This window comes from Cydia amplana, chromosome 19, assembly GCF_948474715.1.
Source record: "Cydia amplana chromosome 19, ilCydAmpl1.1, whole genome shotgun sequence".
Taxonomy (NCBI): Eukaryota; Metazoa; Arthropoda; class Insecta; order Lepidoptera; family Tortricidae; genus Cydia; species Cydia amplana.
The window spans coordinates 3167317-3311495 of record NC_086087.1 but is presented as its reverse complement, the minus strand read 5'-3'; the positions used below and the strand labels follow the sequence as shown (position 1 = coordinate 3311495).

The following is a 144179-nucleotide window of genomic DNA, read 5'->3' as shown; positions in this document are numbered from 1 at the left end:
AATGAAAAAGTCAAAAAATAAAATGAAGAGTATGTGGACAGTTATAAACAGCATAACAAGGAAACAAAGGGACTACACGCACAAAAATATGTTTCTTAAAACAGCTGATGAAATCGTAACATCGCCCGACCAGGTATCAAACCTGTTTAATGAACACTTTGCGTCGGTAGGAGAGTCGAACTTAGGCACCGGGGCTATACCAGCGCGCGCGCGTTGTGTGCTTACTCCCGTCGCGAACTCAATATACATACGTCCAGTTACGGAACCCGAAGTAAAGACATTAATAAAAAACTTAAAAAATAAACAGAGTTTCGGTGTTGACGAAATACCGCCAGTTATCGTAAAGTTATGTGTAGAAGAGCTAACACCCCCTATAACTCGATTGGTAAATCAATCTTTTATTGAAGGCACCTTCCCTGAGTTACTTAAAATATCAAAAATCAAACCCATCCTGAAGCCAGGCGGTGATCCAAAAAATCCAAGTCAATACCGGCCGATTGCGCTTATACCGTCGGTGTCGAAATTATTCGAAAAATGTATGACAAATCGTGTGTATGAGTTTTTCGAAAAATATCATATTTTAGACACTAACCAATACGGTTTTCGGAAACACCGCTCAACGTCACTAGCGGTTTACCAATATATATTTAACACCTTATGTCACATAAATAATAGATCATATAGCGTGGGGCTCTTATTAGACATGTCAAAAGCATATGAAAACGTTTCCCATGAAATTCTACTTTACAAATTACACGGGATGGGAATACGTGGTTTGGCTTATAACTGGTTTCAATCATACCTCAAAAATCGCAGGCAATGTGTAGAAATAGATTACTTTAACATTAAATCAAATGAAGTAAGACCCGTTATATCTGACATGCGTTACACGACATGTTCTATTCCACAGGGCAGTGTATGCGGATGCCTCCTGTTCATAGCCTACATTAACGACTTACCGAAAGTCCTAGACACCAACACGACTTGCGTAATGTTTGCCGACGACGTGTCACTGCTTTTTAATTGCAACAATAGCATTGAATGCAACGACCGCCTTAAGAATATTTTCAATAATGTAAAAGATTGGCTTAGCGACCATAACTTGGAAATAAATTTAAATAAAACAAAAATTATACAGTTTAAACCAGCTCAAAAAAACCCTTTGGAACTATACCTAGATGTAAACGCATGTAACGTACAGGAAGTTGAGGAATTTAGACTTTTAGGTATAACAATAGATTCTGGAATAAATTGGAAAGCACATATTCAACAAGTTAAAACTAAAATGTCAAGATTTATCTATGCGCTTTATATTCTAAAATCAAATACAAATTTTGAATGTGCATTATCTGCGTACTACGCAAACGCATACGCATGGCTCTGCTATGGTATTGTGCTATGGGGGGGCAGCACCGAAGCAAAGCAACTGTTTGTAATGCAAAAAAAGTGTGTACGCATCCTTGCAAATGTGCGTCTTCCAACTAGTTGTAACCCATATTTTATTGAGTATGGTTTATTGACATTACCCTGTATTTATATACTGCACACTGCTCTCTTTGTTCGTGAAAACCCCCACTTATTTGAAGTAAAGCAAGATAAGCAGAGAACTAGAGAGCAGTACAGAAATAAACTATTGGTCCCAAGATGCAATTTAGAAATGTATAGAAATAGCCCACACTACAATTGTATAGTAATTACTAATAAGATTCCCAATTCCATTAAACAAGAACCTCGACATGCAGTATTTAAAAACAAGCTGAAAAAATTATTGATTGAAAAATGTTATTACTCCGTAAAGGATTTTATTGACGATGATAATTTATTATAAACCTAATTTAATTATACAATTGTATTTGGACTTTGAAAAGTATTGGATCTAATTTATTTTGATTGCATGAAATTATATTTGTTTTAACTTAATTTAATTGATTTTTTCTACTCCAGCACTTAAATGTGTCAATTAAATGACTGACAGTGATATCTAAAGCAATGTCATTTGAATGATTTGTCTATAGGCTCATAAGATGACTGCTAGCAGTCATCTTATGAGTATAATACAACTGCTTTATTTTTTTTAAAGATACAAGTTCCGATCATCTTGATTGAAAGAGGTATGTTTTCATTTACAATAATAACTCTTTTTTTTTTTAAATAATAACTCAATTTTTTTTAAATAATAACTCTTTTTTTTAATAATAACTCTTTTTTTTAATTTTTTTTTTTTTTTTTTTTGCTGCAGCTGTCATAGAAAAAGTAATGTATGCAACAGCTCATAATTGGTTCTTAAAATTCTCGGGTCTTTTTTTACAAAACTCGACTACGTCTCGTTTTGTAACTTCGACCCTTGAATTTTAAGAACCCTTATTATATCACTGTTGCATAAACTACTATTACCTAATATTTAAAAATTTTATTATTTTTAATTTGCATTATTTCTAATTTAATTCCAATTACTGTTTTTTTAATTTAAATCATTTTGTTCTAATTGGTTCGATTTTGTCTTCAACTAATTTAATTAGTTTTATATTAGTTTTAAGTATGTTGTGTGCCCTAGCAGGGTGTCATGGACCGACATTATTTTTATTATTTAACACCTTTCTAATTTTATGTACATGATTTTACAACAAATAAATGAAATGAAATGAAATGAAATTCGACAACTAAATTAAAATTTAAAATGGGCCGATTTACCCGTGCGTGACAAGAAAGTGAGACCCCTTTCTTGTCACGTTTAAAAAGTGGTGTACCTATCTGTGTTAGTAATTTAATTTAAGGTCAATGTGGTCAATTCCGTCATAAGGATTATTCCGTCTACTAGCGTTTTCCTGGAACAACGAACAAAATAGATAATTTCAACGAGTAATGACAAAGCAGCGATTGCTTTTAGTTTCAGCGATCAATTAAAAGCAGATGGTTATTTTCCTACGATTGAAAATCAAAGAAATATACGCTAGTAGACGGAGTAGGCCCTATGACGGAATTAGCCACATTGACCAGTAAATTATTTGTGGGCAGGTGCTGGTGGGAGCTGTCTTGCTGACGCTACTGACGTCTCACGGTCGGCAGTACGATGAGATTCACCATACACAATCTACGCAGCGTTAGTTTGTATTCTCCATAATTTTACAAGTGTGACACGTCGATCGTGGTTCGCGGTAGCCCTCTGGTTTCAGCCGGGCTAGCACATGATTGGCGCGACAGGATCTCGCCGCGAGATAGACTACCTGTCCCTCTTTATTTAATACAGTTAGAAAAAAATGGGTAAGTATAGTCTAATTCGCGGCGAGATACTGTCGCTCCAATCATGTGCTAGGCCTACAGGGTTAGGACAAAATATATTTGAATGTTAACAGTAATCAGTTTGGCCACCGGCGCGGTGTTGAGTGGAGTCACTGGTGCTGGTCTCCTGCTGATCGTGGTAGCGCTCACCGAAAACTGCAAGGCCATGCTGGTAAGTTTTGTGACCTTATTTATAAAAGGTTTCTTAAGCTTTTATCGCTGACTGTACTTTTCTTTCAACAGGCAATATGGTATTTGAAATTATTTTTATGAATGGTATCAGCTAGTCGACCAGGTATGTTTTGAGGATCAAATGTCATCTCAATTCAATTCAAAATTATAAAACGCGAAATCTTGCAAAATCGTATTGAAATATACTATTGTCACAATAAACAAACCGTAAAATATTTAACCGTAAACAATTTGGAAATATTTCCGGCACATTAAATTTAAAATTCATTCCCCGTTGGTTCGAAGTCAGAGTCAATCACCGCAGTCCGTGACTAGCTTGCCGAGTGCTTGTTTACTTTACAACAGATTCTTCTATTTTAGCCATCCTGTATTTACCGTTAAAACGCTGCTTTACGACTTGGTTCTCTTCTAAGAAATTTCTCTTACCAAAGATTTAGTAGAAGAGATGAAAATTTTAAGAACAAATAATTGTGTTTCTTGCTTGAGACTTACTACTTACCTGTCTTACCTACTTACTTGGCTGGCGCGATCACCCAAAATGGGTCTTGGCCTCCGACACAAGAGCACGCCACTTTGCTCGGTCCAGAGCGACATCCCGCCAGCTTTCGCCGACGCCGAGCTCACGGAGATCTGCCTCCACTCTGTCCGCCCAACGATATTTAGGACGACCAACAGGACGGCGTCCAGATGGTCGACCCAACTAGGCCCTTTTGGCTGCCCGATCTTCACCCATCCTTTCGAGGTGGCCAAGCCAGCGGAGACGATGCGCTTTGGTCTCACCTATTATATTCCTAGCTTGAGGGTAGAAATAGATTGCACTGCACTGTGACTTGTTTTATAATGCCGGGTGTGTCTCCCTCCTTGAAAAAGATCGCTTGAAATTGATATTTAGAGTCCAACTCCACAGTGACTCCGTTCATCTTATTCAGTTACTACTTTCATATATGTATTTATTGTACTATTTCCCACTGTAACACCTTATGTCCCGTTTTAAACGCCCCAATGTTATCACGTCCTGTTTACGAACCCACGGTAAACCCGACGTGTCCGACGGCTCGAAACTCCGAGATAACGGAGCCACAGAATAAATATTACAATCGTACAGAAGGTTCATTTGTTAATCTTTTCGCCGCCACGTTAATGAAGTAATAAAGTGTCATCAACGTCATGTCAAAAATTGCACGTAGGCTGCGGTCGTACTGCAGACGCCGCACGCAGCCGACAACGTCACGTCGCACGCAGCGTCTGAATGGTGTGTTCGAGAATGCTCGGGAGTGGTCGTTTTCGCTCGCTGCGTGCGGCGTCCCCCCGCCAACACCATTCAGACGCTGCGTGCGACGTGACGTTGTCGGCTGCGTGCGGCGTCTGCAGTACGACCGCAGCCTAAGAAAAACACAGTGTACGTAATGCTCACCCTTAGTGTAAGGCCTGAGTGGACGCTCGAGTTGGGCGTGCAGCGGGGTGCATGTTATAAACAAATGCAAACGTATAGGAGCGGCCTTAGTGCACGCTGCTCTAATTACTCCTGATCCCTACGCCACGCTGCACGCCCCGCCGAACGCTCCGCTTCGAGCGTCTACTCAGGCCTTACACTTCTTAGAGTTGGTTAAAAACGCCTAGTCCTTCTAGGATTGTATATGTTTGGGAAATTGGGACTGGTATCGCCGTGACGGGGTAGCCTAGAGGTCCAGGGCGTTAGCCGCGTAAGCTGAAGGCGCCAGTTCGAATCCTGCCTCCGCCACTGGAGGGCTTGGTCACTTTTCTATATATAGTAAGGTCAGATGGGTTAAGACAAACACTGGAGCAAGAGTAACACTTGAAGGGATCCTCATACTGTTACACTTGTAGTGAGTGTAAAGCCACCTTAATAGACAGTGTGACGCTGCCTTAACAAAGTAGTCTATGACAGCTATAACATCCAGCCCCGCCCCAGCACTTTCGCTAATAACGGCAACTTCACTGCATCTCGTCACTTTACTAAAATATGTAGGTAACCATTTTATAAGTAGGTAATAAATTGTTTTATAAAATATACCACAATTGTCGACTCGCAACAAGTGTTGTATTTGTCGGCGGCAGATCGTAAAATCGGGCATATCGAGATATTCCTAGGCATATCATGAAACGCCGCCATTTCATGATCTGACTAGCGACTACCAGCCATATCGTTCAAACATCAACGTTTGACGATTTGCCTGGCGACGTTTAAGCATATTGAATAAGTAGGGTGCTCGTAGGGTGTGATATTCCTAGGCATATCATGAATCGCCGGCATTTCATGATCTGCCTAGCGCGACCACCAGCCATATCGTGCAAACCTCAAGGGGCGATATTCCTAGGCAGATCATGAAACGCCGGCATATTATATTCAAAACTACTTACCCCGAGTAAAATGAACAATGTTTCTCTTACCTTAGATATATGAGATCTATTTCATTTCAAAAATATTGACTAAACAACTTCATTATCGTCAGGTGTACCTGCTGGTGGCGTTGATAGTCATGATGGGCATCGCCACGCTGGGGCTCTTCAAGATCAACAGATCATGCGGCCACTTTAAAGATGGTAAGCAAACACACATACCAACCTAGTGGTCAAAATACACTAACAAACAATTTTTAAGGATATTTTATTTTGTTGCTTTCCATTATAGAAGGGTCCTTATGCTTCAAGTACGTTTCCATCTGAAATTCCCACAGAAATTCTGATATAAACGTCCTTATTGCAGAAGCATAAGGACCCTTCTTTGTGGAAGGCCACATTTTTCTGGATCACACATCTTTTAATGCTTCAAAATGAAGAACATAAAAAAGTATTTAGGTAAAATCTTGCTACTAAATTTTAATAATGATGAATCACTGAGTCAGGATATGTGTAAATTGTCATTATATTAATTCGTAGCATATCGTAGCACAAAACGGTTAGTTTTCACCCATGACTTCATCACTTCCGATATTGCTAAAGCACTCTCAGAATTACAAAACGATTAGTTTTCACACATGACGTCATCGCTTCCGATATTGCTAAAGCGCTCTCAGAATTACAAAATGGTTAGTTTTCACCCATGACGTCATCACCTCCGATATTGCTAAAGCACCTCTCGGAATAACAAAACCAGCAGTTGCGGGTATCACAAATGCATACTTGTGATTACAATTTCATAGTTTCTGATATTACTCTTGCATACTTCAAATTACAAATATAGAAGTTGTATATCCAACTAATAGAAATTGCAAAAGTCAATTTGTTCCTATTAGTTGACTCTCCTTGTCCCCGGATTAAGTTTTATTTTTGTAATTATAAGTGTATTTTTGTTAGTTTTTCTCTCAGTGTAGTACTACGCCGTAGCTCGTAGTAGCGTATCATCAACGCATGGAAATTATTCAACCACGCATACACCGTTAGAAAGATAGATAAAAACTTGATTGCAAAACATGCCATGAAAAAAAGGAATGAGAAACTTAAAATAAAATAAAAAATTACCCCCCATGGAAAATGGACCAGCCAAGATGTATGAAATAGCCAAATTTTTTTTTTCGCGATTTCGGGGTTAAGCATACAAACATAATAAAAGTTGCTAAGCATAATCCCCAAATCCCAGTTATTTTTAGCGCCCCTGTATAGAGCGCGTGTCAATGCCATCTGTGATCTTCCACCAGTGACAAAACAAAACAAGCGTCAGCATATCTAGGCGGGTGAATCAACTTTTTCTTGTCACTCGTTGCCATGGTTACGTTCTCCTGGGTCACTCTTTAAAACCTGATTTTTAGGCATTTAAATTCACCAAACACGCTTTTTTGTGATACTTTAAACTCTTTTCATAGAGGGTCGTCTACCAAGGGTGTCAGAAGAAGGTGGTGTACAATGTCTTCTAACAAACTATGCTACTATTGTCTCTTAGCTGACCGGACAGAATAACAACAAGAAATAGTTGATCCACCCAGGCCATCAATCAAAGCTCGTTGAACCACTTGAACCTAACCATCAAAAGGCTTAGTACAAAAGACACCAGCTGTGTGTTTAGGCTTATTACTTCGTCTAATCAATAGTCCGCCCGCATCCTACATATTTGCCGACGACGCGAAAGGAAACGTAAACACACGACCCTAACACAAAGCAATAAAGACGGTTTTCGTATGACAGTCACGCTGTACAGCATAGTACCTGAATCTTGCAGTATGAGAAAAAATAAGGGTATTTGAACGTGATTGGTTTTCTGATAGATCAATGGGTTGGGATGAAATAAATGAAATCAGTCAGTGCGCGTTGGAAGATGTATTTATGGCAAGCGCAGAATACTATCTTTATTTTTTGTGCAGTCAGCAGCCGAAGCTAAGGTATTTTAACCGGCAAATGCATTATGATGTAGATCTACATCGTATATTTTGATGGCCCGTGGCTCAATATGCAATTATGCATATATTAATTTTTAATTACTATAATGTTTTTCTTTTTTTTTCCACAATATACAACATTACCCATCTATTTAAATTTATTAGAAAATTATACAAAAAATCATGCATTTAAGGCTATACGTGCTTTGGATATTTATCCTTTACCAGACTGACAATTCAAAAATGACAATCGAATGTCAGTCTTAATGATCGAAAACAGAACACATGTTTGATGTGCCGTATATGGGAAATATATATCCCTGATTAAAGGGTCAACCCTTTGACCGCCACGCCGCTTTGTACGGCGCGTCATCGTAAACTTTACCTTGTCGGAACGTACGAAGGTTGATATTAGGTTGTAGCCGCACGCGTCAGTTGACGTCTTTGGCTTAAACTCTCCAGCCCACTGCCCGCTCTGGTGTTCACTCCACGGCCTTACAAGAAAAAGTTTTTTAGCCTTATTAATGTTACCTTTTTTTCAGCACCTAAAATAAAAGACGAGCAACATCGGCTAGCTAACCTGGCGTGCGTCAGCGGTCTGCTCACGTTTTTCGGTGCCGGTAAGTGTTTATAACAGCAGTACCTAGCAGAACTAGCTAAGTAATCAGGCAAGATGTTCATAATGATCTGTACAAAACCTTGTTAACCTTTTCCACGCCGTGTCAAACACAAAAGCTGTCACTCAGAATCATTGAAGTGTCAAAACTGAAGTTGAACTTTATGTATATGGACGTAGGTCGATGTTGCTCTGTGGTCTGTTACCGATTTATCGGTCTTTGGCGTTGAACCTACGCTGCGGATATATCGGTCATTGGCGTCCAAAAGGTTAATACGTATACTAAAAGTGTGACGCAATCAACTTGTCCAAAAGACTATAACCACGTAGGTAATACCTATATGGGTATTATGGTACAAGTACAGTCGCCATCAGATATATCGGAGCGGCCAAGGTGCTCACAAATATCTGAACACGCCTATTGTCAAGGTGTTAGAGTGCTTGTTCAGATATTGTGAACACCTTGGTCGCTCCGATATATCTGATGGCGACGATACAAAAATGTTTGATGAATTTTGAAATTTTACTGTATTTTATTATTTGGATCAAAATTATTTTCTTTTTGTTTCATTCGTCTGTCTCCAATGTTTTTTACGATTTGCATGAATACCTACTTTATGTATGAAACCAATTAGCATGTTAACAAATAAGTATGCAGTTTTAGTTAAGTACTTAGCAAATATAATATTGTATACCCGATATTAGTTGCCGTTGTGACTGTATGTGCATAACATTGTATTCCACCTTATTGTACACGGTAAACAATAAATGATTTCTATTCTATTCTATTATATTCCAAATTTCAAGACCTCATTTGTCGCCAATACTAAAATGCCAAATACAAAATACTTAATTTAACAACTAATCACTCTAGTCAGTAATATTCTCGCTCGTTATTATCAAATGAATCATTATACAGTTAATCATGTTAAGCCAGACACGGACTCTGTCGGATCTCCAGCTGATTGCACTGCACTCACACTGATATGCACCACTATTCGGGGATTTTGATTAAATGCACTCATAACGTACGTAATTAGTACGTAGTACGAAATTAAATTTAGTTGGTAATACATTTAAATTTGCATGCAGTGTTTACCTACATTTTATTGTACACTAAGCTCTTAGTTATTAAGGATTTAATAAATTTATGTATGCGTCAGTGTAACAGTTACTGGTAAACCAATAAAAAAAAAATAACGTTCTAAGACTATTCTGCAGTTTTGGATTTGGAACCTTCTTTAATTCCATTGTACAGTCGCCAACAAAATATCTGAACACGCACTCTAACGCCTTGACAATAGAGACAAGTTCAGATATTTTTCAATGCCTCGGCCGCTCCGATATATCTGATGGCGACTGTACATAGTTCAAAATTCGATTTGATTTTGTCCTTTGAAATATAACTCGGGACAGGAGGTTAAACATTTATTTTGCACCGCGATATTAAATAATTATAAATAATTTGAGCCTATATACGTCCCACTGCTGGGCACAGGCCTCCTCTCATGCGCGAGAGGGCTTGGGCTATATAGTCCCCACGCTAGCCCAATGCGGATTGGGGACTTCACATACACCTTTGAATTTCTTCGCAGAAGTGAAGGAAAACATCGTGAGGAAACCGCTATATTACATAGCAAAAATGGTTTATTTTTTATTAATGGGGTATTTAAAGTATTTTTAAGATAAATTCGTATTTCGAATATAATGAATAATATAAATGGCAATCGCATTTTTCTCGGCTTTTCGCCACGGTAGGTAAATAGGAGCCTGGGGTCCACTTGTAACACAAACACACACAACTAATCCCAAGAATTGGCTTAGGCACTAGTATTTACGACAGCGACTGCCATCTGACCTTGGATAGTGAAAACTAGACCTTATTGGGCCCTTTCCGTGCGATGTTTTCTTTCACTGAAAAGTGTCTGGCCAATATCATTATAATATCGTACATAAGCTCCGAAAAACCGAAAGATTGTTAGGCGTGTAGTCTAAGACAAAATGGTGCTTCGAATTTGACAGATAAAGATGATAATGCAGTGTAATGGTGATGATGATGGAAGGTGTATTTTTAGACCAGTAGTCCAACTTTGAACGTTTTATAATTCTCGTTCGAAATTACTAAATTACATATTCTTAAATTTCGTGCCTAAACACGGTACTCGACTGAAAAGCTCTATTTATATCACGATTGTATAAAATACTATTTTATGAACCTAGCAGTTTATCCAGAATAAGGCCGTATAGCGATAGCACAGAGCACATTATACTAATTGCGTCGGAATGAAACCTGATTGGTGCAGATGACTGATGACGCGATGATTTATGGCGGTCATAGTGTTTTGCTATAATCGTGACTAATGTAACATTTACTATAGTAATATAACATTGGATTGAGGGATATACCGGGTTTGGCGTGTAATATGAGCAAAAATAAATAAACTGTAGGCTGTACCACAGAATAAATAATAGTACTAAGTACAGAAGACTCACTCTCTAACAAAACGCGTCTGTAACGATCAGCACAGATATGGCCGCTAGGTGGCGACAGCGCCACGCGCGGCTTATGGCTTTCTCCAAAATTGGGGCCGAACAGATGTACTTTTAGTTACCTGTAGCAAAGCGACGAAATCGCGGAGTGAGACACGCCTGGCTGTACTCCTCATACTGACCAACATTTGATCAAAAACTTTTAAAAATAACTTGTGTTTTGATTTTTATACACTTTAAGTTTTTTCTAAGACGCAATGTATTGCGAATTTTGTTATGTTTAATTTAAGGCGTGACAAGCAACGTCAATCACAATACCCCATTCCGATCCCCCTCCCCCCTTAATTATTTTGTATGAACAATACGTCTTAAGTCTTCAATATTTTTAAAAGTCGCTTAACAACTGTTGGTCAGTTTGAGGAGTATAGCCAACAGTTTAATTTTTTGCTGGTATTACAGGCCCACCCGGTATAGGTATGTATTGGACCCGAAAACTGTAACTTAATCCTCCTCGCCGCTAAATTGTCCTAATGATTTTGGTGAGGAAATAAGTTCTTTTTCCGGCCCTTCGGCCTTTCAACTTTCGGTCCGGTGCGCTAAACAAAGTTGCCGCTTCCCGGCTCCGTTGAGCAGAAAAATAGTTATACACACCTCGGTAAATAGGAAAGCCTCAGATCACATGATTGTCTAAATCGTCTTATTTCTTACTTTACTGCTAGGTATGTAATATACTATGTATTACAGTACATATGGTGCTACTTTACCGCCCTAGGACGTGATTAAGGACTATACGTGTCTATGTCAAAAATATAACGGGCCATATGTAATGTAAAACGTACCTACAATACACGTGCGAAAAGGTAATTCGCTAATCGTGTCTATTTAAAACACTCCCTTCGTTCGTGCTTCTTTCGTGTTCGTGTCGTTCGTGTTCATTTATCGCCACTCGTTGCGAATTTACTACTTTTTGCACTTGTATCGTAATGTACTAATTTTCATACATGGGGACAAAGTTGTTGTTTAATCCCTCGTAATCGATACCCCGAGCACGCGAAAAATTTCAAATTTTTTCGTATACCTAGTGGAATATTGAGCCTGGAGGAATGAGGAAACAACTTAAAATTTGCAATTAGGTAATAAAAAGAGCCTTTACGATCTGGTGTAGTCAAAATGTAATTTTGTACTTTGTTTCAGTGATATACTTCTTCTCTTTTGTGGTGGTGTTCAGCTTCTACCACTTCAGATACGTCCGCCGCGCCATCATGCTACACGAGGCCGAGTGCGAGTAGTGCGAGTGACGCGAGGCCCACGGCCGAGTTCGACTGACGAGGCCTTAAGAAAAATTTGTTACTTAATGAATTGTGACCAAGTATGTGAATTATATTTCTGTTTCGTATTTTTATGTTTTACTTATTATTATTATCGATATTCCTAAGTATTTATCAATTAACATGACCAACGGTTCCAGTTTTTGGCTACGGAACCCTAAAAACTTCCGCCCTCGAAGTCAGTCAAGTAATCACCACACCTAGGTATCAAGAAATATCACGAATTTACTCACTACTTTAGGTCTGAATACAAATGAGAATGAATCAGAAAAGAGGAAAACTTTTTTTTGCCTTATTTTTTTTAAATTACTTAACCCTTTGCCAGGCCGCACCAATCTACAAGGTTTTTCAAAAAATCCAAATATATTCTTATTAATCCAGCTTTTATGATTACTCGTAATTTGAAAACAAGTCACATTTCCCAAAAGTGCAATGTAATTTGAATCTTAAATCGGAATGCTAAAGTTGAAATTCTATCGGCGCGTATGTGGTCGATAAATCGTACTATGCCTGGAAAAGGGTTAATTTTGGCGAGTTGCTTTCTGCATATTATGATGTAAATTTTATGCTATTTTTACGCTTTTCGGTGAAGGGAAACAATGTGAGGAAACCGGACTAATCCCAATAAGGTCTAGCTTACCCTCTGGGTTGGAAGGTCAGACGGCAGTCGCTTTCGTAAAACCAAGTGCCTGCCTAGCCAATTCTTGGGATTAGTTGCCAAGCGGACCCCAGGCTCTCATGCATGAGCCGTGGCAAGATGCTGGGACAACGCAAGAAAGAAGCTGGTTTGTTCGACAAATGACGCTGGCTGGATAGTCAACAAAGATTTCAATAGTTAAAAGTTTCCTGGCAAGGATTGTCACAGTGCAACCCCAGCAGGCGTTAATGGGCGTAATATGTCACGCCGCAGCTGGTAAAAACGGCCCTCGAATATAAGGCGATTGAATGGGGCCACAGCAAACTTGTATCTACAGCAGTACAGCTACCACCAGTTTCGCACCATTGACGTATATTAAGGACAGGCCTTACGGGCAATAAGAATGGGGCTAGTACATTGGTGTGCCGCACACAAATTCGAGCCATTCGTACAGTCTTAACTTAACGCCACATTTAGGCCACAAGATGGCGGCAGACCCTCCAACGTGCACGGCCCCTATAGGAAACATTTAATTTATTATCCAACTAACATATTAGATCTAGAAATATAATACATACAAAATAGCTTGTTTGCTACCGTCGTGGTTATAAAGTGATCAGTATTTAAATATTGCCTACCTACTGTAGCGCTGTTTCTTTTGCACCATTCCACGGTCATATATCACAATAAGAGACCGATAGAGATTAGTGGCGGGGGTCGACGAACTCTATCCTATAAGTACAAGCCTTTGTGGCCGTATCGACTTTCCTGAGCTGGCTTTGTTTGGAAAACTGTTTCTAAGGAATTTCACCACATGTTAAGACGAAAGAGGAGGACCCGCGCGAAATCGCCTTTTCATACAAATTTCATTTTCCTATCTGGATATTAACATTATTGAATTTATTTTGACACAATTTGTTGTATATCTACCACAGCTATGCCCCTACATTTGTTTTTTTTTTCGAATATTTAATTATTACAAGAGTTAGGAGCATTTTAAAATTTGTATGAAATCTGTTTTTTGCTCCTAATTTCTACAATAATAAAAAAATTTAAAAAAAATCAAACGTAGGGGCATAGCTATGGTTAATATACATCAAATTATATAAAAATATTTTCCATAATGTCAATATCCAGAGAGCAAAATGTCGAGAACGTTTCTATGGAAAAATTACCACTATTTATCCTCTTAACTATTTTTGAAAAGAGAAATGGACAATAAATGCTAGTACGTGCGAGATGTATAGAAAGTAAGTTACGCACACGCTAGCGAATATGTCAGTGTTAAACTAGCGGCCTAGCCAAGGTGACGCTGACGATCGCTTGCGCTTCGCCATCGAATGGCTTTGTCTCCCACTTCATTCATCACTCTTCCATATTAGTGTGACAGTGACAGTTGCATTTCGTTCGCTACGGAGCGTTAGCGATTGGCATGTTGTCTACGCGGCCTGGTAGCCGTACTAAAGGGGCCCACTGATTAACAGTCCGCCGGACGGTATCGGCCTGTCAGTTAGAACAAAATTTTGACAGTTCCGATCAACTGACAGGCCGATAACGTCCGGCGGACTGTTAATCAGTCGGCCCCTTTAGATATCAGTTACCAGGCTACATTATCGTGTCCATTATTCAGTAAGTCCTTACGTGTGCCCCGAATTTGATAACAATATTAAACGAAAGTTGAATTTAGTTTCCAACTTCCTACCTGTATTTGACAGGCTGCTGACAACTGTCCCATGTTCCTAAATGCCTTAAAAACCCTTAAAAATCATTCCAAATCAGTCCTTAATGTTATTAGAATTGGGAGCATAATCGCGTGAGAAAAAATGGGGATTTAAGTCATTTTAGTTGTAATGTAGTGTTACTGGAAGGTCTGATTTCCAGTTTACAATAAGTCGGAATCAAAAGTAAACAAGAATACAAATTAATTTTCTTACAATTGTACTTTTACGGAGTTTGTAATTTGCAAATCGGACGGAATATTTACTGAGACAATTCACGGATGTTCTAAAACAGATTCAAATAGGGAGAATAAGAAAATTCAAATGTACTTTCATTAACCTTGATAAAAATAACACAGAATATGTGGACAAATTTTTATATTTTTATCGTTTGTTGGCAGATTTCGATAATCTTGGGTGGATAGATAGTTTCCTATTCTGTAGGTACATAATAAGCTCAATTTTACCGTATTTCCTATGAAAGTCTTTCACTGCGTTACGAAAACGTATTGATATTTTCGTAATTTAACGGAAAATAACCTACCTACATTATTATTCTTCCAATTTGCGATTTCGTATTTATTCCACAGTGTGACATGACGTACGGTCGTACGCGTTTGCGTTAAGTTTCATTTTGTATGGGATTTTGAGTTTTCGAAACGTCCCGCTTGGTGCGCTGTTTAAAATCCCATACAAAAATAGACATAACAAACGGAAACGGGAACGCTCGTCACGCTATCGAATTAAATTTATACTAGGGATTCTGAATGAGAAGCTCTTCAAACCAGTAAAAAATTATTGAAATATAACAGGAAAAATATATCGCTCTGTGGATTTAAGTCTAAAAAGCAGGAAATCTCATGAGGGGCGTGCTTATTTCATAAAGTACAATCGATCAATACAAAACACAACCGTCATACACCGCGACCCCACTTCTGGTTCCAATTGTAGGATAAACGATAAAACAGTCGATAAAATAAGGCTTGGCCATACATAAAACCGTTGTAAATTTACCACAGACTACACAGACACCGCATTATTAAGCGTTTACAGAACCCCTAGTGTAAATTTCATTTGATAGCGTGACGTGACGTAGGTACCTACGCGTTTGCTTTAAGTCTCACTGTGTGTATGTGCTTTTGAACAGCGCGCCTTTCGGGACGTATTGAGGCGTTGCACCATTCTTAGTGCCCGTAAGGCCCGTCTTTACGAAGTAATATACATACATATAAGTCAATGAATCTCTCCAATTTATCTCAGGCGGTTGGTAAAAAAGGTGAGTTTTCTATAGTTTTTGAGTGTATCTGTCCCCATTAAATGTAGTCGAACACAGACTCTCGGAAAGAGAAGAGTCGTGGAATATAAAGGAACCAATACTATAACTCTTTTCTTTCCGCACAGACCCGAAATCTATAAGTTTTAGTAAAAAGTACTTTAGCGCCTATGTGCGGAGACCTCAAGTTATCTTACATGCTTCGTCTAAAAGTTGTGATGGTCTGTGAAGCTCTGTATCAATTTACAACATTGACATCGGTAACACAATCTTCGAGGGTCATTAAATTATACAGCGTGTACCGCCTATAAACTGCGGAATTTACTAAACTCGGAAATAACGACAAAATGGCCGCCGTAGCCGCCATTTTACAGCCACTAAACCATTGATTGCTTCGCGTAGATTCTGCAAACAACGTTGAAATGGCACATGGAAGTGATGGAAGCCACTGACAGTAGTCGGGGTAATGAACGGTGTTGATTTTGTTATGTTTTTTTAAGTGAAAACTTCTTTAGCGGCGCTGGGCACTTTTTGAGGTGGGAAAAAAATAAAAACTCGTAACAGGTGTCACGTGACCGTAACACGTAAGACGGACACGTGACCTGATTGAAAAATTGTTAAGTACTTCAATGTCATTGAGTTTTTTTTATTGATTTAAATGCCATCTAGTGAGTTTCCCTCTAACTGGTATTAATATAACTCAAGTACTAACAGTGATGTGCTTAGGGGTTTCAAGTAATGCGACCAAATAACGCTAGATGGCGTTAACCTCAATTATGTCATAGTGCTGCAGACATTTTGCAATAGTGATTGAGTTTTCACTTCTGCCGGCACTCCCTGAGCGCAACCCGTTGTGTTTTTTTGTTAGGTATGGATAAAATTTGGCTGGGTTTGAGGCACCAGCACCACCCAGCGCTGGGTCTGAGCGGTATAAATGCGAAATTACAATTTGTCCCGGAAAAATATACCCTATGTAATTTTCCGTTGTTACCAAAATACCATAAGTAGACATTTTCGTAGGTACCTCAGACGATTTTTTATGACATACTGCGAACTGTGCGAACACTAAAAAGAAATTCGACAACAAAATGAATATCGACCCGTATAGTGGCGATTTCCTCAAAATAACGTAGATGATAATTGATAATACTATTACTTATTCTGTGACGTAGATACCACATTCATACGAGATACAAAATTCTGAATTTCTCTACTCAATCGTGAACTAATGAGAAAAGTTTTCCATACAAATTGTTAAATTAAATCTAAAATCGAATACTTCTCAATCCCCACTGGCGCGCCATTATCATATCATATCCCAATTACGATCTGGCACTTGAGATAAGCAACTGTCAAATTGCAAATTGGCCGATACGGTGCCCCGCTCAAAATTCGTGTGACAAATCACACCCGAGTGGCCTGGAGTTACGTCAGTTACGTATAAGTTACTTTGAGGAGCTCTCTAGTTAAGGCTGTGTGTAGTACACACTGTGTACAGTGCGAGCTACTTGCCTTGCCAGTGATATTTACTGGTGGTATTTACAAAACATGGTGGTAGATACAAAATAGCACATTTGTTCACTGACTGTACCATTACAGTTGTAAATACAATTATGTACACATTTCCCAACATATTAGAAATATTTATGAGTAACTTAAATATCGTTAATGCAATCAAATATCGTGCTACTGGACAAATCTCTACTTTTAACTAAAATAATTTACAGTCTTCAGAGTAGGCAATCTAAGTTTATCACGCTTAAACCTTGAACTCAATCAATCATTAATCTGTCGGACTAACAAAGATAACTGAGTTTTATAAAGAGTAAATTAACGAAAAGCGATTATGTGTCTATTATAAAGTAAGTATATCTAATCAGATCCTTAAACAAAGTAGTAGGTACGAAGTCTGAATCATAATAACTCTAATCTCAACAGTTGCACTCTGAGCTTTGCAAGCTAAGTGACCGTAATCCTTGCAATTTTATGACTAAATCCGTTTAACTACCACTAGACTACTAACCACGGCTACTTGCACGCTAGCTTGCACGGTGTGATCCGTACTTAAGAGACTTAGACTATGCTGAATATTGCTTCCTAAAGTTAGTCTAGACATTATTTAAATCTGGATGACTTGACCGCTTCAATATAGGTACAAAATGACGTAGGTAGGTATATTTTATCGGCTCGATATTTGTTTTCAGTAACAATGTCGTTTCGCCAGCACTGTAACTGTCAGGCCAATTCTAACGTACACTATTTTGTATACAGCGTGTGGCCTGTAACACGGGCGAAAAATTAAAACGTAGATTCTACTCCTCAAACCACGACAGCGACTTTTAAAAATAACTTGTGGTTCGGATTTTAAAACACTTTAAAATTTATTCGAACACGCAATGTATTACGAAATTCATTATGCCTGTACGGCGACAAGACTGACAGGCAATGTCAATTAGACGGAATTTAAAGTACATTGAAAATATTAATTAGTTTGTTTGAAAAAGGGACAATCTTAAGACTACATAATTTCAAAAAGTTGTTGAACAAAAGTTTTATTGTTTGAGGAGTAGAATCTATATTTTTAATTATTCGCCCGTGTTACAGGCCACATGCTGTATAGGTACACTTGACGATGTTTTTGTGAATCGAAATTTTTAGGACAAATAACATGTTAAACTGCATGTAATTTTCAATCAAAAGTATATATTAATTATTTATATCATATAATTTATATTCATATCATATAATTAAGCATTAAATCCCATATCTGAATTTGTGTAAACATCCAGATACATCCAGCTCCCATTATGAGCCCTAGAGGCCACATCAATCACCCACACTTCGTATTGTGATTGGTAAGCGAGTGTAACACAACTTCGCCAGTGTAACGTGACCTTAATACCCCCGCCGCACTATACAGGGCTCGGAACCGGTTTTTTTTTTACCCAAAATAGCCCAGGATTTTTAATTATTTTCTTCTCTTTACGTAGGATTAAATCATGTATTTAGGTAACTTTGTATTATTAGATTGTCCCATTAAAAATGAAGTAATAAACCAAAGAACGAAAAGAACGAAATAATACCGGTATTTTTTGTATGAAGAAAAAACCGGTTCCGAGCCTTGGCACTATGTTCCTAAATCCTAGTCCTCACAATGCTCCTCGCTCTGCTCTAAATGCTGTCGCGATACTCGCGATGTTGCCCTCCCGGCTAGCATGAGTTGCGTTCTCGCGCGCGACTCCATACTTGATGCCGCGCTAGATGTAGGTATGGCGTCGCGCGCGAGAACGCAACTCATGCTAGCCGGGAGGGCAACATCGCGAGTATCGCGACAGCATTTAGAGCAGAGCGAGGAGCAGTGTGAGGACTAGGATTTAGGAACATAGTGCCAAGGCTCGGAACCGGTTTTTTCTCATACGAACGCAAAATATGCTAGACCGCCTGACCGGCGACTAATGCTACTAATGCTACCCGCAACAACGCAACTAATATATGCTAGCTAGCCGGTCAGGCGGTCTAGCATGATGAGGTCTTGATGTAGCAGTAGATGTATGGAGTCGCGCGCGAGAACGCAATTCAGGCAAGCAGGTCGCCACACACTGCTCTAATACTCGCGCATTCAATCGCGACGCGACGCTCCGCACTAGATATTGAGCAAAGAACGAGCTAATCATCTATCTCAGCTTGGGCATAAATGCTCTCGTTTGTCGGTCTGCCTGATTTCCTCTACGGATCGCATTTCTTAATAACCGGTTCTCGTGAGATTTCGTAACCAGCGGGCGCAGCATGGTTCCATTTTTATCGCCAGTCACTATGCCCGTCACTTTCGCACTTACAAACTTGATAGAACGTGACAGATGGTGACAAGCGATAAAAATGCGACCGTAATACCCGTAGGTAGGTTCAGTTTTTGAACAATTTTCCAAATGGCGGAGCCATAGGGCTTCGATAAGTTTACAGCTTTGCCAATTCACTCTAGTTATGCTGTTGGAATGATTGCCACGTCCTAAAGTGTCAGACATTCTTCATTCATCATAATATGTAATATCACGTAGGTAAATACTTATGTTCACGGCAGTCGGCAGGTGGATAGGCAAACTGAATTCGAATTGCTTTTTTATTAGACACAACCTCAAGAACTAGTGATTTTATTATTGTACCCGTATTGCGAAGTTCGACACTGTGGGGAGTAGTCAAATGACACTCGGTTATAGAAAACACAAAATGAAACTTAATTTAATTACTTAGTTAATGAGGGGTAATGATACAAATGATAATATCCTGAGGTATTTATTTCCTTTGCGCTACGACATGGGGTTTTTTAACACATTCAGTGCCAGCGCGAGCTACGCGCTACGAGCGTAGCCGATAACACGGGAAACCCGTATGTAGCGAAAAGCGCCTACGAACAGTGAACTCGCCTAGCGAATCGCTGGCAGTTAACGTGTTAAGAAGCGGGTATTCAGGGTTCTCAAGGGTCGGCAACGCATATGTGGCACCTCCGATCTTGCTACCTATGTCCAATGGCCCATGGGCGACGGTGACCGCTTCCCATCAGGTGGCTCGTCTACTCGTTTGCTGACTACTACATTAAAAAAAGTCACTATTCGTTTCATCTTCTGAGTACAAAACTATAGGCATTTGTTAATTTTTGGGAAATAGGTTCCCTAATCCATACTTCCATCCTAATATCCGGATTCATAGGTACTAATATTATAAATGCGAAAGTGTGTCTGTCTTGTTACCTAAACCTCTTAAACCGCTGAACCGATTTTGTTGAAATTTGGCATCGAGATAATTTGACTCTCGGGGAAGGACATAGGGATAGGGCCCGATTCGGATTTTGTAATAGATATCTGTTAGACATCGCCAAGATACGATAACGATATGTTTAAGATCTAACCTGTCAAATTTGACATTTCCGCGATTCTGGAGATACTCTTGAACGATTTCCGAATTTTGAATAGATATCTAACACGATCTATCGTAAAAGTGACATTGGTTGCAAAAGAGAACTAGTTGAAATCTAAACTATAACGTATCTAGAATGGATCTAGTACGTGTCGTCTCTTGTGAATATCTTGAAGTTCGAATACGGCAAATAGGGTAGTTTTTATGTCGGAAGTCATTCCTAAAGAGGGTGAAAAGGGGAATGGAAATGAGAAAATGAATGAATTGCCTGTTAATTGGTGTAAGCAATTAGGCATATTATGCTAAAAATTATTGCCATTCGATTTTATCCAGGCGCTATACCTAACTAACTAACTACTAGAACTAACTCCACCCGCAGACGAAGTTTCGGGCAAAAGCTAGTAATTATTAAAATGTTCTCAAGAAAAAAGAGAAATAAAGATTTTCGAATAAAAATTGAAGCTTTACTGGATACCTTTCAAATCTGAAAACAGAAATGCCCATACGACTAAACTTGCCTAGAACCTAGCCTATTTCAACAAACATACTTAAGTTACAAACTCACAAATAGGTATTACTCTAGATACAAACTCGGTAAAGTTCCCAACTTCGCCACGCGCGTAAACGAGTGAGCTTAAATTAACCGCGACTGTACCGATCAATTTGTGTTACAGCGGATTAGCGGGTACTGGCGAGTACACAAATGTCTCGGATTTCACTATTTAATACATATTTATTTACAAAACATTAGGTAAGTTGTGTTAAAGAACCTCCGTTTTTATGGTTCCGTCACCACTCGTGCGTCTGTATATGGCTGTCCGACCTTCCCCCCCCCCTTTTTATCACCGAAACTACTGGGTCTTGTAATTTGAAAAAAATGCACAAAATATAGTTCTTTACCTATCGATGACAGAAAAACCTATTAGAAATGTGCAGTGAAGCGTTAGTCGGACTTAATGTACAGAAACCTTGGAACGCGAGTTTGACTCGCACTTGGCCGGTTTTTGAAAGACGGCTTGATTCAAGCACAAATTAATATTGTCCGTACCTCAAGATCCAGAGAGGAAAATGGGGACTACGTTTGTTAAGAAACGGTCTTCCATATGACCGCGGAATGGATGCAAACGGCGCGCTGCGCGGTTAGAATTAAGGCTTCGTCACACAGGCGCGTTTTCGGGGCGGGGCGTGAGCGTTTTATATGTTAAAGCGGCGCTCCCCGCTCACGCCCCGTCCGGGAAACGCGGCTGTGTGACTTAGACTTTATTGGCAAATCAAGGCCGTTCATATATTCGGTCGAACAAGGGCATATCCAGTGGACGTGCTGGGTCTATTACAAGTTACAACAGTAGATATAAACTGGCCACCCCCTGACTTTATTAAAGTAAGTAGCAGTTATATTTATAGCAGTGGTGTTCTACATATAAAAGTTATTAGGTTAAGAAGTTACGCTGCCACAGATTCCAGCGAGTAATTCAATCCTACTCCTATGTACCTCTCTAACATAACTGGATAAAACCTCAATAGTACGTGTTCCTTGATCCGTATTCTAACAAGATTTGCACTTGCGAGCACGACTGTGCTGTACACTCGGCAACAAAGTTATCCAGGCACCGAGCAGCTTGCAACTGCTGGATGCGCTAGTGATGGGACATGTTTTGTTTCTCGTAAGTTATTCAAACTTATAAAAATAAAGCGTGAGTCTGAATAATTTTAAAGCCTGGCCAGTAATATATGATCATTGTCAAGAGGGCGCTGTTAATCTCATGTATGGGGTGACAGTTCAGTATGCGCGTGATCAATTGATCAAATATTCCTGCGGGCTCAGCACGGATCCATTTTTATCCACTATCACTATGCCCGTCACTTTCGCACTTACCTACTTGTTAGAACGTGACAGGCATGGTGATAAATGATAAAAATGCGACCGTGCTACTAGGGCTGGTCAGGCTTTAACTATACATCGAGGGATTGATTTAAAAACCTAATTTAAATTTAAAAACGTATGAACATATCTACTTGAACTTAAAAGCTATATATCACAGATAGTTTAGATAAACTCTGTGCACACAAGAGAACATAATACCTATTAACACTTGGTAACAACTAACCTACCTAAAGATGAAACACGTTGCGTTGCGCCATTAAATTCCCACAATATTTTATATTTTGCGAAGTAACCTTCAAGTACCTACTCGTAATACCTATATTAATTTTAAAGAAGATCATAACATCAGCTGAAAAGCAACTTAATATTTATGACACATCATTTTGACGCCTCAGAGATGAACGTTTCAAAGAAAGAAGGTACCATAAATGTAGCAAACTCATAAGTTCTTATGACGTCCTTGAGGTAATAGCTCTTTTATCTCCGTCGCGTTAAGCCCACACGTATTTTCTTTATAATGCTGAACGTCCTTCAACGCTTGAAATTGGATAACATTCATGATTATAAATTCAGATGAGTAAATATTTAAATATTCTTATGAGTCGTTAAAAAAGGTTGAAGCAGGCTAATGGTTAAATACAACATGTACTCAGCCTCTAGACAAGCACTAGATGCTAGGTATGCCAATTAGGGTAGGACCTAACCGGTAAGTTATACGTTTTTTTTGTTCAGTTCTATGAACAAGTTATAAAATTTGACAGGAATATACATGGGTGGAATATTTTTGTCATCGCAACATGTAATTTAATGAATAAAGGTTTTCGAGATCCATTCTCCCCAAATGAGCCGTGGCAAAGTGACAACCGTAAATTATTGGTCCATCAATAATTTATACTTAAATAACTACATTAACTACACTAGATACGTAAACGAAAACAATGTTTAAGACAAAAGAAGCACTGAGGAAAAAGCAAAGACTGCTAAATCTTAAGCCACGAAGCCTAAATACAACCTACCCAACTGCCTACCTAAATACTTTTTAGGGTTCCGTAGCCAAATGGCAAAAAACGGAACCCTTATGGATTCGTCATGTCTGTCTGTCTATCTGTCCGTCCGTATGTCACAGCCACTTTTTTCCGAAACTATAAGAACTATACTGTTAAAACTTGGTAAGTAAATGTATTCTGTGAACCGCATTAAGATTTTCACACAAAATAGAATAAAACAATAAATTAAGGGGGTTCCCCATACTTAGAACTGAAAAAAAATTTTTTTTTTACATCAAACCCATACGTGTGGGGTATCTATGGATAGGTCTTCAAAAATGATATTGAGGTTTCTAATAGTTTGCGCGAGAGACACTTCCGAAGTGGTAAAATGTGTGTGTCCCCCCCCCTACTCCCTGAAACTTCTAAAATAAGAGAATGATATAACTAAAAAAATATATGATGTACATTACCATGCAAACTTCCACCGAAAATTGGTTTGAACGAGATCTAGTAAGTAGTTTTTTTAATACGTCATAAATTACGGAACCCTTCATGGGCGAGTCCGACTCGCACTTGGCCGCTTTTTTAATAGTTGAGATGGTTAAATTTACGATAAAGGCTATTTAAGTCGATTGTTAATATTTTCTATCGACTTTTCCCATCACTACGATTGCTAATCTTCGTTCGATGCGGCGACGGACGAGCGCCTGATCAGACCGATTGGCAACCGCAACTTACACAATTTATAACCAAAACTACACCTTATCTTCTAGCTTACAAGTCTCATTTCTCTTTGACAAATCTTGCTACATTTATAAAAATATTTACCATCTTACTTTGAACGTTAATGCGTAGGTAATAAGGTGGTTTTCAGCTTGTTTTTGTTAAGTCTGATTCGAGGTTTTATACATACAAATTTTCTTGTACAAAAACTATTATTAATTGATCTATTTTCCTTAGAAAGAGAAGGAAAGGGCGATAAGAATCATAATTAAATGTAGGCCGATAATAGATTCCTTATAAAGACCTCCATTTGTATGCGATAATTGTCTTCGGTTTTTCATTGAAAAGGGAGTCAGGAAATTTATTAATTACGATAAGTGTTCATTGTAGAAAGCCCTTCTCTGATGTATTTGATATCATTCAGGACTTGACACACACGTTTTGCACGTTTTTATATTAAACTAGCGACCCGCCCCGGCTTCGCACGGGTTAACAAATTATACACAAACCTTCCTCTTGAATAACTCTATCTATTAAAATAAACCGCATCAAAATCCGTTGCGTAGTTTTAAAGATCTAAGCATAGTACATAGGGACAGACAGACAGCGGGACGCAACTTTGTTTTATACTATGTAGTGATAGGCACTGACTTAAATAGGTAACAAGTTGGTGTGAAAATTGTGAAAGTTGGTTCCTATGTTCTATGTATGTAGGTATGTTACCAAATCGAACAAAATCGCCTGATTTGGATGGCAGGCAGGTTTAGATGAAACCAAAAGCGCGTCCGCTACCTGATGCGGGTGCACGGAGCGGGTGCACGCAAGCGGGTGCCAATGTAGGTAAAATCCTTCGCGTCGCGGGCGCGTGCGGCGTGCGTCTGTTACGCTGCGTCTTACGTAAGCGAACAACTCGCGAACGCGACGCGGCGCGGCGCGGCGGCCCCAAGGCGTTCGCGTTCGCAACGAGATCGCCCACGTAGGACACTTCTATAGGTATCAAAGGATTGATTGACCCCGCGCCGCATCGCGTCGCTTCGCGTTCGCGTGTTGTTCACCTACGTAGTACGCTGCGTTAGCGTTACTCATACTAGTTTTCGGTAACCCGGTCACCCGCTCCGTGCAACCGCGCCGGCTAGCGGACGCTCTAAAGCGTTCTTTTTATAGTAAATAAATACAGCTGGGCTCCTTAACATTTTACCTGTTATCGTCATGTTTTCACATACATATTTAAATAAGCCGATCCTCAAGTTTAATGTATGATTAATGAGTATACTGCAACCCTTTGGCAGCGTCATGAAATTCATGATTATTTAACGTAAGCAGTCAAAGGGTTGATGAATAGACGAACGTGTGGCTTCACCGAAATTAGGCCTCACAACTAATTCAGGTGTTACATCTGGGTCATAGGTTATCTCAACTCATCGCTCATGTACCTACCCTCTATAATGCGTTCAAAGACCGTAAATTATTTGTTAGAACAAATTTCTTATCTGTGAAAATCATGAAATATGGTAGGTATTTGACTGTATTTAAAATAAATTATTTTACACCATGCATGAAATAAAGCACCAGAAGATTATTAGAGAAACATACAGTGGTTATTTTTCGACACAATTTGTATTTTAAACCCGTATTAAACTAAAATAGTAGGTAATGTGATTGTGACGTCACATGCATTTCATATAAATTCTATAGTAGCAAAATCGTTTTGACAGTTCGAAAAAACACTGATTTGACTAGTAGTCAAAGCAGTAGTCAAAAATATAGGGATACTGCAAAGAATTGATGTAACCTCAAATCAAATAGGTTACATCAATTCTTTGGGTTACATCCAAATCAGCCAACCGATCAAATATCGCAATGTAATGAAACTCGCATACGAATTCACGTACCTTATACGCGTCTAAACGAGCCCTAATCCCTAAATGCAATAAGTCATAATGCAGAGAACTGTATCAACTATAGCTGCCCGCTGCACACTTGCAGAGATGGCACCGCAGCCGCGGGCGAGTGATAATTTTCAACTAACCAACTCACTAGGCGAAGCTTAATTCTCTGCCAAGTTGAGAACACACCGCGAATTCAAATATTGTGCTGAGTTACATTTTTTTTTATTTCATGGCATCTGTCCAGCTGGAGAGTGAATGCAATAGGGTATTTGACTACTAGTCAAATCAGTTTCTATTTTCGAACTGTCAAAACGATTTTCTACTATGGAATTTATATGAAACACTAGCATGTGACGTCACGATCAAATTACCTAGGTCCTCTTTATAGTTTAAGTATAGTTAGAAATTATGTCTAAAAATAACTGCTGTCTCTACGTTTGTCTCTGGTGCTTTATTTCTTGCATGGTGTAATATAACCTTATACTTACCTTTAAACGAGCAATTCTTGTTTATTTATACATTTCGGGGATCTCGGAAACGGCTCTAACGATTTCGATGAACTTTGCTATATGGGGGTTTTCGGGGGCGATACATCGATCTAGCTAGGTCTTATCTCTGGGAAAACGCGCAAATTTGAGTTTTTATATGTTTTCCGAGCAAAGCTCGGTCTCCCAGATATTATATTTTAAATAGAGACAAACACCCTATACCAGGATACCAGGATCCCGAAATACCGGATCCAGCAGCTTTACAAAGACGTTTCTGCTTGGAATGGTCCAACCAGACTGTGTCGTGCTTTTTCGTGCCTTCCCGAAAGTTCCCGCAAGCTTGACTATACCATCGGATCATTACTTGCCTTCTAGTCTTTCATTATGTTAAGAGCAGCCATATTCGAACTTTAAGAAACGTCAAATATTAGATATTTGACGTATCTTTGACACTGACATATCCGATCTATATCGTTTCTATGTCTAATATTTGACGGATCTTGAAGTTCGAATATGGCTGGTATAAAATTTGGGCCTAATGTATCCCTGCCTCACCTCACAGCGACATGTGACTGCACTAAATACTGCTCGACGCGATTAAGCCCTCCAATCACGACTCGTGGCGGCTAGTTGTACCGACAATTACAAATCCAGTAATTACTTCTTAGAAAGACGCTCCTGGGTCAAACACACAGTTCAGAAAAGGGTCCATATTGTGTCGCATAATAATTGATTGTGCTAATGTAATGTTACGCATAAAACTCATTTCGCATAATTTTTCTCCAGCTGAAACAGAAAGTATTGGATAGGATCCCTTCAGAAAAAGGTAATTTTGTGACATAACATCAAAAGTTAACGGGCAACGTATCAAAAGATAAAGGTACCTACAAAAAGTACAATTTTTGTACAGAGACTGATTGATATAGCAAGACACGTTCGTACGTTTCCGTGAAAATACGATGGAAAAGAATTATGCACTACAACTGTATACTGTACTCGGGGTCGCCATAATATACGTACAAATAGTTTGTCAAAGGACTGCCTCATTTCACACATAGACAGAGAGAATCATTCTATCTTTGTCTTACACTAGTACCAGCACCCAAAAGAAAAGGATGAGTATAGTTATTTTTGTTCTTATTTACTGACAAATTGGTTTGACCAACTATATATCACGTGTTTATCACGAGTCTCAAGTCCTACAGAAAAAAATAACAGTTCGCGCGAAAATGCTTGATTTATGATGATTTATTTAGGTTTAAATTCCATATATATTGAAAATAGCTCCCAAAAATTCTGCTTGCCACAACCACGTAAAGAAGTATCTCTCGAGCCTCAGAGGCCAATTCGAGTTTCAGTTATTCGATCTGTTTTCGATATTATAATGATCTGTCAGTGTCAAAAGTGACGTTTTTGGTTGAACAAATGTCACGATTAGAGCCAGAAGGCATCGGCTTGCCAATTAGTTAGCTCTAATCACAGGCCTGGCACGTAACTTGTGCTAACTGTGCTTTCTCTCGTCTTTGGTTATTCGTCATGGTCTAATAAAACATGGTCTTCTCTTCCCAGAGTGTCACTTGCCCACGTCACAATAACATTGCCACTTTATTTCAACATAACATGTTACATGGGTACATTATATCTATGGTTAATAAGTTAAAATATTTCTTTATAATTTTCATTTATATGTATTTTATCTTAAATTTTACAATAACACGTCATTTTTAATTATTCGTTAGCAATATCTTCCGATTCACGAAAGAAATTTCAGACGTTAGGGTAATTCTGTTTACACTACTGGCAACACAGGATAGCGCTGTCACATTTGACAATCCGCCATTTTGTCCCTGACCGTCATCCTTGTCGAACGCGTGTTAATTGTTATTTCCTTCTCGCTCAGTGTCAGCAGTCGCAGTGTTTTCCAAACTTTTCACGTCGTAAGCTTGGTATAGGTGAACCAGGATCTATTGAGGGTGCGCCATGTTGCGGAATTTCACTGGAACTAATTTTTTCATACTACACTGAATTGTCACCCTATACATGAGAATAACAGCGCCCTCTTGACAATTATCATATATTACTGGTCAGGCTTATAATTAATGTTTTGTTACGAAAACGGTTGGCTGCTCTATTCGGAACTGTAAGAGTAGGAGCGAAAAGGGCAGTATAGATTTGTTTTATTTTCCTATGTTTCTACATGAATAACTTAAAATTAATGCCGTTAAAATAATTTTCACCGTTGGTTAAAATTCTCCCACATTTTAAAGTTTGAGAACCTGTAAACATCATGATGACGTAGGCAAGTGACAGTTAGGTCATTCGCGAATCTCGGAAGAGAGTACCAGGCGGAGTATATTATTATACCATGGTTATTCGTGAGCTTACCAGACATTTTATAAAAACCAGTGTATTTTGATATCTTGGTTTAGTACGTAGAGTTATATTAGTACAAACCGACCAGAGATTGGTCCTAATAGTCTCACCTATGTGGCTACCACCAGTTTGGCACTGACATAAACACCATCGAGAACGTGATTTACTTTCAATGTAAACAAGTAAATTACGTTCTCGATACCGTATATGTCAGTTTTGACAGTGTTAGTGACTCATGGCACGGGCTCTGAAGATGATATGAGTCGCTTAAGAGCCCATCAACGCGCACATTAGCGCCACTGCTGAATAATCGTGATTATTTAAATTTAACGAAATATATTTAAAAATGGGGGCCGCTACGTACGTCTTGTATTAAAATACCTTTTGAATACAACAAACTAGTTTTCACCTCAGCAGCTCGAACAAGGGTACTTTGCTACTTAAAAACAGTGAGCAAAATCGCATTTTGCTGAGTGAGCAAAATTATAACCTAATTAAATTCAATTTCGTAGGTATACCTACCTACAGGTTGACCCAAAAATACGTTGCATATATTTTTATAAGGGCATATTGATAATTTTTACAAAGGGTAGCGTTTGTGTTTCAAAGCGAAGTATTTTTAACGAATGATTATACGATTTGTTTCTTTTAAATAATATGTATTTACATTGCGCTAAAAATATATGAACAAGCATTCTACCAACTTGACAGTAAATCAGTGTGTAAAATTGCAAATATTTATATTAGCGATAATTGATTTAATTTGCGTTTAACTTTTCTATGCGAATCTTCCTTGCATAAACCAGTTTCTGCTGCATTTTATAACTCGAATAAAATTGAATTTATCCTCAACTTGGAATCGACAATGATACATCGATAGTTGAAGTTTTTGGAATATGGTATCCGGTGATTCTTTATTTTATATTTTCACTGACTTCTGCTCTGGACTTTGTCTACGGGGAATGATGGTGATATTGGTGATGGCATCTGTATTAGTTTTAAGAGAGAAGAATATTAGCTTCTGAGTCTTCTGACAATAGTCACTTTTTTCATACAATTTCCATTTCGGGAGAAAGCGGTTTCCACTAACTAAATCTTAACAAATCACTTTGATTTTCAAATCAAATCAAATATCATTTATTGTCAGGCAACTAAGGCCCAATATACATACCTTACAAACTAACATACATACAATAATAAAAATCTTATAAGCTAAAAATGATTTCGGCGACACGGTGGTTTTCTGGTGTGTCGCATGTTCCAGTGTAGGATTAGGCAGATTCCCACGGAACCGCCGCGCCGAAACACCACGCCCTTCGGCCAGAAGGTCAGGAGTTCGGGAAGAAGATTTTGATGTCGATGGCTTCAGCAATATATTCTAGGTTTATAGGTTTCGCTTTAAAAAAAATGTTTTTTGTATTGCTGAAAAAGAAAAACCTATAAACCTAGTTTTTCCTTGTATCAATAACATACAAAAAAATATGGAGAATGGAAAATGTTTAAAAGTGAAAAACGTTTTATCTTTTTTTATGGACGAGTACAAGCTATACTTCCCTGTTATGGGTTCAAACACAACCTGAAACAGCCTGTATTAGTCATTAAGACATTAAGTTGACACTAACGTTAGTAATTGTTTTCATGAGTATATTTCACTATAATTAAGTATATTGAGTTAATTTGACAACTACTTACATCTAACTGCTTAACAATATTCCACCCAAAGTACTTAACTCTCTAGTGCATGTCATATAAAATATTTGTTTAAATTTGAACTTTAATAGATGCGAATGGAGTTCAATATTGTAACTGCCATATATGTTTCGAGGTTTCGTATGAACTAGAGGGTTAATTCCCATCACTTCCAAATTCCGAAAACTTTTCATATTTTTGTATGGGGATCGAAATTTTCCGTTTCCAAAATGTATGTTGCCTTAATTTCTTATGACATTTTTCTGAAATTTCATAGAATGTTCCAGAGTTTTTGAAACTTATCACAATTTGCACATCTGTAGGTCACTTTATATTGGTGTCTTAATATAAGTAGCCTTACCACGACTGCCTTAGCAGTGACAAACTGACATATTCGCTAACGTCTGCGTAACTTACTTTCTACATCTCGCTTGCACGAGTATGCGAGTACGAGCGAGATGCATAGAATGCATAGAAGCGTGTGCGTAACGCTAGCGTATTAAGTCAGCGTCAAACTGGTGGTATAGACCTCTAGGTACCCGTACCACGAGCCATGAGTCACTGACTGTGTCAAAACTGACATAAACGCCAACGTCTATACGTAACTTACTTTCTATAGTTGGTCAAACCAATTTGCCAGTAAGTAAGAACAAAAAAACTGTACTTATCCTTTTCTTTTGGGTGCTAGTACTAGTGTAAGATAAAGATAGTAGGTATCATTCTCTCTGTCTATGTTTGAAATGAGAAAGTCCTTTGACAAACTATAAGTTTTTATACATCTCGCTCGCACTACGTTCACTACGTTTATGTCAGTGCCAAACTGGTGGTAGCCACACTTAACTGCCCATCACTCGCGTAACCATTGGGAACACAAACAATGCCTGCATCTTGCAAACTTAACTTATTAACTTGAATCATGATAACCAGTTTGCGCACACGCACGCAACAAACTTACATCCATCTCCCTCCAACTCACACTTAATGACCTTTAATGATACGTCCGTCTCTGTCTAGAGGCTATCGCAAACTTGACCTTTTATTAGTCTTGTCATTCTTAAACTGTAGTGCGTAGGAGATGCTCGTTTTACTAAAAATAATAAGGAAATAAGTGAAATATTAGTGAAAATACTTTTAAAATGGTAAGAATTTAGTGTTTTCCTTTAACTAGTGTTGTGCTTAAGTGAAAACGTAGTGTGTTAAAGGAAGTTTTTTTAATTATGTTTTAATTAGTGTTGTGACTTGTTTACCGGTTCTGGAGGTAGTTTTTTTATTATTTACGGTATAACGGATGTTCTAGATGGCGAAACTGGTTTGTAATGGATTTTAAGTTTAGTTATTAGGTTACTGACGTTACTGCATGTTAGTATAAGAATTAGGCAACTTTGTACGGTACTCGTTGTCCGAATCACATAACAATATCTGGGAGACACAAAAAAAAACTCAAAATGCGTGTTTTCCCAGCTAAACAAGACCTAGCTAGATCGATTTTTCGCCCCCGAAAACCCATCTATCTATCAATGTGCCATATAGCAAATTTCATCGAAATCGTTAGAGCCGTTCCCGAGATCCCCGAAATACAACGTCGCTTCCCGCTTTGTATGACAAAAGTTACTTACTGACATACCTCTTATGAGAGATCTCAAAATTTACTAAACCGCATCCAAATTGGTTTACCTGTTTACGAGCTACAATGCCACAGACAGACCCACATACATAGCGGTATTAGCGGTAACGCCTATAAAACCCCTCTTTTTGCGTCATGGGTTAAAAAACTTAAAAACAAGATGCAGGTAGTATATATTTACATGTCACGTCACTGGTTCTGTTTTTGTTTACATTGTTTAAAATACCTACCTACAAATTAGGCGATTTAAGACGTATAAAAAAAAACTACTTACTAGATCTCGTTCAAACCAATTTTCGGTGGAAATTTACATGGTAATCATATATTTTTTTTAGTTTTATCATTCTCTTATTTTAGAAGTTACACGGGGGGGGGACACACATTTTACCACTTTGGAAGTGTCTCTCGCGCAAACTATTCAGTTTAGAAAAAAATTATATTAGAAACCTCAATATCATTTTTGAAGACCTATCCATAGATACCCCACACGTATGGGTTTGATGAAAAAAATTTTTTGAGTTTCAGTTCAAAGTATGGGGAACCCCAAAAATTTATTGTTTTTTTTTCTATTTTTGTGTGAAAATCTTAATGCGGTTCACAGAATACATCTACTTACCAAGTTTCAACAGTATAGTTCTTATAGTTTCGGAGAAAAGTGGCTGTGACATACGGACGGACAGACAGACGGACAGACGGACAGACGGACAGACGGACAGACAGACAGACAGACAGACATGACGAATCTATAAGGGTTCCGTTTTTTGCCATTTTGCTACGGAACCCTAAAAATTGCTTGTTTAAAGGTATTTAGATAGTTCGTTTTTTTAGCATTAGAAAAAACGTAAATAATTTTGGCAAGTCTTTTTATTGAAAATTGCTTTAAAAAAAACAGTATTACTTATGAAAGCAAAAGATACGTTGTCTGTCTGTCCCTATGTATGCTTGATCTGTAAAACTTAGCTACGGATTTTGATGCGGTTACTTTTAATAGATAGAGTGATTCAAGAGGAAGGCTTATGTATAATTTGTTAACCCGTGCGAAGCCGGGCGGGTCGCTAGTTCATAATAATAAGCAGCCTCTTACAACATTCTGTTAAATTTTATCTCTTTCTAACAAACACAAATATGACTAGTGGCTCTGTGAGCTGTAGACCTTGTGAAATCCCATGACTCCACCATTTTGAAAAACTTCCAAAAAGTGAGTCGACAAAAAATACGATTGAACCTGAATCTGCTCACAAAATTTCACGAAAATCGGTGGAGAAATGTGACCTGTAGAACATACGGACATACGAAAGCATTTTTGCCCAAGCTGGAACGGAGACCTTCGCTAACGCTCGGTCAAAAATGACAGAAAGAGACAAACGATTATCAACTGCTTGTTGGGCATTTCTTTTATTTTTTGCCATTTTTACATATTGTGACCTTTTTTGCCACTTTTGTGTTATTTCTACTCAGAATCACGAGCTCTTTCGATCCTAATGGTATAAAAAAATGTCCCAGAGTTTTTTACTATTGTGTTACCATTTCCCCATATAAGTACTTTATAATGCGGTAACAAAAAGGAAAGTTTGAAAAATGTATGGAAACTTTAGGACACTTTTTTCTCCTACATATAAGGATGAAAAGGGCTCGCGGTGCTGACTAGAAATAACACAAAACTGGCAAAAAAGATCACAATATATAAAAATGACAAAAAATAATAGAAACGTTCTGTTAGATTGAACACACGTTTATTCATGAATAGGTAACGCCAGACTTCATACCTCTGTTACTATTACTAACTCATTGCTATTATTAATCTCAACTAAGTATAAACAAGTAATATTCAATGTACATATCAAATACATACCTATTATTCAAATCACTTCTAAGTACATAAAAACATTAACCGACCTAAATACCTTATCACTTCTAAGCAGAGGAGTCTCGAAACCATAGAGAAATATAAGTAAAGAAAGAGTGGTAACTCCCTACATCAGTTTTCTTACCAAAACGCGAGTTATTTCGTAGTCGACATCTAACGTCAAGTAGCGGACATTATCAGTTCTGCTCGTTGACAATAGATGTAGTGGATATATTAAATATTCAAACAATATACACTTCCTCACAAAATAACTCGAAACTAAGTATAATTTCTAAGCAATCTTGCAACCTCTGCCCTTGACATTAAGCAATATTTTGCGCGCCGGCGCACAGGCACGAGGAAAACACGGTAATTACTCGTCGGTGCGATTGTTTGAGCCTCTTAATTGATCACCGGCATAGGCCGAGAGCGAGTGCAATTAATAAAGGAAAATAATCTGTGTAAAAAGTGTAATTAATTAGAGTGCTGATACAGTGTTAAAATAACAGTAACAATGAAGCAGAAGGGTAATTAATTTAAACTTTCACGATTTTTACACATTATTAAATTGTACAACGGGACTTAATCGCGTATTTAAATTTTAAGATTTACCTCCGACGTTTCGAGGACGGCGTTGTCCCCGTGGTCTCGAAGAAGACTGGCTAAAGTTGACATCAACATCTTCTAACCGCACGAGGTTTTCGAATTACCCGCACTTGGTCTTGTTTATCAGCTTGAACGTTTTGCGCACTAGGGATGTTACACTGTTGACACACAAAACTAACGATATTCGATTTATTGACTGTCGATATTCGTTTACGCTTACATTTACTAATGACTGGATTCCATGTGGTTGGGAGTTCGAAAAACTCGTGTGGTTAAAAGATATTGATGTCAACTTTAGCCAGTCTTCTCCGAGACCACGGGGATAACGCCGTCCTCGAAACATCGGATGTAAATCTTAAAACTTAGATAGGTACGGGATTAAGTCCCGTTTTACAATTTAATCATAGGTAATTAATTTGTTTAAAACAGTACAAAATATAGCGATACTGAATAATCCCCTAATTCAGATATAATTCTCCATTTATGACGTAAATGTGCTCTCATTTTCAAATTCCTTCAAATAGCTTACCTAAATGTATTCCTGAAAGCTGCAACTGACTCGCAGCCAACTACTTTTCTGTTTTATGGGCTTAAAACGGAAGTTATTCGAAAGTAGGTTCTTCGATAGATTGTCTATCAATGTGCCATCTTGAATTTTACCGGTAATAAAAGTTAGAGAGAATTTGGGGCCGATTCTGGCATTTGCAGATATAAAGACAAAAATAATACAAAAGTATAAAATCAAAAGTCTACATTATTTATTTATTTATTAATTAATAACTATAATACAGTATAGTTAATATTATTACAAGACCCATCGTGGGCAAAACCTTGAGAGTTTGTGTGCCGATGGGATGTTCAAGAAAATAACATGATATTATATCTATCTTATAAAACATACCTAACATTGTAGCATACCTAAGTTTAACTGCCACACCAGTACATTATTTTACCACGAATAACAATTGTAATATCTGGGAGACCGAGCTTTGCTCGGAAAACATATAAAAACTGAGAAATGCGCGTTTTCCCAGAAATAAGATCTGGCTATATCGATTTTCCGCCCCCAAAAACCTCCATATAGCAAATTTCATCGAAATCGTTAGAGCCGTTTCCGAGATCCCCGAAATATATAAATAAATACATAAATAAATATACAAGAATCGCTCGTTTAAAGGTACATATTAACAATTGTATATCATTAATAATTTACAATACCAAAATAACAATAAATTTTGTAGCAATTTACCAATTGCGTAGTGAAAGTTTTAAATCTAAATTACTTAAAAACAACTGAACAGTGCATATTATTCGCTCTAGTCATACTCGTGGCGCTCATTGAACATAGCTTCCGTAACTTCTTGCTATATTTTATTTATTTAATTGGTATGACTCCTTCCTTGATGTTTTTGGCCTTTGATCTACCTAAATCCCTATTAGCAGCTATTAAACAAATTATAGATCCGCAGTCTCAAATAGGGTATTTGACTGTATATAAAATAAATTATTTCACACCATGCATGAAATAAAGCATCAGATAATTACTAGAAAAACATAGATAGCTGTTATTTTTAAACACAAGTTCTATTTAATAAATCGGATAAAAATATAAAAAGTAGGCGAGTTGACCGTGACGTCACGGTGTAATGTTTCATATAAATTCCACATTAGCAAATCGTTTTGACAGTTCTAAAAAAGAAGCTGATTTGACTAGTAGGAAAATATCCTATTATATTTCTACTTAAAGACTAGAATCGCCCCCCTGGCCACTTGCCAGCCTCGAGCATCACACACCAACATCCTAATTTATAAGATTGGTCCGTCCAAGATCCTGAATGACTGAGCGAACTTTCGCGATTGCTTCCCGTACTTATGCTTATTAACTTGGCTGGCGGCCATCTTATGTGGTTCAGGATTTAGCGGGTCAACTTTGTACTAGAGTTAATGTTCATTAATTATAGTGCTTCGATAGTAATGAAGTTAAAAGTTCGCAGCTCTGGAGTTTTCTTTGTTGTCTTAAATAGGATTCTACTTATTGGGTTAAAGATTAATCAACGTATTAATCAGGATTACTGCCACAGAATAAATAACAGTACTAAGTACAGAACTCACTCTCCAACAAAACGCGTCTATTACGACAGATATGACCGCTAGGTGGCGCAAGCGCGAGTCGTTCCGTAGCGGTGCGCGGCAACTACTATGGCTAGACACCAAAATTGGTGTGGACGCATGTACTTGTGCGATGAAATCGCCGAGTGAGCCACGCCTGTCACTGCTATCTTATGTATGCTAATAGGTATAATAATAATAATAATAATAAGGGCCTTGCCCCGCTGCTGGCAGCACCCTAGGTTAGGTTTTTTATAATGTGTTTATATGTATTTTTTATTGTTTTGTAAGTGTTTTTATATTTTACTTTTATATTCATATTATAAATCACCTAGCCTAGAGAGTTCAAGTAAATAAAGAGAATAATAATAATAATAAAATGCTTTATTGCACACTACAAAAGAAATAGTACAAAAGTATGAACAGGTACAAAAATGTAGGTAACAACAGGCGGTCTTATCGCTAAATAGCGATCTCTTCCAGACAACCTTCAGATAGTGAGACGGCGAAACAGAATAATAATAAAGCGGCAAAGCGGGGAAGCGGTATAATTGGAAAAAACACAAAACTTTTGTAAATACAAACATAAAATCCAAACAATTTCAACTCAATAATATTTTACATAGGCTTATGTAATATCCAATCACTACCACAACAGTAATTTAATTCACAATCGCAGTAGGTACCTAATACATATGTAGTCTACCGTAATTTCATTCTGTGATAAAATTAGCATGGAAAACCGACCTCTGCCTCTCGGCCTATGATGATACACGAAAATGCAACGCAAACAATTATTTGCGTGCGTGCCACTCACAGGCGGTATTATGTTATGATTATGACAGTTTCAGAATCTCGAGGAAATTAAGAACGTATAAGGCAATTAAGTACTAAACCAGTGAGATTCAACGTTACTTATTTATCTAAATTATCTACTACTAGCGACCCGCCCCGGCTTCGCACGGGTTAACAAATTATACATAAACCTTCCTCTTGATTCACTCTATCTATTAAAAAAAACGCATCAAAATCCGTTGCGTAGTTTTAAAGATCTAAGCATACATAGGGACAGACAGACAGCGGGAAGCGACTTCGTTTTATACTATGTAGTGAATATACTTAATAGGAGTGATGGTAGGAAAGTTTGTATTAATGATATCAGTCGATCAGGTTTGTTTTGAGGATCAAATGTGTATTATGGGACCCATAGCAAAGTCGGAAATAAAAGCCAATGAGTTTCGGGTTCGGGTCACCTAAGGTTTTTAAACTTTCTAATGCTTCGTGTTAGTACATATTTATTTTATTGTACTTCCACACTTGGTTAATTTAATTGCTTTGTAACCAGTGTCATTAGAAAAATCTCGTTATAATAAGTTGGAAACGGGTATTTATGTACAATGACGTCTATGGTTTCCACGTTTATCAGATGGTGCGCTTTATAATACAATGATCGAGCTCGAAATGAGTACTATTGGCGTTATTCATATACGCGCTACAAACGTAAGTATGACAGCAGACCGCATAAAGGATGACTCACGCTAGACCGGGCCGTGCCCGGGCCGAGGCCTCCGACATGTCATTTTCTATGACGGCTGATGGGTGATCACGTGGTGCTTTCCATAAAAAACCGGCCAAGTGCGAGTCGGACTCGCGCACGGAGGGTTCCGCACCATCAACAAAAAATAGAGCAAAACAAGCAAAAAAAGCGGCCAAGTGCGAGTCGGACTCGCCCATGAAGGGTTCCGTATTTAGGCGATTTATAAAAAAAAAAAAAAAAACAAAAAAAAAAAGTGATTTATGACGTATAAAAAAAAACTACTTACTAGATCTCGTTCAAACCAATTTTCGGTGGAAGTTTACATGGTAATGTACATCATATATTTTTTTTAGTTTTATCATTCTCTTATTTTAGAAGTTACAGGGGGGGGACACACATTTTACCACTTTGGAAGTGTCTCTCGCGCAAACTATTCAGTTTAGAAAAAAATGATATTAGAAACCTCAATATCATTTTTGAAGACCTATCCATAGATACCCCACCCGTATGGGTTTGATGAAAAAAAAAATTTGAGTTTCAGTTCGAAGTATGGGGAACCCCAAAAATTTATTGTTTTTTTTTTCTATTTTTGTGTGAAAATCTTAATGCGGTTCACAGAATACATCTACTTACCAAGTTTCAACAGTATAGTTCTTATAGTTTCGGAGAAAAGTGGCTGTGACATACGGACGGACAGACAGACGGACAGACGGACAGACGGACAGACAGACAGACAGACAGACATGACGAATCTATAAGGGTTCCGTTTTTTGCCATTTGGCTACGGAACCCTAAAAACGGTCACCCATCCAAGTACTGACCCCGCCCGACGTTGCTTAACTTCGGTCAAAAATCACGTTTGTTGTATGGGAGCCCCACTTAAATCTTTATTTTATTCTGTTTTTAGTATTTGTTGTTATAGCGGCAACAGAAATACATCATCTGTGAAAATTTCAACTGTCTAGCTATCACGGTTCGTGAGATATAGCCTGGTGACAGACGGACGGACGGACGGACGGACGGACAGCGGAGTCTTAGTAATAGGGTCCCGTTTTTACCCTTTGGGTACGGAACCCTAAAAACGGTCCAGTCTAGCGAGTCATCCTTAAAGTAGCGTAATGGTATAAGGAGGGCCGACCCCAACTAGAGATGGGATTAACAATGGCCAGGAAGAAGAAGAAGACACAACAACCCATAAACCTAACATATCAAGTCGTGACATGTGGGGCACGAAATGTACTGGCTTATCAAGTCAATGGTGGCGGATAAGGTTAAATTACAAACATTTTTTCCAGCTCAGAGCCCTCCTGCTAGCGACAGCCCTAGTGCTCACACAGCAGCAGCAGACACCCCTATCGCCATGCCCGAACGTGTTCAGTTACGAGCCGCCAGGAACGGAGCCGGGCCGGTGGTACGGAGTGGTCAATCTGTCCACCGACAGCATACTACACTCCGTGTGGATCAACGTGGTGCTCGACAGCAAAGCTGACATACTTGGAGTAAGTGTAAGGCCTGAGTGGACGCTCGAGTTGGGCGTGCAGCGGGGCGGGGCGTGCGGCGTGCATGTTAAACAAATGCAAGCGTGGAGCGGCCTTAGTGCACGCTGCTCAAATTACTCGTGAGCCCGACGCCACGCTATACGCCCCGCCGAACGCTCCGCTTCGAGCGTCCACTCAGGCCTTACACTAAGTTACCACGTATCCAAAATTGTAAACAAAATGTGAAAAGTTTACTAGATTTTTTGCAACTTATTTAAATTTCCGCGACTTGCACATCTGAAATATCTACCTAATTCCGTAAATGTTTCAAAAATTTTATTGAATCAGAGTATATTTTCAGAATTGCCAGACATTCGGAAATAATTAGGTATTACCTGAATACACTTTACCTACATATTTGTGTTTCCAACAAACTTGATTTTGGTAAATTTGATGCATATACCTGCATAATATAGCTGAACTAATTACTTTTAAAATTCTGTAAAGTAGGTTACACGATCATAAATTGTGAAGGAATACATATAGCTGGTCAATCAAATCTTGTCAGTAATAATTTTTAAGAAAAAAAAACCGACTTCCATGAGGGACACCCCTGTGAAAGAATAGTTATAGTCCGTCAACCAAATCTTGTCAGTAGCAATGTAAAGCAAACTAAAGTAGGGCAACACTCAAAGAGCAGTATTGCGCTAAGAAAAGCAGCAATGTACATCGAACCAAAATATTTTTTTTTCCGCTGAGCGCGCCCTGCGTACGTCAATTCAAATTGTCACTCGCGGTTTATTGAAAAAATTTGAAACATGGACGGACAATTTAAAAGCGATGTTAAAACAATGTTAATCAAAATGATGAACAAATTTGAAGATATCAAAAAACAACTCCCTAACGTAGTGCTTATATTCTCTTTGTTCCCTATCTATGTCTTCTAAAGTTTACTAAAATAAAATCATATCAAAATGCAGATAATTAGATAGTGCATATATTTGTTATTTACAATATAATATGCCACTTGTTAATGAAAATTAGTGTACTCTTCTGGATGAATATGACATACCTGTGTAATTTTTTTGATTGGTATATATTGTACAATAGGATTACATATTAAAAATAAAACAACTGATATGTGGGTGTTTATTTAATTTAAAGGTAAATAAGATAAGGGTCACTTTAGCTTACACTATAATTCAGGTCATTAATTGAAAAAATATAATGAAGTTACCAATGTTACCGGGTCACTACAACCAAGCATACGAGGGGTATTCAAAATATTCTCGGTATGAGAATGAAAACAAACAAGTACGAAAAGTTTGATATTTTTATTTTTCAATATACTCCCCCCCTATGTTCATACACTTAAAAGATCGATCAATTTTTTTTTTTAATCCCTCGTAAAAATATTTTTTATCTTTCGTGTAAAAATGCTCCTCCACTGCCGCCTTCAATGCTTCATCGTCAGAAAATTTATTTCCACGCAGATCCTTTTTAAGATTGGGGAGCAAAAAGAAGTCGCTGGGGGCTAAGTCCGGACTATACGGTGGGTGAGTAACAGTTTTAAACCCACGTTCAACAATAGCTGCCTTGGCAATATGAGCAGTATGGACGGGGGCGTTGTCATGCAGAAGCAGAATACCTTTGGTTAACTTTCCTCGCCTCTTTTCTTTAATTACATCCTTTAATTGACGTAGAATGTTAGCGTAGTACTGTCCTGTGATATTTACACCTTTTTCTTTATAATCGATTAGTAATACTCCTTCACAATCCCAAAATATCGTGGCCATGACCTTGCCAGCTGAAGGGATGACCTTCAACTTCTTGGGATGAGCTGAACCCTTAATGTGCCACTGCATGGACTCTTGTTTACTCTCTGGGTCATAATGATGAACCCAGGTTTCATCTCCAGTAACTATTCTTTGCAGCACCTCATCAGGATTTTCACCGCACAGGTCAATAAAATCGGAACAACAAGCTACACGCATGTCTTTTTGAAGCCGAGTCAGCATTCGCGGAACCCATCTTGCACTTACTTTTGACATATTAAGATGGTCATGTATAATATCATGTACGGTACCAATAGAGAGATTGGTTACTTGTGCTATAGATTTTACCTTCACTCGACCATCTTCCAATATAAGTTTTTCCACTTTATCAATATTTTCTTGTGAAGTAGCTACTACAGGCCGGCCAGGTCTAGGGTCATCTTCAATACTCTCCCTTCCGCGTTTAAACTCGCTTGACCACTTTTGAATGGTAGATAAAGAAGGAGCAGACTCCCGGTAAACACAATCCATTTCCTCTTTTATGGTTTTTTGATTTTTACCCTGTTTTGTCAAGAATTTTATCACGCATCGATGTTCTAATTTAGTTAACATTGTCAATTCGCACAGGATGTTCATGTTTGTTCAGCAATTGCAGAAAAACAAAAGACTATCTCGGTTCGAATTATACTTTTTTTTAATGTCAATGAATAAACCTTAGCGGCCAGTAACGAAAGAAATTTTAGAAGAGGTCGTAAGATATCAATACCGAGAATATTTTGAACGCCCCTCGTAATACTCTGTATATAAATAGTCACAACTGATTGCTGAAAATATTAGACATGTGGGCCTATGGACGGTTTCCAGGACACAATTTATGGTCTTGTTTGGATAGATTTAGGCATACGTTTTAATTTTATTTATGTCTTTTAACCCTAAAACAAAAAAACTGAACATAATCTTAAAAGTTCGAAAGAGTTCTTCCAGTATGTACTTGTCATAACCTCAATTTTTAGTAATGTTTACCATCAACGAGCATGATTGTACATTGTAGGCCCCTTAGCTTTGCTTATTCTTATTTAATGTATTGGTATTTAATGGTGACAGCAGAAATATCTCTTGAAACAGAAACGATTCAGAATGAAAACCAAATGAAAACAAATAAGGTGACGGCTGTCATTCACGATCCACATTCCACAGATAAAACACAGATGACACGCATTTTGGAATTATTCGAACACAGTGTTGCTAACCCGCGATTTTTCAAATTTGCCGCCTTTTACTACTGACAAGATTTGGTTGACGGACTTTATTTGTTTTACAAGGGGGCAAATTTGTTGTTTAACCCTCGTGCTTTGAAACCCTCGTAACGCTCAAGATTCCATTTTTCGAACCACTCGCTACGCTTGTGGTTCAATTTTGGAATCTTTCGCTTGCTCGGGTATCAATATTAGGTTCAGGTCCAGATAAAAGCCCGGATCCAGGTCCAGGTCTTGGTCCAGGTCCGGCTCCGGGTTTGAGTCTAGGTCCGGGTCCGAACCGGGCCGGGTCCGAGTCCGGGCCCTAGTCCGGATCCGGGTCCGGGTCCCAGTCCAAGTCGAAATCGAAATCGCCAAACGTGTACTATGCGTCGTTGAAGAGTTCTGTTCTGATCATCATCAGCAGTTCCAATGCATCAAATGCGACAGTTTTGAATGAAAATGCTTGATTTTTTGATAAAAATACAATAATCTCTATACGCATGCCTTTAAGATTTGAGGAGTTCCCTCGATTCCTCATAGATCCCATCATCAGAATTCGAGCTTGACAAAAATGTGGCTTAAAAACTTAACTTACTTAACAAACACAACGAAGAGGACAAATCGCCAAAGTGAACTATGCGTCGTAGAAGAGTTCCGTTCTGATCATCATCAGCAGTTCCATTCCACTTCATCAAATGTCACTTTTTTGAATGTATGTGCTTGATTTGTTGATAAAAACACAAAAATCACTATATGTATGCCTTTAAGATTTGAGGAGTTCCCTCGATTCCTCATGGATTCCATCATCAGAACTGAGTTTTGACAAAATCGGGACCAACCTGTATGCATATACGTACAATCAAAAAAAGAATTTTCAAAATCGGTCCAGTAATGACGGAGATATGGAGTAACAAACATAAAAAATAAAAATAAAAAAAATAAAAAAAACACAACCGAATTGATAACCTCCTCCTTTTAGATTTGGAAGTCGGTTAAAAAAGGGCGAGTAATTCAAATTTTCTATGGGACGATATCCCTTCGCGCCTACATTTTTCAAATTTGCCGCCTTTTTCTACTGACAAGATCTGCCTGACCAGCTATATCTAGTAAGTCGTTTAAAAGGTTTTACCTGGAATTATTTATTACATAATTAATTTATTACCTTATACAACAAGATTAACATAAATCGTGATGAATGGTATGTAATAGCTCACGTACACCGAGATGTAACCTGTTATATATCAACTTGTAAACATAATTATCGATTCTAAATAAAAGGTAAGATAAGTACATACCTAACGCCTACATTTCATATTATTCGGGTCTTGCACCCTTAGGTACATAGTCCTGTTTCATAGATTTTCGCATCTGTTCCAAACAAAACTTACTTCCCAATTGAAATGGCTTTGAAGTAGCATTTCGTTTACATAAACCTACATAATTTAAAAAACTTAAAACTTGGCTTAAACAATCTTAATCGAACGTAACCCCGGACCTGTGACCACTGACGTGACGTCACGTTCGAAACGTCAGGCCAAATAATAAAAGTAAGCACACGCAATTAAGTCCCATTTTCAGTTTTTAAAACTATGAGTGAAGTTCGTATTAGTTTAAATAAACATATGTACAAACCTATATCTCAACATTTCTTCCAGAATTGGGTCGGCGACGTAACAACCACAGACAACACAGACTTCAAAATAGAAAACACTAAGATGAAAATCCACCCCGGCCCCGCGACCGCCGTGCGATTTTTCGTCCAATACAACCCTTTAAATAAGGCCCCAAAACTGCGAGCCATACGGCTGAATGGAAGAGAAATATGCAATGCTAATAATCCTCAGCCGGCGATCGATAGGCCTGATGAGAGGCGGACGACGGCCAGGCCTTTAAGGCCGGATGAGGCCAGGCCTGTACTAAGGCCGGATGATTCATCCAGGCCTGTACTAAGGCCGGATGATTCATCCAGGCCTGTACTAAGGCCGGATGATATTCCTCAGGCCAAGCCGGTGCAGGGGCAACAGGCGGGGGCAGGGCCGGTGTATTCGACGACGCAGGGACCGCCTCAGAACCCGGTTAATCTTAATATGTGAGTATTTTTTTTACTTTTTGATATGTAGTCGATGTGTAGTTTGTCAAAGGATAGTCTCATTTCAAACATAGACAGAGAGAATCATACTATATTTGTCTTATACTAGTACTAGCACCCAAAAGAAAAGAATGAGTATAGTTTTTTTTGTTCTTATTTACTGACGAATTGGTTTGACCAACTATATTTCAGAAATATAGCAGACTTGTACAGTCTAATGTAAAAATATGGGTGCATATAACTGTGTGTGTATCAAAAATGTGTGTCAAAGTTCTTCGCTAACATAACAGCTATGGGACATATTTTTGAGTAACTAAGTATGTGTGCACCCATATTTTAACACTTCACTGTAAGTAAGTACCTGTTATTATACTTTGAGTTGCTTTAGATATACTTTATTCTTTCTTTGGTCTTGCGATAGTTGCGATATATTGTTGTATACTATACGCGTGTGAGGTTTTTATTTAAGTTCTTGTATTGTTTGTATATATATATATATATATATTAATTATTAAGTAATTTATATACACCTTTATGTAATGCGAACACATAGCTGTAACTACCTCAAGTAACTGATATACCAGAACAATAATATTTTACATTTTAATACCAAATTGATACTTTTATATAGACAAAATATACAATGTCCACGTTGAATCATTTTCAAGTCTTTAACGTTATTAAGAATAGAATAATTGAATGAATGAAACATATTAATTACTTACCTATCGTAAAAAGATAAACTGTATAATTATGTACTTAGTACAGGTATCTTTATCAATTTGATTTGATTTGTATTTAGTTTGCATCATACAAAGCAATTAGGTTAGCCTCTCCTGTGGACGTACCCAAAGTTAAGTGCTAAAAAGTCTCATTTTCTGATTAGGCAATTAATCTCTTTTCTACTAATATGTGTGAAGAAATCATTACTAATCTGCGATAGTTAAGGGCTAAAAAGTCTAAATTTCTGATTGAGCCATTAATATCTTTTCTGCTAATAATTAATATGTGTAAAAAAACATAACTATTCTGTGCATACACAAATAAGATAACCACTGTCCATAGTAGAGATAACTTTTGTTTTACAATCTGTGTTTGACTCATTTATTTTAATGTCCTCAATCTAACTCAATGCTAATTACAACGAACAATATGAGGCACTCGGGACCCATTACTTAGACGATCAATCGACCAATTAGGAATTAAGTTGCCAAACTGCTTTGTCTGGTTGACTCATTAAATCTTCGTATACCTAAGAATCATCGTAAAGTACTTAGAAATGTGGAAGAACCACAAAAATGCAGGTAGCAACATTTCGCTGTAGTAAATGAGTTTACCATTCGAGGTACGCCTAAGTAGGTAGGTACTTAGTTTTATAAATTATTGAAGTCACCGTAGGTCCATATTGTTGAAATGAAAACATTCAAACATTCATACTTACCGAAGGAATGAACGTCATATTTATTCGCGGCAGTAGTGCAGCAGCGAGCGTCATACATTTTATCAAAGAAATAAACAGCCATCTTAGGTATCTGCGCCAACGCTGTAACAGCAACCTTTTAAGGTGACTAAAATTTCGGATATCAACTGCAGGTTGTATCTGTTAATTTCTTTGATATATGTGTGACGTTCATTCCTTCACTAAGTATTTGTGGAGGTACTGGAGGTGCGTAGGGATTCTGGTTCTGACTAAAAAACAGCGCTGAAGCGCCCATGTGGGCGGGCATTATCAATTTATCAGCTTCATGCTGATGACGCCAAAACCATTTGACGACCGGTCTGGCCTAGTGGGTAGTGACGCTGCCTGCTAAGCCGATGGTCCTGGGTTCGAATCCCGGTGAGGGCATTTATTTGTGTGATGGACACTAATATTTGTTCCGGAGTCATGGATGTTTTCTATGTATATAAGTACTTATGTATTTATCTATATAAGTATGTATATCGTCGCCTAGTACCCATAGTACAAGCTTTGCTTAGTTTGGGGTTAGGTTGATCTGTGTAAGATGTCCCCCAATTTTTATTTATTTATTTAATTTATTTATTTGCCACGTTCTTTTTCTTCAACAGCGTTTTCCCGGCCTAGCGCCAGGGTCCGCTTACCACGCCACTTTTTACGTTATTTAGAAATAATTACAACTTATAATTATTAAATATTAGAATAGTTAGTTTAGATTAGTTTAGTTTATATTTTTGTACTTTTTTGTGGCAATAAACCATTTTCATTTAGTTTTATTTAAGTATAGACCAGGGGCCACCAAATTAGTTTCTTCCGGGGTCCGAATTTAAAATAATATGACCATCGCGGTCCGTTTCTATTCTACTTGAGTTTATTAAATAAATACTCGTAATAATATATAGGTCGTAGGCCATTAGACAAGACATCCTCTAGACTGAGCATAGTAGCGCTACCCCCTCTGCCACTAATATACGGTAGTTTTACTCCATTTTCGAGTCAAAGTGTCTTTGTGTGACGTCCGTGTCTTTGAACGGACCAATCACGGCACGGGACTCGCTCACCTCGTCCCCCGCACCCCCGTATTTTTGGCAGCATCAGTTTCATGAAATAATTTCTCTAAACTCCGTCTAGAGGATCCCTAGTCTATGCCTCTTGTATAGACAGTAGACATCCGAGCGTCACCTTTATTATGCTAAACAAAAGATTGTGGCTTGATATCGTCTAACCACAGTCTGACCTCGAATGATAGTGATTGTGCAGGTTCGAAGAATTGTGGCAAGTTCCACATAAAACATATTTATTTTTAGGGTTCCGTACCTACCTCAAAAGGAAAAACGGAACCCTTATAGGATCACTCGTGCGTCTGTCTGTCCGTCTGTCACAGCTTATTTTCTCCAAAACTACTGGACCAATTAAGTTGAAATTTGGCACACATATATGTATGTTTGTGACCCAAAGACGGTCGTGTAACGTAAATAAATGAATTTTAAATATGGAGATGGAGGCCTTTAAGTTTTTCAAACTATATCGTGTTACATATCAAATGAAAGAGCTCATTGTAAGAATTTTTTGTTATTGCTGGAAACAACAAAACATACACATATGCATGTATAAGTATATCATAAAACCTTTAAACGAGCAATTCTTGTATAATATAATATTTCGGGGATCTCGGGAACAGCTTTAACGGTTTCAATTAAATTTGCTATATAGGGGTTTTTGGAGGCGAATAATCGATCTAGTTAGGTCTTATCTCTGAGAAAACACGCATTTTTGAATTTTTATATGTTTTCCGAGCAAAGCTCGGTCTCCCAAATATTGTAAATAATTTATAGGCTGTATACATATGTGAAAGTAAGTTTATTGCCATACCTAGTACTAGTAGGTCTGATTCATTAGCGGCGGAGTTTAACTACTACCATACCTACTTACTATCATTAAAAATAAGATACTAGATTCGTTTAGGTATGTCCTCAAAAAACTATTAGAACTTGCTTAGTTTACACTACATATATTATGGATAAAATAAAGAGTCATTCAAGTTATACGGATGATGTAGTAAATCACAGATTGATTCATGTGCGTGTGTATGTGTCATTATATTTTTATACACGATCGGCGCCTGCTCTTTAAAGTATAAGTAGGTAGATGAAGTAGATATGTAGTATGTATAAAGTCAAATAAGAGCCCATATTTCCTTAAGCCTCCCTGGACCTGCCCTGGGGCTATTCAAAAACCAACGCCGTAAAGGACCTTTATGACTTCAAGTACACACTAGCAAACGAAACCTTTTTGATACCCAAGGAAAAGATATAAACAATTATTTACCCCGTTCGCCCCCATATTTTATTTGGGTTTCTAAATTCTGACCCATCAGATCAAAAGGTCGCAAGTGTACATATATAAGTAATATCTTATGCCTTTTTTGAGAGCAGGATCCTCTCTTTGTAGTTCACAATGTGACCGTAATTTACCTACGTCATCGTACAAAGAATAACGCATTTATTCCAACCTTTGCAACAACAATGTCGCAAGTAAAACAAGCGTGCAATGAAAATGAAGACTTATCTTAAGACATATTAGAATAAACATCATGTGTTCGTGAGATTTTAGTTGTATCGGAAGGTATGCTTTTCAAGAGGTCAAACGCGCACAAATAACATATTTGTAACTCCAGAATTTCAATTTAAGGAAATCGCGTTTTGCCGTTAATTATTAGAACTTTTGAGCATTAACTGGTTAACTTTGTCGAGTCGTGAAAGCTTTTACGACGTGATAAAGCTTTTGTTCATTATGCGATATTATGCTTAAGAAAACATTGTTTATTATAGCTGCCTTATCTTACAATGTTAGTGCCATTATCCGGGATTACTTTGAGTGCTGGTTTACCTTTAATCAATGCTTTGTGCCGAAAATAGATAATGCCTGTTAGTGCCGGTAAACCACGTTTTCAAAATGAAAACAAAAACTTTAACGTGGATTTAGTTTAAGTACTTAATAATGGTGAAGAGTTAGGTACCTACACCGTTTTTATTTCACAGCGTTTTGACGAATGCTCTATATTTTCCAGTGTCTTCTAACATCCGCTTATTTGACCGAGCGAGTGTGAAAGTCTCCATTTCAGCTTGGTCATAAAGCTTATATACCTATGTCCAGATATTCTTCTGTACAGTTTCTCAACCGAATCACGTGAAATTATCAACAAACCTGATATTTTTTTTGTTCGATTCAGTTTTTGGATTGTTTTCAAGATCACGGAGCCTTGAGCCACGAGGTCTTTAGCTCACAGAGCCTCATAGTTCATAAAATTAACAAACTGCCAACTTATACTATATAGTAAATAACCTCAGAATAATAGATCATCATCATTACCACGATTTTAATCGGTCCATTTTTAAATCATATAGGTAAGTAGGTAGGTACGCATGATAATACATAATTATAAATAATTATTAAATAAAAAATACATAATTAAAAACTAAATCATCGATCAATACTTCCACGCCTAGAATAGATCCTTGTAGCAGAGCAGATCCTCTGGCTTCGAAATTAATGACATTCTCTTGGGATTGATATTCCAATTAGCTATCCTAACAACGAAATTATCCTGCGAGCAAGCCCTAATTTGCTCATATGCTAGCATAATTAATATTTAGCTACAATAGTTGATAGTTAATGCGTTTGCGTGTAGATATAATAAGGTCAAACGCCTTTGGCCCTTCGATAGTACGGACCAGGGATGTTGCGAACATCCGCATCCGCATCCGCAACCGCGGAACATCCGCATTATTTTCAACATCCGCATCCGCATCCGCATCCGCATAAAATCGATGCGGAGCTTATGCGGATGCGGATGTTGAACAAGTCGGTACAGGAACGTCTTAGCGGCGGCGTAAGTGCTAGGTAATTTCGTCATTACCTATAACGAAATCATCTAGATCCAGAAAAGTCGGCGAAGTTACTGTTTATTAAATATAACGCACCTATATTCTTGCTCAAATACTAAAGGTTTGGTTTTTTTAATAAATAAATACTAAAAATGTAATGGCAGGCAACTATTGAACAACCTTGGAGCCAGGAACAAAGTTGTTCTACGTTGGGTCCCAGGGCATGCGGGTATCGTAGGAAATGAAAAGGCCGACGAGCTCGCGCGAGCAGGGGCTAAAGGGAAAAACTACAGTCCTGAGCCGTTTTGTGGTATCCCCAAAAGCCTAACGCGGCTCACCCTAAAGACCTACTGTCAATACACAACAATTCAACTCTGGAGGGAAACAACAGGTTTGAACCATTTCAAAGCGCTTATCAAGGCCTTCAGCAAAAAGGCGTCCTCGAACGCCTTAGCGCTGTCTAGGAACCAACTGCGCAACTTGGTAAGGGTGCTTACTGGGCACTGTTGCCTAAATAAGCACATGCACACCATGGGGAAACGTGACATGGGGCGGTGCAGACTCTGTATGGAGGCAGAGGAGACGCCCTTGCACATTCTCACAGAGTGCCCTTGCCTAATGCGTACTCGTGACTTAATCCTGGGCGGGCACATATTGCGCCCGGAGGAGGTAAAGTCTCTCGAGTTCAAAAAGATCCTGCAGCTGTTTGAAGTTGCAGGTTTGGATCGAGAGTTGTAGTAGGTGGCGATCACAATAGATCAGCGATGGTCGCAGTGATACATAGGCTTTGGAGCCTTATATAGCCCCTAACAAGAAGAAGAAGAAGAAGAAGAAGAAGAAGAAGAAAAATGTAATATTTGACGTTTTCTAAGTACCTAATCTTGACATCCGCATCCGCATCCGCATCCGCGGATGTGAGCCTTTAAAAATCCGCATCCGCATCCGCATCCGCGGATGTCAAAAAATCTGCATCCGCAACATCCCTGGTACGGACCGTTGTTGTCATTAACTTATTTGGAAATAGGTCAATATCTATTTGTTTAATAATCTTATTAAAGTATGTTAAACGACTAAATACTAGTTCATGGATAAAGTTGTTGACATACCTACGATTGTTTACTTAGATATTTTATAAAGTGTATTTATTAATTGATATAATAATGTAATGTCAATAAAACTGACGATCAGTAATATAAATTCGTTTATATTAGTTTAGGATGATTTATATTGTAATTTTATATTATGAGAATAAATATTTAAATATTATAAATAAATATTTAAATATATAAATTTAAATATAAATCATAATATAAATATAAATAGATAGACGCGGCGGGGGACTGTTGTTGAATAGACTGTTGTTGGAGATATAGTGATGAGGCAATGTTCATTTATGATATAATACATAGTTAAAAGTGCAAAAATACGATGAGTTTATTATTTTCGTGTATTATCTGCTACTTACTGTAAAATAATGACTTAATTAACTAGCGTATTCTGAAGTAACAAACTTTCCTTGAAAGCCTTTTACTCCCCCCGATCCGGCTCAGTAATCCTAAAACTTAGACTTGCCACTCGATTAATAAGATGAAAGCGATCCAAAATTTATGCTCGGGTATCAATATTAGCACGAGCGGTTAAACAACAACTTTGCTCCCTTGTAAAACAAATAACTATTCTTATGCTTTACACCTCTTTCACAATCGATAACTCGTTGCTGCCTAGTAGGTAGTAGAGCTTAGGGAGAGATCAATTTAAGGAGATTAATGTAGGACATTGAATGTAGGCTGTAGGCGCCGATTGATGTATATTCCTCTATTATTTAGCGGTCAGTTGAATAATGTACAAGTACCTAAGCATAAATTGTTGTAAATTGTAACTTGTAGCGTGTGTGTTATTTCCATAATGTGTTATGGAAGTGTGTGTGTGTGATATGGAAGTAAAGGAAGCGAAAGAGGTATGTCAGGATCATAGCAAATGAAAATCCGTGGTCTCTGCCTACCCCTCCGGGAAATAGGCGTGATTATATGTAGTATCGTTAAATTACCTATACACGTATCGTTTAATTACCTATATAAGTATCGTTAAACTGCCTATAGTAAAAATCGTGAAATAATAAATCAGTGTGAAACTATAATGATTTCTAATTGACTACGGAACCCTAAATCAGACACTATAAGAGTAGGTAAATCCCAAGATAAAATATTTCACGAATAGTCTAGTTAATCGTATCTTCTCTTAGGTACAAGCTAAAGTCATGGTACTTAATAAATAACTTATTAATCAAATTATCAACCCTATCTGTATTATTTAGGCGCATCGGAGTAGAAATTGAGATACAATTGAAATTAATCGTTGCCTTGTTGGCTGATTCCTTTGAAAATTAGGTCGCGATTACTGTTTTCAAGGATGTAAAGTGCCTGAATCCCTCAAATATCACAACAATAAATTAAGCTTAGAATGTCTACGGGTACCTATCACAACTTCGAAACATTATTTGTACAACTTTTCATTTGCCAAATGTTCATTTCATCAAACTCGATTTTTACCGTTCGATTTTTAGAAAGGTTTACCAACTAATCTAACTTAATTCAATGGCTTCCTCAGGATGGCTTTCAAAAATTTAGAAAAATTATCAGGTTTTGAAAAAAACGCGTTCGGTCAAATGAAAATTTGGCAAAAGAAACATCGGGCAAACATCTTTCTAAGTTGCGACTTGCGATATGGTACCAGTGCCTAGTGCATACTCCACACAAATAAAATAATAATAAGTCCTCGGCTTCAATGGTTAAAGTTTTTTCTCAATATTTGTAAATTGCTATAGTTTTGTAGCAGACGCTTCTGGTAATATTTTTGTTAAAATTATTATTATGTAAGTCATTTTCTCGTATGTCTATTATGTGAACGAACGTCCTTTACCCAAATTACTACTAAAACGAGTGGCAAACTGTTGCAAATAAACTCAACGCAGGACTGTTAAATTTGAATACATTTTCCCCGTATAAAATATAGGTACTTAAAACCCACTTTAATTTCAACAAGGCTCCAGTGGAACATCTCTTTTCACATTTTAGAGCTCGTGACACTTAAAGTACCTAGACTTCTAAATAATTTAAATCGTAGGTTCTTGAAACACTTTGAATACGTCTACCTTCAACGCAAACAAGTTATAAAATATTTTAAATATTGTTCTCTAGGTAGGTAGGTAAAAAGCGCTGGTGGCCTAGCGGTAAGAGCGTGCGACTTGCAATCCGGAGGTCGCGGGTTCGAACCCCCGCTCGTACCAATGAGTTTTTCGAAACTTATGTACGAAATATCATTTGATATTTTACCAGTCGCTTTTCGGTGAAGGAAAACATCGTGAGGAAACCGGACTAATCCCAATACGGGTCTAGTTTACCCTCTGGGTTGGAAGGTCAGATGGTAGTCGCTTTCGTAAAAACTAGTGCCCACGCCAATTACTGGGATTAGTTTCCAAGCGGACCCCAGGCTCCCATGAGCCGTGGCAAAATGCCGGAACAACGCGAGGAAGATGATGATTGTTCCCTAGGTAATTCAATGTTGAAAGTGTAGGTACATATTTGTATTTTTTCATGAATATATCTCAACAGTATTAGGTGTATGAATTCCAGTAGACCATAAGTACAGTAGGTACATAGTAGGTAAATACAAATGTAAAATCATCTTGAGAGATACTTTCGAGTATCGGTGGCTTTGTTTTCAAATATGACCAAACATGACGAGTACGAATAAATATTTTTTCTACTCCCGTACTTTTATTTGTCATTTAAAAGGTCGTGCACACACCTTTAAACCCCTATGTTATAGTTGTCAAGACAAGTCTTTAGTCTATTCCCCAAAAAAGTATTTGTGCATACACGCAGTATCTTTTTAGTACTTTTACGATACTTCGTGTAACCACCACTTAAAAAATATTGTATGAAATACATTGTTGCCAACCTAATTTTAATTGTCATCTCTGACAGATGAGTACTAACTAGTAGAAACAATAAAATTGCTTCAGAAGTCAGAAACGCGCATGTGACACCCGTAATATAGCAAGATCCATAGACTACGAACACCGCTTAGCGTTGCTTGTTAGTCTCCATAGGCTACTGTGGCCAAAATCGAGAAAAAAACTGGCCAAATTTGTAATTTAACTAAGAGCAAGTACCAGGGCCTCATGAGTTACAAGAAGGTGTCGCTGACCAACTGGCCGAAGGGCGCGGGGCGCGGTGGCCGGGTCGCGTATCTTAGCTGTATACTTTTGGTTTGTTTACCTACATATATGTCCTATATGATTCCACTTGTTTAAAGTATTATTTTTGTTGAATGAAAAATATTTGTTAATATTTACAATTTTTTTTCAAAGTATGTAAGTGCTTGGTCGTAGAAAAAGTATTGTATGCGACGTTGTTTAACCGAGTCAAAAAATACTCGTGGCGTCTTTATTAACAATTTTCGGCTTCGCCTCAATTTGTTACTCACTCCACTCGCCTTTTTTGACCCCTCTTAAACAACGTTTGCATAAAATACTATTATATTATTACAGTTTAATACACCTACTGAAAAATATCAGAACTTGTCAAGTTTACTGGGAGGCCTATTCAGATAGTAATTTATTGTTATCAATTGGTTATGTTACGGATATGATCTGTCGTCTTTCTTTATTCTTCAACCAGAAATATCACAATTGACAGCTGATACTCATAATCCTTAACAAAATAATCTCCGGGATTTTATTATGTAAGTATTTGGTAAGAATTTAAGTATTATTATTTGTATGTAACATTGTAGTCTCTAGCCACACTCCCTTGCCTATCTTTCACCCCTAGTAGTGCACCCTTTTTGCTTCAACCGTAGTACCTAAACCACTTTCATGCTTGTTAACAGCGGTGGTGGCCAAATCCCTGCCCAGAGCGTTGGCACGCAAACCAGCTTCGGCACCAACCCTGGTACCGGTCCCAGCTTCGGTACCAATACCGGTACCGGTCCCAGCTTCGGTAGCGATACCGGTAGCTCAAGCTTCGGTACTAATACCGGTAGCAGCTTCGGTACTCAGACCGGTAGCATCAACGATGACAGAAGGAGACCGGACAACGGGTACCGGCTGACGACAGCGGTACCCATGCGGACCACAACTACGAGTAGATACGACGATGATGATGACGGGTAGGTAACGTAAATGTCCCAGTGCTTGACATTGCTCCAATGGGTGCCACCAGCAGAGCTTTTATCCTAGCAATGGCAAGTCAAAAACTAGGACGTTTACTTTAGAATAATTTATCACGTGTCACGGCATGAATCACACGTATAAATTATCTATTAATTCACTGACCAATTTCTTTCTTAACCACATAAAAAAACCGGCCAAGTGCGAGTCGGACTGGCGCACGGAGGGTTCCGCACCATCAACAAAAAATAGAGCAAAACAAGCAAAAAAAACGGTCACCCATCCAAGTACTGACCCCGCCCGACGTTGCTTAACTTCGATCAAAAATCACGTTTGTTGTATGGGAGCCCCACTTAAATCTTTATTTTATTCTGTTTTTAGTATTTGTTGTTATAGCGGCAACAGAAATACATCATCTGTGAAAATTTCAACTGTCCAGCCATCACGGTTCGTGAGATACAGCCTGGTGACAGACGGACGGACGGACGGACAGCGGAGTCTTAGTAATAGGGTCCCGTTTTTACCCTTTGGGTACGGAACCCTAAAAATAGACCCTTAGACTCTAGACATATCGACCGGGATATGACCGTGATTAATTTTTTTATTGTTTTCGAGCTCCCGATATTCCGACGCAGTTACAGTAGTTACTATAATGCATCTTGTTCACGGGTAACTGAAGATAATATAGCGGGGCAGATTATATAAGTCTAATTTGGTCTAGTGAAACTAACCGTGAATCATTCAAAACTTAGATTCTTCCAAAATTCAGTCTACAAATACTACCGAAAATCCTCTCAATTATGGGCCAAGAGTTTTCAACTACTTATAGTCGAAAGTATTTTTTTCGTTTATTTACCTAAAGTATATGTAACTTTAAAAGTCTAATTTGGTCTAGTGAAACTAACCGTGAATCATTCAAAACTTAGATTCTTTCAAAATTCAGTCTACAAATAATACCGAAAATCCTCTCAATTATGGGCCAAGAGTTTTCAACTATAGTCGAAAGTATTTTTTTCGTTTATTTACCTAAAGTATATGTAACTTTAAAAGTCTAATTTGGTCTAGTGAAACTAACCGTGAATCATTCAAAACTTAGATTCTTTCAAAATTCAGTGTACAAATAATACCGAAAATCCTCTCAATTATGGGCCAAGAGTTTTCAACTATAGTCGAAAGTATTTTTTTTGTTTATTTACCTAAAGTATATTTAAGTCACTTTCAAATGAAAAAGGTCTTAGGTTAAAGTATTTTTTTTATAAACTTAGCTGTACCTATGTTTATTTTTGATTTACGGTCGGTACCCCAACTTAAGTACACACGGGCCACGTCACCAGACTAACTGTATAGCAAAATGGATACTTGCACCTGCGAAATAAATATGATTAACAGTGTTACCATCAACAGTCCCCACATTAACGAGATATAGGGTTATAAAGAAATCTTAAGTATTTCGGCTATTTGGGCGTTTTCTAAAATAAATATTGAAAACCCGATTCTCCCAGATCCTAGTGTTTTTGGGTTCTTTCAACTCAGAATCACTAGCATATTCAATCCTGATGATAAAAAAAAATTGTCCCAAAATTTTGTATGAAAATTGTACATTCCACTACGTCACGTTACATACAAGTGAAAAAATTTCTCATACTAAAAACGTGACGTAATAGAATGGACATTTTGGGACATCTTTTTTTAATGGTCGGATGGAGAGTGCTGTCGATTCTGAGAATGTCCAGATTTGAAAGAATCGGGTTTTCGATATTTATTTTAGAAAAAGCCCATTTACACTATAATAAAACCCGTTATTACGATAATGACCTTACCTCGATTTGTTTTAATGATTGTAACATAATAGTTTTACATCCGCGTGCAAAACCGCAATGATTCATACAGATACCTTGTCGCCTACATGAATTCTAGTAGGTACATGTTTCTTATAGCATTTAGGAGCAAGTCCATTTACCTCGATGAATAGAAATAGTTATATACAATAAAAGTGCGGAAAAGAGGAAATTCGAAACGAGTGGCGATAAATTAAAACACGACCGAAGCTCGAAGGGAAGTATTCGCACGAGTATCGTACAACGTTTTACAGTACATATGGCACTTGAAACTTTCGACATACGCACGGAAAGTGCTATTACCCGCACTAGTTCGGGAAAGTAATGGTAATTTTCACCACACCAGCTTGAAAAGTCTCTCTTATAGGTACTTCAAAAATTATCTTCATCTTCAAAAATTTATGAGAAAGTTGCATTTTATCTAAAGTGTCATTCTATAGAAGTAGCTATTAACTATGTAAACAAACCGCTACCTATATTGAAATAGGCTTTCGTTATTGTAAATTTAGAGAATAGAAATGCTTCAGTAAAAAATGAGTTTTTTATTTTATTTCAGGAACGACTATTTCTCGGGCGGGCAACCTACGTTCATCGTCCCGAGCAGGCCTAACAACAACAATAACAACTTTAACAATAACAATAGACAACAGGTACGAAAATTTACCTTTTATCAAAATGTAAACTTGGCTCTGGTGTTACTCGCGTATTTTTAGTCACTAAGCGAAGACATGATCTACCTACATCATGGAATACCGTAAAATGGGGTGAGTAGGGTCAAAACTGAAATTCAAACCTCGATAACATTTTATTTTTACATATGAAAACTGAATGGTGTATACATATAATAAGTGTTCCGGACGTTTGTATTTTAGTTATTATTTTATTTTGGGTAGTTCCATTTCATAACCTTGACGATAAAGAGGAAAACCCACCTCACCCCGTAGTGCCTCGTATTTGGGGTGAGAGGGGTTTTCATACAAAGATGATTTTGGAAGATTGTTGGATCGATTTTTTTATTATGCTATAGCTCCATTTTAAATTGGAATACATTATTTTTGTAGCAGTAGCCTTAAAATCCCTTCTCACCCCCCTCTCAAACCTTCTCTCCCCATTCATAACCCACCTCTCCCCGCGAAACCTACTCACCCCGTTTTACGGTACTTAATCTTAGATTGACATTATAGTGATAGATAGTACTTATTAATATGACTCACAAGAGTTTGAACTCGATTGACCGAGGTATGTATATGAAAACAATGAATCAATGTATAACTATCTTATATTTGAAAACAGTTTGATATTAATATTATTAATATTACCAAAGTATCATAACTGTATGATGATAAAAAAAATATCGGCATCATTTTTATGTAAATTTATGTTTAATATTTGCCATGTTAAGTAAACCATTGCTCTAAGTTTAAACATTGAATAAGTTCCTAAGAAAATTGGAATTGCTACCACAAGCTGGATTATACTTATAAATAAATGACAATCGGGATTAAAGATGGCACCAGCACTATACAAAAACTAGCCAAAGTCACTACCGAAGCCACGCAAAAATCAACCCTATTTCAACACAATAGAGGTTTCTTGAGGGCCGTATTATTGTGGTTTTCTAGCTAGTGTTTGGTATTCTGCACCGTATTTTCTTTAAGTATTTCCATTGTTATAAAAGAACTTAAGCGCCAAGGTATCTCTGTACACTATTGTCGTTTCGATTTTAAGGCCAACGAGATCAGTATGATCTTAATCCGAAACCCGCGGAACGCTTCAACGAGGGAGCAAAAAACTGTTTAATATTAATTGTATTCGTTGTTCGTATCTAATTTTATACAGAGTGCCTACACAATACTTAATTAATTATGCTAAGGTAGGTTGCAAACACACTGTCGATTTTTTTTACACCAGTGCCTTGTTTATCAAAAGCTTGTCAACTTGTAATACAAGCGGATGTCACTTTTTGACAGCTTTGGCTAGAAAGGGACTTCCACCGGTATTACAAGTTACAAGCTTTTGAGAAACGGGCCCCTGGGGCAACAACAGCTGCCAAAAAGTGACATCCGCTTGTATTACAAGTTACAAGCTTTTGATAAACAGGGCACGTCGTAAAGGCTCTCTTGATATTTCAAAAACTGATAATAAAGTTGCATTTTATCCACAAGAGTGGCAAATGACATAAAATTCGCGCTACCTCTTCACAGCCCATTAAAAGTTTCTAAAATTGTAAACCTAATGGTAATAATGTAATCATAATGTTTGTATAACCACAAATAGTAGGTATATCAAATGGATTGAGCTATTAATTCGTGAAATTTCGTAGTTAAACATTGTCTCTTGTATTTGACAACATTAAAATCCACTTAAGTACCTATTTAATATGAAGATAATCTTTTGTAACCACGATAAAAAATTTTTACATTCCATATTAATTATAAGTAAATTATTTTATTATTATTGCATAAATCCCCTTTTCGTTGAAAATAATATACCTACATAATTTCACAATTTACAGCTCATATCATAAGTCATTAAAAAGGTAGGTATACTTACTTAGGTATGTTCACGTTACTGTAAATTATTTTATATATCCCTATCAAATATCAAAATGACTCTCTGAATAGGTACCGTCAGCACATGAACGTGAATGAAATTAAATTTAAGGATAAATATAAATGTTTTCAGACGGAATGTGGCAAGGTGGTGCGAAACAACCCCAACCCGTTGGTGGTGAACGGTCGTCCAACTCTGGAGGGGCAGTGGCCGTGGCAAATAGCGTTATACCAAACGCAGGTAACGTATTAAACTCGCGAACGGAGTTCTATATCCAGAAGTATGATGTACCTACTTATGATCGGTTGACGACTGGTCTGGCCTAGTAGGTACCTAGTGACCCTGCCTGTGAAGCCGGTGGTCCTGGGTTCAAACCCGGTAAGGGCATTTATTTATGTGTGATGAGCACAGATATTTGTTCCTAAGTCTTGGGTGTTTTCTATGTATTTATGTATTTGTATATTATATCCCACCAAAAACATTTTCATGTAAAATGTTGCCAAGACGTAACCATAAGGCTCGCACTGACAAAAAGTTATCAGATCTCTTGTAGAGCCAAGCTTCTAACTCTACAAGTCCTAACTTCACAAACTCTACACCTTAGTCAAAATATGTGGCTTGACCGTTTCGCTACTGTCACATGGACGTAAGGTGAAAAATGTATTCACTATTCATTATTTTTTATAATGAGTAACGAAACGGCCAAGCCACATATTTTGACTAAGGTGTAGAGTTTGTGAAGTTAGGACTTGTAGAGTTAGAAGCTTGGCTCTACAAGAGATCTGATAACTTTTTGTCAGTGCGAGCCTTATGGTTTCGTCTTGGCAACATTTTACATGAAAATGTTTTTGGTGGGATTTCACTTTTTTTTTTAAGTTGCTTCCATCCCCTAATTTAAAGGGTTGCGCGTGTGATTTAAGGTACTATTAAAAATCCTGAAATACGTACCTCGGGGCATCTTTTATACAATCTGCTTTTTACTGATTCCCCATACAAACTTCAACGCTCCTTTTCCCCTAACGCCCTTTTCCACCCCCTTTTCACCCTTACGGGGTGATTTTGGGGTTGAAAACTATTCTATGCCATTCGACATTACAAAAACTATCTACATACCAAATTTCAACTAAATCGGTTCAGCGGTTATTGATTTCCCATACAAAATTCCACCCCCCTTTCCCCCCCTTAGGGGCAAAAAATTTCAAGTTTTTGAATTATTTTGTTGTTTGTGTACTAATACTATCTTACATACCAAATTTCAGCTTCCTAGGACTTCAGGAAGTACCCTAGAGGTTTTGATGATCAACAGTGAGTGAGTGAGTCAGTGACGAAATTGGGGTTTTTTAGATATGAATAAAATCTTAAGTATAAGAGCTATGCAATTGAAATTTTTTATGTTTAATAAGGCCACTATTGACATCATATCCCGAGAATTTTGTTTATCTGGTATAATCCAAACCCAAGTTATGAGGGTTCAAAAAAACGACGAAGCTGTTCGAGAAAAGGTAGGTAGTGCCCTTGCGCTTCGCTTTGCTCGTCTTGGCGGGGGCACTGCCGTGCCCCCAGATATCGTTGTCTGAGTACCCACAACACAAGGCTTCTTGAGCTTACCGTAGGACTCATTCAATCTGTGTAAAAATGTCCTATAATATTTATTTATTTATTTCTATGTTTTTTTTTTCAGACGGTTGACAACAAATACATTTGCGGCGGAACCCTAGTAACGCGTAGCCACGTGATCACAGCCGCTCACTGCGTTACCCGCAAGGGCTCCAGTCGTGTCGTCAACCAGAACACCCTCACTGTGTACCTTGGGAAGCATAACCTTAGAACGTCGGTGGAGGGAGTGCAGATTAAATTGGTAAGTGTTTGTTATGGCTAGCAGCCACGTGATCACTGCCGCTTACTGCGTTATACTCGCAAGGGCTCCAATTGTGTCGTCAACCACAACACCCTCACTGTGTACCTTGGGAAGCATAACCTTAGAACGTCGGTGGAGGGAGTGCACATTAAATTGGTAAGTGTTTGTTATGGCTAGCAGCCACGTGATCACTGCCGCTCACTGCGTTATACTCGCAAGGGCTCCAATTGTGTCGTCAACCACAACACCCTCACTGTGTACCTTGGGAAGCATAACCTTAGAACGTCGGTGGAGGGAGTGCACATTAAATTGGTAAGTGTTTGTTATGGCTAGCAGCCACGTGATCACTGCCGCTCACTGCGTTATACTCGCAAGGGCTCCAATTGTGTCGTCAACCACAACACCCTAACTGTGTACCTTGGAAAGCATAACCTTAGAACGTCCGTGGAGACAGTGCAGATCAAATTGGTAGGCTTTCACTATGTATATTATTTATATTTACTTGTCCTGTCTACAATTGTACAAAGAGGTTAACCAAAATATGCTGTGTAGGCACACAGGCCTCCTAAGCAGAAAAGCCATACAATACCTATTTCATCTCCTTGAGTTTCGTTTCGTGCATATGTAATGAAGTGCCATGCTTTATTTGTGGACTTACAGCCAGTTTACGACATTTTTACTGAACTATATTTATATTTTTATAGTTTTTAGGCACCCAATCTATTACATCTATCTGTACATAAACATTTTTGCCATTTCAGGTCTCGGAAATCCGAGTACACCCTCAATACAACGCGTCATCGTACAGCCGGGACGTCGGCGTACTCAAGCTTAGAGAACGAGTAACCTACAGCGACTTCGTTCGTCCCGCGTGCCTCTGGCCGGATAACGAAGTAGATCTGACGAATGTCATAGGGAAGAAGGGATCGGTGAGTAAAATCTATGTTAAGTATGACAATGACGTCACGTTGAGAGAGCGACCAACCTACAGCGACTTCGATCGTCCCGCGTGCCTCTGGCTTGATAACGAAGTAGATCTGACGAATGTCATAGGGAAGAAGGGATCGGTGAGTAAATCCATGTTAAGTATGACAATGACGTCACGTTGAGAGAGCGACTAACCTACAGCGACTTCGTTCGTCCCGCGTGCCTCTGGCCGGACAACGAAGTAGATCTGACGAATGTCATAGGGAAGAAGGCATCGGTGAGTAAATAGACTATGTTATAATAAATTTCCTACAAACAACTGCTGAAAAACATAAAATGTATTTTATAGGAATTATAACAAAGCGATCGTACGTTAAATCGGTTCCCTTAGTTCTGATAATTATCCGTGTTTCTGATCGGCGAGTAATTTGTAGCTAAGCATTGGGAAGTATTACGCTTCTGGTACAGGCGGTCCCGTGAATCACCTCCCAATTTTATCTTATAAGCAGTTTTGTTGATTAATTAATAAATGGATTTACCTCAATTTGTGAAATGGACCGTACGGTGTGGCAGCAATTAATTTACCGCTAATTGATCGCTGCTCGTGTTTGCCGATGTCTGTTTGCTGATAGGAAAAGACTGTGTGCGGCGGAAAAACACTGATATCTACATAAAAAAAGCAAATTTAAAGATTACTGCTTAATTTTAGAAGAGTGTTCCGTAATTTTTTATTGACGCGTGAGGAGAGGAGTAACTACATTCTAGATCTGTGGATAAAAGTAAAAGTGATATAAAATATCCGGAAAAAGGTTCTACATATATTCTCCGTATTTAATTCAATTTATTTTACTATTACCTACCCACTTAGTATTTTTTCAGTCAGCGGCAGAGATAGTGACCCCCAAAAGCAAACTAATTTCTGTGCAGGGGGTCAGTTATCTCTGCAGCTGTAGACAAAATCTTAAAGCCATTTTATCCACAGGTGGTCGGATGGGGCTTCGATGATAAGGGCGTGGCCACCGAAGAGCTGACCCTCGTGGAGATGCCCGTGGTAGACCAGGAGACCTGCATCAGATCCTACAGCGAGTTCTTCGCTCGCTTTACTTCAGACTACACTTACTGTGCCGGTTACAAAGATGGTATGTGTAATACTGTGTGGTTGAGGTTTTAAGGGGTGGAGACAAGAGATGGCCCTAGTATAGATATGCCCGTGGTAGACCAGGAGACCAGCACTAGATCCTACAGAGGGTTTTTCGCTCGCTTTACTTCGGTTCGGACTACATGTATTGTGCCGGGTACAAAGATGGTATGTATAAATAATACAGTGTATAGTTGAGGCTATCGGTCCGGAAACGGTATAGGGTACGGAAGCTATCGCTAAGAGTTGACCCTCGTTGAGATACCCATGGTAGACCAGGAGACCTGCATCAGATCCTACACCAAGCTCTTACGCGCTTTACTTCCGACTTAGAGCGGTTTCGCACTACGTCCGATCCGAATCCGATCCGAACCCGTGAAAATATGGTCCGAAGTAGCCGTAGAACTATTTCTATGGTAATTTACGCGGGTTACAAAGATTTGGTCACAAGTGGCTGAGGCAGCCCACGTGATGACGGTGGTAGACCAGACCTGCCATTCAATCTACATGTAGTTTTTCGCGCGCTTAGCTTCTTACTACAGTCACAACTACCTATTAGCGCAGTGGAAGCTTACAAAGATGGTACCTAAGTCTTATTACTATTAACAGTAGTTCAGCAGCTATTTATTGTTTCGACTCAAGGATACATGCAGAACAATTTTTTGAGGTGAGGAAATAAGACTATAAATCGTAAGATCATGACACACACTTATTGACGTCTCTTTTTTAGAGATGATTGTCTTGAAAGTCGCATTAGAAAATATAATTTCAAGAAAATAGCTAAATTGGTACCTACGTACTGTGTGTATGTGCACTTCAAAGTACTTACAGTGATAAGATGCTTGATATCTTTATTAATGTTTCTTTATTGTCTTTTATCATTTCATTTTCGTCTGACTAGCCTATGCTGTAAATATCTTTCGCCTACTAGCGTCTAGTCAACTCTATAGCTGCTGCTCGACGCAACGTTGGCGCAACTGCGCAGCTATGCCATTTTTCAGAGCGCTGACTAGACACCGGCGCTCGGGAGACGCTAGTGAGGGGTGCTGGCTCGTAGCTCTAAGTCAACAACTGTATATATTATTTTATTCCTATTCTATTTCAGCATATCTATTTAAGTATTTAAACATACCCATTGCTTACAGGAGCCGTCGATAAAAGAACAGGCACTAGGAAAAGTATGTCAAATTCGTAATGTTAAATACTAAAATGTACCTAACCCAAATACTATCAAACTAATATATCTAAGTAACTTTTTGTTAAAACTTACCATCGGTTTACTAATGAAAACCCTAAAATAATACAAGCTTGTCTTCGTAATCTATTAACTAATTAACTTTAAGACTATTATGGTTACGCGTAACGAACTTTAATTAACGAAATTCTAAATATAGACCTTCAGATGAGCCTCATTATTACTTTATTAACACGTTCGCTGCTGCACAAATCATTGCTACACCTACTCTTATTATTTTTAACTTACCTTGACGAAAATTTATTTTATAACCTTCTCACTTTACCTATTTCATTCTGGCTCTTTATCAAGTTTAATATTGGTCTCTTGCACAATCCGGGATTTTACTTTTATAAAAATAAGAAAACCTTTAAGGTTTATGGACAGGTGAGCGTCAATAAGTCGCCAGATGCCAGCCCAGCTAATGATCTAACCGGGGGGGCTGGCAGGTTATATGGCCGATGGCCAAGGGGAGGGACAAACATTTCTTACAAATTCCTATGGTAAAACAGGTGTGTTACGATATATCTGGCCGCTTTGGTCGTCACTGTATATTTGATGCGGACTGTAAGTACCTAGGTACCTACTTACCATCGTCCAACTAGTTTCACTGATAGTAATCACGGGCGCGTGATTGGATAAATTTAAGTTTATAATTTTTTGTGGGACAGATACAACAGTGCCCGCGCCACGGGATTAGCACACACGAGTACGAGTACACTCCCTAATCTCAGCTCGAAATATCATACATCGTGCGCGATCTGTAACTTTATCATACAATATAAGTCATATTCATAGAAACGTTAGGTGTATCTAAAGTACTTACCTATTTACTTTGCACGCCTACCGATCTGAGGGTATTTGCTTCCAAAAAGACTTCCCTACGTCAGCGCGTCCTGTACGTAAGTATATCTAAAGTATAAATTTAAAATTGCAGGCAGCTCAGTATGCAACGGCGACAGCGGCGGCGGCATGGTGTTCCTAATGCGGAACTCCTGGTACCTCCGCGGGCTCGTCTCGCTCTCCGTCGCGCGACATAACGAGTATCGGTGCGACCCGACGCATTACGTCGTGTTCACGGATTTGGCCAAGTTCCTGCCGTGGATCCAGCAGAATACTAGCGACGAATAGTAGTTAGGAATGTTTTTGTTTAAATTTAGGCCCTTTAAACGCCACGGCTATAATGTACGGTGAGTCATCCTGTACAGTCTGTGCGGAAAGAGAAGAGTCGTGGAATGTATGGGGCCCCATACAATCCACGACTCTTCTCTTTCCGCACAGACGTACCTTCTCGGAATGTACGAAGGTAGATATTGTAGAACTAGAAGGTAAGGGCACGCGCGTCAACTGACGTCATTGGCGGTCAAAGGGTTCTCGCCTTTGCAAACTGTGAAACCTCCTAAAATAGTACAGAGTAACTAATACCGTCCAAAGGTTACGACTTTTCTGTAAATATGTACTGACGTTTTTTTTTTGTTTGTGAGGTTCTAAACATAGTGACATCATATTTAGACCACAACGGTTACACTCACTTGAAATTTCAGTCACTATTGGCCATGTCATCGACATGTTTCAGGCCCGTCGGGGGTCCTTCTGAAAGGCCACCAACGCTAATAGCGACTATAAATTCAAGTAAGGGCTAATTTAGACGGCGCGCGAACTCACACGCGATTTTAGTTGCATTGCGGACTGTTGGTTACGTCCATTTCAACCGACCGATCAAAACCCGCAATGTAATGAAACTCGCATGCGAGTTCTCGCATCGTCTAAATGTCTAATCTAAGGATTTTAGATTTCAATGTCAGAAATACAAGCCTTAGCAGTTTTAATAGTCCTAGATTAGGTTTTTAATTTTTAACAAATCCTTAAAACGCCTATTCGAGTTGCAGCACAGTAGATAACACCGTAAAACACTGTCTTTGAAAATATTACTAATTTTGTGGCCGTTTTAGAATTATTAAAGTAACCCCATTTTTTCTTAGTCACCCCATTTTACCTGGGTTTCTAAATATTCTGGATACTAGAATGACAGTTCGGTTGTAATAACACGGGATTCTTATGCCATTTAGGGTTTTTGCTAAATTGGAAATTGTATAGCGTAAGTATTGAACAATCAATTTAGATAGGACCCTGAATGGCGCAACAATCGCGGAGCGTGATGGTACAACATCGTAATCAAATAAATGCATTTGTATTTGTATTTGTAATTTTAGTACAAAATTCTTAAGAAATCAGATTATGGTTGAGTAAGTACATTTGCCAACGGAACTGCATTTTGTATGTGGGATTTAAAAACAGAGTTTAGGAATTTCAAATCTATGTATTTTGCTCAATATTGTGCCAAGTTAAAACAGAGCCACTTATTGTTGGTTTATTTGTCTTTAAGTTAAATATTTGTGTTTAGTATTTTGCTCTGTATATCTAATAAATGTGACATGAAATTTTGAATGTGACAAAAAAGATTGAGATTAAATTATAATTCTTTTACAAATTTCCTGTTTTATTAGTACCTGCATGTCATTTTTAGCAAAAATATTGAGATTTATATATTTATGAAAAAATATTAGGGTTTATTTAATGTAAATTATGGTGACCAGAAGAGAGAAATGGAACTATAAAATTTAACGTTTGCTATTGACAAACATTTAAGACTTACCTATTCAAATAAAACAACCTTAAGTCATTCAAACTCTTTATTGTTAATAAAAAGAAACTTAGGATAATAAAACAAACGAATTACAATAAGAAAAAAGCGGGAACATTTACAAAAAGCTATCAACTTAAACCATAACGCACTTAAAATAAACAGAGTTTGGAGTAGGACCAAAATCAAAACTAATATACAAGCTGCAAACGAAAATAACATTTAATATGAGGAACAAAGTCGATATTGGATTTTTAACTCATAGAAAACATTTTTGAAACAAACTCAACAATTTGACAAAACGAAAAAATGCATCCTATCACGCAATAATGTTTCACAAAAAGTCTCAGTCATTAAACAGATAGCGAAGACTTTTTAAAATATAGTTTTAATCGCCATCTTATTTATCAGCATTATAATTGCTTCTACCAGATATACAACATTTAAAGCCTTATAAATGTGCATGTTATTTTTTAAGTTCCATATAATATTTAAAATCCTTCAATCGATATCTTTTTAATAAAGATAACAATGTCCCTGACAATTCCATGCCAGAATCTCTCAATTAAAAATATGTACACCATTGAGATCAAAAGCAACCTCAAAAAAATATACAATTTCAAATCAAATCCATTGTATTTTTGTACAGTTCTACCAGTATGGGGTGGGGCCGTTCCTACAGCGTTGCCCTCTGAATCTTTCTTCGCCAAAGTTCGGGGCCCAGGGTAAGTTCCGGCCCCGGTTAGGCCTCGGGCCTTTGCCGGGGAGGTAGTTAGGGTAGGGTACCCGGTTGGCGCAGGCGCCGGGCCGGCAGCCGTTGCGCGGGGTGCCGGGGTGACTGCCGCCTAAGGGCGGGCCTGGAAAGTCCTCCCAAGGCTCTGGCATCATGCAGGTGCCGCAGCTCCAGGAATAGTCGCCTGTGGATAGAAAAGGTTTTAGAATGATATTTGCGTCGGGATTGAAAGCGTATACTCAATATAGGCTTTAACCTTTTGAGCGCCAAGAACACCTAAAGGCGTCATAACTAGTCGTGCCCACAGCGCCATATAAGTGTTATGGCGTAGGTACGCTGTCAAAGTAGCCTTCACACTTTCAAGTAAGGTTTACATTAGCTCACTATTGCCCGTGAGATTGGCGTGAGAGCAACGTTTTTGTTTGACGTAAAGCGTTCAAAGGGTTGAAATATATAATAATAATATGTAGCTTGAAACAATTTGAAGATGCAACTCAGATTATATTTCCTGAAAGGATCTTCTATTTTTTTAATAAAAAAATATAAAGGTTTTATGAAAGAGCTAACCTGAATCCTTGAATGCTCAAACACAAGAGAGAAAAAATGTTTATTTTTATATACATACATGTAGACTATACTGACATTCATTTAGCCTAAAACTTTAATTTAATTTGGTTTTAACATTTTAACAAAAAAATATTCTACAATTTACAGCTATACAATAATTAGCAAATGAATCTCAGTAAACACATTGAATATACTTTGATAAGGATAAGCCATTAACCTTTTAACCGCCATAGAATACGTCATCGAGCATGCTCGTGTCGCCGGGGGTACGAAGTTACACGAAGTTTTGTCTTATTTATCAGACAGCGGCGAAATGAGCCCGATTTTATATGTCTTATATATCAGTCTACGGCGGTTTAATTAATTAACAGCATAAATTGCAGACAAATTATAACAGAAATGCCATGTCATGAATAATATTTATTATACATCATAACTATCATTTTGGCCAGAATTTGGAAGAATACTTTTCGTCTTTCGTTTGACCTATTGTGTTTATATTTTAATCACAAAATTACATTAGAATTTCTAAAGTTCAGTTTAAGTTTTTTTTTTTTAAGTACGAATATTGCAATTACCATTTCTAAAGGCGTTTGCGATATTTTTTACTTTCTTTTTACAGATTAAAAAATACTTATTAAAAGTAACCACAAGTGTATATAGTAATCTAACATTTATAATGAGATCTGGTAAAGGAAACATAATTAAACTTCGTAGTTATTATATAAATAATAAGCACAAACTTCTATGTAAGTATAAGTATTTAAAAATATGACGAACTTTATTCGTTTATTAAAAATGAATTTACGACATCTAAAAAAGGAAATTACGTCAATATAAGGCTACAATTTATGATCATAATCTATGTAGTATGACAAATTACAACAAATCATAGTACGCGTTATACTTTCAAATAATTCATTGCTTAAAATATCGATTATTAATGAAGTAAAAGATTAGAATATTTAAAAATATTACATTCTACTTTCCAAGAATATAAGTGCCACTATGGGGTGCACTAGGACATTTTGTCTACATAGAATTACCAGGAAAACTATAAATATAAAATATCTTAATTTGAATCTAAATGCAGAGTTCTGCTCCATTAATTTTTGAAAACAATTAGGCCTTCCTAATAACAAGCCACATAATCGAAACAATTTACTTAAATTTTTATTATTATACATCGGAAAACTAGAATAACAATCCACAGTATAAATGAGCATGCATATAGGTATTTAGCGCAACGATAATTTTACTTCAATATCATTTTATTTTTAACCGATTCAGTGAATTGCAAAGCCATCAAAAGTAGAGGTTAACAACATTAGGATGACTATTTAAAGTGGTTTTTATGTAAACACAGCAAATAAATCGATTTAATCCTCACAAAATAGACGTAGTTATACATAGGCACATTTCACGTTTGGTTATTTAATTAGGCTCGCGCAGGGCTCGCGTAAGCTAAGTACTTAAACTACATGAACAAAAAGAAATAACGTCTAAATATTAATTACCTACTTATTATATATCACACAAAAACGCCAAAACTACTATTAAAATGCCTAATGCTTTAACTGTTTGAGCAAGCCGTATAACACTGATTAGTGCCAATAACATATTAGGGCACTTCATTTCGTTTTTGTTTCGTCAAGACATAAATTGACACCACTGTAGGCACTGAGTATAAGTTATTAACAGAGATGGGCATTAATCGATTAATTTTTTAGTTAACTAATCAATCGATTAAAAATATCAATCGTCATTATTAAATCGCGATTAATTTAGTTGCGATTAAATTAGTTGTGAGAATGTACAACTAACAACTAAATTAGTTTTAGTTTCAATCGACTAAATTTCACGATTAAATCTATATTAAAAGTATGTCATCGCTGGTTTCTGCATTTTTTATTTAACTTGCAATATGTAACTAAAAGTTGGTATGTATGTACATTGGAGGTACTCGTATGTTGTACCTGTGTTGGTTTGGGTAGAATCTTGCAGCTTTTTTCGAAGCAGATACCTTCAACCGATTGAGCTAAAATTACGTATACACGTTTAATTTGAAATGCTTGAATGACAATGTAATATTATGGATACAGGTAACGATAAATAGCGAAAAACTGCAATGTTTACAAGTCGCAAACAATAATGTAAATTGGTGCATTATTAATACTTAAGTTGTACTAGATACTGAGTAAATCTTAGACAAAAAAATTATCAATATTCTGCTGTCGCTGTCAATAATAAAATTATTTTAGTGTCACGCGGCGACAAAACAATGGGATAATCCTACTTACCTGGAAGTTGTTTATTGCATTTTGAAGCAAGTGCCGACGCATTTTCTAAAAAAACCACGTTCTATATTGCATGAGACATCTGCATGTTGTTTATTATCTATGCGGTCTAATTTGTTTTCAACGTGTGGTCATTAAAAATATTTCAACCTCTTTGTAAAGAACTCTCAGCGTTAACTATTGTACATTTTCCTTGCGTCATTCTACATTCAAATATATCAATCAACATACATATTTTATTTATTAGGGCTATTGCCAATATATTGAAGCGGTAGCAAATTGATCGATTAGGCTACTCGATGTAAGACTCATACTTCATAAATTCATACTCATAGATGGTTTGAGGTCTCTAGGTCATATTATATTATATATTGAACATGTTGTCATGAATCATTTTAGATTCTAGGTGCTTATTACTTATTACGGAAATTGTATATACCCTTAGATAAGAGAAATTTTACACTCCATAAAAATGGTCAAAATATCGCAAGTAACACATGTGCTATTTCATTTTTATACATGCGTTAAGATGTCCTAATCTGCTGGCTGTCAACATAGCCATACCGAGGTTTTCCATTTAATTTGCTTCTAACATTAGTCGCGGAAAAAATAGTCTAACTAATTAGTCGATTACAAAAATTAGTTGTCCGTAATCAATCGGCAACTAATTTAGTTGCAACTAAATTAGTTGCACTCTATACAACTACGATTGATCAGTCGTCGTTTTCAATCGTCAGTCGCAATTAATTATTTTAGTCTTAATCGTTAATCGTTAGTCGATTACATTTTGCCCATCTCTGGTTATTAATACCTACTGCTCGGTATCCTACGTCCATTTTGTGGCTATTAAATCATTTTAATAATAAGAACACTTCCAATATCATAAGCCGAATTAATCTTAAAAATGTACAAGTTAATAATTAATAAAAGGCTACGTCATATCATCATATGGACAAAGAAACTATTAATTAATACTATTAATTAACTGCAATAAAAACCAAAATCTTTTAAAGTAAAGTTTTTTTAATATGTATTTTCACCGTTTAATGTAATACAGTTTCTAATGCGTTACCTACACCCCCTATAAACAATATACCTGTCGCGTCGAATGATAGTTCCTATGACAGTTCCTTTAAATCCCTTTTACTTGGACTTGATTTTAAAAAAATTGAAGAAATATATTTTTACCGTATTTTATGACTTAAAAGTTACATTTCTAAATAAATGTGTTAAGCTTCCTAAAAAAGTCTTTTAACATTTTACATGTCAGCTGATCCATATAAAAAGGAACTGTCATAGGGACCATCATTCGACATGTCATCTCATTCCCATAAATAATCCAAATCTACATAATAATTATTCTACGCGGGCATCATATCAAAACATATTGCTAATTGTAATGCCTAGAATTAGATTCTTGGCCTATAGCATGAAGCTAAGACCATATTATGCCCAATATTGTGATTTGTGACCCTCTCACTAATCAGTAATGGCATACTTTTTTTTGTATACCACATCGGTGGCAAACAAGCATATGGGCCGCCTGATGGTAAGCAGTCACCGTAGCCTATGTTTTTAACTCATAATGTCCTTTTTGCGTTTAATAACATCATTTTCCTTTTTTTTAACCATCGTCATTTTATAACCCTCCCTGTTTAAGTTATTATATTTACAATATAAGCGACAATGGCTATTAGAAAAGCATTGATTTTCATTTTTGAAGTGAAAACTTCTTTAGCGGCGCTGTGCACTTTTTGAGGTGGGAAAAAAATGTTAAACTCGAGACAGCGTAAGACGATCACGTGACCGTAAGATTTAGATAGCCACTCGTTTAGATTGCATTTAAATCAATAAAGAAAAACTCAATGACATTACATGAAAAACTGTTACATGTAATGTCATTGAGTTTTTCTTCATGCCATCTAGTGAGTTTCGCTCTAACTGGTATTAATATAACTCGAGTACTAACAGTGATGTGCTTCGGGGTTTCAAGTAATTAACGCTGACGCTAGATGGCGTTAACCTCAATTATACATAGTGTATTTTGCACTAGTCATTGAGTTTTCACTTCTGCCGGCACTCCCTGAGTGGAACCCGTTGTTTTTTTTTGGAAGACAATTAGTAAGAGTGTCACGACTAATTATATAAACAAGTTAATACACCGCTTTAACAAGATTAAAACTTCATTAAACCAGTGAACGTACTATACATTAGACATACCGGTTCTTTAGGCACAATTCACGTTTGGTAACTATTTCTAGCATTCTATATCTACTAATCGCGGAACGGGGAATGTAGACCTTCGCTACTTTACATTAAGGTCTGCTTTAGTTTAACAACACTTAATCCCACCTATTTACATGAAATATATTTTACATATATCGCTAATCCAATATACAGTTTAATATAGGTTAAAACTATGCTATGAAGGGACGAGATAACCTGTGATGGATATCGAGACATATAATATACATTTTCTCAAACATGCAATGAAATGTCGTCGCTCCGGGCGTTATATCAGGCTTCGAAGTATCACGTTTAGGGCGGAGCAACTCCAGAGAACTGTAAAGGAATTTCATACGAAATTGAAGGCCTAGGCCGGGAAGTAATTTTTTTTTTATTCTAATGTAAATCTGGGGTCTGTGTCCATGAACAGGCTAAACAGCCGAATTTTTTTTTTTTACATTTTTAGTGAACGAATGGTTATCGGACCAAAATATCCGTGTTAACGCCTGTTATACACGAACGTACTGATATTAAGAATACGAATCTGTATGATTCAATGTGTTGATGAATAAATTTAAAATTTTGTCTATACATAAGTCATCAGAGACCATAGACAATATTTAAAATCCTCTGCATTTATTTTATTTATTGAAATTGAGATTCTTATTATCAGATTGTGTATAATGGCCCTAATAAGGTCTATTCGAACACACGCAAAATACGGACGACTTCCGTAAAAAAAAAACAATTATGGCGGGATTGGAAGGAAAATTAAAAAACTTTTGTTGTGAAGTTAGATTTTTATTATAAAGATTATAAATTTGTTTTTTTTTTTGAGTGGTGTATTTTTTTATTTCATTGCATGTTTGAGAAAAGCACTATACATGCCTAGCCGTGAAAGGTCTTGCCGGCTTCGTATCACTATCCGGCCTCCCTACGGTCGGCCGGCTATACCTACTCACCCGGCAAGCCCTTCTTTCCCGGCGTCTGCAGTAATGTACTATTCTTTTTCTTTTTTTGTTTCACGACTAAAAGCTGGATAGAAAAAGTCAAACCGACTAAAAAATTGCATCTTTAGGTTTAGCTTTTATTATCCAAGCTTGAATTCTTAAGTCTTGTCATGGCCATTATATTATATGATATAATTACATAGTTCAAAATCACATCTAGTGCATTTTCGCAATATCACTTAGGTACATCATAATATCTAGAGATCTTACGCATACCTACTTTTCAGATATCCATCACAGAAAAACTGATGGGACAGTCAATATGTTTACATTTTTTCCGACTTTTCGAAAAAATATTTTATATCACAAAATAATAACACAACAGAAACAATAATTGGGTAAATAATAAAATAAGAAGAAACGCGAAAAATATTTGATATTTTTTCGTATATTAACATTAACAGTAGCGTCATAATATCACATTTAACGCCACATTATAACTTTTTGATTATTATAGAAGAGTCATACCCATTTTATAGTATGCTTTACTCGTTCGCGTCTTTTCTGTAGACATCGCAAAGTTAGGGGAATCTAAAGTAATTATATACGCTGTACTTTTTTTTTCAGTACTTGATACTCAAATAAGAAAAACGTTATATGTAAGTACCAGAGTCGTTAGCTGTGTTGTTTTTAGTGTTGTCAACAGTGACATTTTCGTTCCTTGTGCAAAGGCTGTCCGTGGTGATCCAGCGTGGAAATGCTGCAAGCATCATGGGCACCTTTGCACCGGGAACAGCATGAAGCTGTTTGTCTTTTTAAATGTATAGTTTTAATTTTTAATTGTAAGCTTTATATACCTAATGTTTAATTTTTCTATGTGTTTGACCAGATACACTAAATAAACTGGTAAAAATGTAAACATATTTTAGGGGGAAAGAGAACAACACTCATAGACTCCGAAACAACTACGAAACGTCCAAATCACCGCATTGTATTGTCACTGTAACGAATCCGTTCACAACGTATGCGTATATAACATACAAACAGAAATTGACTAATATTATTCCAAATATCGGCCATTTTATTTAAAGTTGTACATGGGAACAAATCAGAGATGGCAGCACCAATCTCTCTCTCGCTATTTATCGTAATTCCGTAAGGGATTCGTATAGGAGTTCATTATCTATCATTCCTCATAGACTTTAGTAACGGAATTGAAAGATCGAAAAATGTATGGAAGTTTATGGACACTTTTTTTTTCGTTTCGACCCAAACATATTACACAGCCCATAAAAAAACGTCCTAAAACTTATGATTCTTATAATTTCCAAAAACCGAGGTCCCCCCCTCCGGAACCTCCCATCAGGAACACATTTTCAAAAAAAGCGGCCAAGTGCGAGTCGGACTCGCCCATGAAGGGTTCCGTATTTAGGCGATTTAAGACGTATTAAAAAAAAACTACTTGCTAGATCTCGTTCAAACCAATTTTCGGTGGAAGTTTACATGGTAATGTACATCATATATTTTTTTTAGTTTTATCATTCTCTTATTTTAGAAGTTAGGGGGGGGGGGACACATTTTACCACTTTGGAAGTGTCTCTCGCGCAAACTATTCAGTTTAGAAAAAAATGATATTAGAAACCTCAATATCATTTTTGAAGACCTATCCATAGATACCCCACACGTATGGGTTTAATGAAAAAAAAAAATTTGAGTTTCTGTTCGAAGTATGGGGAACCCCAAAAATTTATTGTTTTTTTTTCTATTTTTGTGTGAAAATCTTAATGCGGTTCACAGAATACATCTACTCACCAAGTTTCAACAGTATAGTTCTTATAGTTTCGGAGAAAAGTGGCTGTGACATACGGACGGACAGACAGACGGACAGACAGACGGACAGACAGACAGACAGACAGACATGACGAATCTATAAGGGTTCCGTTTTTTGCCATTTGGCTACGGAACCCTAAAAAGAATAATAACTGTAGATAAACAAATATAATATGGCATTAAGTAAGCAGGCAAAAAGACTCACAGGCCATGAACAATGTACAGTCAGCAGCAATAGTTGCTAAGCGGGCGAGGTATTCAAAATTATCTTGACGCGACTCTATTATTAAGAGCCGACAGGAGTGGTCATTTCTCCATACAAACGTACTCGACTGTTTCCTCCGTGGGTTTTAAAGCTAGAGCAATGATTTTTTCAACACAAGTTTGCTTTTTTTGATATTTTTGTTTTTTAAGGCGCTAGAGCCCTTCAAAAATGGCCAAAATGGCCTAATTGACTATGCCGCAATGAGAGGCGTGCTATTCAAAACTGACATCAATTAGTCAAAAAAGCAAAACGGTCCGACACAGATAATGTCATAATCATTTAGATTTCCAAATTTGGTTACGATTGGTTAAGTTTTGGAGGAGGAAACAGTCAAGTACGAAACCTCGATTTTTGATATTTTTACGCAGGATTTTTCGCCTTGTCCTTATCGCACTAGTTTTAGGAGCCGATTCCGTTAGGGAGACGGGTATATTTACCTAAAATATTTAAATCTTAGCTCCTGTTGGCTCTTAAGAGAATAAGAGTGCATCAAGGTAATTTTGAACACCTAGCCCGCTTAGCAACTGCTGCTGCTGACTGTACTTTAATATTACAAAATAAATTCTTATAAAAAAAAACCGCGTACGTTGTGAACCAAATCTAAGTTTACACAAAACTAACATTGATACATCTATTTCACAACAGGTGATAAATGATTCGGTAGGCATACACCGAATAGGGATTATAATAGGTTGTCAACTCACGCCTTAAGCGGTTATCACACTGGATGCAATTCGCTTGTCGCTCGGATGTTTGAGCGAGACAACGCTATGCGCCTATTATAGAGAATTCCCGCTCGCACATCGGAGCGACGTGCGAAAGTCATCCAGTGTGATAACCGCCTTATTGTATTTTTTCCACAAAATTAGTACTACTATTTAATAGGCAACTAATACTTATTATGATCGTTAGGGTCATCGACAGTATACTAGTACTTAGTGGAAGCGAAACAAGTCATACTAGTATTAGGTACTTACTTTTTTTGCTATATGGAATGTAATTAATGTTGTGGAATCTGGGGGTCGTTTTCGCTCGTGCGACTAACGAATCCGATCTGGGGGCCTAGCCAAGGCCCCCTGCAACCTTTATTTTACCGCTAATATGTAGTGAAATAAAGTAGAGAATGTTTAAAAGAATAAACCTTCAAATATTCAAATACAGGCCTAAAGACCTACAGATTCAGTAGTACATGACTTTTCACTCCCACTATACCCTCAATGAAATATCGAAACACGTTCGTATCATACAACTGTGAGGCCCCTTTCCCGTAAATATTTAATAACAACGAAGCGCCTATAATAATGTATAAAGCTATAATAATGCTGTTTAACAGACGACATTAATCTATTGAGCACATATCGTGTTTCATAAGCCAATACGTTGCGTGTCGCATGCGATTTTATACCATAATCCTGTGTGATTATAGTCTAAAATCGCATACAGTAAGAATAATAAAACCGTATAGAAAATACTTTACTACTCTTTCTATATATTTAGGAAAAGAAAGATAGATGCATAGTAATATGAATCAACATCTTTGAGAAATATCATATTAATTTATTTTCCATTATTGACGACCCTAACGATTAAACTATTTCAGACTGACAGTATACTTTAGTGCCGCCGTAAGGAAGTGGTGCTTCTATACGCATTCTATTATTCTCATAATCGTGACTTGAGAATAAAAAGGTACCATCTAACATGTTGATAGTTGAAATATGACTTTAAATAACGTATAAGGTTGATTTTCCTTCTACACCTTTTTTTCTCAAATCACGCAGTGATAGTTACAGGTGAAGTACATAGTTATATAAAATTATTAAATTGACTTTAGCACAACTTATGTTAGTAAAATTATTTTTGGTATCAATGCGACACCGACCAAAGAGTATATTGTTTTATTTATGACAACATGTTCAACCATAGAATAATTTTATTTATCGCCTTTTTGGTTAATTTCCAAAAAAGTTAGAACGATGTAGTTCTGAAATTTGATAGTTGGCTACATAAAATGTTTTTTTTTTACTTTTAGGTTATTTTGCAAGCACAGATACGATTAAAACGGAGATATTATGCTATCACATAATTTTTTTCTTTTTAATTTTAAATCGGTGTCAACAGTCCTAAAGTGGGGAGTACAAATTTAGAAACCCATGAACTAGTGTCAGTGCACGTCTACGCCTAGCCTAGAACGGGTCAGGAAGTCTAGATTAACTAGGTAACAGTGGATTTGTGCTGAGACGGGGTCCCTTTGTTTGTATTTCACAATAAAAGTATTATAAACAGTACAACAAATTATGTCTAAATTCTAAAAAACTATTTATGAAGTTTTAGTTTTCCTATCGTGTATGAATATCAAGATTGACGCTTACAGAGCCTTTACACCTCCAAATCTTATTAGAGGGTCTCTATTGTTTCCCAAAAAGTTTTAAGTCATAATGTATTGTTTGCCCGCATTTTCGTTAGTCATAATTAATTTGGTTCAGAAACACGTCACTTTTCAGGATTGCCATAAAACAAACCTAACCTATATATTTATAGGATAACCTTACGAAAACCCTGAAAAGTTTAACGGTTTCAGTTGTATGACTAATGATACTATGACAAACAATACATTATGACTAAAAACTTTATGGGAAACAAAGGAACCCCCCTATTAGCATTAGTACTTTACTCTGGCATTGGGGACTTTCTACATCTCCAAATTTATTAGAGAGACTTTTGAAGATTCAATCATCATAAATGAAATGAAATGAAATGAAATTTGTTTATTAATAACAATTGTTACATGTCAAGTACAATATTACGTATTCAATAGAATATAAATTTTATTAATTTGAATTATTATATCGGCTATTTCATTTTTTTTTAACAATTACCTACTCACTAATCGGCTGGCTAAAAAACTCGTCGTATGAGTAGAATGCCTCCTGCGTCAACCACTTCTTAAGCCGAACCTACCATAATCGAAAGAGTCATTTTTACGGTGTTTTTCGCAATAAAGTTAAGAACACAAATACACTAATACGTACTTATTTAAGATCGTAACTCAGTGTCAAACTTCTATTTATTTATTAACTTTTATTTCTATTTAGATGAAAATCATGAAAAATGTCAATAAGCTGTACCAAAGCCAATGTCCTGTTTATAATACTTTTTTCGCGTTTTAGATAAAGATTTTGTGATTTCGTGCTGAGTTAAGTTATAAGAAAAAAAAAGAAGGTAAACTAGAAATTATTGTAAACTCAAAATTTAAAAGGATGTCTTTGGCAACAATTTAAGACTCAGTATATTACCTAAATAAAAATTCAATCCAACATCTAAAAGAGTAAAATTTAATATTGCCTGTGATTGAACAGTATTTTGAAAGTCATTTTTGTATACAATTGTATGGTGAAAATTGCGGGTGCGTAAATACTTTTGAGCTGTAGTGTATGTATAATTCATTTTTTGTCTTCGTTTTTGTGTATAATTAGAAGATTTCTTGAACCAAAACCTAAAAAAATACTTTAACTCAGCACGAATATTTACTACACATTATCCAACTTTTAAAAAGACGAAACACTACTTTTTTATTTTATTTTTTTATCCTTTATGCCTCAGTCGTAACAAGCGTTCAGTTTTTTTGTGAACAATTTTTGTCCATTTACTTAAATATATATAATTAAAAGACCATTAATCACAGTCCGATACCAAAAATAGAAATAGAAAATTTATTTTTCTATTAAAAGCATATAGAGCAATAAAACAAAATGAATATAGGTATATTTTTTAAAGCCGGTAACAAAAAATGTCCACAAAATTGCAACCATTGTGGATACAGAAGTCTCTATTCTAGGTATGATTACTTACTGTTTAGTATATAGAAACAACTTTAGGAAGGTAACAGTGGACAGGGGATTACGTAAAGTTTAACTACAGATCTTACTTAGTACTGTTTTCGTGGAATATTTAAATAACCAATTAGATTGAAGACTAAGCTTATAATAAATTTGAAAATGGAAAAATTCCTGCGTTAGCTATCACGTTTTTTGGTGGAAAGATTCGCTGGCTATGGAGGTCATTCTTGGTGGCTCAGTTGGCAAAGCGCTAAAGTATCGATCCAGAGGCCGTGAGTTCAAGTCTCACCCAAGGCATGGTAGTTTATAATTGTTGATGTGTTTTTTTTTGCTGTATGTAAATTCCATGTTGACGTGTAAAATTGCTCTTGTGGCCTATTTGCTGAATAAATGTTGATGTTTGATGTTTGTCAGTAATTTTTCCACTTTTAAATTTATTCTAAGCTAAGCTAAGGTTAAAAATAATTTAGATTGAAGATCCAAAATATAAGTTATATTGTGTAAATAACCAAAACTTTTAGTGATAAATCATAACTATTTTTGAACAGCGGGAAATTTTGTATTGGGTAGTATTCAAAGCTGCGGGCCCATATATATTTACGGAGAATGGATAACTGTCTTGTGGACCCGTTTTTGAAATCAAAAATGTACTAAGATCTTCATCTACCTATATATATTCCGTCAGTGGTCAAAAGTATACAAGTGGTTTTTGTTAGTAATAAACAATGAGACAAGTGTTTAAAATGAAATATAGTTGGTCAAACCAATTTGTTACTCAGTAAGAACAAGGAAAACTATACTCATTTTCTTTTGGATGCTAGTACTAGTGTAAGACAAATATAGTATGATTCTCTGTCTATGTTTTAAATGAGACAGTCCTTTGACAAACTACCTATTTAATCTTTTCAACCTAATCATTTTTGCAATATTATGAATTTAGAACCTTTTTTCGTTCAAAATTCGATTTAATTTCGTCGTTTTAAAGGAAACTCGAAACAGGGCCACTTGCACCATTCACTAACCCAGTGTCAAATTGTACTGGTAACCATGGTAGCTCCAGGTTTAACCGGTAAACCTGGGTTAATGCAATGTTGCAAGTGGCGATTAGGAAAAAAAACCTAGACCAACGAAAGCACTAAACACTAGCCAAGTCCCTATATCCTCGTATCTTCGAGACGGAACTTTTTGCAATACACCCCTTTTCAAAACCTCGTCATGTACTTGGGCTGGTAGAAATCGCGGCGGAGAAGTCGCGGCTGCATGTGGGTGCTATAGTCGGTGCGGTGCAGCATGTCCAGCTGGTCCAAGCTGTGGTGGCGTTGCGGAATGCAAGGGTCCACTGGGCAGCGTGCGGGGAACCACAATTTATAAAAAAACCGGCCAAGTGCGAGTCGGACTCGCGCACGGAGGGTTCCGCACCATCAACAAAAAATAGAGCAAAACAAGCAAAAAGAAAACAACCAAAAAAACGGTCACCCATCCAAGTACTGACCCCACCCGACGTTGCTTAACTTCGGTCAAAAATCACGTTTGTTCTATGGGAGCCCCACTTAAATCTTTATTTTATTCTGTTTTTAGTATTTGTTGTTATAGCAGCAACAGAAATACATCATCTGTGAAAATTTCAACTGTCTAGCTATCACGGTTCGTGAGATACAGCCTGGTGACAGACGGACGGACGGACGGACAGACAGCGGAGTCTTAGTAATAGGGTCCCGTTTTTACCCTTTGGGTACGGAACCCTAAAAACACGTAGATGTGGAAATATTCGGCGCCAATGACATAAACCAGCGGTCGGCAACCCGCGGCCCATGAACCTGTCACTTGCGGCCCGCGAGCCTCCCTGACTATTTTGTATGTAATATTGACAGACGACAATGTCTGATAGTCATAGAAATTAACGAAGTGCGGCCCGCGTCACCTACGTTAGCTACTATGTGGCCCTTGGCTGCTAAAAGGTTGCCGACCGCTGACATAAACCAACCTATTTTATGCTTAAAATAGTGGTACCTATGTATTTTACATATAAAATACTTAGAATAGATTTCAAAACAAAGACTAGGCTTCACGTAACATGTGGTAAACCGTCTCAGTTAGCGTGTTAAACCGTCAAATTAATGGGGTTGGGAACTGTCAAAGGTTTGCATAGATGGCGCCATCATAGCTTGCCCCTTTTTAGGGTTCCGTACCCGTAAGCAACGTCGGGCGGGGTCAGTACTTGGATGGGTGACCGTTTTTTTTGCTTGTTTTTTTTTTGCTTGTTTTGCTCTATTTTTTGTTGATGGTGCGGAACCCTCCGTGCGCGAGTCCGACTCGCACTTGGCCGGTTTTCTATGAGATTTGGCTTAAAGGGCTGGCATCCAGGGCATTAAAAAAAAAACAAAAAAATTACACAATAGGGTATTTGACTGCTAGTCAAATCAGTTTCCTTTTTCGAATTCTCAAAACCATTTTGCTACTATGGAATTTATATGAAACACTAGCATATGACGTCACGATCAAATCACTTACTCTTTATAGTTTTATACGGCTTTTAAAATAGATATTGTGTCTAAAACTAAGTGTTGTCTACGTTTCTCTATTAATCTTCCGGTGCTTTATTTCATGCATGGTGTAAAATAATTTATTTTAAATACAGCCAAATACCCTATTCTAGGGATTGACAGGACAAGCTATGATGGCGCCATCTGCTAAATACTTCGACCGGCAAACCCCATTGATGAGATATAACTTCAGAAATATTTATTGTCTTACTTACCTCGGTTGTGGTGGAATCCCGCCGCCCAACCCGCGTAGTACGCCGCTTTCTGCTTCCCATGTTCTTCCGCCACCTAAAACACAATAATACATGTTAAGTACTGGAATGAGATGGAATATTGTAGCGTCATCTGTGGGATAATGGAAATGAAATGTCTACAGCAGATTTCGCTTTACAAAGCCTTTGTAACAATATTTTAGCTCAATATTTGGCAGTTTATTGTTGCCTTGTATAAACTGCATAAATGATCGGCAAAAAAGTTTAGATCTCGGTTTCGGCAGATTACGACATAAAAATCATGTTTCAGCCGAAGGCTCGCTTGTGTCCAAAATAAATGCCGCGAGTGTGGTGGCGCGTAAGCGCATACCTACGTCATAGTTTTATGGGAATCGGTACATACGAGGGGCGTTCAATAAAAAGTGAGAATGAGTATGTTATATACAACTTTTATTAAATGTTATTTTATTTTTCGACATAGTCACCTTTTAGCATAATACACTTAGTATATCTTTTTTCTAAACTTAATATTCCATTTCTAAAAAAGGTTTTATCTTGAGTACTTAAAAAATCTTGTACTGCAGCGACTACCGCGTCGTCGTCTTCAAATTTCTTGCCTCTTAGGTATTTCTTCAATCTCGGAAATAGGTAGAAATCACTAGGGGCGAGGTCTGGTGAATACGGAGGATGCTTAAGGATATCGAACCCAGCATCACGTATTGCAGCCATTGCAACGGCGGACTTGTGTGCCGGTGCATTGTCCTGATGGAACAACACAATTTTCGAGAGTTTACCTCGCCGTTTTTCACGGATCTCATTGCGCAATGTTGCTATTTGTTTGGCATATAAAGACCCCGTAATAGTGGCTCCATGCTCGAGATACTCAATCACTACGACCCCTTTACCATCCCAAAAAACAGAGCCCATGACCTTATCGGCAGATGGGCCCACCTTGAATTTCTTCGGAGTTGGAGATGATGGCCTTTTCCATGTCATAGACTGCAGTTTCGTTTCAGGGTCGTAATGATGGAGCCATGTTTCGTCCATTGTTATAAATCGCGCCAAAAAAAGTTCCCGGTCTTGCTGTATCAGGTCCAAAGCTTCTTGACAAATCTCGACTCTAGTTTGTTTTTGCGTGTCAGTAAGCATTCTGGGTACCCAACGCGCTGATACCTTTTTCATACCCAAGCGTTCATGTAAAATATTATGCACGCTCCCCGTTGAAATCTTTACATTTTCAGCAATAAAACGAACCGTGACACGACGATCCGCCAAAACTAAGTTTTCGACTTTTTTCACAATTTCTTCAGTTACTGCTGTAGTAGGGCGTCCGGAGCGGGGGTCATCCATGGTCGATGTTCTTCCACTTCTAAATTCGGCGCACCAACGTGTAACTGTCGAATACGGAGGAGCATTAGACCTTAAAGTGTCCCGTAAATCTAAATTGACTTGCTCCGTAGAAAAATTTTTCAAACACAAGTATTTAATAACGGCGCGCAGTTCAATTTTCTCCATTTTCGCTAACGTACTCAACAGCATCGCAAAGAAATCGCCGTATTTTTTTTTAAAACAAAAAACAGTTAGTTTTTTTTTCATGGCAATCAGCTAGGTAGATTAGCTTTACCGGCCAGTATTTACTTTCCTAATATTTAAAGAGTTTGCATCTCATTCTCATTATATATTGAACGCCCCTCGTATAACTTAGACAAACTATAAATTGTGGCTCCTTACACCCATAGTAATGAAAACTTGTTTGGCTTGGTCTCAAGACCAAATATAATTATACTTATTTTATTTATCTGCGAGAAAGACAATTATATATTGATGAGTAGTGTAAATCTAATTTAAAAAGGCAGAGTGCAGTGTTGATCGTCTACTTACTTTCCTGAATTTATAACGAAATAGGAAAAAAATCTAGTTATTTTAACTAGCAATGCAAAATAATAGAAAATATCAAAATACACAATGAAACCCTACAACTAAACAACAAACGCACCCAACTCAAAAATCGAGATGTTAAAATTACTAAGTACTTGTCAAAACAAACGTTTGGTTCCATTAAAGTTCCTCCAGGCAAATCCTAATTCTTAACTGAATACTGAAAAACTACCAAAAAACAGTAAATAAGACCCGTCAATAACAATTCTTCGAATTCATAAAAAAATAATTTGTAATATGAATTTGTGCTTGCTTGTCCCAATGTGCCCCTATGTACAGGTTTGCCCCTTATGCTAAAGTGCCCTCGGTGCTTAGGTGAATTGATACCTAAGGTAAGAAAAAGTCTAAACCAAAGCTAAGACCTTTTCGGTGTGCGTTTTAACAGGCCTTCACGCATCATGCGATATAAAATTAAAAATCTTTTTAAAGTGCCCAATTTTGCGTCAAAGTGCCCTATGTAGTCTTAGTGCGTAAAGGTGCGTCCAAATACGGCAAACGCACCGCGTTTTTTTGCGAAAGGCTCGCTAACTGCTCGCGTGTATTTGTACTCGTATACGTAATACCAAAGATTAAAATAGACTTACGACAACAGACTTACGACAAATTCGTTCTTCGAATTTGACAGTAAATTAAGATGGCTTGACGGCTCCGTACATTATACGAAGTTGTTATTTGACTATTCAGTTACCGCACATACGCACGTGGCGTACAGCACCATCTACTTTAGCTGTCAAAGTCGATGCACGTGTTTTAGACATTACTCCACGGCTACCACGTGACAGGCATAGCCTAGTGTGGGGCCACGGGGCATTGATAATTGTTAATAAGGTTTTTTTTTTATTTTAAATAAATATTATTCTTATAAATAACTCTTTAATAATACATTTAGCGCGCGTAAAGTTCGCGAGCGTTTCGCAAATAGCAATCAAGCGGCGCATTTGCCGTATCCGGGCCCACTTTTATGATGATCTGAACGAAACAAAATAAGCCTCATTCATAAAGCGTACTACGGCGCACCGTGTCGGAGTGTGAGCGGAGGCGGCTCGGCCCCGCCCAGTGCACGGGCACGCGGGCGCTCCCGTGCTGTTCCGCTATTAACGTGCCCCAGTAACTGTACCCCTACACAAATGAAGAAAAACGTTAAGAGGGACCCCATACTAGCGTCTTTTAAGCGTCGGCGTCTAGTCAACCATGGCTACGGCTTGACGCAACGTTGTTACAACTGCTCAGTGACACCATTTTTTCATTGCGCTGACTAGGTGCCGACACTCTAAAGACAATATCTCTTAACAGTGCTTATACATATTTAGCTTTTGCAATAATTTATATAAGTATACATTTGTGCTTCTAAAATTGTCCCAATCCAATGGTACTCGTTAGCCCCAAAGTAACTAACTTGCCTATTAATCCTATAGTGCCCTAAAAACGTTGTATATCTAGTCCTACATAACAGGAATGAAGTAAATGTTTTTAAAGTCTGCTAAGTCGAATTACTCTTAAATAAAAAGCAAGTGTAGTTCTAGACAAGAATAGGAATAGTAAATAGTTTAAGGGGCAGAAATGTATAAATGGACGCGTTTTCCTATACTCGTACCTATAGTGGCGTTAGTTAGTATGAGTAAGCAATAAACTAGATTGTTTAAGCGTAGCAACGGTATGTTTCTAGTGGTAAGGCAGTGCAGGGGTTACATGTGTCCTATAAATGGAAGATAAAAATATACTTATATGTAAAGCGTGTTAAACCACTGTACATATCGTTTTAGTACATTCGTGGTCCTATACCCGATTGTTTTTCTAAATTTTACAGCAACGGTAATATACCATCGTGCCCCAAAATCCCGCAAATGAACAAAAGCGGTAACCCGCACCCCTGGTATATCTCTTGCCCGAATGCTTTCCTAAACTGTTCAGCGACCCAGGCAATGTAGTACCTATGTACCATTGTGCCCTAAAATCCCGCAAAATAAACAAAAGCGTTAACCGTACCCCTGGCATATCTCTTGCCCGAATGTTTTCCTAAAGTGTTCAGCGACCAAGGCAATGCAATGGGACCTATGTACCATCGTGACCTAAAATCCCGCAAAATAAACAAAAGCGTTAACACGCACTCCAGGTACATATATCTCTTGCCCGAATGCGAACAAGGCAATGTAGTACCTATGTACCATTGTGCCCTAAAATCCCACTAAAAAAACAAAAGCGTAAACCCGCACCCCTGGTATATCTCTTGCCCGAATGTTTTCCTAAACTGTTCAGCGATCAAGGCAATGTAGTACCTATGTACCATTGTGCCCTAAAATCCCGCAAAAAAACAAAAGCGTAAACCTGCACACCTGGTATATCTCTTGCCCGAATGCTTTCCTAAAGTGTTCAGCGACCAATGGGACCTATGTACCATCGTGCCCTAAAAATCACGCAAAAAAACCAAAGCGTAAACCCGCACCCGCACCGTGTCGGAGTGTAACCGCAGCCGGCTGGACGAGCGCGGCGCGCGCGCAGTCTCCACCGCCACAGGCTAAAACAACACACAATTTAGACCCCCCAGCCAATAGCGTTTGTGCCCCTAGCCTAGGGGCACGAGCGTACACAGGTTTAAGAAGCCATGTAAATTATTACTAGTTTGTGAATAAATTATAGAGCGATTTTCGACTTACAATATGTGAGTGAACTGTTTTAATATTTATGTCTGTGGCTCATGGAAGTTTTGTTATTAAAATTATAAACTATCCATTTATAGGTGAACCAGGATCTATTGAGGGTGCGCCATGTTGCGGAATTTCACTGGAACTAATTTTTTCATACTACACTGAATTGTCACCCTATACATGAGAATAACAGCGCCCTCTTGACAATTATCATATATTACTGGTCAGGCTATACAAACCTTTTGAAAACCGGGAACCTTTAAAAGTGAAGTGAGTTGACGAGCCCATTAACCTTTTGGACGCCAATGACCGATATATACGCACCGCAGGTCCAACGCCAAAGACGTTTTAATCGGTCATAGACCACAGAGCAACATACCTAGGTGCATATGCATAATGTTCAATTTCAGTTTTGACACTTCGGTGACGTGGCGTTTGAGAGACAGCTTTTGTATTTGACACGGTGTCGAAAAGGTTAATTTTACGTATCTAGGTATATAAAGTATAAATCTGCAAAAAAATACTATCCCAAAAACTCAGCTGTTAATCATTTTCAGATTTAGAAAACAAAACAAATACTCTGTGTACACACCGTATCCCCCAAGCTAATTTGATGCTTATTACAACGCATCATAGTTCTACTGCAGTGTTAGTTCATTGGAAGACTCAATAGATGGCGCTTACTTCAACATCTAAATTAGAACCTTATCACAAAGGATTACAGTTCAGTTTAGAGCAATGCCCATGCAGTGTGAAGCGGATAGTCGATGTTAGTTCGAGTTAGTTCGCGCTAGTGCCGATAGGTGGCGCTTACCTTGACGCTGAGCGGCTCAGTGCCGCCCTCTGGTATCACGTTGTTTAAGGCTGCTATCGCCTCTTGTGCCTCCTCGCGTTTGTCAAACCTGAAAAAGTGGATAATAGCTTTTATTTTCTTACAAATAGCAGTATACTTAAGCGTCTTGGGGTAAGGACGTATTGAGAGACCCGCGGAAGGTGTAGCGGGACTAAAGATCGTGTTTTCCAGATCCATAATTGTTTCAGCTTAGGGAGCGTTCAAGTATTACGTAACGAATTTGGGGGGAGGGGGGGGGTCTTGTAAAACGTTACAATGCGTTACAGGGGCGGGAGGGGGGGTTTGAACTACGCGTTACGTAACATTGTTTTTTAACCCTTCAGAACTTTTCGCCACTTTACGGTACTTTACGCCACATAATTGTGGCCTTTAGGTAAAAAAATGGTCACTTGGTGGTTACGTAACGTTTTACTAGGTAGTACGGAATCATTTATTCAAATCTCGTGTCATTTATTCAAAATGGCGTCACCGCTATCTAATAAAACGTTCACGAAACTATCGACAAGGTCATGACGGCCGTCATCTTACGTTACGTTGACAATCAACGTAACGTAACGCCGTCTAGGAAACCGCGCCATCTTGTTTACATAGACAACGTTCTAGTGACGTCAGTCAACGCTATATAGCGGCCGTAATATGACGGCACCTTTTTCGGAGGAATCCAAAGCTTTACGGCGCGTTACATGGGGGGGGAGGGGGGGTTAAAAATGTCCAAAAATTGCGTTACGTAATACTTGAATGCTCCCTTACTTCTGTTTCAACTCACCTCGGTCTCCCTCACTTTTGTCCCTAAAACTGTGTTTCTGAACCATTCGTCCGTACTTTCCGAATATCGTATCTAAGTCGAATTTAAACTCTCTTGAGTCACACCAATATGAAAACATCACGCGACTGACTAAAAATACGTAAAATTAAGTAACTTAATTGTCTCCAAGTATTCAATAATGGGATAAGTTCGTCCATTTGACGTTACTCACCTAACAAAAGCCACACCACGCGGCGACCCATTACTTTTGTCCCTGAGGATGTGTTTCTGCACTATACGTCCGTACTTCCCGAATATCGTCTCTAGCTGGTCTTCGGTGATGGCGCGGGGTAAGTTCGTCACGTACAAGTTCGTCTCTTTAATGTCGTCGCCTGATGGCCGCGCGTATGATACCTGGAAAATATAAAAGTATTTACAGACAGTGTGAAACCGATAGTGTCAGCAAAATTGACATTTATTTCAACATTATATGTATGCTACTAGCGCGACCCGCCCCGGTGTAAAACAAAGTCGCTTCCCGCTGTTTATCTGTCCCTATGTATGCTTAGATCTTTAAAACTACGCAACGGATTTTGATGCGGTTTTTTTTTAAATAGATAGAGTGATTCAAGAGGTAGGTTTATGTATTGTTAATTCGGGGCGGGTCGCTAGTTGACAATAATAGTACATTATTGCAGAGGCCGGGAAAGGGCAATTCGTGGATGAGTTTCGATTTTGTCGGACGACGCGTAGCGGAGTCCGACAAAGAAGACGAATCCACGAATTGCTATTCCGGCCGAGGCATATATAGTGCTTTTCTCCAAAACATGCGAGGAAATAAAGTAAAATAATAATTATTTAAGCATCGAGCATCACTCAAATCGAAACTTCACATCAAAAACGTCAAAAACAATTTCCCTCTGTAATTTATTTTTAAAAGTTAAAGGCACAAACTTATTCTGCCATTCAGTACCATTCAATATTCGTTCATTGAAAATATAGTTGGTCAAACCAAATTGTCAGTAAATAAGAACAAAAAAAACTATACTCATCCTTTTCTTTTGGGTTCTAGTACTGGTGTAAGACAAAGATAGTATGATTCTCTCTGTCTATGTCAAACTATAATTGTGCAATATAAGCTTTATGAACACGGATGAGATCCTTAAAAAAATATAAAAATAATCTTTGATTTTATTAAGCAGTATTCGCACGATCATATACGAGCACAACGGTCTTGTAAGAACGAGACATGTAAGGTCGTTTATATTACTATCTCACTCTATCCTATAGCTTGAAATGATAGCTGATCGGGTCGTGTAGACGCGGCCCGCGGCTATAATAATTGGCTGTTTGCGTTTTTTATTCTTAAAAAGTAAAAAACACTACAGTAATAAGTTATTACTGTAGTGTTTTTTTACTTCCCGTCCGCTAGAACAGGACAGCGATAGTTTTATTTTTTTAAATTAGAGTTTGACAATAAAGAAGTACTTCCGGTACTATTTTTGCTACAATAAGGTGAACATTTCCGAGCATATTGGAGAAAAAGACTTTTTATTAAGTTCCTTTTGTTTGTTTATATATGTAGGTATTGTGGCAAACGAATTCATGAGGTTTATTTATCTACAAATACTCTAAAGTGTAATTGTGCATACCTTTAACCGCTTATTCCTGAGTTGGTATCCGTTGAAGGTGTCGATAGCTCTCGCCGCGTCCTCCTCGCGCGTGAAGTTCACGAAGCCGAACCCGTAACTGTACCCCGTCTGGATTTACAAAAGGATTCCTCCATAACAAACAAGTGAAGAGTAACTTTCCAGGGAGGTGTACTATATGCCTACGTTGACATATTAACAGTAACTATACGTTACTGCTTGCGACATAAATATGCGACGCACGTAATTGTATAAATAGCATGTAAGCCATAATTGCCTATAAATAGTATAAATATGTTATGTTTAGACATATAGTACTTACACAAGCTTATAGACATTTTAATAACTCATTACCACTCAATGAACCTGAAATGAGAGAATGGAGGATCTGGCGGCCTAGCCAAGGTGACAATCGCTATCGCTTCGCCATCGAATCGCTGTGTCTATCACTCTTTCATGTGTGGCAGTGACAGTTGCGTTTCGTTCGCTACGAAGCGTTAGCGATTGGCTGGTAGTCTACGGGACCTGGTGCCGATAAAGACATTTTGATGCCCTGTTACAAGACAACCCCTGTCTTTCCGAAGCCAGTCATCAGATTTAGTAGATTCCTGAGAATTGACACATTGGTCTCTCCTTAGACCTGGGTCCTGGGTCTAAGACCTGGGTCTGGGACCTGCACTCAACCAAGACGAACGGTAAAACAGTCGGCTGTTAGAACAGCATACAAAATTACCGACACGTATAGGTCTGCAAGCTTGGATTGGATTAAACCGTCCATAGGTAAAAAGGTTCACTAAGTAAATATTCTCGAGCGAGAACGTTCCCCATACAAAACGGAGAACGTTCTCGAGAACAACACAACTCTATAAGCCATCCAGCAGTTCCGAATCACAGATAAGGAAGTTAGGAATCAAAATTAAGTTGTGGTTCTGACGCCTATTTAACACCTTCTTACTAAGCGAGGTTATTTCGATCCCAAACCGATGATTTCAGAGTTAGGTAGAACTTTCAAAGTTAGGTACCTAGACATTTTTACCCGCGGACATTTTAGCCAAGTCTAACCCTGCATACGCTCTGAAAACGTTACTTCATTTTAAGTGGATTAAAATAACTTTTCCAATAATACAGACATCAGCAGATGGTACGAATACTAAAAGTAATATGAAAAAGTTTTCAAACTCCAAAACGAAATATGCCACAGGATGGAAATGGAACACGCTATAATTACAGCATGCATAGACAAAAGTTTTGTACCGCGGATTGTAAATCACATAAATTTAAATTATTACACGCCATTCCGTTATTTCATAAGTTTTTAAGGTCAATTCTATATACATGTATTGTACTTTTAAATACAAGACAACTAGGTACAAAAAATACGATTCGTACCTGACATTTCTTTATGAATGCGCCCGTTGCCCCAGAAATCAGCGATTATATAGATTTATGTATATATCTATTTAGAGCAAATATAGAACATATTTAATTCAAATAATCCTTCCTATACCTCTCGCGTCAAATGATGGTCCCTATGCCTATGACAGTACATTTTTATATGGAGTACCTAGGTCACGTAAAATGTTTAAAGCCATTTTTTGGAAGGTTACCGCATTATTTTTAACAAGCTTTTATTAGGTCGACCTGTAATATGTAACTAACTATGTAATGGAATCTAAGGTAACTAATTTAACCATCTTCCAAGGATCGTAGCGTCATAAAAATTGACAGCTGTATGTAGTTCTGATGACAATACAATAATATGGTACTGTCGAACTGATCTGATGGTGGAGACAGGAGGTGGCCATAGGAACTCTGTGATGAAACAACGCAACCTAATTGTTTTAGGGGTTTTTAGAATTGTATCGACGAGTATTAGTTGTCTGTCGTAAGAAAAGTACAGTCAGCGATAAAAGCTTGTACTAAAAATGAAATTTATGCCAAAAACTTATTTAGAAATACATATATATAATTTTAGTAGTAGAAACATATTTCGCCAATTATTTTTTTAATGAAGCCCAACATTACATTACACTTGAATCATGATCGGCAGTCAGGTAAAAATAGTCAAAATCAGATTTCTGTTGAAAGTACTCCATTTTACGTAGTTATTAACGCAAACAGACGTCAACAATATTCAACGATAACGTCTCACGATCTGATAAGTCCACACGCAAAGCTTATCACCTTTAATCTATTTTGTGACTTAACATTTAAGCAGGAAGCCATTAAATCCTTTGACATAAATTTACTTCACTTTTAACCAATATTATGGCTAGTAACTCTTCGTTTATTCAAAAACGAACTTTATTTTTAACCCATTAAGGTTTATTTTCCATTGAATGTTGTGAAGTGACGTAAGATATTTTGGAGGGGATAATGGGGGCGATTGTCACGAACATCGTCGAAGTTGGCGTTTAATTGTGACCACATAAAGTTTTAGGGGTGTTGTTTAAAGAGAATGTTGCCAGCAGTTTTATGTTTAATCGAGTTTACATGGAGCCTTCGCCAAGTTAAGTACCCAATTTTAAAACCACCAAAAGCTTTTTTATTATTTCTTACATTATAAGTACGTCTTATACATTTTATACAAGCGTACGATTATTTCGACATTAATTTTTTAGGTTTATTGGACAAAAAATGTACGAACGGTCCTCAAACTGTAAAGCATTATTTAAACAATAAATAAATAGGACATTTTTACACAAATTGACTAAGCCCCACGGTAAGCTCAATAAGGCTTGTGTTGTGGGTACTCAGACAACGAATATAATACACAAATACTTAAATACATAGAAAACAACCATCAGGAACAAATATCTGTGCTCATCACAAATAAATGCCCTTACCGGAATTCGAACCCAGGACCTCACAGGCAGGGTCACCCACTAGGCCAGACCGGTCTATTTACCAACTAACCTTAAAATCTTTCATGACGCGGCAGCTCTCGATGGGGCCTATGGTCATGAACATGGCGTACAGGTCCTTCTCTGTCATGGTTTGCGGCAGATAGTTGACTATGAGGTTGGTTCTGCTAGAGTCCCCCGCGGCCGACACGCCCCTCCTTCGGACATGCTGCCCCAGCACCGCGGCGGTCCGCCGTACCGACCTCTGTACTGTTGCTGGATTTGCTGGAAATAAAATGAAGAGGCCAGACCGGTCTATTTACCAACTAACCTTAAAATCTTTCATGACGCGGCAGCTCTCGATGGGCCCTATGGTCATGAACATGGCGTACAGGTCCTTCTCTGTCATGGTTTGCGGCAGATAGTTGACGATGAGGTTGGTTCTGCTAGAGTCCCCCGCGGCCGACACGCCCCCTCCTTCTGACATGCTGCCCCAGCACCGCGGCGGTCCGCCGTACCGACCTCTGTACTGTTGCTGGATTTGCTGGAAATAAAATGAAGGATATTAAAACGCGTGTAAAACTGGCAAGTGCTCTGAAGGATATTTATTAAGGTGCTTCCATATTTAATGAATCACCGCTAGTGCGGCATTTGCGAAAGTACTATTATGCAAACGCAACGCAACTAAACGCCTCGCGAAAAATTGCCGCGCGAAGCAACTAGAGATGCACCGGATATTCGGTTACTATCCGGTATCCAGGTTATCCGGCCCTTATTTTAATATTCAACCGGATAACGGATAGTAACCGAATATCCGGCGCATCTAGTTTAGTTGCTTCGCGCGGCAATTTTACGCGAGGCGTATTAATAGGCAATGTTCGGCGGCCGGATACCGAATATTCGGCCGATGGTCAGGCGGAACATCCGGTATCCGGCCAAACAACTATTCGTTGCATCTCTAAACTAAACGCCTCGCAAAAAATTGTCCCTCGAAGCAACTAAACGCCTCGCGAAAAATTGTCGCGCTAGGCAGCTCGGGGGGAGTCGGCAACTATGTTCTGAGATGATCAGGATTAGACATTGAATTGACTAACTGAAATTCATAAGCGTCAAAAGAAGCTTTCAAAATGCTGAGACTACTTAATTATATTCATTACTTACTAGGCTCTAAATTCATACCTAAGTACATAATTTTATTTAAGACTAACTATTAATTGTAACTAACACTAGGCATGATACCTACGCAATTTAAATTCTTATTTGCTGATATAAGAAAGCATCAATGATTATTGATTACATTAGGTATATTATCGCTAATGCAGAAGATTCAGTATTGGACTGCGAAGCATAATGTAACAATGGATTCTCATTAAGTATTGCCGGCTTAGGCTACGGTCGCGGAATTAACTTCCCTAAGTTATCATTTAAAATACTATTCATACCTCGGCCGGAATAAGATTTACCAGCCTCATACTACCTAACAGCCTCGCTTCACTCGCACGTTTAAATCACGCTCCGCTGGCAATTCTCTTTTTCCCTGCCTATTTTAGTAAAACATTTTACACCCAATTTTTTACACAAATAAACTACCGTTTTTGGCAATTTATACGTTGCATATGTTGACACTAAATTTATTAACTTTAAACTACGATAAACATTCCAGGCACCAAAATCTGCAGTATGCGCCATTAAAACCAAAATGCAATAAGTAGAGCAAAATGTTTGCCAATAGAGGCAATAGCACACTTAAGAGGAAAGGGAACGACCGCTCCTCCATACAGATGTAGTCCCCATTTTCCTCTCTGAACATATAGAAAGTATGTTTACACAATTTGATGTATATTGACCACAGCCATTCCCCTTCGTTTGACTTTTTTCAACTTTTTGATTATTGAAAGTTTACTTATTTACTTGGGTGGCGCGATGATCCAAAATGAGTCTTGGCCTCCGACACAAGAGCACGCCACTTTGCTCGGTCCAGAGCGGTATCACGCCAGCTTTCGCCGACGCCGAGCTCACGGAGATCTGCCTCCACTCTGTCCGCCCAACGATATTTAGGATGACTAACAGGACGGCATCCAGTTGGACGACTCAAGTAGGCCCTTTTGGCTGCCCGCGCGATCTTCACATCCTTTCGATGTGGCCAAGCCAGCGAAGACGATTGAAACTTTAGAGGAGTATTTAACAATTTGTAAGGAATTAGTTTTTCTAAGGAATAAGTTCATTAATCAAATTATAATAATTAAAAATTCGGAAAAAAATCAAACGAAGGGACATGCATAGCTGTGGTTGATATACCCACATCAAATTGTGTCAAAATATTTTCAATAATGTAACCCAGAGAGGAAAATGGGGACTACGTTTGTATAGAACGCGGCTTCGATGTGGCCGTTCACTTTCGTCTTAACAATGCTCTTCAGCCCAAAGCGAGACTGGTACATCCCCGTCAAAGATAATTATCTTTACAATTTTGAACCTTACTCCTTTGTATTAAGGCTTAAAATGTAAACATCTTTAACGTCGAACGTACGTTTGGCTTCAGTTTTTCCTTTGAAGCCATTCCCGACCTACATAATCTAGAGTTCTTCAAACTTATACTTTCCACACATTGAAATGTGAGCTCTATGCTGTATGTAATAAAGTTGCTTTTAGAATGACAGATATAGTTAAGATAGGAGAATGTTAAAGTAAGAAGTGTATAGTCCGCACCGAATTCCCGACCTACATAACCGCCGCCGCCGAGTTTTTCAAATTTAAATTTTATATTCAAATGTGAATTTTACACTACACGAAATAAGGTCGCTTTCAGAACGACAGATATAGTTAAAATAGGAGAATGTAAAGTGTATAGTGTACCAATAAATTCAGTTTTAATATAATACTATGCCAAGGTCGGTCGAAACCTAATCCTCGGATAAACTAACGAAGTAGGTATCGAATTAATAAGGTCACAGTGCACTGATTTCACCAAAATATTTTTCCTCTGTAACGTATTAGTTGAATAAATAGGCCAATTCGAGTTATAGTTATTCGATCTTTTTCGGATATGATACTGGCGGTCTAGCATGAGTTGCGTTCTCGCGCGCGAATCCATACATCAAAAGCGACTTCAAGTATGGACTCGCGCGCGAGAACGCAACTTATGCTAGACCGCCTGATCTGTTAGTGTCAAAAGTGACGTTTTTGGTTAAAGAAATGTCACTTTTGACACTGACAGATCAGTATCATATCGGAAACAGAATAACTACAACTTGAATTGGTTTCTACTAATCATAGAAACTTCTCTTAGTTGTTAATCAAGATTTAAAACCTTTTTTTAATGCAAAGTCTTTATATTGGACTGATTTTCTTTAGTCATCAAAACGAATCACGTTACCTATACTTACGTTTTTTTTTTACTGAGTAACTAAACCCCCGGTGTCTTTGATCTTAAACACCAGTTCAATCCAAAGAACATCTTTTTCCTAGTGCCACCTCCTGTCTCCATCATCAGATCAGTTCCATATCATCATAATATTGCATTGTCATCCGATTTACATATGTATGCACAATCAGGCCAATCGGAAATCAGGAAGTTAGTCAAATTTAGCTTAGATGGCCGATCAGATCAGATGGTTTTAGGTCAGATGGCAGTCGCTTTCGTAAAAACTAGTGCCCACACGAATTCCTGGGATTAGTTGCCAAGCGGACCCCAGGCTCCCATGAGCCGTGGCCAAAATGCCGGGACAACGCGAGGAAGAAGAAGAAGTCAAAGGAGGATTTGCAGATTTGTATGGACACTGGCCTATGAACCAATAAGAATAAGCGACATGCCATTGGAAAGGTTTTTTTATATACTCCATTTTTTTGTATGACGAGACTTGTCAAATCTCTGTTTAAAAAAAAATTATGACACAAAAAAACATAAGAAAACGAATAAAAAACTAAAATATCGTGACACCAAATCATCCACAATAACAAAACCTTAATGATCTGCGACACAGGAACTTCTTATCTGCCATAGTAAAAGTATTAGAACTTAGAATAAGCTATCCAGTGACATATTGCTTGTCCTTATTGGTCATTAGGCCAATTTGCCCACCCTCCTTTAGCTTCCAAGATTTGACCGACACTAACATACTTAACAGGGCATTCAGTAAAAGCTTCTAAAAACCCTCATTTTGCAAGGGTTAAACACCCTATGAGTCTAATTCATCCCCCAATTAAGCCGGCAACTTACGTTTTCCGGGTGTCAGTTTACAGGCTAATTGTGTTTGCCGACGCTTTCCGGGTTTTATTTCACTTGGCCGCCCTACTTTCGTATGGAAATGTGATTGTTTGACGAATGTTTTGACAGATTTACAGCGGTGGAAATGTTGGTTTTCTTTAATAAATGATAGGTAAGTATAACAGTTTAGGCAAAAGTATCGTTATTTATGGTATGGGGAGTTAAATATCAGAATGGAAATTGTATAACAAATCCATTTAAACCCAAATTTCAATTGCTTATCGTAAAAAAAACCCTAAAAATAGTCGTACTTGGAACGTAAAATGCTCTAGTGCAGAAACGTATCATTTTCTGAACACCTTTTAGAACAACAATGACCCTTTTCAGAGCATAAGAAATGAAAAGATTTTATATCGTCATATCAAAGTCTTAATCTCTAGACAAACTTGGTTGTAATTTGTCTTGTTTCAGACTTTCAGTATCAATATTGATGATTCATACACCTAAGGGTTAAACATAATTCTGACTAATTCCAAATCGATATTACCGACTTGGAAACCCCTTATAATCGTTCCCTCGATCCAGATAGCTGTCAACCACCCAATTCAAGAGTTCACCGATGTAGGTCGCGACCGTGACCCACTACCTACGGCGCCATTGTGGATTCGTTCTGATCAGCCGGACCTGTGTTTTCTTAGGGTAAGCTGGCTTTTGGTAGCTTTTGGTTCAAACACATTTAAAAATGAGTTAAAAAATACGTTATTGAAAAATATACCCTAATATTAAAACTGTACTTACTCATGAACCTTTACCTGAATTTTGTTGTTAAAATAATTTCAAATGTTATGACCTACTTGTCTTTTTTATTTGTCATCATAATCGCCATGCATGTTCGCTTTTTGGATAGTATGTATTTAAGTGTAGTATTTAGTGCATTAGTGCATAGCATAATATGTATATTTAAAACTTAAAAATGAGCGCGATCTCGCCAACAAACTGCAATCGCAGTTTGGCGAGGAATATATATTGTTAAAAATTGTTGTGTACTTTGTGATAAATAAATTAAAAAAAATGAAAAGAAAAGAAACTATAGTTAACCCGGATACTAGTTTTTGCATTTGTCTTATTTTCGTGGTTCCATATTTTTATCACGTACTTTTACGAAAATACGAATTCTTTTTTTTATTGTTGTAAACTAATCCTAATAGGGATTCTGACATATGTTGAATTTTATAACAGAATCTAGAAAAATAGATAGGTAGCAAAAGAGCAATTTATCACAATAATGAGGATATTAAAATAATATATGGAAATAATACAAAAATACAAGACCTGAAAGTTTTAAAATTTAAGTTTTTTCTTAACTCCCAAAAAGGAAAAAAGTAAGGGTACCATTCGATTCCTTATATTTTATCCAAAGAAGATTGTATAAGAACTATATACATAAACGCAATATTTCACCGACAAAAACGCAATTTTCTTGTTTTGACCCACAGACAATCCAACCTCTAGACATAGCATAGTCGCGCTACCCCCTCTGCCACACATACGGCAGCGTTACTCCATCTTCGAGTCAATCCCGTGCTGTGTTTGGTCCGTGTCTATGAACGGACCAATCACGGCACGGGATTCGCTCACCTCGTCCCCCCGCACCCCCGTATTTTTGGCAGCATCGGTTTCATGAAAGAATTGGCCTAAGCTCAGTCTAGAGGTTGGATTGTCAGTGTTTTGACCATACTCCAAGATGGGATCTTAGTGACCGTGACTTATCGTTTTGTCAGGAGGGTTTCGCGAGTGAAGTAGGTACGACTATCGGACTTTGACTATCATTTCTGACGTTTGAATTGCTTTAATGCAATGGGTCCCATATAGACATTTGATCCTAAAATCAAAACTTATGAACCTGCCATAGTATAAAAACAATGTCAAATCACGGTTACCCTAACAAGATTAGCGAACTCTAAAGCGATGACACCTGTCAAATGAAGGTCAGTATCGTACGAGCGTCGACAGCGTTATAGGATTAAGAACGTTCATACCTAGGTCAAGACGTGTAAGTCTAAACCTAGGACTTAGCCCTCTATTTTATTTGTAAAGTTTAGCATAGTCTGTGGCCGACTATTAGGGTTCCCGAAAGGAACGGAATTCATGTATAGATAACGGTCGTTATTAAATGTTCACATAAAGGCGTCTGCCTTAGTAATTAATACTTATCATCTTCTTTGCATAAATAGTATGTACGTAAGTAAAAAATTTGGCAAATGCATGTATACATTAAGTAAATTACGTTTTTCACAAGTCCCAAGACAACCCCGGATACGTCAAACTTTTTCCTTCATAACGGATCATATTTTGGGGCACCAACTTTATCCATTATTAATGAACCTGGCGAGTAATGCTCAAACGATTTACATTGGAAGGACGCCAGGAAGACTGTCCTGCTCTATCTTTAGTAGGAATGAAGAGGAAGGCATGATGGTTTCAGTTTTTGTGGTTGAAACGTGGTGCCAAACGCCGGATTTTAGGGTTATCTATTGAACATGTCCATATAAGACTATATAATATATAATACAGTAATTAAGATGTGCGATTGTCTAAAGAATTTTTGATTTATTTTATGTTTACCTAATACAACGAAAAAAGAAATGTTCGATCAAATAACAGCTAGGTAATGGATAACTTACAAAATTAAAAAAAAATTAAAACTATTAAGATGTCTTTTAGTCGTGGAATCTTTCATTGAATGTAATTTTCGGTTGCGTTACTATAATTCCATAGGTAAGTACGTTTTCGTAACTCTGAGTAACATTTTTAGGATATAGGGTGAAATTAGCAAATATCGAAATATGACGAACAAAAACCGGAAAAGTGCGAGTCGGACTCGTCCACCGAGGGTTCCGTACTTTTAAATATTTGTTGTTATCGCGGCAACAGAATTACATCATCTGTGAAAATTTCAACTGTCTAAGCTATCACGGTACATGAGATGCAGCCTGGTGACAGACAGACAGACGGACAGCGGAGTCTTAGTAATAACCCTATTTTTTACCCTTTGGGTACGGAACCCTAAAAACGACAATTAAATAAAAATCGGCCCATAAAACCTTTGGTAGTGTAATAGTATATTTCCTTATAAGATTGATCGTGCTAATGATTGGAGAAGGGGCCAACATTATCCTATCTCCGATCACATGTATCGAGATAGGTATCGAAAACACCATTAACTAACCATTAGAGATCCTTGTAGGATAAAAGACGGGGCCACGCCAGATGCATGTAAAACATCTTTACAAGATAACATTCAAAAACTTTATTGACACGCCTCTAAAGGGGCCCACTGATTAACAGTCCACCGGACGGTATCGGCCTGTCAGTTAGAACAAAAAGTTGACAGTTCCGAACAACTGACAGGCCGATACCGTCCGGCGGACTGTTAATAAGTGGGCCCCTTAAGAAAGTGACAATAAGGTCGTGTAAATATATTATTGGAACGTTGGCTTGGAAGTCGCCATCAGATATATCGGAGCGGCCAAGGTGTTCTCAATATCTAAACACGCACTCTTAACGCCCTGACAATAGGAGCGTGTTCAGATATTTGTGAGCGCCTTAGCCGCTCCGATATATCTGATGGCGACTGTACAACACTGATCCAGTGCGCTTAAGCGCTATTACCCTTATCTCGTGTAGGACATGTTGTCGCGGTGCACTTGTGCTAGGGGTGCTAGTGAGCACTCAAGTTTCTACTTTCTACAGAGATAAGTTTTATTTATATCTAAATAAAAGTCACATACGAAATACGAATATACGAAGAAAAAAAGCGGCCAAGTGCGAGTCGGACTCGCCCATGAAGGGTTCCGTATTTAGTCGATTTAAGACGTATAAAAAAAAAACTACTTACTAGATCTCGTTCAAACCAATTTTCGGTGGAAGTTTACATGGTAATGTACATCATATATTTTTTTTAGTTTTATCATTCTCTTATTTTAGAAGTTACGGGGGGGGGGGGACACATTTTACCACTTTGGAAGTGTCTCTCGCGCAAACTATTCAGTTTAGAAAAAAATGATATTAGAAACCTCAATATCATTTTTGAAGACCTATCCATAGATACCCCACACGTATGGGTTTGATGAAAAAAAAATTTTTGAGTTTCAGTTCGAAGTATGGGGAACCCCAAAAATTTATTGTTTTTTTTCTATTTTTGTGTGAAAATCTTAATGCGGTTCACAGAATACATCTACTTACCAAGTTTCAACAGTATAGTTCTTATAGTTTCGGAGAAAAGTGGCTGTGACATATGGACGGACAGACAGACGGACAGACAGACGGACAGACAGACGGACAGACAGACGGACAGACAGACAGACATGACGAATCTATAAGGGTTCCGTTTTTTGCCATTTGGCTACGGAACCCTAAAAACCGGCCAAGTGCGAGTCGGACTCGCGCACGGAGGGTTCCGCACCATCAACAAAAAATAGAGCAAAACAAGCAAAAACACGGTCACCCATCCAAGTACTGACCCCGCCCGACGTTGCTTAACTTCGGTCAAAAATCACGTTTGTTGTATGACTTGTATGGGAGCCCCACTTAATTCTTTATTTTATTCTATTTTTAGTATTTGTTGTTATAGCGGCAATAGAAATACATCATCTGTGAAAATTTCAACTGTCTAGCTATCACGGTTCGTGAGATACAGCCTGGTGACAGACGGACGGACGGACGGACGGACGGACAGCGAAGTCTTAGTAATAGGGTCCCGTTTTTAGGGTTCCGTAGCCAAATGGCAAAAAACGGAACCCTTATAGATTCGTCATGTCTGTCTGTCTGTCCGTCTGTCTGTCCGTCCGTATGTCACAGCCACTTTTCTCCGAAACTATAAGAACTATACTGTTGAAACTTGGTAAGTAGATGTATTCTGTGAACCGCATTAAGATTTTCACACAAAAATAGAAAAAAAACAATAATTTTTTGGGGTTCCCCATACTTCGAACTGAAACTCAAAATTTTTTTTTTTCATCAAACCCATACGTGTGGGGTATCTATGGATAGGTCTTCAAAAATGATATTGAGGTTTCTAATATCATTTTTTTCTAAACTGAATAGTTTGCGCGAGAGACACTTCCAAAGTGGTAAAATGTGTGTGTCCCCCCCCCTGTAACTTCTAAAATAAGAGAATGATAAAACTAAAAAAAATATACGATGTACATTACCATGTAAACTTCCACCGAAAATTGGTTTGAACGAGATCTAGTAAGTAGTTTTTTTTTAATACGTCATAAATCGCCTAAATACGGAACCCTTCATGGGCGAGTCCGACTCGCACTTGGCCGCTTTTTTTACCCTTTGGGAACGGAACCCTAAAAAGTGACCATGCCTCCAGTGCCCAAGGCTAGAATCAAACCAGCGTCCTCTGCCGTCACCCGGGTAACGGCGGCATGGGTCGAATTTTATATGCAATTCCAGAGGGCTTTTAGCGCCCCCTGGCGCTTATGCTAAGTTTTATTTGTAAAATGCTGCGCCGCAGGCGGCACTATATAGTTAAGTTAGTTACATCATATCCCTCAATATATAGTATGGCTCTTCTGAGGTGAACTTTTCGCTTCGAACCTTAATCTTTCAAACAAAGGCCATTGTCTCTATTATCGCAAAACCGCTTGCTCCCGACTTAGCACGTGCCAGTACAACATTCATATTGAAAAACAACCGGTATCGTCATAGTATTAAGGTTCACTTTCCCGAATGAAGGTTGAGGGAGGCGATGGCTGAGATACGCGTCGTACTCGTGAACGGGTGCTGTTTGTGGAGACGGGTCTGTTTAAGCTAACACGAATATATTTAGTAACTTTGTTAGGGTTCCGTAGCCAAATGGCAAAAAACGGAACCCTTATAGATTCGTCATGTCTGTCTGTCTGTCTGTCTGTCTGTCTGTCTGTCTGTCTGTCTGTCTGTCTGTCCGTCTGTCCGTCTGTCCGTCTGTCTGTCCGTCCGTATGTCACAGCCACTTTTCTCCGAAACTATAAGAACTATACTGTTGAAACTTGGTAAGTAGATGTATTCTGTGAACCGCATTAAGATTTTTACACAAAAATAGAAAAAAAACAATAAATTTTTGGGGTTCCCCATACTTCGAACTGAAACTCAAAAAATTTTTTTTCATCAAACCCATACGTGTGGGGTATCTATGGATAGGTCTTCAAAAATGATATTGAGGTTTCTAATATCATTTTTTTCTAAACTGAATAGTTTGCGCGAGAGACACTTCCAAAGTGGTAAAATGTGTGTCCCCCCCCCCCCCCTGTAACTTCTAAAATAAGAGAATGATAAAACTAAAAAAAATATATGATGTACATTACCATGTAAACTTCCACCGAAAATTGGTTTGAACGAGATCTAGTAAGTAGTTTTTTTTTTATACGTCTTAAATCGCCTAAATACGGAACCCTTCATGGGCGAGTCCGACTCGCACTTGGCCGCTTTTTTTTTTAATTTAATTGCAGTGAGACGCCTCATTCGGTTCTCGTATGTTTTTTTTTCTCGTAATGTGTTAATCATACAGGATTCGGACTCTTGGAGACCCTATACATCTCTAAGGTTAATTTGATAAACTATGTTATTTTTTAGTTCTGACACTTAGAGACATTTACACCTCTAAATAAGTTTAAAAAATTTTTTCCATGTGTCTGTTTTGTTTTTAATTTAATATTATTATTATAGTTTTTTTTATGTAATTCGACATTAAGAGACCTTATACATCACTAAGTAATTGTATTACGTTAGTTTGATTTGGTAGTTGTAGTTGTATTTAATAATTGTTGATGTATTATTATTATTATTTTGCTTGTATGTAAATTCAATGTTGACGTGTAAAAGTGCCCTTGTGGCCTATTTGCTGAATAAATGTTGAAGTTGAAGTTCAAATTTAATGTCACTGATATTCTAGATACTACGTTTTGGTAGTGTAGGACGATAGACCGCCCCGAAGCGATACGGCACTCATATTATTTTGATACTTAGTGTGGTGTTAAAAATGAAACCCGGTTATTTATGATAAAGTGTTGTATATTTGTTATATAACAAAATCTAAGGTAACAATGTAAATTTAAGATTAATAAGTTTAACATATGTATTATCAACATTTTTCCGTGTAGGTATATAAACAGTTATACGTACTACTAGATAAAATCGTGTCATAAAAAATCAGATATAATCAATTTCTTTCTTATATTATAACCGACCTTTCTTCTGACCGTTGACACATGACGTTTTGTTAGAAAAGCTGTACGCTTCAAAGCTCCACGTTTGCCTTATCAGTGTTTTTATTGTCACTATGCGTCGGCATCACATCAGAGGTGCTAATTTCACAGTATCGTTATTTTAAAGATAAGAAAAAATAACAATGCTTGCAGCTGCACCTTTGTAAATTATTACATTTACCACTGCAAGCTAATAATTTAAATAAAACAATATAATAAATAACCACGTTTCATTTTTAACACCACACTAAGTATCAAAATAATACGAGCGCCGTATCGCTTCGGGGCGGTTTATCGTCCTACACTACCAAAACGTAATATCTAGAATATCAGTGACATTAAATTTGAACCGACGACGACGATTTTTACTATGACGATACCGGTTGTTTTTCAATATGAATGTTGTACTGGCGTCTGGCACGTGCTAAGTCGGGAGCAAGCGGTTTTGCGATAATAGAGACAATGACCTTTGTTTGAAAGATTAAGGTTCGAAGCGAAAAGTTCACCTCAGAAGAGCCGTACTATACTATGTAGGTACTATACCTGACCTGACTATAACATTAACAGCCCATATTTACCCCGAGAAAATATTTTGTAGATATTTTTAATTTACGTTAGCACCTATGTATGATAGCCGCTTATTCTTACTTGCTTATGTCTTATTTACTCTATTTTGTAGTTGACGTGGTTTTGGTTCAATCCCTTATTAGCCATCCGAATATTACCTTGAAATTGAATTCTATGTAACCTAGAATACCAACGGACTATATGATGCTATATAGATATAGGCATAAAACTAGGTACTTACATCAAATTCTTCAACCTTCGCAGGCCGAAGACACAACTCTTTAAACACTACTAAATACGATTAACTAATGAAGAATGTTGAAAATTGAGATCAACAAATTAAAGACGAAAGCAAAAGATGAAAAAACGTTCACCACGCAGAAACAAAGAACAAAAACTGTTTTGGTGACCAACTAGATTTGAGTTCGATGACCTTGTAGATTTTTGGAGAATTTCGAAAATGTTTTTATGAAGCCACATTCGCTTTAACTATGTAAATAATTATTAAAACCTTATATAAGCCTTACCACGAGAGATTATTACACTAAGTTATTCGCTATTCTGCGTAACTTACTTTTCTCTATACATCTCGCTTGCACTAATATGCCAGTACGAGCAAGATGCATAGAAAGTAAGTTAGTCACATGCTAGCGAATGTTTGTATCAGGTCAGTGACAAACTCGTGGTAAGGCAACTAAAGCAATATGGAGTATGCTTACCTCAGGTGAAATCAAAATACTTAGGAACCTAATTATTTTCAGAAACTATAGGTACAGAATATAAGTGCTTAACTAATAATGGTTTTAAATAAGTTTTAAATATATGAGTAGCACAGTAGAAAATAACCTTATTAAATTTACATTGAAGCTGAATAACTATATTTCAATTAGCTATGTTCCTATCTACCAATGGTACTCAAACTATATGCAGCAGTCATTATATAAGTCCTAAACCATAAGAATAACTCAATAACTACTTACATAATAATATACAAGACTACACCCCTAATTAATTTAGTTCAAAGATAATAGATCTACCTACTTCTATTTTTTGAACCACAAAGTACAACGTACGTTTCAAACTAAAATAAAGCTTATGCTGAATCATTTAAAGTCGGTTTTATATGAATGTCCAGTTGCACCAATGTTCATTTTTTTCTGCCTTTTATCAGTTAGAAAAAGCAACTATTTGGGCAGGTCAACTTTTTTTAGTTATTCCGTCCCGTCAGTCAGGCGACAAAAGTAGCGTAGTTTTTTAAGACATGAAAACTATGAAGCTTTACGTTTTACTAATACGCTAAGTAAATGACCCATTATGGAAAGGGCTGCCATAAGGGTTTTTTTTATTAGATACCATAAAGCTGCTTTTAAAAGTGAGCCAGGAGACTGTAACCATGGCGACGAGTGACAAGAAAAAGTTGATTCGCCCATTTACTTACATTCTAATGAAACATTGTAATGAAATGAATGTTTGTGCAACTAGGTGTTCTTTCAACGTTTGTATGTAGTATATGTGTATAGTGTGTGCTTGAACTCAATCCATCTACATCTGAGAGTAAGAGTAGCTCAAAGACTTTTTTCTACTTTTTTAAAAGTCCAGGGCATCGCGGCGATCTCACAGGAGTGTTAAAAATAATAATTATGCTTAATCGGGTCAGCTCTAGATTTTAGAGCTACGTGCCGGTATCTTCATTTACATGCAAGTTTGTCGCAAAAAAATTGGGACACACTTGCAGTGCAAAAAAGTCTGGCACTACAAAAAAGTTTGAAAACCCCCGGTCTTAGGGTTACCAAATTCCGTGAATTTTGGCCAGGATTTTTTGTCAGAAATTTATGTCTTTCTGCCGATATAATGATCGTTTAAGTAATTATTTAAATTAAGGCGCGTAGAGACAGAGACACTCTTAACTCTCAGAGGCATAAATATGTAAACATACGTTGTTCTCATAGTCTTGACTGAAGCCAACGGTCAGACCCTTGGGCCTGTATCGACTGCGTGGCAAGGTGACCCCGTACGAGTCGTGGACACGGAGCTATTGAAAATAGTAAGGTTAAACTTAGAATAAGTTTAAGAAGTGTAACGCTCTTACGGTAGATGTCGCTAGGGTCCCCTAGATCCATATGGTGGAAAGATTTGCTGGCCTTGGATGAGGTGGCTCAGTTGGCAGAGCGCTGGAGTATCGATCAAGAGGCCGTGAGTTCAAGTCTCACACAAGGCAATAATTTGACCACTTTTAAATTTATTTAAGTTTAATAGCATTCACAGACGTTTCTGTTTGTTAAAAATAAAAATAGTAAGGTTATTGTTAATAGTGTCCTAGCATTTGTTAGATGTACGTCGGTCTTTTTATGAAATACACTCTTGGACAAACTTAGAGGAAAAGAAAAAAAGGTATAATCATTAATTTTGAAATTACTATAGTTCCCATGCATAGAAGTTTGTATGCAAAGGTGCTTAGCGAATAGTATTGTTGAGTTGCTGACTGTAGGTACCTATTATGTATCATATATATGTGTGGTTCTGCGTACTTTTTTTTTTGATGTGCAATAAAGAAGGTTTGTATTGTATAATTATTAATTAGGCATGAGGGTAATTCGCCAGGAACTAGTGGTCACCCTAAATTAAAAATGAATTCTATTTACCTATAGACAGAATTCATTTTAGTATAAGGTGGCTAGGTTATTGAAGGCCAGTTATTAAAATTTAAAACCTTATACTAAAATTAATTGTGTTTATAGGTAAATAGAATTCATTTTTAGTTTAGGGTGGCCAGTTATTGGCCGGTGGCCAGTTACTGGCCAATTACCCTACTAAGATCTCAAGTCAAATGGAAAAGACGACGTCGAATCGTGTTACAATGTTACAATTAAGCTGCAAGTTGTGTTTTGTTTTGTGTTTGTAGCCTACACCTATGACTCAAGAGTTTACAAAAGTTGCCAATGAAATTTAAACCATGACGCTTCAAGAATAGAGTTGACTTTATGTTACTTGTAAATTGATAAACATGATCATAAAATAAAATTGAATTTCCTTTACTCCTTTTGCAAAATGTTTCTTTATTTTATAGTGTAGAGTAGAACTAGGGGTAATTTATAAGCTGTAATAGACGGGCGTACCGGACAACCTTGGTCCGGTCCGAGGCCTGTTCGATCGTGTGGAAGGTGGGCCGTAAAGATATGCTAACAGGACCAAGGTCGTGGTCTGGTACGCCCGTCTGTTACGGCCTAACCCTAACATTGTATTACGGTAATTTTCTAAATACTTATACACCATATTGATTATGAATAGGTAATTATCGAAGAGATCTTAGTTATCTTTGTTACATGAATTATTTTAATAATTGCAGCCACAGTATCTTGTCTATTCATAATTTCATAAAGCTTTATCCACATTCAGGGCCTATGATATGTGAAATTGAAAATTGGAGACAATTTTTTTTTTATTAAAATGTTCTGGTGTGGACACAGCTTATTTTTACCTATATTTTGAAGACTTAACTATGATGAAATTATATTGTGGTTTAGTGTGAACGGTTAAGACAAGGTATTTCCAGGCCTATTTGTGGCTTTCTTGTTCAGAACTATTTGAAAACAACACCATCAACTCTGACCAACAAGTTGTGTCACAAAAACATGCTGTCATTTCAAAAAAAAGCTTGTCTGGCAATACTACTATGAAATAATAACGGCTTGTACTTGACTGACATATGAATTTCAAAAATAACTTGCGACACAATTTGCTGGCCAATACCATCACTTAAAAATAAATGAAGCGTAATGAACACAGTAAAAAGAGTAAATTACTCACGTTCTCCAAGGAGTTGAAACTCCTGTCCCAACTACTCACTGGTGTCCCACCGAACAGGTATCCGGGGTATCGTTCGCTCATCACTACTGCGGAGTTACACTACTATAATATTGAGCAACCGATTAACACTTCATTGTGATCTTAACATAGTTAACTTCTTATTGGCTACTTGTAGATTACCTGGAAAAAATATTAATAAATTAGTGTCTTCGGTTACTGCAATAGTTACTCATGAATTAAAACTATTGCTTATGAAAGAATGCATAAGAAGGTCAAAAGTTACATTATTTATAATTTACATAGCTAATATTAGGGTTTAATTTCTTGCATGTTGATATAACCCAATATTTTAGTGCATTGCTCTAGCCGTATTATAGTGCTATGAGTTATTTGTCTGAAATATGGGCTCTGCCCTTGACCCAAATCAATATATAAGCTGCCAATTCCGTTGTAATATCATTTTAAGGTTGGGTTAGGTAATTTTTAAGACTCAACTAGGGTAACTTTGTATAGTTTTGTGTTATTTATGGAAATGTCTCAGTCTAAACAAGTATCTTTATGTTGTTACAGTAATTATAAATTCGAAAAACAGCATCAAATAAATAGTGACTTTCAAAGTAGCCAAATATATTGTAACCCACTTAGAAATAAGGATGTTCCAATATATTTGCCATCACTATCTATTTAATAATGACTGTACAAGGAGGTATACTAATAAAATGCTCATTATTTTATTTTTCGAGACTCTTTTTAGCAACAGCATATCTAATCTTAGGGCCTATTTAGACGGGGCGAGAACTCGCATGCGAGTTTGATTACATTGCTTAGTTTGATCCGTTGGCTGAATTGATGTAACCTCATTGGTCCGCAGTGTAGCTAAACTCGTATACGAGTTCGCGCGGCGTCTAAATGAGCCCTAACAATGATTTTTGATACATATAAAATTAACAACTAAGAATTTAGATGTACAAACAGTTTTTCTTTTAATAAAATTCACTGAACCATAAGATACATTCTTGGTATTTTATTGAAATCATTATCTGGCCCTTAACTTTTTTACCACGCTTAGAAAACAACAAAAATGTATTTTGTTATCAATGGTAAAATACACAATGAATGTTTATGCTGCAAGCAGAAACCTTACTGTAAAAGTGTACATTAAGTTTAGTGTTTATAAAACTAATAAATGCTTAAAATATTTATATTTACTCATTATGTTTCAATATTACAATAAGACGTATCACTGCCTGTATATTGGATAAATCGTTTACATAACAATGAAGAATTATACTCACGTTTAATAATATAACAAATAACTATAATCGCCTTATTTCTTGATGCTACAATTACTCTTATTAGCAAATTTACGCAAATTCTTTACTTGCGATGGACGATTTTTCGTGACAGTTGTTGAAGGCAGAGAGAGGTGTCCCAAAATGAAAATACCCCAAAATATTATCTTTTTTTTTTGTAAATTTATAATTGAGAAACACATAATAAGCACATTATAAGTGGAATGAGAAGCTTTTTAAAAATCAAGGACCAGTAAAAATAATATAATTGAGAAACACATAATAAGCACATTATAAATGGAATGAGAAGCTTTTTAAAAATCAAGGACCAGTAAAAATAATATAATTAATGTAGTTTATTGGGATAAACAGTATCCTCAAAGTTATAGAACTTTGGAGAAAATCCAGCTAATATTGAAACGTCTTGAAGTGCCAAATTTTTCAATATTAGGTGGTAGATTGTCCCATAAAGCCCTTGCTACACGGTCGCCGACAAGCCTTCTAACCGTCTGTCCTTGGTCTGACCTTGGTCAGTTTTAGTCAAATTTTGTTGGAAACAACTGTCTACACGGTCCGTCCAGACCAAGGCCACGCGGTCTGAGGGGCTTGTCGGCGACCGTGTAGCAAGGGCTCAAGCCCTCGCTACACGGTCGCCGACAAGCCTTCTAACCGTCTGACCTTGGTCTGCCCTTGGTCAGTTTTGGTCTAATTTTGTTGGAAACAACTGTCTACACGGTCCGGGACGGACCAAGGCCACGCGGTCTGGGGGCTTGTCGGCGACCGTGTAGCAAGGGCTATATTCATAAAAATGAAATCGTCAACAAAAAAAAAAATTCAAGCAATTTTTCAAGTAACAATGTAAGTATATCATCAATTTAGATTTACCCAAACAGCTAACTAAGTTTTCAAGTAATGGCAACTTTAATATCCCAGATGTCAATTTTCAGATTTGCCAACTGCCAACAACCAACCAACAACTACACAATTTGACACAGAGAATTGCGTTTTGTTTTGACTTTTTCATATGCGCACATCAAACGGTTAAGGGCCTTCCACACTCGTGCGCGAATCGCGGCGCCAAGCCGCGAACGCGAGAAATGGCGAGAATGGCGTCGATTTAGCAGATTGTTTACGCCTTCACCCAAAAAATACTTTAAAAAATGTATTATACTATTGTGTTAAGCAATATATTTTACGGTTTTTCATATAAACAGTAGCTGAAGGTCTACCGCAAACATCGAAGATTGCAGGGCTCGGACATCTTCCTCTTTTACTCCATTTAAGGCAACATAATATTAGTCAAAGATTGTTGCCCGAATGATAATTTCATTTTTCGCGGTATAGCCCAATTAAGATCGGTTTTCCTAAGATAGCGGTGCCGTTATATAGCGGCCGTCTCCATACTAAATAATACCGATCTTTACTGAATTATGTAAAGTGTCAAGTGTGTGAACTGTGAAGCGCTTACATGAGTTTGTCCAATTATTAAGCCCCCTACGCACATAGTCTGGAGGGGGCTATACACGTGTTGCATCCTTTTTCTTATAAAGAAAAATTAAAAGGGCTGCAACCTAACATCGCCACCGTAAAACTGTATGAAGTAATCATGAATATCATGATTAACCAATAGTCTTTTGAACCATTTTTTTTATAATTATTGCTCTTTAGAAAAATATTTTAACAGTTTGAACAAAAACTTGTGTTCAGTTAGCAATGAGTTTGCATAACAAAACGCAAACTGGTTGTTCGATTTCCGTTCCGATGGACTTCCGCTTGTTTTTTTTTTTCACTGACACATTTCCGGAGGCCATTTTGTAATATCTACTCGTTTAGGTGTGATCGCAACGCAAAATTGCAAACAAATACTTATCCGCTGATTATAAGATATACGTATGTGATTTAGTTAGTGAACTTGTGTGTAAAATGATTATGTAATTTCGTGTTTGGATTGGCAGTCTTAGATTTTACTAGGTAAGTACGTGACAATCAGCCATGGCGTCTTTTAACCAAGAGCGTCCGAAATTATTATGTCAGTGTAATTAGTTACGGTCCAGATAAATGGTTATTCATTAAAATTCTGTACTTGATTGTACGTAGTTTTGTTACTAACCATGTAGAAAATCGTTGGTGTTCTATTTTCTTAGCCTTATCGATTTTGCAATAGGTAGGTTCGCGTTGAAACTCACGGCCGTAAAATTTGTTACATAAAATGAAATCTAATGAAATGAACATTTTATCGCAAGAACCGATTTAGTCTGCATGGCAATGACTGTTGTATTTGTGTTATGCAAAGTGACTGGCGATAGGACCTGGAAAATCCAGTTTAATCTAAGTATAATAGCTATAGATAGTAACTGGATAAATAATGTTTCTGCTAATTACCACTCAAAGGTATACAAAATGTTTATACTATTGCTAAATAAATAATCAGTTACTTACATCAAGGATAATTATTTCGAATGCATTTAAAAGTAACTAGGTAGAAAGGTGCAATCCTATATTTTAAATGCCAATTAATAAAATTTTCAATTCGCCAGAAGCAATATCTAATACATACAAACTGAAAGTAAAGTGATAAAGAACCATCAATGATCATGGAAAAACAAACCTTAGCTCTTAAGTTCTACATAAAAATTGTCTCAAACCATTATACCTGAGACGGACTATACAAATTAGAAAATGGACAGGCTGTTTCAACTTTTTCTAGGTACAGGAAAGAGCAGCCATGAGTGTCATCATAAGACTACAGAACCTTCCATGGTCCGCAAATGCGCTGGACATTAGGAATTACTTTCGGGGCCTCTCGATACCAGAAGGTGGAGTGCACATCGTAGGCGGTGAACTTGGAGACGCGTTCATTGCCTTCAGGTAGCTATATCGTAATCTTCACGTTAGATCTCATGGAAATATTTTCCTTGGATATGTTTCACTGAAAATATTCCAAATATTTTGATCCTAAAGTACCTATAATATTAAGTAGTTGTAAGCATATTATATTTATACACATGGTATTTTTAATAAATGAAAAAGACTTCCCGTTTGAGGTTTTTGCAAATTGAATCAACCATGAAAGTTCAACCCTTTGTGTTAGATATTTATCAGATGGTTATATATGATAAATGATAACATATCACTTCTAGTAGGTAATAAAAACAATAATGCTTATTCATTACAGTAAGTCACACATTAAGTGATTTGTTGTATTATCTTCTGTTCTTAAGATAGCCATAAGTAATGTTAGTTACAACTCTTACAACTTAAGTTGTTACTAATATTGTTTATGATTTGAGCTATTTAATGAGAACTGTAATGATGTAGGTGCCAGCTTATTATATGTATTTTATATAAACGCTATAGCCCATACACATTCATAACAGGTTATCCTCTTTCTAAGGACTGCGGACCCGTATGGTAGCTTTATTATTTTACCAATAATGAAACAAATGGAATGAAACTTGGAAGGTGTTGAGAATTCATAATCCTACTTGATATCTGCGACTTGCAACAGTACTTAGTAGAGAAGCAGTACAGAGTCTCCTGGGTTCATAGATAAAAAAATACATATGAGTGCTAACTCCATACATCAGTTTTAGTACCAAAAAGATTATTAGCATCTAGCATCGAGTAGCGGAACTATTAGTAATGCTATTTGACAATAAATGTAGCAGTACTGATAGTTCCGCTACTCGATGCTAGATGTAGACACTGAAATTAATAGTCTGAACTGATGTATGGAGTGAGCACTCTTGTCTTACTATATTTCTCTATGCCGGATTACAGTGTTGGTTGGTATTTAATTATTTATCTTTGTATGCATAATTTAGCCATTGAGAAGAGTTCGGGAACTGCCTATAAACTGAGTTGTGTGCTAAGCTCTTCATCTATCTGGTAAGTATTACTGATATTTAAGACTTCGTTGTTTGAGGACATTCGCTTAGTTTCACTTATCGACTTCTTTTATCTAGAACATAGGGTCCCAAACTTTTTTGAGCCACCGCCCACTTAGGTGTCAAAAAAAAATTTCAGCGCCCACCATCACGGAATAAAAGCGAAATTAACGTATTTTTAACTTACTAAAAAATCATGAACGTCTACCGATACTTACTACGATTTGATGCCAGGGGTACGTTCGAATTGGTCTGAAAGACTTACAACGAAGACCTAATTTAATAACTTTTTCAACTTGTTAAAACTGATATTTAGGCCAAGTAAATTAGAATTTTAGATAATACGAATAGATGTATACCTAAGCATACGGTTCATTCGTGTTTCCTACCAAAAAAGCATTTCGAGGAATTAATTCCCAGCAAGCTGGAGCCCATTTTAAAACATTCATTTGGTGTTAAATGCGTGTAATCCGAGTTTGCTCAATCCCAGGAGGTGTGCATACAATTCTAGCTCATTTTCAGGTTTTTCTTGTAGCTCGAAAACGGTACATCTGACGGAAAATTTCATCTAAACATGATACAAATTGATATCTGAGGATCAGAAAACTAGGATCCGAAGATATGAATTCGTAGTCAGTTTGTAAAATTGGCTGCCATTTTGAATTTCTTTTTTTTTTTGTATAATTGTGTTAAATTCCGAAATTCTTTTTCGCCAGAATCTGATCCACAAAATCTTGCTGGTTTGTATGATGTACATTGTAATTGATGATTCCTTCTACATCGAGTGGTTTGGAAATCCAAGGAAGAATTGAACTTCCAAGGCTCACAAAATTTATGCACACCTCCTGGAATTGAGCAAACTCTGATTACACGCATTTATTTTAGAACCAAATGAAGGTATTAAAACGATTTCCAGCTTGCTGAGAACTAATTCCTCAAAATGCTGTTTTAGGTAGGAAACACAAATAAACCATATACTCAGGTATGCATCTATTTGTATTATCTGATATTTTAGGTTTTTTTTTCACTTGCGGAAGCGCCCCCCTGGGCAGCATTAACGCCCCCCAATCGCTTCCGCGGCCCCTACCGCCCCCCTGAATCTTCAGCGCCCACTGGGGGGCGGTATTGACCACTTTGGGAAACTATGAATTCTAGAATTCATAGGGAGTTGTATACTGTGAATTTCTATAGGAATTCAATGGAAGCCTAGGTCTCAATCAGATAAACAAATTTAACATTGTGACGATTAATAAAATCCTTTACTCTGCACATTACACAGCATTCATTCACTAATAAAACAAAAAAGTTTGCACAGAACTGTGTATGTATATATTATAGATATTAAATATGAAAAACTAATATGATTTTCTCAGGGACATAGGTTTTCATAAGCTGTATGAACAATTTCTTATGCATTTTATGCCAACTCCCTTGTTGAACATTATTACTTATACTGTAAAAGTAATTTTCTTACGTACATTTCGTTTGTCTTCGTGTACATTTTAATGTTCAAAGTTCTTATTAATACTCAGAACAATTAGATAAACCAGTATTTATTCTGCATTTAATACGTTTTTAAGTAGAGATTTAATAATTACTATAACTAGGAAACATAAAAGAAAATAAGTCAGTATTAACTTAAAAAAATGATCGTTATTTAAACAACTTCAACCAATAACAAGCAGGAAGTAAGAAACTAACAGACAGGAATAATGTTATTATTCTTTTCACTGAGCATGAAGCGATATCGTGACGATATGCTACGACAAATTTTACCTACATACCTACCTAAGGCAGTTATCACACTGGCACTGGCACCACATCCGGAAACCACATAAGCAGGCCTATTATGGATGGTTTTATCCACGTGACAAAATATCCGTCACTTTTAAACAGAGCTCAATCGAAAGTGACGGACACCGTTTTATCACGCTGTCACGTAGACAAGAACGACCATATCCGTACAGATCAGGGGGCCCAGATGACAATCGTACATCAACAAACACCAAACGAAAAGTAAAAATGTATCGGGATGACAGATGCTACGAGAAGTCACGTGATTCCATACATTATTTAAATTTCGATTGGCGTTTTATATTAAAGATTGTCATCTTGGCTAGGCTCCCTGGTGGCGAACACATTAAAATTGACAAGAGTAACTTCTCCTGTTATTAGGGCCGCTGTTATTTATTTTTTTCTAAATATTACCCAAAACGCAGGAAATATACTGTCATAGAACGCTTAATTATATTGATATTATGTTAGGTACTTTAATCTATGTCCACTCTCCAGTGCAATCGTTGTCTACAACGCAGCGTCGCAATCGTTAACCCAGCAGCATCGGTCTTTGATTCATGTTTTTTAGTAACATAACAAACTTTCTACTATATCGCACAAACATGAATTGTAGTGTCAGTCTTATAAAGATCCATTAGTCAGACCTTTTTTCAGGCATCTGGACTACGGCATAGCACTTCACTTGAGCCTTTGAACGCTTTACGATATAAACAAAAACATCACTCACACGCCAAGGTCACGGGCGCAAGCGAGCTAATGTAAACCTTACTTGAAAGTGTGAAGATTAACAGCGTACGCCACTAACACTTATAGGTAAAGTTGTCCATGGCGCTGTGGGCACAACTAGTTACGAGACCCTAAGGTGTTCTTGGCGTTCAAAAGGTTAACGATACTTGTCAGAGTTACTTGATGGTGTAAGGATCTTTATGAAAAGAAAGTGATTTTATAAGTGATAGAAATGGCAATTCTCAAATATCGTCAATAAACGGTGTATACAGAAGCGGATCTAATATGGACCCCTGGATTACCCCTGATGTGACTAATTCGGGCTCTGATGCGAAACCATTTACTACAACAATTTGTGAGGTAATAAGAGGTAACGAATCGAACCAACGCAGAAGATTGCCGTGGATACCTATACCATTGAATGCAAGCTTTTTAAGAAGGAGGGGGTCAACTTTATCGAACGCTTTCCTAAAATCAGTAAATATTACATGTACCTGATGTCTCTTATCCATCCATAGACTCGAATAGTAGATTAGTGTAAGGTGCAGGGGGACAATTTAGACTGCGGGGTAATTTAAACTAATCGAAATATCTTCCACGATTTACATTAGGTATTAACTAGAAGTAGCGCAGATAGCGAAAAAGATGTGTTATGAATGACTCTAGTTTATAATGTAAAACATTGAAGATATTCCGATTAAGTACTTTAAATTACTCCGCAGTCTAAATTGCCCCCCCCCCCCCCCCCCCTGCACCTAAGGCTAAAAGCTTTATTACTGTTGATTTGTTTCTCATGAATCCATGTTGCAAGTTTCAAGAGCAGGAAACATTTGATGTTTTTGGAATAAGTACAGGACTGTACAGAAATATTGGCATATTTGTTGGCTAGCTGAGTTAGCCAGGCGGCTGACTTTTACGTGACACCTACCTGAAATTAATTAAGAGATGACCTTCATGACGTTTGCTTGAAATGCAGAACGGAAAAACATCAATCGGACAAGCTATACTTAAAATCAAATTTTCTATCAGAACAAGTCTCAGCATTATTCTGAGGTCTTAGGTAAAAACTTCCACTAATTCTTTAGAAACAATAGCTGTAGGTATCTCTAAACGGAAAACTAGGTAAACAAACGGCTTTTAACTGATACTATTTTACAATGGCGAATATTAAAAAAGAACGCTGAAATCTAGCAAATACTATTACTCGTTTCATATTACGACGAATATAACTGGTAAGCATGCTCACTTGTGCAGGTGAATGGAATAAAACGCAGAAAGAGGACAGTGCCTAATCATTTTTTTTTTAGTTTATTCTTTAAATTTCCTAAACTCTTCAATTACTAGGTTTACCTTTGATTGTTTATCTTAGATAAAAGTCGTTGAATGGTGAGTACATAGCCATATATAGCCATATTAATTTTTTTTGGTAGATTTGATCGAAAAATTAAGTAATGGATATATGTAAATTACCTAATTAAGTAATAAGACTGAAAGCACATGCTGAAAAGCAAATATACCAAATGAGAATGACCGACTCTTTCTATGGCGGTTTTATGCTCGTTGTTGGTAAAATTCCTCTCCTACAGGCAGATATTCGAAAGGCATAAAGCCCACTCGGTAGTGCAGTCATCATAACCAATCCCTGACAGGTTCATCAGCATATGCGGCCTGGCATACGAGGCTTGCGTGTCGAAACGGGAGCGCTGCCGGAAAAAAACATACATCTCTTACGTCTAAGACTTACTTCACTGGCTCAGTGACCCAAAAAGGGTCTTGGCCTCTGCACAAGAGAGCGCCACTCTGCCCTATTCTGCGCCGCTTCACGCCAGTTGGGTATTCCGAGCGCGGACAGGTCTTTTAGGCTAGCCATCTAAGACTATTGCTTACAAAAGTTCCCTTGGTAAATCAAAGAATTATGACTATCATTGTCATCTCAGCTTTGGTTTATTAAGGGCACATTGAAATTTGTGTGCCGGACGGCTCCATTCCGGTTCATAGGCTAGGTAAGGTAGTCAAAGCTTACGGCAAAAACGACAAACTCATCGTTTCAAAAATTGAAACTCGGCTTGCTGTATCAACGAGAATCAGTATATCTGCGACAAAATAATACATTTTATCATGATATAGTAAAAAGCACATCACCTTGATCGTTGTTCTCGATATGATAGCGAATAGAGAGGATAATAATATCAATCGTAAAGACGATGTTGCTGGAATAACGCTTCGTATTGCTACAATTGTTTTTAAACATTTTCGGAATCTTATTTTTCGAAAATGTTAAGTGAATAAAACACGTAAAGAAAAAGAACAGGATTTATGACGATTAACTTAAGTGAAAACCTAGGACCACATCAGTCTTAAAGTAAGAAATCTCCTTAGTCAGTGTTTTTAGGAGAAGGATATTAGTCATGCTTCTCCAATATTTCATACCTCTGAGGGTTTATGGTCATCCGGTTATTAATAAGGTCATTTACATTAACGCTACCTCTGGTAACTGATAGAAGGGACCTAAGTAAATAGCATCAAGTTACCTACTAGTCTGCTTAAACTTTGCAAATCAACGTTATTTTCTTGTTGATAAAAAAAAAACAATTTCATCGCACATGAAGCAGAAATCCCTTACACTCATAGGCTAAAACATTTTGAATTGTCTTTCTCGCGAGGTCCTAGTTTCAGCGTAATCACTACAACGACACAAACTAATCGGCCAGGAGAGCCAAAGCCCGATGTGATAGTATAACGGTATAAACGGCATAATTTCGAAAGTCGTAAATAGGTTAAACTAGAAGTACGAGTACATCTTCACCACATTGGAGCGGAGCGCATCGCCGCGGAGTTGAACTGTTACATTTACACTGGACCTACACTCAATTTTTTTAACTAAATTTGAAAACTACGCGCGTTTGTTATTGCGAGTGCACGAATTCTGCTAATTAAATATATTTATATTAAGTAGCAAATAATTGTATATACAGTATGCTGCGCTTCGATTCCTGCCCTGGGCACAGATGGATTTGATCACATTTTATCTCTACAAACTCGTTGATTCATCCTATTTCGACGGGCTCATACCTTTGTGGATGCGCGAGATGCCGATGACGCCGCGGACGCCGACCCAATCAAAACCGAAAAGAATTGTAAACGTGTAGAGCGCAATTTGCGCAAAGAGCATTATACTTATTCCATGTAGACAATCAGTGGTGAATGAGGACGGGTCAACGGGGCCTATCTACCTACTGAAGAAACACCAAGTTTGCCATCGCGAAGTACCTAATTATTTGATTTATTACTACAGTCTGCTCATCATTTGTTATTAAAAGTGGAGTATGTAAGTACTACCGGAGCTCTGCTGTATTTAACGTTCGTAATTATGAAAAGTACGCTAGCCAGGCGGCTTTTTAACGAACCTATTCAATACTGGGCGTTGTGTAAAGTATGATTTAACAGCAACAGTATGCAGATTGGACATAAACCAAGGATTCCACGGATCCCAGCTTGTTGAGCTGGCCACATTTTAGTAGGTACACTTGTTCGTTTTCTCTAAGTCTTTGACTTGTCTTTAATTTTAGGTTTTGCCGTCGATTCCACCAACCACTCATCGTTATTTGCATCTACGCTGTACTGTATAGGTTGCTTATCCATTTGGATCCGCTCTATATAATGTCATGGAATCTCCACTGATGCTGGAATCCGGTTGCGTTTTCCGAGGCAACATTTATCAAGACTTCCATTGATCGCTCTATTGACTTACATAATAATTATGATAAGGCTGCCTTGTACGTACCCTACCACAACAGAAAGGAAAAAGGTACACAGAGTCACATACTTTAGTTTTAGTAGGTATGCTTTATCAGTAGTTTACTAGTCGCGGCACAACCTTTACTGTGTATATTATTATACTTTGTTAACACCACTATTCAGGGTTTCGTTAAAGTAGGACTTTAGTAGATACAAATTTTCGTTATTGATGACACCTTTCGGAAACTTAAGATTGGGCGATCAAACTGAGTGTGGTGCGTGAAACTGGAAAAGTCATCAGATATTGGGGATTTTTAGGTTGACAAGTCTCTTCAGCCAGAGTCCTGCATGCGAAGCGATATGAATCTGCGATGAACGCGATTATTATAAGTCTCATAAATATTGGAAAATGATTCTCTGATGATAATATAATTCTCATCCAGAGTTAGATTTGTCTATTACTACCTTAAACCCTACCCTAGAAATCTGTTCCAACACGCTCAGAGTCTTTTGGAACTTACTTGGAACACTGAATACCTACCTAATTAGGTCTACAGAGTTCAGGCTCCTCATATTCAGACTGCTGCATTCTTTAGATTAATTAAATTAGCCGATTTTGGAATTAAGAGCGCTCTCGGAAGTTGTAAAAAATTGTGAAATGCTATTTTTAAATAGGTACATACGAGCTGTAGAAATTCATGCGAAAATAGTGTGGGTATGCAATTGTAATCGCCTACTCGCCTTCTATTTCAAGCTCTCGAATCTCATATATTGGCCCCCAGGACCGGTAAAAATGCGACTGGCTGAAACCCTATTTCCAGAAGTTACGCGTCCATAAATGAAACTAATTTGGGTCGAAAACGAATGTTATATCTCTTCCAGAAAACTGACTGAAAGTGGATAACAGTTAACGATGAGAATAGTAGTTTCACTTAATTTAAAACCAGTCATTTCTTTTTAGAAGGAACGAAGGAACCTACTGCTATGAGTGCTATGGTGACGTATGGCTTCGTCTGCTTCTGATTGTCCGATATATGACTGAACGAAAGTAAATCATAAAGTTTATTTGTGATCTTAAGATTCTTAACATAGTATAATTTATTATGGTACTATCGTCAATCTTTAATCTACCAGTAGGATCTATTGTGGCTCTAGTGAAAAGGGGTATACAAGTCTTGCGCAGGGCAGGTGAAAATGAGAATAACGTCCATATATAGGTAACACTTAACCCTTATTCACCTGAGCCTTTGTACTTTTTTTTTCGTACTTCGTACTTAACACAGAACAGTAGAGCTTTGTTCTGTCAACCTTCTGTAATTGGTATACACAATTACACACGCAGGAGGTAGAAGCGACAAAAAAAACTTGTAACGCGAGAAATCAGACAATGTATTGACGGGTCGAGGAGTGATATTAGGTACCTACACCCTGTTTCGAGAAAACAACCTTAATTATAGTCGGGGAAGTATAAATGCAGAAATTTATGGAACAGTATGCATTAGTCTCCCTTGGCTCATACTAAGCTGATCTAATGCCCTAGCCACGAGATTTAACTCTTGGCTAGGTACCCTACAAAAACAAAGGCGACTCCTTCCGCTTATAATTATTTAAATGTAAATTGTATAAGCAGTAAATTTTTCGTCAGTAGCGACATTTCGACTACGAAATAACTCGCGTTTTGGTAAGAAAACAGGAGTTACCACTCTTTCTTTACTTATATGTATTTCTCTATGGTTTCTACTTGTAGCTATCAGCGAGCGCAGCATGGTTCCATTTTTATCGTCTGTCACTATGCCCGTCACTTTCGCACTTACATACTTGTTAGAACGTGACAGGCAATAAAAATGCGACCGTGCTACCGCCGCTGGTCAAGTTTGGAAGGTTTACTTTGGAATCACACAAAATACGTCAATGTAAAGGTTTTCCCCCACGAATTTTTGTATCGTTTCAAGTCATTATAAACCTTATCTTGTTGAAGGTAAAATGATCCAGGTCCAGGTACGACTCCGGGTTTGAGTCTAGGTCCGGGTCCGAGTGTGTGCATTCATTTTACCGAAAATTTAACTCTTCATTTATAACAATGCAAAAGTGACTAAAAAGTAAATTGGTTCTAAATGCCTGTACGAGTTTGCTGATCCCAGAACTCCCAGGAGGAGTGCATACATTTTGGGTGCCTTATGAGATAATTTTTTCCTTGGATTGTCAAACCACTCGATGAAGAAGGAACTCAAGGAACCCACCATCAAGCACTACCAGCAAGGTTTGGTGGATCAGACATACCAAAAGGCGTTTTTGAATTTTTAAAACATGATTTTACCAAAACTATAGAAATTCAAAATGCCGGCCATTTTTTTACAAATTAGACTACGAATTCATAAGGTACCTACTACCTTTCGGATCCTCGGCTATCAATTTTCATCATAATAAGAAGAAATTTTCCATCGGTCGTACCGTTTTCCATCTAAAAGCAAAAAACTGAAAAAGAGCAAAAATTTATGCACACCTGGGATGGAGCAAACTCTGATTACACGCATTTAGGACAAAATAAAGGTATTAAAACGATTTCCAGCTTCCTTGGAATTATTTCTTCGAAAAAAATCTGATTTGGTTGGGCTAAAAGAAAAAGATAAATCGTATGTTCATACAAATAATGCAAAAAAAATGCTTAAGAGCCAACAGGAGCTGAGATTTAAATATTTTAGGTAAATATACCCGTCTCGCTAACGGAAGAGGCTCCTAAAACTAGTGCGACAAGGCGAAAAATCCTGCGTAAAAATCTCAAAAATCGAGGTTTCGTACTCGACTGTTTCCTCCTCCAAAACTTAACCAATCGTAACCAAATTTGGAAATCTAAATGATTATGACATTATCTGTGTCGGACCGTTTTGCTATTTTGGCTAATTGATATAAGTTTTGAATAGCGCGCCTCTCATTGCGGCATAGTCAATTAGGCCATTTTGGCCATTTTTGAAGGGCTCTAGCGCCTTAAAAAACAAAAATATCAAAAAAAGCAAAACGGTCCGACACAGATATTGACAATATTAATCTGTGTTGGAAAAATCATTGCTCTAGCTTCAAACCCCACGGAGGAAACAGTCGAGTACGTTTGTATGGAGAAATGACCACTCCTGTTGGCTCTTAATGGCTCCAATGATATTATATAACCATAGATAGGTTATACTCATACTTGAGGAGCACAAAAAATACTTCCATATTTATTACTGAGCCTACGAAGAAATCTGTTATTTTTGAAAAATTTTCTCATTCCATCCATCTTTGTCACGCTCGTTGTTAAACATAAGCTCGTCTCTTTCTATTTCGGTGTGCGGGAGCTCGTTAGCACGTGTACATTTCTCGCTTGTCCAGCCACGACTAAAGGCAACTTGTCCAATTTGTCACAAGGTAAGCGCTTCAATTTTGGAACGCCTATAACCTATCTTGAGTTATAAAATCATTGAATGGCTCCTCTACACGATGGGCTAACGCCGGCCACTAAAAGGGACGCAGCCATGCGGTAGAATGAGATAGCAATATCACTTGCTCCCTCTAACGCATAAATGCGTCCCTTGGAGTGGCCGGCGTTGGCCCATCGTGTAGAGGAGCCATAATACTAAACTTGAAGGAGGGTTTATCTAGTGCCAAGCAGCGGTAGGTACTGATAAATTCACTACTTGACGCTAGATGTCGACTACGAAATAACCCGCGTTTTGGTAAGAACACTAATGTACTTAGGTATGGAGTTATTACCTAATCTATCCTTACTTATTTCTCTATGGCAGCGGCCGGCAACCTTTTAGCAGCCAAGCCAAGGGCCACATAGTATTTAACGAAGTTGACGCGGGCCGTACTTTGTTAATATTTATGACTTTATCAGACATTGTCGATTGTCAATATTACATAAAACAAAATAGCCAGCGAGGCTCGCGGGCCGCAAGTGACCGACCGCTGTTCTATGGTGTTATTATAGGATATTGGAGCCAACATTTTCGTTGCACGACATTTTACCGGTAGTTTTGGCCTCGACCAAGATTTTAGGCATTCATTTAATTTTATAACCGACGAAAAAAACGGAGGAGGTTCTCAAGTCGACGCGGATATAGGTATATATATTTTTTTTTATGTATGACCAAGCATAATTTTTTACAGAGTAGTCCGTTTTTATAGTTCTTTCTTTATTGGATATGGTATACCTCGAAGTTGGGCCCTATCCTAAGGGTGGGAAAATAGGGGTGAGTAGATTATAGCCACAAAAAAATATAAAATAAAAACTATTTTACAAAAAAATTAAACCGCCGAAAAAACTGAAAAGCAAAAAAGAATAAACCTTTTTTATTTAACATTAATAACTAAATTCTAACTAATTCATCAACGCAGAGCCGAAACTAAAAAAGATAGAAAGTTGAAATTTGCACACCAGGTTACAATTATAAAGTGTACAAGAGATAAGAAGCGAATTTGAGAAATTCAACCCCTAAGGGGGTTAAAAAGGGGATGAAAGTTTGTATGGGGTTCAAGTTTTATTTTAAGCTAGGAATTTGAAACTACATACGTAAAAAGATATATTATTAAAATACAAGAAAACTAATTTCAGTGTTTTTGAAAATTCATCCTTTAAGGTGGTGAAAAAGGGGTTGAGAGTTTGTATGGATATCAAACATTTTTTCAAACGCGGGCCAAGTGCGAGTCGGACTCGCCCATGAAGGGTGCCGTATTTAGGCGATTATTGACGTATTAAAAAAAAACTACTTACTAGATCTCGTTCAAACCAATTTTCGGCGGAAGTTTGCATGGTAATGTACATCATATATTTTTTTTAGTTTTATCATTCTCTTATTTTAGAAGTTACAGGGGGGGGGGGGGACACATTTTACCACTTTGGAAGTGTCTCTCGCGCAAACTATTCAGTTTAGAAAAAAATGATATTAGAAACCTCAATATCATTTTTGAAGACCTATCCATAGATACCCCACACGTATGGGTTTGATGAAAAAAAAATTTTGAGTTTCAGTTCTAAGTATGGGGAACCCCCAAAATTTATTGTTTTTTTTTTCTATTTTTGTGTGAAAATCTTAATGCGGTTCACAGAATACATCTATTTACCAAGTTTCAACAGTATAGTTCTTATAGTTTCGGAGAAAAGTGGCTGTGACATACGGACAGACAGACAGACATGACGAATACGACTATAAGGGTTCCGTTTTTTGCCATTTGGCTACGGAACCCTAAAAAGGGGTTGAAAGTTTGAATCCATTACAAATGCTTTGAAACTTCTTAGAAAGACATAATAGCTGATTAAAAAAAAGTAATTGCAACGTTTTTGGAAATTTAACCCCTATGGGGGTTAAAAAGGGGATGAAAGTTCGTATTGGGGTGCAAGTTTTATTTTAAGCTAAGAACTTGAAACTTTGCAAAAAGGTATTAAATTAAAATACAAGAAAACTTATTTCAGCGTTTTTGAAAATTCATCCCCTAAAAGGATCTAAATGGGGTTGAAAGTTTGTATGAACTTCAAATTTTGTTTTAAGCGAGGAACTTGAAACTTCGTAAAAAAGAATTTTATTAAAAGAGAAGAAAACTAATTTCAGTGTTTTTGAAAATTCATCTCTCAAGGTGGTGATAAAGGGGTTCAAAGTTTGTATGGAGATCAAACATTTTTGTGAGTGCGGGGCTTGAATCTTTGTATAAAGGCATATTATTAGAATACAAGAAAAGTAATTTCAGGGTTTTTTTTTATTCATCCTTTAAAAGGGTTAAAAAGGGGTTGAAAGTTTGCATGGGGTTCCAATTTTAAAGGTATTAAATTAAAATACAAGAAAACGAATTTCAGCGTTTTTGATAATTCATCCCCTAAAAGGATTAAAATGGGGTTGAAAGTTTGTATGAACTTCAAATTTTATTTTAAGCGAGGAACTTGAAACTTTGTAAAAAGGTATTTTATTAAAATCGACGAAAACTAATTTCAGCGTTTTTGAAAATACATCTCTCAAGATGGTTATAAACATTTTTTGTGAGTGCAGGCTTGAATCTTTGTATAAAGGCATATTATTAGAATAAAAGAAGACTTATTCCAGCGATTTGAAAATTTAACCCTCAAGGTGGTGAATAAGGGTTGAAAGTTTGCATCGGAAGCGGAATTTATGTTTAAATAGGTATATTAGGTAGTGGACTTGAAAATCTTCTAAGGGGTGGAGAGGATTCTATCGAGAACATTTTTTTTTCTCAGTTAGGTTAGGGGCTTGAAATTTCATCCCTTAGGGCATGGCAAATAAAGAAGAAGACTGCTATCTTTTGCTGCTCATGTAGAATATATTACCACCAACATACAAATCCACGCGAACGAAGTGTAAGTATAAATAGTAATATTGAGTCATTAGAGCAGTGGTTCCTAACCTGGGGGTAATTACCCCCGTGGGGGTAAAACTGGTAATTTACGGGGGTAATAAGCTAACCTAATATAACAATACAACAAACGTACACGTGTTATTTTTTATTACCATTAGGAGGAAGGGTAAAATCAGGTTCCCTAGTTAGTCATAGGGGTGACCGGACTGAAAAGGTTAGGAACCACTGCATTAGTCTTCGCCAAACAAGCAAATTAATTAAATAATAATAGGTATACTTACATTATTTTAAGAACTCGGTTATTAATGTTAAAGAAAAAAGGTTTATAATTTTTTGCTTTTCAGTTTATTCGGCGGTTTAATTTTTTGTTAAAAATGTTTTGAGTCCAGTGCCCTGTTTATCAAAAGCTTGTAACTTGTAATACAAGTGGAAGTCCCTTTCTAACAAAAGCTGTCAAAAAGGGACTTCCACTTGTATTACAAGTTACAAGCTTTTGAGAAACGGCCCCAGCAAGCTCGGCCGAATTCCACCTTTCCATACAAACGGAGTTTCGTTCTCATTTTAAAACTACGCACGCTACGTACATTTTAAGCATGAATCTAGCTAGGTATTTTAACTGCATCAGGCATGAGGGGTGGGGGGAAATGACCGAACGGGATAGTCTTATGTATCTTTCAGTAGGAGTAGCAGCGAAAGCGCTATTATTCTTTGTCCTGGTCACAGTGTCACTTTTTTTTATGCCCCACCATTAATTAGTATGGATTATGGTGGGCAACAAATAAATTCGACCAATCATAGTGTCGCATTGCCTATGTTTTGTCCCTGACCTTCGGCCGAACATTCGGTATCCGGCCGCCGAATATTCGGCCGGTGGAACTATACCTACATTTCGGTTTTTGAGGTGCGCATTGTGCAGGTTTTGACCTCTTTCATAGTGAACGTTCGCCCGGACTCATTTCTAGTTAATGTATGTGTCGTAGTCAGATCGTATAATCTGCCGTATTACATTACGGCTAGCCGTTATTAAAAACAGGGGCGTTTTGAAATGCGGCGGTTCGACGATACACAACTTGTACAACATTAATCAACTAGGTTGTCTATCTTTTTCCGGTCACTATTATGTGGTTGCCGTGTTTAAACAGGTGAGTTTATATCGATAATTGCACTCATCTGTCTGACGCTTGAATTATATATCAAAATGACGATAATTTTATTGCGAATACAGTGGTATAGGGTTGCCTGCGAAAATCCGGTCACAAATAAGGGTTGCCAGGCTTTTTGATAAAATAAGAAGAAAAGACTCATAGCGATAACTCAAAAACGGCTCAACTGATCACGATTGATTTAACTTTTATTGAATGTGTTTACTAAGCACTATTTTTGTGATTTTTTCATATTTTTGGGACTGATGGTTCAAAAGTTAGGAGGGAAAATACTTTTTTTTACTTTCGAATCTGGGGGCACGGCAGTGCCCTCGCCAAGTCGAGCAAAACAAAGAGGCACGGCCGTACCATCCTTTTCTCGAAGCGATTCAGGCCATTTTCGACGTCCTGTAATATTGTGCTGGCTGAAGCTAGAACCCTGAATTTTTAGTGACATATAGGACTTAACATGCTTTAGATATATTCTCAAAAACATTAAATTTAATCAGAACTTATAGTTTAAGAATTATTGTACGTCAAAGTTCCTTAGTTTCGACACTGACACATTCACTCACCTACGATCATCATAATTCTAAGGTACTACCCACAGCTAGCACAAGCACTAGCATACCCACAAGCTTCAAATTTTAAACATAAGTAGTTTTCAGCTTATCAAGCCATAGAAAACCTAAAAATATTGCAATATCAGTCACGTTTTAAAGATCTAAGAACTGCATAACTAAGTTTGTAATCCCATATAAATATATGCTATTACAAAGTTACTGTTGCAGTTCCTACAAATAGTAGGTAAAGTAAAGGTACAGTACGATGTACGATGTGAGTATGTTTAGTTATCATATGTGTATACATAGTATGGGTATGAGTACCCGAAAATAACGGCTGCCTACAAAAAGAAATGAGATCCCATCAAAAACATTACATGTAAAAAGGTGCAAGTTTCGCAACGCTTCTACTACAAAAAAGTTTTGAGATGTAATGTGAAACCAAGTCGCTTATTTTAATCAGTGCCAGGGGGTGTTAAAACCGTATCAATAAGATATCTTTAATTTGTAATACATATAATGACTTGGCAATCGCACATAATGCTTTACTCGTACCGTACTCGTAAATATGTGTAATGCCCAAACTGCAATTACCGCTAGCGTTATGTTCAATTAGTATTATTTTATTTTTAATAGGTGACGATGATCCTTATGTCATTATGCAGCCGTGCGATGGCCAAGTCATTATACGTATTACAAATTAAAGATATCTTATTGATACGGTTTTAACACCCCCTGGCACTGATTAAAATAACCGACTTGGTTTTACATTACATCTCAAAACTTTTTTGTAGTAAAAGCGTTGCGAGACTTGCAACTTTTTACATGTAATGTTTTTGATGGGATCGTTTATTTCTGAAATAATTCACTTTTTCACAAAATGTTTATTGAAGACTCATATTCATTTTAAAAGATCTACCCAACGACATCCCACACCATAGGGTTGAAACTACAAAAAATCGTCACACACACTTTCTTTCTTTCAAAGCGATTTCTTCCGAAAATATGTACTTTGTTCAAAAATCTATATTAACCCTTAAATGCATAGTGTACGATGCAGCCTACACAAAAAACGTCTAATTTTATACATAATTAGAAAAACCTATATATGTCTATTTATACATTATTTCAATAGTAAAACTAATCCGTTTTCCGATTTTTTATATAAATTTACGCAATATTTTAATTTATAAAAATTACATTCGTTTTAAGACGAAATGTCAGAAAATTTTAAAAAATCCAGATTTTGATGATTTTTGGTACTTATGTGATTTTGGATGTTTTTTTTTGGGGTTTGTAATTACTTTATATTCAAAAACTCTATCATAGGTGTATCACAAATAGTGTACCTTTCTGATGATAGTAGGATTTATCATATCTCTTACTGAAAATTATATATTTACATAATGATTTAGCCTATGCAACTTCTAACATTGATTTCGCAGTGAAAATCGATGTCATAATTTTTTTACCATTTTTCCCATAATCAGCAAACAATTACGTAACACATATATTAAATTCGGGCAAAAAGAAAAAATCATGCATTTAAGGGTTAACAAAGTACGGCCCGCGTCAACTTCGTTAACTACTAAGTATAGTAATGGACCCTATAATGGACGTGGAACCAGTAATGGGACATAAAACCACAAATCCTCTAAAATAAATATGTAAAAGTAGTTTATAAACACTGGCAATATTTTACCATAAATAAGAGTCATAGAGCTGTTTAAGTTTGACTTTTTATTAATTTCGGTTACTTTTTAAGAAATTGGCGCCAACCCAAAAGTTGTCGTGTCACTGGAAAAAATAACCAGTAAGAATTCTTAACAACTTCGCTAAGACAGGTGAGTTCATATATTAAATTGTAATTAATTATTACTTGGTGTTGTAAACTAGAATGTGTTTTGTTAATTGCATTTACCATGAGATAAGGTATACAACACATTATGTTGTGACTCTAGAGATGTATAAAAAATAGTGGTATTTTGCCCAATCTCATTATAGGAGCTGTAAAACTGCATACCTCCTATGATGGGATAATTTACATAATGGTGCTTGCCATGGCGTAATTACATGTTTAAACAATACAGAAGTATAATGTAGTTACTTACTCGTACGAACTATGTCAGGAGGTCTCCTCGGACTTCGGTTAAATTAATATCGTTTTTACAAAATTGTATTTAACCCTGTATACAAACTAACACGGTTTGTATACAGGGTGGATTTTCTTTTTGGGTCAGTGAGGGCAGCTCCCAGATCCCGTGCTGCGACGAGAAAACGGTATTAGAAGACCTTCCCTCGATTTCAAATTAATGAAGATTGGCTTTTACAGTTTTGGAAAAAACATACAGGGTGGGAGAAAAAGGTAATTTTTGACAAACTTTTTTTTTGATGCCAATCGATCCCATTCCTATTGAGGATCAAAAGCTTGTATGGAACTAAAAAAAAATCCGGCTAGAAAAGCCACAAATCGAGGAAAACTTTTCCCATACAATTTGTATGAAAATTAAAGCTTTTATTTTTCACATGCTATTTTTGTATGCCAATCGATTCCATTCCTATCTAGTATCAATAGTTTCTTTGGGGTCAACTTACGGTAATGTACTAAAAAGCCACAAATTAAAGAAAACTTTTTCCATACATTTACTATGGAGAAAATAAGAAATTTAATTCACTATTTCCTATCTCTCCCATCAGTCCTACAGCAATGTCTTTATACAGCATTATGGTCCTTAAATGACTGATTGGCCAGATAGAAAAATGTGAATTATATTTCACGTTTTGTCCATAGTAAATGTATGGAAAAAGTTTTCTTTAATTTGTGGCTTTTTAGTACATTACCGTAAGTTGACCCCAAAGAAACTATTGATACTGGATAGGAATGGAATCGATTGGCATACAAAAATAGCTTGTGAAAAATAAAAGTTTTCATTTTCATACAAATTATAGTGTATGGGAAAAGTTTTCCTCGATTTGTGGCTTTTCTAGCCCGAAAATTTTTTTTGGTTCCATACAAGCTTTTGATCCTCAATAGGAATGGGATCGATTGGCATAAAAAAGTTTGTCAAAAATTACCGTTTCCTCGCACCCTGTATGTTTTTTCCAAAATCTGTATCCAATCTTCTTATTAATTTGAAATCGAGGGAAGGTCTTCTAAGACCGTTTTCTCGTAGCAGCACGGGATCTGGTAGCTGCCCTCACTGACCCAAAAAGAAAATCCACCCTGTATTAGTTAGTGTGGTTCAAATCTTGGAAATGGCATTTGAGCCACTTTCGGATTTCCGATTGAGTTGAAATTTTGGATACGTAATGCAAATCGGATGACAATGCAATCGGGTGACAAAAATGACTAATAACTAGTTTTTTGCCAAAAACTTATTCCCTATTCCAATATCTTATACTGATAGGGTATGCCCATTATAGGGGGCCCATTACTAGATCCACGTCCATTACCGGGGTTCCATTACTGGAGCTTTGGTGTCCATGACTGGAGAAAAAAACATACTTTTAATTTATTAATTATGTGGAAACTAACTGCAGTATCTTTGATACAACACGCCTGAAACATGAAAGAAGGATAGGATATTCATCTTTTAACAAGCTAAGCGGTAGAACTTTTACATGTATCAGGGAAATATCACAAATACTCCAAATTTCCTCTTAAATGTCCCATGACTGGTGCCGTTACTATATGTGGCCCTTGGCTGCTACAAGGTTGCCGACCGCTGGTCTAGACTATTGAGAGTTGATGAAATCGGGTTATACCCACTAGTTACCACCAAGTTATTACCATTGGTAACTACTGGGATTTTTCTTCCAAACTTTCCCCAGTGGTTACCACTGGTGGTGGGAAGGTGGGAAGGAAATTCCCAGTAGTTATCACTGGTAACAACATGAAATACCGAGTGAAAAGAATCGAGTTTAGCTGTTGGATGAAAGACCGGATGCCTGGCTAACAAAACGTTATCCACTGAAACTACATAACATACACTAAAGAAAAAGTGACAGAGTATAAAAATATTTCATAAAATATTTTGATTTGTTCCCTAGTTGGTAAAAACGTTATCCAATTTTAATAGGGAGTATTACTGCAATGTTTGGCCGCCAGAGTGCAGCACTAGTGACTTAAGTATACCATAGAGTAACTTATACATACTGTACCTTAAACTGTTTTTTGACAAGTTTTCACAGACAATCAAATATGACATTGATACATCAAGGCGATTTGCTTACAAAGGGCCTACCGGGACACGCGAAATCGAAACTCAGCTATCTGCCTCTTTATCGCTCGAATATGCAAGAGTGATAGAGAGGTTAGATAACAAAATGTCGACTCTCTCGTTTGCGGTAAACCCTTAGATTGTTTACTTGTTGTTGATGTGGCGCCCCCTACGCAGACTTTCGCGTAATATTCCCTATTTCGGCAGACGGTGACGCGCGTCTACAAGGCGGACTCATAATAAGCGCTAAGTATCTATGATGGTTTAAGTTCGTAGAGGACTAGGAGTGGAGAGGTGTTACAGCACTTAAAATCAACTAACTCCGAGTTAATTGGCTAACCAGTGGTGGATTGGCCCTATGGCCGAGTAGGCCCGGGCCTAGGGCGGCCAGATATTTGGGGCGGCAGTCTATATGATGGGTGCTTAGAAAGGGGTGACTAGTGCTTACTACAGGGCCTGGGACCTAGGGCGGCAAAGACTGTACATCCGCCACTGTGGCTAACCCTGGAACGTGCAAGTAGCCCTTAGCCAACTCTCCACTCATGTTTCATCAGGCTCAAGAATCCACTTTCCGAGTTCAATATATTTCATGGGGACTAGACTAAAAAACTAAACACTTTTCGTAACTAGATTGCTGTGAAGGATCTTAGATATCTATACGAAATATACATATGTATTTGGGTTCGTCTTTGACGTCTCGAAAAATGTGTCTAGGGATCTTAATTTTAATCTAATTACCACAAAAATTATGGCCAGAAAACCAGTTATTTGGCCTAAAATTGTTCAACTTTGATGCCAAATATCTCGAAGACTATATGAACTTTGAAGTAAATATGGGATACTATATTGCTTAAAGCCGTTGCTGTTAATGATAAGCTACAAAAACATTAGAAAACTAAGGAATTCAGATCGAAGGTCATTGGCGTGCGGGAGCCCCTTAAGACGAAAGTGGAGGACCCACGCGAAATCGCATTTTCATACATGTAAATGTAGTCCTCATTTTCCTCTCTGGACATTAAGACGAAACAGGAGCTGAGATTTAAATATTTTAGGTAAATATACCCGTCTCGCTAACGGAAGCGGCTCCTAAAACTAGTGCGATAAGGACAAGGCGAAAAATCCTGCGTAAAAATCTCAAAAATCGAGGTTTCGTACTGGACTGTTTCCTTCTCCAAAACTTAACCAATCGTAACCAAATTTGGAAATCTAAATGATTATGAAATTATCTGTGTCGGACCGTTTTGCTTTTTTGGCTAATTGATATCAGTTTTGAATACCACGCCTCTCATTGCGGCATAGTCAATTAGGCCATTTTGGCCATTTTTGAAGGACTGTAGCGCCTTAAAAAACAAAAATATCAAAAAAAGCAAAACGGTCCGACACAGATATTGACATTATTAATCTGTGTTGAAAAAAATCATTGCTCTACCTTCAAAACCCACGGAGGAAACAGTCGAGTATGTTTGTATGGAGAAATAACCACTCCTGTTGCCTCTTAACATAATTTAAAATATTTTGACTCAATTTGTTGTAAGTAGGTATTATATCAACCACAAATATGCCCGTCTTTACTTTTGAAATCTTTGAGTTAAGTTTGATATCACTGAAACGGGAATAATGCATGATAAAAAATATTTTTAATAGGCGAATGCTTAAATTTAGTGTAGCACTACAGAGCACTACTAATGACGCGGCACATCATAAAAAAAAAACATACTATCGAAAAGTTATTAACCACTTATATTATTGCATGTAATAATAAATATTTGTTGAAATTTGAACTTTAATAGCTGTCAATACAGTTGAATATCATATCCGCTATATACATACCTATCGTATCGTAAAGCTTGTATTCGGTAAAGGGTTAAAGCACGAGATGGTCCTTATCCTGCCATGGTCTTTGACATTCTTTTATTTTCTTTGTAAAAAACTTGCGGGCCTACATTGACCCCAAAACGATCATAAGATCCCATGCAAACAATGTCAATTTAATAAATAAATTAAATAAATTACGATTATATAAAAATCTATTTGAATTACGCCAAATGATAGACAAATAAATATTCGATTACAATTAAAATTAATTACGTCAAATTACTGGTAAGTAAATATTAAATTAGGTACATTAGGTAACAATGACATCGCCACACTTTGTAATTGCAAATGTCATGCAGAGTTGTCTTGATCCGACTATGTAAAAAGTAAAAAACCGGCCAAGTGCGAGTCGGACTCGCGCACGGAGAGTTCCGCACCATCAAAAAAAAATAGAGCAAAACAAGCAAAAAAAACGGTCACCCATCCAAGTACTGACCACGGCCGACGTTGCTTAACTTCGGTCAAAAATCACGTTTGTTGTATGGGAGCCCCACTTAAATCTTTATTTTATTCTGTTTTTAGTATTTGTTGTTATAGCGGCAACAGAAATACATCATCTGTGAAAATTTCAACTGTCTAGCTATCACGGTTCATGAGATACAGCCTGGTGACAGACGGACAGACGGACGGACAGTGGAGTCTTAGTAATAGGGTCTCGTTTTTACCCCAAAGGTACGGAACCCTAAAAACGCCGGCATAGGTTATTACATCTACCCTGCCGCCGTATCAAGTCTAGCCTGCCGGGCTTTGCGATCGAAGCCGACGTCGGGTCCGATGCGAGAGTCAAGGGTGCTTTTCCGTTTCACAAAATATCAGAAAGAATATCGTTAACAACATTTTAATTGACGACCTTCACCACAGCTTTTAGAGAAAATTAGCGAAATCAAGTTAAAAAGCATACGTTTTGGAACATACTTAGCCCTCTGCCCTTACCCCACAAACGTCTCATTTCACTCTGCCAAAAAAAAGAACACCGAATTTTTGAGCACTCACAGTAAAAACGGCATTATTTGATACAATAAAAAAGTATACGTAAAGCCCTGTACAGCTCGTGAAATACGGCGTTGCGTGAACAAAAGATTTCCTTTGGCAGGATTGGTCCTTAGGACCCAAGGATGGATTTAAGAAGTGGAGCCATTACGATTTTTGAAGTAGGTACCTACCTAACCTACATTTTTAGGGCTTTCAACTTTATCTTGATATTTATATCATTTTGGCTACTAGGCCAAGTTTGGTATCGTTTTTGTATAAATCGAGGACGAATAAATTTATGGTACCTATCATATATTAACACCATTCCGAAGTAGAAACTTATAAAATATATAAAAAAAACCTTTTTTTAGGGTTCCGTGCCCAAGGGTAAAAACGGGACTCTATTACTAAGACTCCGCTGTCCGTCTGTCTGTAACTCATGAACCGTGATAGCTAGACAGTTGAAATTTTCACAGATGATGTATTTTCTGTTGCCGCTATAACAACAAATAGGTACTAAAAACAAAATAAAATAAAAAATTTAAGTGCGGCTCCCATACAAAAAAAAGTGTATTTTTGGCTGTTTTTGCGTAATGGTCGGAACCCTTCGTGCGAGAGTCCTACTCGCACTTGGCCGGTTTTTTATTTCCTCTTCCCCCTTAACCCGCTGAACCAATTTAGTTAAAATACGGCGTTGCGTGAACAAAAGATTTCCTTTGGCAGGATTGGTCCTTAGGACCCAAGGATGGATTTAAGAAGTGGAGCCATTACGATTTTTGAAGTAGGTACCTACCTACATTTTTAGGGCTTTCAACTTTATCTTGATATTTATATCATTTTAGCTACTAGGCCAAGTTTGGTAGGTATCGTTTTTGTATAAATCGAGGACGAATAAAGGGTATAGCCGGGTAAGCATGGCCAAACTGCCCTTACCGAAAAAAACAATTTCCTTTTACTGGATTATTAACCTATGTATATGTAGTGCTTTCACCAAATATTAAGCCTGAAGTGCTTCAGATTTAAAAAAAAAATGCAAAAAAAGAAAAATCATTTTTATTTTATTACAGCTAAAGTAATAATCCGATTTCTTTGTAATTTGGGTATGTTGTATATACAATTAAGGTCGCTTTCTGAAAAAAATAATATTGAATTATCTCTTAAAATAATAGTAAAAAATTGAGATGAAAATTTTCAGAAAAATAAAAAAAATACGTGCGAGATAGCGACAGTTACCAAATTTACATATTTTATGTAGAATTTAATAATGTATAACATATATTTTTTTCAAAAATTAAAATCGGGATTAACAGTGTGAAAAACTCGAATTTGTAACATCCCATAATACTCTCTCTTCATACAAGCAAAGCTAAGTAGTCATAAACGAATGAAGTATATTGTGAACGCAGTCTTTACGAATTTGAATTTAGAATGTGACGTATTTTATTAATCAAAGGAACAGACATTTTTCAATCGTTAACGCTCTGTATAAAATTCGTGCCTATTTTCCTGTTCCCGCGCTTTTTTTAGGGTTCCGTAGCCAAATGGCAAAAAACGGAACCCTTATAGATTCGTCATGTCTGTCTGTCTGTCCGTCTGTCCGTCTGTCTGTCCGTCCGTATGTCACAGCCACTTTTCTCCGAAACTATAAGAACTATACTGTTGAAACTTGGTAAGTAGATGTATTCTGTGAACCGCATTAAGATTTTCACACAAAAATAGAAAAAATAACAATAAATTTTTGGGGTTCCCCATACTTCGAACTGAAACTCAAAAAAATTTTTTTCATCAAACCCATACGTGTGGGGTATCTATGGATAGGGATTCAAAAATGATATTGAGGTTTCTAATATCATTTTTTTCTAAACTGAATAGTTTGCGTGAGAGACACTTCCAAAGTGGTAAAATGTGTGTCCCCCCCCCTGTAACTTCTAAAATAAGAGAATGATAAAACTAAAAAAAAATATATGATGTACATTACCATGTAAACTTCCACCGAAAATTGGTTTGAACGAGATCTAGTAAGTAGTTTTTTTTATACGTCTTAAATCGCTTAAATACGGAACCCTTCATGGGCGAGTCCGACTCGCACTTGGCCGCTTTTTAAATCTCTGAATGCCGTTCGCCCTAGCCGCATACAGCCACGGAGTTTAAGGTCCGCGCTCAGCGAAATAAGTCGCGTTCTAAATTCAAATTGCGTTGGGAATATAACTTTCTAGTATAACGTACAAGTTATTTTGTATGAAGAGAAGGTATTATGGGATGTTACACATTCGAGTTTTTAACACTGTTAATCCCGATTTTAATTTTTGAAAAAAATATATGTTAAACATTATTAAATTCTACATGAAATATGTAAATTTGATAACTGTCGCTATCTCGCCTGTATTTTTTTTATTTTTCTGAAAATTTTCATCTAAATTTTTTACTATTATTTTAAGAGATAATTCAATATTATTTTTTTCAGAAAGCGACCTTAATTGTATATACAACATACCCAAATTACAAAGAAATCGGATTAGTACTTTGGCTGAAATAAAATAAAAATGATTTTTCTTTTTTTGCATTTTTTTTAAAAATCTGAAGCATTTGAGGCTTAATATTTGGTGAAAGCACTACATATACATAGGTTAATAATCCAGTAAAAGGAAATTGTTTTTTTCGCTAAGGGCAGTTTGGCCATGCTTACCCGGCTATACCCTTTATGGTACCTATCATATATTAACACCATTCCGAAGTAGAAACTTATAAAATATATAAAAAAAACCTTTTTTTAGGGTTCCGTGCCCAAGGGTAAAAACGGGACTCTATTACTAAGACTCCGCTGTCCGTCTGTCCGTCCGTCTGTCTGTAACTCATGAACCGTGATAGCTAGACAGTTGAAATTTTCACAGATGATGTATTTTCTGTTGCCGCTATAACAACAAATAGGTACTAAAAACAAAATAAAATAAAAAATTTAAGTGCGGCTCCCATATAGGGTTGCCAACCGTACTATATTATATAGTATTGTACTATATTTTGGCTCTCTGTACTATATAATATATAGTACGCTAAAATACTATATTTCCGATTAAACGTATTTTACACTTATGTTTAGTATTTTATCTAAACATACTATACTTTTTTGAAATTACTATATTTTTGATGCCTTATTCTGGAAAATACTATATTCCACCAAAAAATAGTTGGCAACCCTACTCCCATACAAAAAAAAGTGTATTTTTGGCTGTTTTTGCGTAATGGTACGGAACCCTTCGTGCGAGAGTCCTACTCGCACTTGGCCGGTTTTTTATTTCCTCTTCCCCCTTAACCCGCTGAACCAATTTAGTTAAAATTTGACGTAGAGATAGTTTGAATTCCGGGGAAGAAAATTTTAGGTTATGCCTAAAAATCATCCCGTAAGGGTGTGAAACTGAAAAGGGCGGTGAAAGGAGGATCGGCAGGTTTGTATGGACACTGACTGACCCTGGAACCAATAAGAAGCGACATACCATCGGAAAGGTTTTTTGAAGTGAAAACTTCTCTAGCGGCGCTGGGCACTTTTTGAGGTGGGGAAAAAAGATAAACTCGAGACAGCGTAAGGCGATCACGTGACCGTAAGGTTTAGATGGCCACTCATAAATGGCATTTAAATCAGTAAAGAAGAACTCAATGACATAATTCAATATAGCTACATCTTGATGAAATCGCCAATAAAAGTGAACTCTAGTACTGGTGAATAAAACTCAAAATATCATGACCATATTTAGATGCGAGGTCTGCAAGGTAACTTTACAATTTCTATTCGAATTTTAAACAATTAACGCTACAAATTTCGAATTATAAACAAGCTCACTGACCAGCAATTTCGGAACTAAAGTTTTTCAATAGAAAGGAGGATAATGCTTAGGATAGTGCTGCAGACATTTTGGACTAGTCATTAAGTTTTCACTTCTGTCGGTACTCCCGGAGTGCAACCCGTTGTTTTTAGGGTTCCGCACCTCAAAAGGAAAAAACGGAACCCTTATAGGAACACTCGTGCGTCTGTCTGTCTGTCCGTCTGTCACAGCCTATTTTCTCCGAAACTACTGGACCAATTAAGGTGAAATTTCAGAAATTTGGCACACATGTAAGTTTGTGACCCAAAGACGGACATGTAACGTAAAAAAATGAATTTTAAATATGGAGGCCACTTTTGGGGGGTAAAAGAGCAAATTAAAAAATAAAGTTTTTCGAACTGTGATAAGGGTTCCGTTTTTTCCTTTTGAGGTACGGAACCCTAAAAAACCGTCAACCGGGACATATTTCATGCTAAAAGGGCGCTGCGTCAGGGGGAGGGGAGGGGACGCTAGTAAAGCACCATGCCCAAAGGTAATACTACAATTACTACATGAATTTCATGCTGGCTATAATTTGTTTGTCTTCCCCATACATTCGATTAGAACATAACTTGACGGAATCATAGGGGTTACAATTACGGTTGATTCAATATGTAAGTACCTTAACGCATTCATTTTCTGTCTAGATACCTACTGTATTACCTATGTCTATACTGGTAGGCGCTGAAAGCACTATTTTATCTACGGTCATTAATTGTTGCAGTACGGACGAGGATGCCCGCCAAGCGATGATGCTCGACTGCGGGAAAATAAAGGAAATCCAGGTCAAACTGCATCTGAGCTCCCGCTCCGAGATGCACAAGGTCATCGAGCAAGCGAGACAGACGGTGCCGATCCTCACGCTCACGGCGCCCGCCCCCGCGCCGCCGCCGGCCCCCGCCCTCCCCGCGCCCGTCACCGTCACCCCCACCATCACCCCCTTCTCAGCCGCTCTAGGCAACTCCATGTCAGGCTTCGGCATCCCCGGAATAGGCAACCCTAACGAGATCCCGCAACCCGCTGTCATTGAACCCCCCGCGCCGCTTGTAAGCCCTACTGAAATTCTAGATGAAGACGACAGGACGGAAAGGAAACGCAGCAAGGAGAAGGATAAACGGCGTTCGCGAACGCGATCCAGGTCACGTGATAGGGATCGGAAGGACCGGAAACGGGATAGGCGCGACCGATCGCGCTCGCGCGACAGACGCCGTAATAGAGATCGCAGCCGCAGTCGCGATAGACGAGATCGCAAACGGGACAGGAAAGACCGCAGCCGATCGCGAGACCGCTCTGACAGGTCCTCGCCTCGCCGCTCCCATGACCGTCGCAACGTTCGCAAGTCTCCCGATAAGACGATCAATCTTGTTGACGATACCCCCGCGCCGCCGCCGGCGCCGATGTTCGGCAATGCGAACCCGGTCAATCCAAACATGCAGCAAGTCATGAACAACGCCATCGCTTCCATGCAGGGATCGCCCAACGCGATGGATTCGCCGGTAAACAGATTCAGTGATCCCACTATCAATGACGCTTACAACAAACTGAGCGAACTGGGTAAAAAGCGTAATCCTAACGCCTTCCAGGGTGAGCAGAATGGAGGAAACAGATTTGGAGGCGGGAGAGGCGGTGGACCTCGAGGTGGCAGTACTTTTAGGCGAGAGGGTCGCTCTCGCTTTGAAAACGATCAACAAAACACTACACCAGACTGTTGCGTGGCCATAAGAAACGCGCCCAACCATACCAGCTACGGAGACGTCCGTCGCTTCTTCCCATTCCTCATCGACAAGCACGGAATCAAGATGATCAACGACAACACCGGCCGCCGCACCGGCAACATCTTCGTGAGATTCTGCGATCCTCGCTCTAAGCAGCTCGCTTTACAACGGAAGAATAACGAGTTGAAGGGCGAGACGGTCGTAGTAGAAGCGTTAGATGATGACACTTATGAGAGCGCAATGGACTCGTACATGCCATTCCGAGATGGTAACGCTGCCGAAGAGACCCAACCGCGCATGCCTCCCCCACAACAAGCCCCCATTTGTACCGTTCTGCGTCTCTCAGAGCTTCCGAACTTTGTCAAAGAACACGACATCATTAAAACCTTCAGCGATTTCTCTCTACTTTCCATCATGCTCAACGACTGCCGCATGACCAGAACTAAGACCGCCTTTGTCCAGTTTGCAAAACCCGAGGACGCGAGAATGGCCATTGACAGGCGGAACAGTTACGCATTCGGAAAGAGGCTGCCTATTATTACGCCTGTCACTGACGAAGAGTATGAGAAAGAGAAGTCTATTCAGAGTGATAAGATTGATTTTCCGAGTCGGGACGAGCCGCCGCCGATGGAGCCGGTGGAAGAGCGAGGGCCGAGAGACCCGCGCCAGCGGAGATTCGAGGGCCCCCAGCCCCAGCAGCCCGCTCAAGGCCAACAGCCGGTACCCTTCTTTACGCCGCCCTTCGTTCAGCAGCAACAACCCTTCGCTGGCAACTTCCCTCCGAACCCGCAGTTCGGCGGATTCCCTGGGAATGGCGCCATGGACCCGCGCACCGCCGCCGCCAACTGGGCCAATCGTCCCGGCTTCCCTAACCAGATGCAGCCTCAGATAACGCAAGGACCCGACATAGAAGACGAACTTGACTGCGTGCTTATGAAGGGTCTACCATGTGATGCAACAGACCGTACTATAGTAACGTTCTTGTCTGACACGGGCGCGGTACCGGCCCGAATCCATCTCATGCTAGATCCCGCCGGCGTCCCATCGGGCGATTGCTTCTGCGAATTTCGTACGGCAAGTGAAGCGCGTCGAGCGGCTTCTAAACACGGACATAATCTCGACGGCTGCAGAGTTACTGTCGATTTAGTGCCACGCGGCGTCGTAGAGGAAGCTCTAGAGGGGCCTAAGCAGCCTGATCATAGAGACGGGCTCATGGATAACGGTCCGCATGGAAACGGTCCTCCGCAGTTCTTCGACGGTCCGCGCGGCGCCAAGCGCGGGGGATTCCGCGGCAGAGGATTCGATCGCGGCGGCTTCGACCGTGGCTTTGACCGCGGCGGTTTCGATCGTGGCGGTTTCAACAGGGGAGGTTTCGACCAGGGCAGGGGCTGGAACGACCGCGGGCGCGGTGGTTTCGACCGTGGGCGCGGCCGCGGCGGTTTCGACCGGGGCGGCGGTTTCGACCGGGGCCTCGGTCGCGGCAGAGGTCGAGGGGGCTTCGAGAACGGCGGCCGCGACTCGCGCGACATGCGCGAGGATGACGATTCTGCGCTGGAGGACTTCGGCGCCCCGGGCTGCGTATTGTCTTTAGAGAACGTCCCGTTCCGCGCTTCAGTCGACGATATCCTCAACTTCTTCGGCGAGTTCGAGCTCACTCAAGATGACGTGATAAGACGTTACAACGAGCGCGGTCAACCGACGGGCGACGCGAGGGTCGCCTTCCGTACGCCGTTTGACGCTCAGCGCGCGCTAAACACCCGCCACATGGGAACCATCCAGGACCGGAGGGTTAGTTTGTCGCTTCTCTAGCGCCGAGACAAGGGCTCCGACTCCGACTCGGACTCGAGCGACGATCGGATCTACACACTTATGTAAATATAGTGGAATAGCAGTGTGGACAGACTGATATTAATTGTATGTACAACGTTGAGTTGATTCATACAAATTATGTATGTGAAGGCTCCTTTAGACATTGCTTAATGTAGCATTCTATAATTTTTAAAGTCCGTTTTTTATCACGAATTTCAACGCTGATTTCTTTTTTTACAGATATCTATTTTCAGTCTTCTTCATTCAGAAAGCTAAATTAAGCCGTCTAAAGCGGCCTTATGATTTTTTGTTGTTAGGTCATATGAAGCACTTTTAGTGCAATTTTGTGATTGCGTTGCGTTTTTACTGTACAGCTAGTAATAATAGCTGGTAGATAGATTTACGTTTTATGTATAAAAGTATGGAAGGTACTTTAAAATAAAATAAT

At 37.8% G+C, this 144179-nt stretch overlaps 4 protein-coding genes and 1 long non-coding RNA gene across 7 annotated transcripts in view; 3 read left to right on the top strand and 2 right to left on the bottom strand.

Annotated features, from left to right (window-relative positions):
* The window catches only part of LOC134656818 (uncharacterized), a 14698-nt gene extending 2469 nt beyond the window's left edge, over positions 1-12229 (top strand). The window contains exons 3-7 of the mRNA XM_063512342.1: positions 3016-3100; positions 3354-3451; positions 5946-6036; positions 8348-8425; positions 12106-12229. Of these exons, the coding sequence (XP_063368412.1) occupies positions 3016-3100; positions 3354-3451; positions 5946-6036; positions 8348-8425; positions 12106-12200 (447 nt within the window). The 3' untranslated portion in view covers positions 12201-12229. The remainder of the gene's footprint in view (positions 1-3015; positions 3101-3353; positions 3452-5945; positions 6037-8347; positions 8426-12105) is intronic.
* LOC134656830 (uncharacterized) overlaps positions 1-13741 on the bottom strand; it is an 18087-nt gene extending 4346 nt beyond the window's left edge. Inside the window, exon 1 of the long non-coding RNA XR_010097563.1 lies at positions 13691-13741. This is a non-coding gene — a long non-coding RNA (uncharacterized LOC134656830). The remainder of the gene's footprint in view (positions 1-13690) is intronic.
* An 18062-nt stretch (positions 13742-31803) lies between these two features.
* LOC134657223 (proclotting enzyme-like) lies at positions 31804-66348 on the top strand. Of its 3 annotated transcripts, XM_063512790.1 has the most exons (11): positions 31804-31953; positions 39832-40035; positions 44683-45116; positions 55353-55631; positions 58027-58120; positions 60156-60263; positions 61705-61881; positions 62643-62810; positions 63791-63947; positions 65092-65124; positions 66118-66348. In XM_063512790.1, the coding sequence occupies exons 1-11, from the start codon at positions 31951-31953 to the stop codon at positions 66309-66311; spliced, it is 1851 nt and encodes a 616-aa protein (XP_063368860.1). In that variant the 5' UTR covers positions 31804-31950; the 3' UTR covers positions 66312-66348. The 3 variants fall into 3 exon arrangements, with proteins under 3 accessions (XP_063368860.1, XP_063368863.1, XP_063368861.1); XM_063512793.1 differs by lacking the exon at positions 55353-55631; XM_063512791.1 differs by lacking the exon at positions 65092-65124.
* A 1958-nt stretch (positions 66349-68306) lies between these two features.
* LOC134657294 (sex-lethal homolog) lies at positions 68307-111215 on the bottom strand. The gene is made up of 8 exons (XM_063512877.1): positions 111092-111215; positions 109797-109976; positions 94291-94503; positions 91120-91227; positions 89700-89881; positions 88684-88771; positions 83290-83362; positions 68307-68741 (listed from the first exon to the last, which is right to left on the bottom strand). The coding sequence occupies exons 2-8, from the start codon at positions 109875-109877 to the stop codon at positions 68476-68478; spliced, it is 1011 nt and encodes a 336-aa protein (XP_063368947.1). The 5' UTR covers positions 109878-109976; positions 111092-111215; the 3' UTR covers positions 68307-68475.
* Positions 111216-112872: 1657 nt separating this feature from the next.
* Positions 112873-143930, top strand: LOC134657214 (uncharacterized). Its single transcript, XM_063512777.1, has 3 exons — positions 112873-113059; positions 113796-113956; positions 140932-143930. Exons 2-3 carry the CDS (start codon positions 113814-113816, stop codon positions 143729-143731), a joined length of 2943 nt encoding a protein of 980 aa, XP_063368847.1. The 5' UTR covers positions 112873-113059; positions 113796-113813; the 3' UTR covers positions 143732-143930.
* Positions 143931-144179: the final 249 nt, after the last annotated feature.

What these genes read in the sequence shown, in the direction of transcription:
- LOC134657223 (XM_063512790.1), top strand. An exon ending in GCAAAGCTGACATACTTGGA is followed by an intron (nt 40,036 to 44,682) that starts GTAAGTGTAAGG and finishes CATTTCTTCCAG; the next exon opens with AATTGGGTCGGCGACGTAAC. An exon ending in CTGTGCCGGTTACAAAGATG is followed by an intron (nt 63,948 to 65,091) that starts GTATGTGTAATA and finishes CATTGCTTACAG; the next exon opens with GAGCCGTCGATAAAAGAACA.
- LOC134657294 (XM_063512877.1), bottom strand. Translation starts at nt 109,877, where the DNA reads ATGAGCGAACGATACCCCGGATACCTGTTCGGTGGGACACCAGTGAGT. An exon ending in CGTGGTGTGGCTTTTGTTAG is followed by an intron (nt 88,772 to 89,699) that starts GTGAGTAACGTC and finishes CCACTTTTTCAG; the next exon opens with GTTTGACAAACGCGAGGAGG. An exon ending in GGGATTCCACCACAACCGAG is followed by an intron (nt 68,742 to 83,289) that starts GTAAGTAAGACA and finishes TTCTATCCACAG; the next exon opens with GCGACTATTCCTGGAGCTGC.
- LOC134657214 (XM_063512777.1), top strand. Translation starts at nt 113,814, where the DNA reads ATGAGTGTCATCATAAGACTACAGAACCTTCCATGGTCCGCAAATGCG. An exon ending in GACGCGTTCATTGCCTTCAG is followed by an intron (nt 113,957 to 140,931) that starts GTAGCTATATCG and finishes TAATTGTTGCAG; the next exon opens with TACGGACGAGGATGCCCGCC.